Here is a 104,870-nt window from a genome sequence, read left to right on the forward strand (position 1 = left end):
GTTCATTGTTAAATTAACTTTAAAAAGTCTTAGATTTGCGTTTGAGAGGGAAATTAAAAAATAATAATAATTTAAAAATTGTGAGAGAATCTTGCAGCAACTCAAAAACAAACTGACCATTTTCAAATCTGTAAGTGTATCCATTATATTAGCATAAAAGCAGGAGGGGTGGGGGTAGTTCTGGGGTTCACATGTCTGCGCAAAAGCATATATAAAGGTAATGTTATGTACATTTTATTTCAATAAAGACATAAGACAAACAGCGTAAAGATGCCCAGATGCCCTAAAGATAAATACATTTAAAAGATTCTCATTAAAATGAATCTGTAGTATTTCTTTCCTGCAAGCAAAATACCTTTCTTTAAATACAAAAAAAAAATTAAAAAAAAAAAATCAGTATTCTGAATTGCAAATGCTTTTCACTTTTTTTTGCAGAAAATCTGCCATGATGATATTTTTTTTTTTAATGAATACGGATTTTCCACAAAACAGGCTTGCTCTACATGCTAATTTTTTTTTTAACAGTTCATTGACACAATGTGCTAACTACATACACAACAGATAATATAGTAAGAAAACACTCAACCTGATGAAAAGTTAAAATCTTCATTAATACACTGGAAAAAGTTGACATAACTCATGCCTTTTAAAATCAAAAATACAAAATTAAATGTTTTCCTAAAAAGATTTTCCTTATTTTAAGGACTCATTTGAAAATGAAGCTGCATGTAATTTGTACAATAAAATTGTACAAGTAAACAGGTAATATACATAAAAAATTAATTGACATACTTCTCAATTATCAGTTGTCCACCTTTAATTTCCAATACTGTACTTTCTTAACAAGCATACAAAATATCAAACTTCTCTTTAGAAAAAGTGCCGTTCTGTGACATCCTTTACACAAAAACAGTCCAAGCCTGTGGCATGTTAATGCAGTCGAGAGGCAAAGCATCCTAACTTTTACAAATTATACCTTCCATAAAAAGCCTCCTGAAAAGGAGATTACACACCATTATAAAAATATCAACCTCTTGTGGTAGCTGCATTAGAGAACCAAGGCTTGAAGACTATTTCCATATAGCATAGAAAACCACTATGATAGCATATTAACTGCATTGGTGGCATGGGAGTGTACTGTATCACAGGATTATGCATAGTTACTATTAGGTACCTTCACTGTTACACAAAGTTTAAAACTGATTGAAACAAACAGCATAACAGGAGGTACCACCAGCCCATGCAAAACATCTTAAAATACTGAGCCACTGTGCAGAATACTTCACTCTTGGAGGAATCCGAAGGCAGCAGTAATTGATTTGCATCAAACCCAACAGGTGACCAAATAATTCTCCTTAAAGATTTGTAAGCACAGTATAATCTGAGGTATTCCTTGTCCATCAATTGAGCGTGCCACTGCAAGATATTGTCTGTCCAGAGTACATGCCATCACAATGGTTTAAATATTCTGAATATTAGTAATTCTTATATTCTTATCTAGCCAGTCTCTTGATTTTTGAAAAGATTTCAACTACAGTAGAATATTACAGAAACAAAATATAAATGCAGGTATTTCTAAATGAAACTTACATGGACTAAAACTAGAGAATATTTTTAAACAAATATACAGTATGCAGGCAGACAAAGCAGGAAAACGGCCATTCAATTGTATAATAAAAAACTAATAAAATTTGGCTATTTCCAGAAAAACTATGAAGCGCCTCAACTAAAAGGAATGCATAATGAAATTCTAAGCTAATACAGGTCAAAAATGTAAAAAGGTTATAAACCTTAACAGGAAAAATAAAACAACTTTTACTGGCCATTCCTGTTGAAATGAGAATCTTAAAGTAACAGAAAAGTGGCTACAAACCCACTTAGAGCACCGAACAGAGAGAAAATAAGAGTCCATTTTCAATCTCTGTTATATCATAAAATCCTGTGTTTCTACAGGTCAAACTGCTGGTGGCAGAAACAGAATTCTTTATAAACTGCAGATGTCCTGTACATAAAAAAATTTCATTGGAGTTGCACTAGTTCTAAAGACTTTTCTGTTCTCGCCTACCTACTGTATTGTACTGTATGTATTCAATCTGAGATATAGAAAGTCTCTTTCTGTAACCCTTGATTACTGTTGGGCACCAAAGATAAGAAAAGCAAGACGGGGTACAAAAATGCAAAATTTCAACAGTAATGGCAATGTTTTTGTTTTAGTCCAAAAGGGTCCTGCATTTTTTCCCCCTTCAGTAATTTGATAAAAAGGCTTGGTTTTTAATCTGGGGGTAGCAAGTCATGCAAGCGAAATCTGTCTCTGATGTGAGGTCGGACATCTTCATTCTGCAGAAAAAAATAAGATTACAGTTTTTAAAATAATAAATGTGTCTATATGTCAGATTTTAAGAGTTATGTTTTTAAATTATGTTAGTATACATAATAATACAACACCATTTACAGTGATTTATATTTTCAAAGAGCTTTACAACATTAACTAATTAACATTCACAAAAACCCTGTGAGATAAGTAGTATCTCAGTTTTACAAATGAGGAAACTGATGTGCAGGTAGGCAAATCACTTAACTGAAGGTCCCATAGTACTGTCAGAGCTGGAACTAATCTTCTAGCCATGTACTCAATCCAATACATTCTGCTTTTTACTAATAAAATAAGTACTCCCTATACATATTTTGGATTATTGTCCAGACAAGACAGTTTTGGAAAGTTCCTAGGTAAAACGTTTTCAGAAGTTTCCAAGTGATGTAGGCTCCTAAATCACTTAGGCAATTTTGAAATTTTACCTAGAGTGTATATGAAAAAAGATGAATACATTACTCACCAGCTCTACAAGTTTCTCCAGAAAAGGAATTAATTTTAGGAGTTCATTGTCATTTTTATCCATGAACCAGCTCTCTATAGGAATTCCATTTGAAAGCTAAAATAAAATCACAGATATGTTAATTTTTATGCTGAATATCTCCAGAAAAGATCACTGATGACATAGTGTATTTTATGTAAAATATATTTTGTGCCAACAGAACTTAACAATACATATTTTTTGTTCTAGAAGTTGTTTTAAAATCCACTTGTAAAAAATTTCCCTCCTTTGCACAAAACTATTAAAAAGGAACACTAGTGATACTCTACATCAATGCTGACCTAAATAGCACTAAAATCTCTGCCGGACTGAAATAGATAGAAATGTTCAGAAAGTGTTCAAATACAGGCAGATACTGCAGACTTTTGTAAAACCAATGCTGACCCCAGTTTACGTACACAAGTGAAGTTGAGTTTAACAGCTGCTCACTGAAATTAATGAGACATAAAACTGACAAAATTTGTATTTTGGTAATTGTTTAGAACATATAAAATTCCTTCAAAACCTAATAGCATTAATTCTGACATACAGAGTAAATACATTTTTAATTTCACCGTTTTGGACCATTTGAGTATTTCTGAGGAAACCCACTGCCCACATTGACTGTCAACGGACAATTTATAAGGATATTACCATGCAAAAGGCAGAGAGGCCCCTGGAAATAACTGCATCCAAACACCAGTACATATTAGTAACTGTTGACTAAGCAACCAGGTACCCAAAGGCTGTTCCCCTTCGCTCCGTGAAAATTATGGCTATAACCCCAGAGGTCTTGAAGCTCCTCATGCATGGGATTTCCCCAAGAAATACTAACAGATAAAGGGACTAATTTCACCTCCCAGATGATGCACAAGTTATGTGTCTTTCTGAAGCACAAGTCCCTGAAAACCTCTGTGTACCACCCGCAGCCAGTGTACCACCTGAGCACTAATAAGCCTACTGGAGCAATTTAATAAAACTCCAAAGGGGATGTTGAAACGCTTTGTTAGTTATGACTACAAGCACTAGGACTGGCTAGTCCAACTGTTCCTTTTTACCATAAGGGAGGTCCTGCAGGCCTTTACGGGGTTCTCTCCCTTCAAGTTATTTTATGACCACCAGCCACAGGGAATTTTGGACTCGCTCTGAGAGGGCTGGGAGGAACAAGACATAGGTGCTTTAAGTGTGATTCAGTACATCATACAATGAAGGGAATGACTCAGGGACGTCGGAGTGTTCACCAGAGGAAGTTTAAGAAAGGTCGAATAGGTGCAGGTGCAAAATTATATGGAGGGGCATGACTAAGGGTCTTTTACCCGGGTGACCAGGTCTTTTTACTGCTTCCTTTGGCCGAGTCAAAGTTAATGCCCAGTGGCAAGGTCCATTTGAATTTATTCAACAGGAAGGGCCAGTGGATGATGAGATAAAAATGACAGGCAGAAGGAAGGAAACCAGAATTTACCATGTGAATCTTCTTAAACCTTAGAAGACACAAGGAAAACCTGCTGTTCACTCCCTTCCCCACGGAGCCTGAACTAGGACTCCAAACACCCAGTGGCCAAAACCCGACACCAACTCTTGCAGGTTAGGCACTTACCACTGTAAAGAGGAGGCAACTCTTCCAATTGACCAATGACTTTGCTACTGTATTTTACTTCTGCCCAGGGAGAACACAGTTAATCCAACACCACCTAGAGACCACCTTGGGCTAATGTGACAGGGAGAACCCCAGGCCCTTACCATGGAGGTGGTGGGACACAGTCTGAGAAGTCCTGATCGAGGAGGTTGGAATAATCAGGGAGTCAAAAAGCAAATGGAGGAACCCCATAGTTGTGGTTCCCAAACCAGACAGTTCGGTTTTGCATCAATTTCAGCAAAGGTAACTCCATCTCAAAATTCAATGCCTATCTGATATTATGGGTAGACAATTTATTAAAGTGGCTGGGACCAGTGAAGTACCTGAGCACTAATAAACTGATGAAGGATTTCTGACAAATCCCTTTATTCCTATCCTCACAAGAGAAAACTTCTTTCTCAACCCCTTCAGGCATTTCAGAACTCCAGGAAATCGCAACCATTTTCCAGCTGTTTACGAATAAAACCATCAGTCCACTAGGGTGGCAGTTCTCAGCTGGAGGTCTCAAGCCCTTTCGGGGGCCGCAGGGCCCCATGGCTGAAACCCATCAGCCCCAACTTTTCCCAGGCATTCATACTACATGCAGGCAACTCGGATGTTGACCTTGGCACCGTGCTCTTGCATAACTTGGAGGGGGGAAAAAAACACCTGATCCTTTATCTGAGCAGGAAGCTATTCCATCAAGAAAAGGCTCACTCAGTTACTGAAAAGAAGGTATTAGTGATTCAGTGGGCTGTGGACTCCCTCGATATTACCTGCTGGGTAGCCCCTTTTCCTTAATCACAGATCATGCTCCTCTATGCTGGCTCCATGACATGAATGACTGGAACCTGCACATAAGGTGGTGGCACCTAACCCTACAGCCCTATAGCTTCAGGGCCTGCTCAACCAGAAAAAAAAAGCCCATCGCATGTGGCAAAATGACATCACACCAGCAGAAAAAATCATCATACAAGCAACTCAAGGCTGAAGCCCAAAGAAAAATCCATGACATCAGAAATAAGTGGTGTCGAGAAAAGGCCAAGGATATTGAGCTTTATGCTGATAAACATGAGTAGTTTTTTTTTTCAGGCAGTAAGGGCCATTTAGAGTCCATGCTCCCATGGATCCACCCCACTCCAAGCCCAAGATGGGTCAACGTATTGTAAGGACAGCAAAGCCAGATGGAAGGAACATTTTGAGTTACTCCTGAACAGTGAGTCAACTGTCCCTAATGCCAGTATCAAATCTATCAACAATATGAAAAAGAATCTCTTGCTGACCCCCCCCCACCCTCGAAGAAGTAACATGACACATTATGCAAACTAAGAACAACAAGGCAGCAGGGCCTGATGGCAGACCAGCTGAAGTCTACAAGTTTGGAGGTGAAGAACTGGTAAGGAAGCTCGACAAACTTATTCTTCATATCTGGTATAAGAAGAAGATTCCAGAAGACTTAAGAAACGCTAACATTGTTACAATCATTAAGAAAGGAGATAAGTCAAAGTGTGGAAATTATAGAGGCATTGCCTTGCTATCTACAGCAGGGAAAATTCTCTTAAACCAATTACTTCCCCTTGCTGAGGAAATATTGCTGGAATCTCAGTGCGGTTTTAGACCATCTCGTGGGACAACCAACATGATCTTCATTGCCCGCCAAATCCAGGAAACGTCTCGGGAGCAAAATCAGGACCTGTACTGTACTCACTGACACCAGAAAAAGTCCTTTCCTTCAATTAACTTCAGTGTGTTCTGGATCATGATCTTTTGGTTCAGAAGCCCAGCTTGCAATATGAAATTGAATCGTGCTGACATCAGTTGTGAGCTGTGGATTTCCCTGAACTAGTGCGGAATTTATAGACAACAAAACTGTATCATTAGCCTTTGAACAGGTACTGAAAATGGTTGAGACCCACCGTGGCAGATTACTGTTTTCAACACCAATTCTATTCTCTAATGTAGAAGGACTCTGGAGATTAATCTCTCCATTTCCCTAATGTCTATACAGTTATGGAGACTGGATTTTATTTATATATATATATATACACACACACACACACACACACACACACACACACACACACACAGAGCGTGCATGCATATTTTTGGACTAAATCTGGATCATGGAATGTAACTTGAACACCTCTAGTATATAGGAGTCTGATAGTTGTATACACTTCACCTCAACCAGCAATTTCTTTGCTCATAATTCTTCTACTAGTTCTGAAAGAGTGTATTTTGTGAACACGGCCCAAGTCAGAGTAGTCCTAACAGACTGGAATTTTCTGTATTTCTAGAAGAGGTAATTGACTGAGTAAAAGTGTTAAAGCCCTTCTTATCATTAAAAATAATCAAAATACAAAGGAAATGTTGTGAGTATGGTGAAGTATTCTGAAGAATGTTTGCCACACAGAAATTCTTTTCACTTACATTATTTTATTTTTTAAAATTATACTATTTTTGAAATGCTCAAGGAACATCTAAAATGCTAAAACGTTCCTATTAATAAAGTACCCTACATATTTTGAGGTGGATTTATTACAAATGAATGAGGTACTTTTTTTTTTTTTTTAAAAAACACCTACCATTTTCTGAATTTACCTAGTTAAATTAAAAGTTTTTGTTTTCATTTTCAGAGAAGGTTTTTACAAATTCTAAAAAGTGTGACCATCACAAAAATGCTTACCTGATAGGCAAAGGCTTGTGGTGAATTATCAATTATGATAGTTTTTGAAAGATCTCTACCAAGGATATTTAAATCTTTTATATAATTTCCTTGTACACAAACACAATGCTCACGGAAAAGTCGATGCCTATGGGTTAAAGGAAAATTAATTAATTTAGTAACTTAAAAAATATGTTGCACAGAGAAAAAGAAAATTAAATGCTGCCAAATGTTATGGAAGTTAAAATCTTAACTTTTCTTTCTTGATGTGCTTAGCTCTTCTTAAGAACCTGCCCTTTTATAAATAGGTTTCAGAGTAGCAGCCGTGTTAGTCTGTATTCGCAAAAAAGAAAAGGAGTACTTGTGGCACCTTAGAGACTAACAAATTTATTTGAGCATAAGCTTTTCTGTAGCTCACGAAAGCTTATGCTCAAATAAATTTGTTAGTCTCTAAGGTGCCACAAGTACTCCTTTTCTTTTTTTATAAACAGGCTCTCTCTTTTGGGCTATTCTTTCATCATCAAAATTCTTAGCAAATAGGTAGACCTTATATTCAAGTATTGCCATGACTTAACATGGAACTTGTGTGTTTCTCTAAAAATATAATGTTTAAAACCAAAGAAAGGGATTAATAAAATTCTGTACTTTTTTTTGTAATTCATTTGCCCATGATAGTTATGATGCAGCATCTGGCTGTCAGTGAGGTCCTGCTTTTTAACCAGTTTTCCAGAGGAGCTGACAGAGACATACAAGGAGCTCAAGTGACTTTCCAAGGTCACATAGAAAGTCAGGGGTTAGCCCCAGAATGGAACCCTGGCTTCCAGTCCTTTGCTCTAACCAGTAGAGAACAAAGCCTCCCGATCCCTGTACAGGCCAGAATAGACAATATTAGAAGGAATGTTTTCTGTTGAATATTACCTGTGTTGGCAATTAACCTATGTCAGTTACAATAGCTTAAGAAAAACCTCAAGGCCAAAACATTCCATCAACTGCTTTTTTCCCCCCAATTATCCTGCTCCCATTTAGTTCAACAGAGAGAGGCTGTATAATAATTAGAAATGTTCAGATAGTGGTCAAGGTGTCAGGTTGTTTAAAGTAGTATTAAAAATACAACTGAAGCTTCATCACCTTAACTATAGAATAAACTGACTTTCAAATATAGGTTACATTAAAATCATATTACAATCTAAGTGCATCTTTCTAAGCTTTAAATTTTCTTATTATGACAATCTCTCTAAGGCTGTTCAACAACTTAGGAAACCTGTTTAAATGAAATTAAAAAAAGATGTTTCTGAAATGTTTAATTTCACAAAGGGGTGGAGCTCCCACTGTTACTATGGAAGAAAATAAGCTGATTGCTCAGTGACAAACAATTTGATATGTAAATTCTGAGTCATATGTGTGGAGTGCCTGACAAGTTTACCTTTAGGCTAAAGTCAAAATTAATCAAGCCTTGATGTCAGCTTTTCAGTGGCACATGAATCACAAGTGTGGATCCAGTGCAAATTCTTAGAATATAGTTCAGATGCACCAGCCCATTTCATTGTATCTATCCTGTCCCAATAAGTTTAAAATTGCATTCTGAGTCATAAAAATTAGAGCTGCAAAAGACTTTTTCAGAGACTTGTGAGGTATTACATAAGTTACTCCCATTAAGAATGAGATAGCTAGGTAACCTCCCACACATTAATGGGATACAGAGTAGCAGCCGTGTTAGTCTGTATTCGCAAAAAGAAAAGGAGTACTTGTGGCACCTTAGAGACTAACAAATTTATTAGAGCATCTTTTTTCTCTTTTCTATTAATGGGATAGATTCCTTTAATACTTATAATTCCTTTTTATGTTATTCATATTTGATTATATTTAAAGACTTTCATCAAAAACAAATTTATAATGCTGACTAAATGAGATAAAATGCATATAAAAACATTTGTTTACGTTTCCTAAAAAGAGTCCAAAAAGAGTATTATTACTGCATGTTAAGGAGGACACTGGCATGATGAATATAATAGTAGTGAATCTGTGAATAAACAACATTTAAAAAGGTACAAGAAATATGTCCAGATTCCACACACCAATACTGAAGATCTATTTAACTGAAACTCACAGTTTAGATTCCATAAATAGATAAAAAGTACTTCTGTATTTATAGTCCTTAAATATAAACTCATAGATTCCAAGGCCAGAATGGCCCATTGTAATCACTTAGTCTGACTTTCTGTACAACACTGGCCATACAACTTCCCTAACATAATTCCTAGAGCTAGGCTAGCATATGGCTAGGATTGGCAGGATTAGATTTTTATCAGTAAATGTCTGTAAATGTTGATTTCACCATACACACACAAACCGACAACAAAAATTTGCATTGTTAATAATCAAAAAATGTAGATAGGCAAAGTAAGAAAAATGCTGCTTGAGAACTTATTAGAGCTTGATTTGAGGATATTTATTTTATATATTTTGACATGGGATGTTAACAGTTAGTGTTTTAACAGTTATAAAGCTTTAACTTTTTAAATCTTAATAGCTATCATTAAATTACTGTCTGAGAACCCTATTATCTGACTTTCCCATAATCTACTGCAACCGTGAAAACTTAAATCAACAAAAATTAAAGAAAAAAATGCCTAAAAATAAATAGATATCTGTCAAAATTATGAAAAAAATAAACATCAAATTCTGCCAGGCCTAAATATAGCTTTAGCTTGGGTGCAGAATCTATACACTGTAAAACTTTATTATTATTTTTATGACTATAGCATGTAAGTGTCCCAATCATCGACAAGGGCTCTGCTGTGCTGTACATACAGGTAATAAAAAGACAGTCCCTACCCCAGAGTGCTTAGTATTTACATAAAAATATCAATTAGGTGAAATGCTACTAGAATACTGAAGTTTTAGAAAGTATAAAATATTTGAATTAAAACAAGTTGACAATATATCTTTAAAGCCTTAAAGTAAATTATGATTGGCGTCCCATACTTTAAAAACAATAGGAGAAATCCTGATCTCACTGAAGTCAATGGGAGTTTTTCCATATACTTCAATGGGGCTGGGATTTCACCCTATTTTCTGAGCTAACATGATGCAAATGAGAAGTTTACAAATGAGCTCTTGGGCATAGTATCTTGCATTCCCTAATCAGAGAAGGCGGAAATTATTTATTCCCTTTAATAAGGATATCACATTTTGGATGGATCCCTGAGGATTTCCCCTTTTTTTCTGCTTCAACTTTCCAATCCAAAAAGTCTATCATCCTTCCAGATGAGGATCACTATGCAAATCCCTCCAACATTTCCTTAAAAATCTTGAGGAATTGTTCTTGAGCAATGCAAGACACTCCCCTACATCATAGCCCAGGTTTCAGGTAAAGAGACTAGGAAATGAATAAGGCTAAATAACTGTTCCCAGAATCATCAACAAATCATTTCATGCTTGAATGAAAGATGCAAATATTTTGATCCTGCAGATAACGGATTTAAAATTAGTTTTATGAATTGTCCTATAAAAATACATTTTAAAAAGTCATCAAATAATGAATTTTTTTCTGTCAAAAACAATTTGTTTTCTTGATATACACTTAAAAATCAGTCAAATATTGATAATGTAGCAGAGAAAGAGGTGCTAGAAGAATTACATTTGTAATGAGTGGTTTCAGAGTAGCAGCCGTGTTAGTCTGTATTCCCAAAAAGAAAAGGAGTACTTGTGGCACCTTAGAGACTAACAAATTTATTTGAGCACAAGTTTTCGTGAGCTACAGCTCACTTCATTGGATGTAATGAGTAAATCTCAAATATGTTATGATGGATCAAGGGATACATACGCTTTAAGCGTCAGACTGGAGTACAAAAATGGCTAGGATTTATGTCGCTAGTATCCCTTGTACAATAATTAAATTGCCTTTCCACCTCTCATTTTCCCATTTCATGCATACACACTAGGTCAATTTAGTGAGGCACACTACAACGAAGAAGTTAATGTGTAATGATCCATTTATTTTTTTTACAAAATTATAATTAAGAAATCAGTTAGCCTAACATTAGATATTTACACGAGTTTTTAATCAAGTTTACCTGACCAGTTGCTTTTTAGGATCTAGTATGTTCAGTAACTTGTCTGCATACACCTTCTTAGAAGCAGTAAAAAGAATGATCTATAAATTAGAGGAGGAAAAAGTTGCATCATTATTGCATTATTTAGCATCATATATAAATGAGTATATATAATATAAAAAAAATTTCAGGGAGATATTTAAGTATTATTACCTCATAAATCTGAGACATACGTTCCAGGAATTCTCTGAAGAATGGCCTTAACCGCACATAAACCTATAGAAATAAGAGATGGATTTAAATAAATAATACAGAAAGATTCAAAGTGGCTTTACTGTAGGGACAGTTGAAGCTATAGACAGTCTGTACAGATTATTAAATAAAAATGGTCATTATGAATACACTGGACAGAAATGATAGATTACTCATATAGTAATATTTGAGCATTCAAAATATTTCAACCAACTTGCAATATCAGTCAACTCTTCTATGAGTGAAAAGGTAAAATGGTAAAGTAATCTTTAACTGATTTACTGGAAAACTTGATGCAGTCAGCAATCATTTTAAAAATACAGGAACCAGGTAATAATTTCCTAACTAAAAACTGTATTTTGCAACTCTGATCAATCTGATCCAGGTTCTGTCAGTCAGCAGCCACACATTACAAGACGATGAATGTCAACATCTAGTTAGTCAGCCTTCTCAATGACCTTCTTCCATTAAGAATTACACATCTGATACATAAAGAAGTTCCACCAATTCAAATGCCCCAGGCTGACAAAAACATAAGCATACCTAGTAACCCAGTAAAAATGTGTATGTATGTTTATGTTATATGGGTTTGGGCTTGAAGAAATATCTATAGCACTAGGTTAGGAGTCATGAAAATTACCTACTTGAATTTGTACTTCATTTTGGAAAACACACAAAAAAGAAATCTCACTGTCAAATGGCAAACCACCAATATTACCCAGCATAATCTTAGCTGCTACATCTTGAACATGGCAGAAAATCAAAAATTTAATTCAGATGACGGATTCTTAGGCAGGATTTTAAAGTGTCATAGACTACCAGCCTTGTGACACTGGATTTTACAACTGGCAAATGGAAATTTCTACTACTGCTGAGCAGGGATGAGATCCTGCACACCAGGATCAGGGAGGCCACCGAAGGGCTAGGAGAAGGATATTGTCCTCTGTTTACCTTTTTACAAACTTGTTTGCATATAGAGTTGCACTAGTTTAAGTAAAGGTGTTATTTTAAACCAATTAGTTAAACTGGTGCAAAAGACTGAACTTTTATTTTGATTTAAACCAGCTTTATTTTTGTTTATCCTTAAGTCAATTAGGAACAAATTTAAGCTAAACTGAAATTAGTCACTCTTGTACCAAAATAAGAGTGTCCACACAGGGTTTGCACTGATTCACTAAACTGGTGTAAATTTTCTGTGTAGGCAAGGCCTGAGTACAAGAAGGAACAAACAGGGAACTCCACAGATTAATAGGAAGTTCCATATCATCAACAGTCATATTGGTCTTGGTCTTCTGATGGAAGCATACATTTCTTGACCACTGAAGACCTGATCTTACTTGAACAGAAAGCTTTCTACAGTGTTTGTAGCCAAACCAACCTCTTATCACATCTAGAATTTTTCCTCAGCTTTCCAAATCGGTCTTTCGTCCTATTCAAAAAATCCCCTTTATAGGTCCCATATTGGACTCAACAGCAGGGATAGCCCTTCTCCCAGAAGACAGATTTCTCAAAATGGAGCAATGCCTACTGAAGATCCGAAATTGCCCCACATTGATGATAAACTTCTTCCTGGATCTCAAAGGGGTTTATAGCAGCCATTATCTACATGACTCCATTTGCCCTTCTGACAATGATACCTTTGCAACACTGGACATCCCTGTCTACAGTCCAAATTTGGACTGTCTTCAGTTGTCTCCCACCATGTCCCAGAAAATTACAGCCTCTCTACACTGGTGGTCAAACAGGGCCAACATGCTCAAAGGTGTGCAATTCACTTCTCCAGGACCATGTTGGACAGTGACTTCAGATGCATCAACAAAGGATTAGGGAGCACACTTGAGCAACTTAATGGTTTAAGGACACTGGTCTTCTCAAGAGAGAATGCTGCACAGCTGTTCACCTGGCCCACAGATCATTCCTTCTTCACTTGCAAGGGAAGATTGTGCAGGAAGTAACGGACAATAAATCGGCAATGTATTATATAAACTAATGAGGTTGCTCACTCCGCCTCCTTGGGTGCGGAGGCAATAAAGAAATAGGATTGGTGCATCCACCACCACATTTACCCTGTAGCAATACATTTGGCAGGGGAAAACAATGTGGTTGCAGATTGCCCCAGGAGAGATGCCTCGCAGGATGCATGAGTGGTCCCTGAAGAACTAATTGGTTCAGACCTTTTCCAGATGGGCTCAACCAATCATGGACGTGTTCATGAAAAGTTCTTCTTCACGTGCTTGCACATGTCCATTCCATTGTAGCTATGTGCACGCCCCAAGTCAGTCGCTGGAAATTTTTCCCTTAGCAGTATGCCCATCTGGTCAGCCCTGGCACCTTCTGGTGCCGTATGTCCACAGGACCAGCATAAAGGGCCTTGCTGACCCAGAAGCAAGCTCTCCCTAAGTCCTGGCCTTGAAGGTGACTTTTCTGTTCTTTTGGAGTTTCTCGCCAGGGAGTGGGGTCTCTTCCTCTTGGAACGGTTCACTTCTGAAGCTGACCCATGGTTCTCACTCAACAAGGCTAAAGGCACTGGCACAGTCAGAGAGACCGTGGCCAAAGGACGCAGGACTCTCCAAGACAGCAGAGACGACGGAATAACTGTCACTGAGGGTAAAAGACCTTTGGCAGGTCTAGCAGGTTTTAAAGCCTGGGATCTTTGGAATAACCCAGGCAGGAAAAGAACAGAAAAGACGTAACCGCTGAAAGTGAAAGTCCTGACAAAGGAAAGGGATTAGATGTGGGAACCACTCCCTCAAAAAAGCATAAATGTGTGCTAAAACATTAACATTGAAAAAAACATATTAAAATAAAATACTAAGCAAGAGCAAGGAAGCTGTAGATCTAGCAGCGGACACTGTTAAGATACATCTTGAGCAAAGGACTATGGAGATGGAATTGGAGTGGTAGTGGGTTTGTGCCTCCTTATAAACCTTGATACTGGAGCATGACAATAGATGGTGTGCAGTTGTGTATTCAGACACTGCTTGCTAAAATCTCCAATTGAGTGCACACAGGCACTTGCACAAACTCTGGTGGAGAACACACAGGGACACATACTTGAAGAAGAACATTAATACACGTCATGATAGTGTTCTACTATAGACCACCTAACCAAAAAGAAGGTGGATGAGGCTTTTTTAAAAAATAGCTAACAAAATCATCCAAAGCACAGGATGGGGAACAGTGTCAGAGAGACTGAGTGACTTTGCCCATTGTCACAAAGGCAGTCTGTGGAGGGAATTGAACCCAGGTCTCCCAAGACCTAGGTTAATCACCTTAACCGCTGGGCCATCGTTGCTGACTAGGAATCAAGTGCCTTTGACATCAACAACAGGGTGAAACAGGGTGTGTCCTAACCGCTGTGTTTTTTAACTTCTACTTTGCATTCCTGCTCTCTCATGCGTTTAAGGACAGCAATGATGGCATTTATCTTTGAACCACACTAGATGGAGGCTTGTTCAACATAGCAAGAACTAGAGTGAAAGCCAAGGGGAAAGAGCTGGTTCTGAGAGATTTCCTATTTGCGAATGCTGCAGCTTTGGTTGCCCACAGTGAATCTTCCCTGCAAAATCTCTTGGGTAGATTTTGTGTGTTATGCAAGAGATTCAGGTTGACAATTAGTTTCAAGAAGATTCTGATCGTGTACCAAAGGGTGGAAGAACCAATGCCTGACATCACCCTGGAGGGTAAATCTCTGCATTGTTGACAGCTTTTGCTACTTGGGTTCTATGATCAGCAGAAATCTTGACCATCAGACTGAACTAACAATCAGAAAAGCAGCTAAGAATTTTGGGCTATTACAGAAACGTGCATGGAATAACAGCAAACTATCGCCGAAGGCGAAGATGTAAATCTATGAGACTTGTGTGCTGTCATCCCTACTTTATGTTCAGAAACATGGACTACATATGCTAGGCACATTAGGAGACTGAACAGCTTCCACATGAGATGGCTGGGCAAGATCCAGAAAATAGAATGGGAAGACAAAATACCAAAACACAGAGGTGCTGGAGTGCACATGACAGATACACTTGGAAACTACTATCAAGAAGAGGAGGTTGCAATGGCTCAGTCATATCAGGAGAATGGAAGGAGACCATATCCCCAAGAACATTTTGTACAGCAACACTCGAGACAGCTTTAGAAAGTGGGGTTGCCCTTTATGGCAGTACAACGACATGTGCAAAAATGATATGACATCCTTTTACATCAATGTAGAAAGCTGGGAGGACTGCACAGAATCCCATCCAATCTGGATGGTCATAACGCCAGGTTGTAACAGGTCCTTATGCAGAAGGTGATCCAATTGGAAATCCTCCACGAGGACACCAGAAAGCACTTCATCCTATCTGCTTTAGTGATGAAGAGCTGAGTTGATTTACGGAAAGGCTTGGTATGTTCTAAGTAAAAAGCCAAGGCCCTTCGGATGTCCAGTGCACGAAGACACCTCTCTTCGCTGGTCTTGTGCCATTTGGGACAGAACACCAGGTGGAAGAAGTCCTGGTTCATATGGAAGGTAGACACCACCTTTGGCAGGAAGGCTGGGTGGGCCCACAGCTGAACCATGTCTTTGTAGAAGACGATGTATGGCAGTTCTGAGGTCCAGGCTCTAATCTCAGAGACTCGTCTTACCGATGTCTCCGCCACCAGGAACGCGAGTTTCCATGACAGGTGGGAAAAGGAGCAGGGGCCCAGCGGCTCAAAGGGCAGGCCGGTGAGCCAAGAGAGAACCAAGTTAAGATCCCACTGTGGGACAGGAGCCTGTACCTGCAAGAAGAGTCTATCAAGCCCTCTCACGAATCTGACTGTCATGTCATGGGAAAACAAATGTCTGTCCTTGGATCAGTGAAAAGCAGGTGAAAAGTGGAGATGGCTGTGAGATGCACTCTAAGGGAAGAGTGTGCCAGGACCTAGTTCCTCAAATGAAACAGGTAGTCTAGGACAGCCTGTATGGAAGAGCACGAGGGAGAGATGCCATGCTCGGATGCCCAGCGGGAAAATCTTGTCCACTTGGCCAAGTCAGTCAGTCTAGTTAGGGCTTCCTACTTCCCAGGAGGACCTGTTGGACCTTCTCCAAACAGGTCTGCTCCTCCAGGTTCAGCCATGCAGTATCAATGCCGAGAGATGGAGGAATGCGAGGTTGGGGTGTAAGAGCTGATTGTGGTCCTGTGGCAGCAGGTCTGGTCGGTTGGGCAGGGGCCAGGAGGGGCTGCTGACAGGTTCATGAGTGTGCCGAACCAGTGCTGGCGAGGCCACACCAGGGAGATCATGATAACCTGCACCCTGTCTCTCTTGATCTTTGCCAGGACCTTGCTGATGAGTGGAATCGGAGGGAACGTGTACATCAGGATCCCCGACCGCGACAGGAGGAAGACACTGGAGAGGGAGTCCTTGCCCAGACCTTGCAGAGAACAAAACTGATGACATTTTCTGTTTTGCCTGGTGGTGAACAGGTCCACTTGGGGAGCTCCCCACCTCTAGAAGACTATGTAGGCTACTTCCCAGTGGAGCGACCATTCGTGGTGAAAGGAGAAGGCCCTGCTGAGGTGATCTGCTAGCGTGTTTTTGATGCCAGGGAGGTGACAAGCCTCCAGGTGGATCTCGTGGTCAATGCAGAAGTTCCAGAGATGGAGTGCCTTGGCAGAGAGCCGACAAGCACGCTTCCCTTTGCCTGTTGATTTACAACATCGAGACTGTGTTGTCCATCAGGACTCTCACCACCTTGCCCAACAGGCGAGGTAGGAAGATGCTGCATGCCAATCAGACTGCTCTGAATTCTTTGACACTTATGTGGAGCACCAACTCCTCCGGGGACCACATACCTTGGGTCTGGAGATCTCCAAGGTGCACACCCCAGCCGAGGTCCGAGGCATCCAACACCAACTTGATGGAGTGAGGGGGGCTGTTGAACAGAACTCCCTCTAGGACCTTCTCGAGATCGGTCCTCCATCATAGAGAGGTGTGTATTGCCGGGGGGATGGTAACCATCTTTTTCAGGTAATCTCTGGACTGGGAATAAATCATTGCTGCAGGGGCCGCATCCAGAGCCTGGCATGGCGGACAACATATGTGCAAGCTGCCACGTGGCCCAGCAGACGCAGGCAGACCCTAATCAGGGGGAACGCGGACACCTTCACGATAAGATCTGTCAATGTCCAAAACCTTTCTAGCAGCAGGAATGCTCTCGCGCAGGTTGAGTTGAGCACCGCTCCAATGAATTCTATCCTTTGAACTTAAACTAATGTAGACATTTTGTCATTCACCAGTAGGCCCAGGGAGCAGCGCGTGGCTTGCAATACCTCAACATCCTTTTGGACCCGAGACCTGGAGCTGCCCTTGACCAGCGAGTCATCAAGGTATGGGTAGATCTGGATACCCCGGCGCCTGAGGTAAACCACCACCACTAACATGCACTTGGTAAACACCCTCGGTGCTTTCTCCAGGCCAAACAGGAGAACCATAAATTGGTAGTGGCCAGGTTCCACAGTGAATCAGAGAAAAAAATCTGTGCCCTTGGAAGATTACTATGTGGAAGTAACTGTCCTTTAGGTCAAGAGTGGCATACCAGTCTACCAGATTCAGGGAGGTGATGATGGAGGCCAGAGAGACCATGCAGAACTTCATCTTATTTAGGTACTTGTTGAGGTCTCACAGGTCCAGAATGGGACGTAGACCGCCCTTGGCCTTTGGGATTAAAAAGTATTGGGAATAAAAACCCGTTCCTGTACTCTAGAGGAACTTCCTCCACGGCCTCCAGCTGCAGCAACCCTTGAACCTCCTGCACAGGGAGACTCTTGTGAGAAGGGTCCCTGAAGAGGGACAAGGAAGGGGGTGCAGAAGTGGGGAGCAGAAAGAAACTGGAGGGTATAGCCCTGCACCACTGTGTTCAGGACCTAACAGTCTGAGGTTATTGCTGTCCATGCAGGGAGGAAAAAGGAAAAGCAATTGGAAAAAAAACAGAGAAGACGGATCCAGGGAATAATCTGGTAGGTCACCCTCGGGTGCACCCTCAAAACAGTCACTTGGCCCCTTGCTTATTCCAGGTGGAGCCTGACTGACCATGGCGTGGCTCAGGTGGCATTTTTAGCCCTTGGCCTTCTTGTGAGGCAGGTCCTGCCAAGGTTGGTTCCCTTGTCCCTGAGGCTGCTGTGGTTTGAACCGCTTACGTGCCGGGCCTGGGACATATTGCCCCAGTGTTTTCAGGGTGGTACGGGAGTCCTTTAACCCATGAAGCTTCGTATCTGTTCTGCAAATAGGGCCTGGCCATCAAAGGGAAGGTCCTGCATCGACTGCTGAGCCTCGGTGGACAAGCCCGAGAGGAGCAGCCAGGAAGCTCGCTGCACGGAAATAGTGGAGGCCATGGTGCGGGCTGCAGAGTCTGCCGCGTCTGAAGCCCCCTGGAGGGCCGCTCTGGCCACTGTTGTGTCCTTCTTGAGGATCGTCCGGAATTCCTTCCTGGACCCTTCAGGGAGCAAAGCCTTGAACTTGGTCATGGCCTGCCACATGTTGTAAGCAGAGCAGCCAAGGAGGGCCTGGTGATTGGCCACTCTCAATTGCAGGCTGGGAGACAAATAAACCTTACATCCAAAAAGATCCAGACTTCTTGAGTCTTTATTTTTGGGGGTAGCACCGGGTTGACCTTGCCTCTCTCTGTGGTTAACTGCCTCAACCACAAGGGGACTGGGGGCTGGGTGGGAGTATAGGTACTCATGCCTTTTTGTTGGCACAAAGTACTTGCCCTCGGTCCTTTTGGAGATGGGGGCAAGGAGGAGGGAGTCTGCCAGAGGGCAGTGGTAATCTTTGATACCCCCTTGCGAAGGGGTAAAGCCACCTTGGCAGGGACCGAGGAGAAGAGGACATCAAACATGGAGTCCGAAGGCTCTTCCAACTCCTCAGTCTGGAGCCCCAGGTTAGATGCAACCCTCTTCAATAGTTCTTGGTGCGCCTTAGCCTCATCTTGAGGAACTGAGTGAGGGGGTTCTGTGATAGCCTCGTCCAGCGATGACAAGGACAATCCTGGTACAACAGAAGCATCCATGTCTATTGGTGGTCCAGCAGGCTGCTCCCCTGGGTCCTCCTGGACCTGTGGGGTCCTTCCCTCCGAAGTCCCGAGCACTGGAGGAAGAAGTCAGGATGTTGAGGCCACTGGCCTGTCTGAGGCTCCCGACACCGAGCAGGCAGCCTGGGAAGGCTGGGTGAACCGCCAGGGGTTCCATGGTTACCAGGACGCTGGCCACTGTGCTTGGGGTCATGGGACAGGTTTCGATGCTGATGATGTAGGTGATAACGCAGGCACCGGAGGTTGCCCCACAGTTAGGGAGCCCTGCTGGGTGCTGGAGCTGTAGCCAGAGCAGTCACTATCCAGCGACCAGGATCTGGCGGAGTGGTGGATCTTATCTGATCGGTGCTCATCGCCGAGTCTGGAGACAGACCTGTCTGAGCGAGATGAACGTCTTGGTCAGGGCCTCGGGGACTGACGGTATTCAGCGGATCGGTGTTGGAAACCCGGCGATCTACGCTTTATGCTATCCGACTGGTACTGAGATATCGAGCAGGACCGGGAGCGATCACGTGCCAGGAGGAACTCCCCAAATGTGGCGATCCCCGTCTCAGAGACTGACAATGGCAATCCAGTGACTTCAATCCCTCAACTGGTCCCAGGATATGTACCGAGCTCTCTGCGATGCAGAGGTTGGTCTCAGTGCTCCTACCGGGGGGAGGGGGGAGGCATGCCTCAGTGGGTCTGTGCCAGGCTATCGTCGAGGTATGCCTCAAATCCTGCTGCTTGTGCCCAAGGTCCAGGGACCAAAGAGGGCTCCGCTGAGCCTGCCTATCTGAGGCATTACGGCTTTAGGCGGGCAAGTGGTGGCAGGACGTCCCACGCAATGGGGAACGGTACCGCTGGGGCGGGGACATACGAGGAGATCCCAAGGCGGGCTTACCCCAAGACCTGGGTACCGCTGGAGCCGGTGTGGGCAGCACCAGAAGCGTCACGATCTCCTGAGCTGCCTGCAGAGCCTCGGGCATCGATGGCATCTGGAGCTGACAGAGGCCTGTACCACTATCTGGAGTCATAGGCAAAGCATAGGATGGGCTACACTGCTTGTCTTGAGCTGGGGCCTGACTTCCTGAAGAGGGCATTGAGCTCACCCCCAGCCCTCTCTTTTCCCTTGCAGGAGGTTGGGGATCTTCCCCTTCCTGTTATCTTGGCTGGAGCCACAGAGGGGGACTGGTGCCGACTCATGGATGGCAACTTCGGAGCACTGTGCACCGATGCCGCGATGCTCGGTGCTGAGTCGGATTGTTGCTCCAATGCCGGAGTGAATGCTGACTCCATCAGGAGGGCCTTCAAGAGATTGTCCTGTTCCTTTTTTGTGCTGGGTTTGAAGGACTTACAAAGACAACACTTGTCGCTTATGTGCCCCTCACCCAAGGACCTACTATGAGGATCGCTGATGGGCATAAGCTGTTTGCAACGATTGCAGGGCTTAAAGCCTGGGGACGGGGCATGCCCCATTCCCCGGCTGAGTCCCGTTCGGGACTAACTAAGAGTTTGAGAACTACTATTAAGGGTAACTAATTCAACTACCAACTATATACAACTATATTACAGGTTTTCAAAGTTCGCAAGGACAGAGAACAAAACAATGCTAGCTGAAGCAGCAGATGTTCCAGCACCATCACTGGCGGCAAGAAGGAATTGAGGGTGGGGGGAACCAGCGGTGCCCCTTATACCGTGCCATGCGGACATCACTCCAGAGGACGCCAGAGACAGCCCCCTATGGATCCTACTGAGGGGAAAACTTCCAGCACTGGTGCATGTGGCAAGCACACACACCTAATACGGAATGGACATGAGCAAGCACTCAAAGAAGAACACATGAATCTGTGAAATTTGTAACAAGCTGGGTCACTCCCGAATTTGGCTTGTTAACCAAAAGCGGATTCATTAGGCACCTGACTAGACATTTCACACATTCACCACGATCAAACAGTTGCCTATAGGACTACAGCATTCTAGTATTGCTGGTTCCAGGTTAGATTAAACTGATTTTTAAATGTACATTAGATTTTAACACCCACCCACTCCCCAACCCCGCTGTCATGATGCTGGATCCTCCTCCCTCCCCATTTTGTCAGGGATGTTTTTAGTAAAAGTCAGGGATAGGTCATGATTTCCATGACTTTTTGATCTGTCCATGACTTTTACTAAAAATATCCATGAGAAAATCGTAGCCTTACTGATATGTATTCTCAACCTTACCTCCATATTAACATACCTTTCTCTAATGGTATATCTTCACTACCCGCCGGATCGGCGGGCAGCGATCGATCCAGCGAGGATCAATTTATCGCATCTAGTCTAGACGCGATAAATCGACCCCTGAGCGCTCTCCATCGACTCCTGTACTCCAGCGCCGTGAGAGGCGCAGGCAGAGTCGACAGGGGAGTGGCAGCAGTCAAGTCACCGCGGTCAGTCGATCTAAAGTACGTCGACTTCAGCTACGTTATTCATGTAGCTGAAGTTGTGCAACTTAGATCGATTCCCCCCCCCGTGTGTACACCAGGGTTAAGAATTTCCCTGTTTGTATTTAATTTAAAATTTCATAACCCAAAGAGAATGTTATCATGTGTTATTTCCAATTGTTTGAAGATATGAAGTATCAACCTTAAAAAAAAAAAAAAAACTTATGGTCAGTTCACTGGTGTGCTGAAACTCCTTTATGGCACTCTGCAGCAAGAGCATACTAGTCAGTTAAATTGCATTTACAGCTGCTTTGTTTCACCAGAGCATAGCAAAGCAATGGAGAGTATATCCCACTTTCCCCATTCTACAAATCTGCCCTTTCTTTTGTCATTCCCTACATATCCCTGTGCACACACGCCAAATGCCCCCTCCCTACTTTCTTCTACATTCTCCTTCATACAACCCAAGTTTCCCTCTCTCCCCTGCATCCCAAATTCCCTTGAACACACAAACGTGTACCCTTCCCACCTGCATCCCTTCACTGTCCTGCATACTCACACACCACTTTCTGCCCACCCTCTTTCACTGTCTACATTCCCTTGCACGTGCATGCACACATATAGTCTTGCCCCGCCCCGTCCTGTCCCACCCCATCCCCAACTCCGGCACTTTCTGCTGAATCTGGTGCACGATGTAGTTTTTGAAAAGAAATAGCTATGATTAATCATCATTTTTGCCATTACTTTCCATAACTGAGACAGAGAGATTTCCTCAGTTGCCCCAGACCACACTGAGTCAGTGGCAGAACGAAGATGAAAACTTATAAGCATACTAGACTAGACTGTTTCTTACTTGCATAATAAAATATTGTCTCAATGTAGAGAGGTATTAGCAGTGCCTCATGTTTTCAAAGTAGTAGGGTGTAGAGAGTAAGTTATAATCATAACAGGTAACGAACACAAGGCTTGATTGTGTAATCTGGTGTACAAGAGCAGGGAAAAAGATAACGACACAAGGAGCCTGACCTTGACGTGCCCTTGTTAAGGGACCAGGAACAATCCCAAGGGGAAATGCAGGCTCTGCTCCTGGCTAGCCCACTGGGGCACTAGATGCGTAAATTCTGTTTCAGAGTAGCAGCCGTGTTAGTCTGTATTCACAAAAAGAAAAGGAGTAGTTGTGGCACCTTAGAGACTAAGGTGGCTCCACTCCCACTGAGTGAAGAGGCAGGTATACCTGTTGAAAGGGTGGTGGAACTGTCCCTGCACTGTGCACTACCTGGAACCCCTGAGAGAGAACACCAGCTGACTAAATCAGGATTCCTTATGGGGTTCCTGCAGCGCTGCACCCATTCAGCTCGAGCCATGACTTAAAAGCCACAACATGGACCAGAAAAAAGAAAAGGAGGACTTGTGGCATCTTAGAGACTAACAAATTTATTTGAGCATAAGCTTTCGTGAGCTGCAGCTCACTTCATTGGATGCATCAGATGAAGTGAGCTGTAGCTCACGAAAGCTTATGCTCAAATAAATTTGCTTGTCTCTAAGGTGCCATAAGTACTCCTTTTCTTTTTTGCGGATACAGACTAACATGGCTGCTACTCTGAAACATGGACCAGAGCATTTTTGAAAATGTATACCAAAAGCTGTTAGACTTTAACTATTAGCCAATCTTTGTTGAGAAAACCAAAATTATTTGCAATTATAAGTGTTTCAAAATGTCGTCAAGTGGCTAATTTGGAAAAAGCATATAGCATTTATTTTATTTGATATACAGGATGAAACAAATTCTTCTAAAGGAAAAATAAATCAAATGAAGAGCTATGGAACTTAAGAAACTGCACTTTTTAAAGTGATTCTCAGAATGAGTAACCTATATTTTTAAGACAAAAATGATCAATTTACAAGCTTCAAAACTAGTAAGAATGAAAAAAGTAAACAGATATTTTAAAATAGTTTAATAATGATATCCAATAATTTCCAAGAGCAAAACAGAAAAATTAAACATGATCTGGTTAAGTTAGCTAGTTAATCTTCATTAAAGAAGTTATTTTGTTTTTTAATGAAAACCTTATGTTCTCTTAACTAGGAAATAGAGACATTAATGATCATAGGCTAAAATTTGTGCCATGTAGTTTTTTCCTATATATAGTCCATGTAACTGGGTACATCCGACCTCCATCCGTGAAAACAAGTACAACCCCCGCCCCCATGTTGTTTCCATATTGTTACTTTTTTTTAAAACAACAATGCCAGCAGCTCAACAACAATAAAATGTTTGTGCTGAAGAGGGGTAGAAACTGGTAAGGACATAAATTTTAGTTAAATTTCTAAGGAATTATTACAAACAAGAAGAGGAGGAGAAAATATTCTGTAATATTGTAAACACTTTGACGAAATCCCATAATTAGCTAGACAATCATTATGACTTTATCAAACCAGATGAACTAACTACTTATTTTTCCCTTCCTTCTTTCATGTCCCACAGAAATATCTGTCTGGTTACCCAGATATCAGATGATGATGACTTCTAGTAGCTGAAAGCAAATGTTGTTGCACAGATGTGAAAGTTTGGCCAAGTAATCCACCATCTGTACGGTCTCCCTCATACAGCCAGTGAAACCAGTGCATTCCATTTAGCTATAGCATAAGGGTCGTTATTGGCTCAGTTACCTCTGATGTCACAACGGTCTGAGACTCTTGGCATGGCATAGATACATGCCTTGCTTTCACATGGATGTAATTTGTAAAGTCAAATGGCTGAGAACTTTAAAACTGGATGGTAACCTGGTGACATTCTAAACAAAAAGAGCTCTCAACCATATTTGTAGCTGTTTCCACTGCTTCACACTTACTCAATAGACATTGTAGGCTTCCGAATGACACACAGAGTGACAATTCAGGAACCTTAGATAAGCAGCAGCAACCTAGCCAAATAAACAGTCTTGACCTGTATTTTAATGCTATTTTACTAAAGGAAGAATTTCAGAGTAGCAGCCGTGTTAGTCTGTATTCGCAAAAAGAAAAGGAGTACCCGTGGCACCTTAGAGACTAACAAATTTATTAGAGCATAAGCTTTCGTGAGCTACAGCTCACTTCATCGGATGCATTTGGTGGAAAAAGCAGAGGAGAGATTTACACACACACACACACACACACACACACACACACAGAGAGAGAGAACATGAAACAATAGGTTTATCATACACACTGTAAGGAGAGTGATCACTTAAGATAAGCCATCACCAGCAGCAGGGGGGGGGGAAAGGAGGAAAACCTTTCATGGTGACAGGCAAGGTAGGCTAATTCCAGCAGTTAACAAGAATATCAGAGGAACAGTGGGGGGTGGGGTGGGAGGGAGAAATACCATGGGGAAATAGAAAAGGAGTACTTGTGGCACCTTAGAGACTAACAAATTTATTAGAGCATAAGCTTTCGTGAGCTACAGCTCACTTCATCGGATGCATTTGGTGGAAAAAACAGAGGAGAGATTTATATACACACACACAGAGAACATGAAACAATGGGTTTATCATACACACTACTCCTTTTCTTTTTGCGAATACAGACTAACACGGCTGCTACTCTGAAACATGGGGAAATAGTTTTACTTTGTGTAATGACTCATCCATTCCCAGTCTCTATTCAAGCCTAACTTAATTGTATCCAGTTTGAAAATTAATTCCAATTCAGCAGTCTCTCGTTGGAGTCTGTTTTTGAAGCTTTTTTGTTGAAGGATAGCCACTCTTAGGTCTGTGATCGAGTGACCAGAGAGATTGAAGTGTTCTCCAACTGGTTTTTGAATGTTATAATTCTTGATGTCTGATTTGTGTCCATTCATTCTTTTACGTAGAGACTGTCCAGTTTGGCCAATGTACATGGCAGAGGGGCATTGCTGGCACATGATGGCATATATCACATTGGTAGATGCGCAGGTGAACGAGCCTCTCATAGTGTGGCTGATGTGATTAGGCCCTATGATGGTATCCCCTGAATAGATATGTGGACAGAGTTGGCAACGGGCTTTGTGGCAAGGATAGGTTCCTGGGTTAGTGGTTCTGTTGTGTGGTGTGTGGTTGCTGGTGAGTATTTGCTTCAGATTGGGGGGCTGTCTGTAAGCAAGGACTGGTCTGTCTCCCAAGATCTGAGAGAGCGATGGCTCGTCCTTCAGGATAGGTTGTAGATCCTTGATGATGCGTTGGAGAGGTTTTAGTTGGGGGCTGAAGGTGATGGCTAGTGGCGTTCTGTTGTTTTCTTTGTTGGGCCTGTCCTGTAGTAGGTGACTTCTGGGTACTCTTCTGGCTCTGTCAATCTGTTTCTTCACTTCAGCAGGTGGGTACTGTAGTTGTAGGAATGCATGATAGAGATCTTGTAGGTGTTTGTCTCTGTCTGAGGGGTTGGAGCAAATGCGGTTATATCGTAGCGCTTGGCTGTAGACAATGGATCGAGTGGTATGATCTGGATGAAAGCTAGAGGCATGTAGGTAGGAATAGCGGTCAGTAGGTTTCCGATATAGGGTGGTGTTTATGTGACCATCGCTTATTAGCACCGTAGTGTCCAGGAAGCGGATCTCTTGTGTGGACTGGTCCAGGCTGAGGTTGATGGTGGGATGGAAATTGTTGAAATCATGGTGGAATTCCTCAAGAGCTTCTTTTCCATGGGTCCAGATGATGAAAATGTCATCAATGTAGCGCAAATAGAGTAGGGGCATTAGGGGACGAGAGCTGAGGAAGCGTTGTTCTAAGTCAGCCATAAAAATGTTGGCATACTGTGGGGCCATGCGGGTACCCATCGCAGTGCCGCTGATTTGAAGGTATACATTGTCACCAAATGTGAAATAGTTATGGGTCAGGACAAAGTCACAAAGTTCAGCCACCAGGTTAGCCGTGACAGTATCGGGGATACTGTTCCTGACGGCTTGTAGTCCATCTTTGTGTGGAATGTTGGTGTAGAGGGCTTCTACATCTCAAAACTGGATACTCTCATAAAGAACCAACCTTCCACACAAAGATGGACTACAAGCCGTCAGGAACAGTATCCCCGATACTGTCACGGCTAACCTGGTGGCTGAACTTTGTGACTTTGTCCTGACCCATAACTATTTCACATTTGGTGACAATGTATACCTTCAAATCAGCGGCACTGCGATGGGTACCCGCATGGCCCCACAGTATGCCAACATTTTTATGGCTGACTTAGAACAACGCTTCCTCAGCTCTCGTCCCCTAATGCCCCTACTCTATTTGCGCTACATTGATGACATCTTCATCATCTGGACCCATGGAAAAGAAGCTCTTGAGGAATTCCACCATGATTTCAACAATTTCCATCCCACCATCAACCTCAGCCTGGACCAGTCCACACAAGAGATCCACTTCCTGGACACTACGGTGCTAATAAGCGATGGTCACATAAACACCACCCTATATCGGAAACCTACTGACCGCTATTCCTACCTACATGCCTCTAGCTTTCATCCAGATCATACCACTCGATCCATTGTCTACAGCCAAGCGCTACGATATAACCGCATTTGCTCCAACCCCTCAGACAGAGACAAACACCTACAAGATCTCTATCATGCATTCCTACAACTACAGTACCCACCTGCTGAAGTGAAGAAACAGATTGACAGAGCCAGAAGAGTACCCAGAAGTCACCTACTACAGGACAGGCCCAACAAAGAAAACAACAGAACGCCACTAGCCATCACCTTCAGCCCCCAACTAAAACCTCTCCAACGCATCATCAAGGATCTACAACCTATCCTGAAGGACGACCCATCACTCTCACAGATCTTGGGAGACAGACCAGTCCTTGCTTACAGACAGCCCCCCAATCTGAAGCAAATACTCACCAGCAACCACACACCACACAACACAACCACTAACCCAGGAACCTATCCTTGCCACAAAGCCCGTTGCCAACTCTGTCCACATATCTATTCAGGGGATACCATCATAGGGCCTAATCACATCAGCCACACTATGAGAGGCTCGTTCACCTGCGCATCTACCAATGTGATATATGCCATCATGTGCCAGCAATGCCCCTCTGCCATGTACATTGGCCAAACTGGACAGTCTCTACGTAAAAGAATAAATGGACACAAATCAGACGTCAAGAATTATGACATTCAAAAACCAGTTGGAGAACACTTCAATCTCTCTGGTCACTCGATCACAGACCTAAGAGTGGCTATCCTTCAACAAAAAAGCTTCAAAAACAGACTCCAAGGAGAGACTGCTGAGTTGGAATTAATTTTCAAATTGGATACAATTAACTTAGGCTTGAATAGAGACTGGGAATGGATGAGTCATTACACAAAGCAAAACTATTTCCCCATGGTATTTCTCCCTCCCACCCCACCCCCCATTGTTCCTCTGATATTCTTGTTAACTGCTGGAATTAGCCTACCTTGCTTGTCACCATGAAAGGTTTCCCCCCCCCCCCCCGCTGCTGGTGATGGCTTATCTTAAGTGATCACTCTCCTTACAGTGTGTATGATAAACCCATTGTTTCATGTTCTCTGTGTGTGTGTGTATAAATCTCTCCTCTGCTTTTTTCACCAAATGCATCCGATGAAGTGAGCTGTAGCTCACGAAAGCTTATGCTCTAATAAATTTGTTAGTCTCTAAGGTGCCACGGGTACGCCTTTTCTTTTTAAAGTAAGAATGTAACAGGAGCAGAACTCCGGATGTGTATTTCCTATTAAATTAGATGTCCACCACTCTGCAGTGCTTTAGGGATCTTTTTCCTCTGTCCTTGAAAGAAATGCTGAGGAGTTATAGGTCAATGAAGTTCAGCAGCTCTGGATTTGCAACTAGACTCATCTTACCCAACCGTAAGAGACTCAAGATGAAGATCATCATATAAAGGAACAGAAACAGCAGGTTCTTAATTGATTGTGGCTCTCCAGATGAGAAAAACAGTTCTAAAAGTCCAATTAGATCGAGGCTAAGAGGTCCCAATCTGATCGTAGCTTTCTTTGTGGGTGTCTACCACAGACTGAAGCCTGAACAACTGATCCAAAGGCTGCTGATTTTGTTGCTCTTTTAGAGAAACTACTGGAATAGCATTTCACCAGAAGGGGAATGAAAATTCTCAGATACCCCTGCCACATCCTATCATAGTAATGAGTTGAACAATCCAGTTATGTTTGGCTGCAGTGGAGTAGAATATGTGAAATGTCTTTTGATCAGCTACTATTGGGCTATGTAGCTGAAACAGGAAGACCAGTGAGACTCTTGAGCCCAAGAAATGAGTGAACAGAAAGAAATCTCTTGACTGGGTAAGGCCTACTTGTAAAGGGAAGATATTCTCTGGATGGAGGAGGGAGCAAGATGACCTAGTGTCTAGGATTCGTGGCTCTGCAGCACAAACTAAATACAGTGCAAACCTCTTAACCAAGTAACAAAAGGGAGTGCCTGACACAAAGTGCTAACACATTATAAAATAAATTCATACACTAGTACTAAAGAATTAAACATTTACTCTTGTTCTCCAGAGACAGAAGTATTGTAGCATTCAATATATACTATATTTATAATCACTTCATTCCTGCAGCATTGTTGGCCAGTTTTAGAATATACTTCAAAGTAAGCTGCTTGCTCATCCACCCTCCCACTGCTGCAAAAGTATTGGTTCATGGCCTTCAGTTAGGTGGAGAATTCATAATGGTATGAAGCCCAGATCTCCATTTGCATAATTATTAGTGAAACTGGGTGTGAGAGAATGGAGAAATCCTGTAGGAAAAGAAGTACTGAGCTAAGTTTTACTCTTTCTTAAAAAAAGATTTAAGCATGTTTTTGATCATTAATTTCATAGTATTTCTTAAAGAGTCTAACTGAAGGTATTAAATGTTCAGAGACTAATAGAAAACATTTTCACAAACTGATTTTCCATGTCAGGTATTGTTTTCAATGAGCTACACTGTATTGTAGTTTATAAACACATAACAGTATTTTCTTACCTAATAATTTGTCTTCAACTTTTGCTCAGACATTTACTTCCTCCTTGCCAGCAGGAGGAGACAACACCAGTGAAAGCTTAAATGACACTCTATGAGCGAGTTTGGAGATCTGAAATTCAGATGGGCCTATTGCACAGGAGATGACCAAATTGATAATTGAAAGAATCACTTTTCAAAAGCAGATGAAATAGCTAGCTATTGTCTACAATACAAAGCTAAGAATGTATGTAATATTAACCAGTTTCTGTTCAGCAATTATCTGAATTTTACAGTTATAACTAAATTCTTAACAGTTTAGTCTCCTGCTTATTATCCCTCACGTAGCAAGAGGTGAATGTTTTCTGGGTTGCCATGTCTGGTATATAAGCACCTCAATAAAATAAACAGATGGGCAAGAATCCTAAAACAACATACTTGATGTAGATACAGGCTGTCCTTATCAAGTCTACTTTGTGAAGATACTGCTCCTTTGCGATTCTAAGCTTGGGAGATAACTAAGGTATAATAGATGAAACTGCATCATCATCTTATTGGATAAAAACAGGTACAGGTTTACGTACAATGTTATTAAATACAGATACAGAAACCTTGTAAGATAGTTTTTTCATTGACTTAAATTTCCTTTTGATTAGACCCTAAGCTGGCTCTCAGCTACACTCAATAAAACACACCGTCACCAAAAGAGCATAGTTACAGCCAGAAATACTCAAATCATACTGAGATCCTCAGAGAGGGAAGGAAAAAAAAACAGGCTTTAATCTATTTGCCCCCAAAGAATTAATCTGAAGCTTCCTTTCCAGCTCATCCAGGAGGAAACTGAGAATGGCAGTCACCAAATAGGAGACAAGTTAAGAAACCCATTAAAAAAATTATTTTAGTTTCAAAATTCCAAGGGGTTTTATATGCAACAATGAAGAAAAACATTTTTAAAATTAGGAAAAATACCTGGACAAGTGTCCTTTTAAGGTGCCTGTTGACTGGCTCATTCTCCAAAGATACTACAGAGGGGTCCAATATCGTGCGAACTACATGGAGGGGAAGCTGTTGCCTCTCCCAGGTACATCACACAAAAGGACCTGAGAACAACAGCCTGGGTCAGTGCAGCATCTTTGGCAGTTGCTGGAACAGATCTCCTCTTTCCCATGCTTGTTCCTCTATGGTATGTCAATGTAAAACATATAAAGCTAATAATACTGCCTGAAGCAGGAAAAATGACTAGCAGTTTCCACAAGACAATCTAAAGTAACTGTAATCACCAAGTAGAATCTAGCTGTGGTGGAAGAGGTGGAAACGTTACTGGCAAAGGCTATGCAAGACTAAGTGTGCTAGATAGAAGCTAGTTAACTTCAGGCTCTGGAGATTAGCCTTTTTCACAGTAAGAAATGATCAACCAGCACGAATTGGTTTCCCCAGGCAGGGAAGAAAGTTAACAGTTTGTGGCAAACTATTACATGGGAAATGATACTGCCTGAACTTTCAATGTTCCTGCCTCCATCTGCTGGTAAGGAGAAAGGCTGCTATAGAATACTGCTGCTAAAAAGAATATTTACATTTTTTTCTAACCATTGTTGACATTTTTACTAGTAATCATCATTAGCACGCTGTAGTAATAAAAAGTACTCCACAATACTTTAATACATGACCACTGCCTAACAAAATTTCAAATCAACATATAACTCAAATGGCTGTTTAGATGCCAATCAATGTTTATATCTCTCCTGAGAAGAAGATATTACATTGGCATAATAATTTTCTCTCTTTATCTATTAAACAAACAAAAAAGTATATTTTTTCTATATATTTCTAATTACCTGGTAAATGACATCTTGGAAAAGCACTGGAAAAGTGAGTGCAGCATCTTCTAGCTCATTTAGACTACAATGCACTAATGTTTCATCCTAGAAAAAATAAAATAAAAAGATCATACTAAATTAAGATGCTTTTGTGACAGGACTGTTGAAAAGGACTATTTGCTTCTTTATGTTCTTTTGGAAGGGAAATATACTCTATAATTCAGTCTGGTCAATTTAATTTTTAATGTACTGCTATTAAGGTTTGAAAGACTGCTATTAGTATATTATACAATTCATTAATGTTGCAAATCTGAAAGAATCTCATTTGTAACCGTGGCATTTACACAGTGCTTATAATGTCGATCTCAACTTTAGCTGTTATATAATGAGTCTTCCTAGAGTTATTTGTTTTTTCCCCCATTTCATTAAAAAAATTAGACTTCTTTATTCATTAAATGACAACTATATATAGCCAGTGACAGAATTATCCAGTAACAATTGCTCAAATAAAATAAAATGGATCAACAGAGGGTGAAAACAAATAGTTCTAAAGAGAAGCATGCTTTCTCGAGAGAAAAGTTCTCTCAGATTTAAGGGAATCTCACTGGGAGATGCATCCTTTTGTAAGTATTTGATCAAATACAGGTGATGCTGAATTTTCTCCTTGATTATATCTGATTTTCTCCACTACTCCTTTGGGAAAGTCCTCTGGAGGGTCAGCTAACTTTTGTTCATGAAAATTTTAAAAAAAAATTGAAATGTTTAAGAAAAATGTTGAATCATGCAACAAATGCAGTGAATTTTCCATTCTTGTTACTCAGTGACAGTTTCTCAAAATTATTTCTTTATACTCTGTGTCTTTTAAATTGAAATTTTTTAAACCTTTTTGAATAATTTATAGTCTTTCAACATGTGCATTTAATAAGGTCTCTTTTTAACAATGGGAGCATCATGTTCCCAATGTGTCCAATATGCAAAATAAGTGGAACATAAATTCACTCTTCCCCAACTACTACCTTATGTCTATATGCATATTTACCAGGTCTAGAACTAAAGAGAATTCTGGTGTGCTTCTTGTTTTCAGTGGAAGAGCTGGCTTCCTATTAAGTTGTTCTTCAGTTAGTGGTGGAACATGTTTGATGAAATAATATCTAAAAAGGAAAGAGAATTTGTAATGTAACTATATTCACATTACCTTAATTGACAATGCAGTAAGTCAACTAAAGTAATTTAAAGTAATTAAGACAAAATAAGAAATAATTTAAACTGAATATAACAAGCCATGAACAGTCATAATATACTAGTTTTACAATTAGCAGTTTTCAAATAGAGTTCACCACAGCAAGCAAGTTCTAAACATGACAAAGCACTTGCTCAAATAAAAGGTTTTTTTAATCCAATGCCCAAAATTATAAAAGTAATGTTTCAGTAAAAATATTAACACTTACGGATCAAAGACTTCCCAGTCTTCTTCATAGGTGGCTTCCGCATGAGCTGATGAATAACCACTGTCTGGAGATACTGGTGCTAAAATTCAATGGAAAAAACACAAAACAAAACAAAAAACCCCACAAGAGCTAGTCTTATTAGTGCAGTTTTAAAATGTGAAAATTTTGCACTTAATGCGCAAGTCTTCCTAACAGCGTGAAAATTCTCCACCTTCTTCTCCTCACCTCAGCCCTACATCTTGTACGGTGAAATTCACCTCCCAGCAGTGAACCCACACAAAGCTACGCTCTACTTAAATACAAGTTTTGTGAAACTTTAAAGTGAGACTTAAATAGTGCATAGGCTTGTGATGGCCATGTGCACAATGATAAATTTAATGTTTTAAGAATTTTCATCCAAAAAGAACATGATGATTCTCTCGAAGGAAACACTGTAAATTAAGGAGGGACCTACATAAATCTGTCATTTGTCTATGTTATTTTGGTAACAACCACCAAAGGATTGGGAACTTTTTTTTGGTGATGGGCATTTCAAGAGTTTACATTTTATTTTAATACATTTGGCATTAAACATATTGACTCAGAAAATCTGACACCTGGAATCACAATATTCATTTGAATTAGGCTTTATTTTAATTTGGAAGTCAATTGAGTCACACCAGGAATGGATTTGGCCTGAGAAGTTTACAATGAGATTCTATTTTTGGCGAATAACAAAGTTCGTTTCCCAGGCTACTGCTCACGAAAATCAGCATGCAAGTAAACACTTTGCAGAATCTTTGTTTATATAAAATACAGGAACACGCCGGGCTAGAAAGCTTCTACTCAAATGTGCAAACACATTTTTATTATTGCACATTTAACTTAAGAGTACCAGGAAAATGCAAGTTTCTTACCTGTAAGTGGTGGTAGATCACGATCAGTTGTTTCCTCCACTTCTTCCAAACCATTGTTGATAGTAGATCTAACTTGCACTGCTTGGCTAGTGTAAATTGCTCCATTGGTCGATGTTGCAGTACTGGTAGTGATCTCATCCACCTGTTCCATATCAAGCTGTTTGACTATTTCTTCAGCTTCAACAGCTTGCCCAGGGGAATCTGATCCTGATGTTCCTGAAATGAGGTTTCAGTACAATCATTATCCTAACACTGAATTACTTCACAGAGTATTAATATTCGTAGATGCAGAGATGTGTTCTGGAATAACTGAAGATGTCCCTAATTTAATTCATGATATTAAAATACAAACCAAAAGTGGGTGGAGAAAGAGAAATCCATTTTGGATAGGGTGAAAAATACCAAATTAGTTTCTTACACCTTGTAAATCAAAGCGAAGAGTTAGACATATACAACTAGAAAACAAATATGTTAATGCAACTAAGCCCATGCCTCCTCTTATATAGCTCAAGCAACCCTTCTAATAGTTAGGCACAGTTTTCTTTATGGCAACTGTGGCTCTTGCTCTGCAGGTCAGCAAGAAGGATCATCTGTTGCATTAGAGGTCTAAACAACTTTAAAGAAAATATGAACTATACTTAGCTTTTATGTTAATATATATTATGTAGCTTTAGATAATAATTACCATTTTTATTTGCTGGTGAGAAAAAATTGAAAACAGGAGAAAATATGGTCCCCAATAATGTAGTCCGGGGCGGACTGCCAGTGGCAGGATTATCTTCTAATTTTCCATTTTGCTTTACATGTTGGTTTGTCATTTCATAACTTCCAGCTTCTGTAAAAGAAAAGGAAAAAAAAAACTGCAATGGACTGATTTTATTCCTCATATCTACTTGCGCTCTTTTCTTGTTGTAATTTTTATTATATGAGCTACAGTGAATTTTCCTCATTCTCCACCACTGGTCAAATAAGCTGACATACGAATTTTACTAAAAAAGAACCATCACTTGCTGAAAATTACATATCTCACCATCAAAAATAACCTCAGTTTTCTAAATAAGGATTCTTTAAATAAGGAATCAAAATTAGCAAGAATCAGTTATTATAAAGAGAAAAAAAGTTAAAATTAATGAGTAGAAATTTATAAAATACTTTATTTAAACATTTAGCAATCAATCCTGCAAGGTGCAGAATGCCTCCTGCAAGGTGCTGGGCACCTTCAGTGCCCACTGATTCCAGTGTCAACAGGTTTCAGAGTAGCAGCCGTGTTAGTCTGTATTCGCAAAAAGAAAAGGAGTACTTGTGGCACTTCATCGGATGAAGTGAGCTGTAGCTCACAAAAGCTTATGCTCTAATAAATTTGTTAGTCTCTAAAGTGTCAACAGGACTCCAATGGATATTGAGTATGTTTGTCACCTCCCAGGATCAAGCTCTTACTTAGCTATTCTGTATGCCATTTTTGATTCTCTAGTAAAATACTAGAACTTTTCTTCGTAACCACAGATACTAACAATCATGGAACATAATTAAGCAAATCTCAGTTTTAATTAACAATTGAGTAAGGCTTTTTATTAATGTGTGTGTATTATCATGTGCATCCCAGAGCTGAAAAGTGCCAGCTCAGAACTGGTTTAGGTAAGAGCTAAAAAATAAAGTGGTTTCATTCTGATGCTGAAACAAACTACTGACTTACCTTACAGTAACCGGAGTTCTTTGAGATGCCTTTGTGTACACAGATTCCACCGCAGGTATGTGTGCCTCATACATGCGAATTTGGAATCTTTCAGCCAGCAGTATCCGTCAGAGCTGCATGTGCGCCTTGGATGCCCTCACGCCCCCTACAACCAGGGTATTAAGGGTGGAGCAGCTGCAACCACCATTTAGTTCCTTCACTAATATTGAATATCCATGTAAGGATTCCAATCCAACTGGAAAGTAGAGCAGACCCTGGGTTCCATGTGGACAAAGGCATCTTGAAGAACTCCAGTTACTGTAACATAAATAACTTCTGCTTTGAGCATTTGTCCACATGGAACCCACTATAGGTGGCTGACAAGCAGTTACCCCTTAAGAAAACAGGAATCTTATCTAAATGACTGAGACACCTCTGCCCAAGAGGGCATCTGATCTAGAAACTGTCACAGCAGAGTAGCGATTGATGAATATATGAACCAAATTCCAAGTAGCTGCTCTACCAAATCTCAGAAACAGGTACTCTCCAAAACAAGCTACAGATGCTGACTTATTGCGCCCTGACTCGATAAGGAAGGGGTAGTTTGTTTAATGAACAGGAAATCTGAACACAGTCCACTACCGTATAGAGTCTCTGATATGACAAAGTTGGCCCCTTTATATGTGACTTTTGGTAACAAATCTGTGTAGCCAATTTACAGAATGGCTTTGTCCTGGATAAATAAAAAGGTATAGCCCTAGAAACATCCAGCACATGGACTTTAATCTCTATAAGAAAGTCATGATATTTAGGAAAAAATATTGGTAAGCATATGAACTGGTTCATATGGAATTCTAAAACCACATTTGGTAAACATTTCTGATCCAGCTTGAAAGCGACTCTGTCCTTATGAAACCCAGCATATGGAGAGCCAGTCATCACAGCCTGTATTTCACTCACTGTGAGAGCTGATGTGATGGCTATCAAAAACATTGTCTTAATGGAAGTGATATAAAGAACATGATGACATGCATTCAAAAAGATGCAAGTCCTAGATAGGGAAAAGCTCCATAACTGGTGGAAATGCATGAATCAGGCCAATAAAAAATTTAGACACACTGGGTCAGAGAAAATCAAACGACCTGCCTCTAGCAGGAGATATGCTGATAGAGCAACGAAATGAACTCTAACAGAACTAAATAAGAATCCAGAGTGTTTCAAAGACAATAATAGTCCATTATATTCTGAACAGAAGAGTCCAAGTGGTGAACATGACTCCACTACGAGAAGCATTTCCATTTAACTAGGTATGTCTTTCTGTTTGGAAACAAGACAACCATTGAATACCAGAACACCATCACCTGAGTCTTTGAAAAGGGTAGGGAAAAATCATAATTCCCTAGCAGACATTTATTTGATCTGTTCACCAAAGGACAGCACATTTTAAGAAACTTCTACAGGTAAATCCATGTTGCATCTGAATGGCTGGTCACAGCCAACCTCGCAGCCATCAATGCAAGCTGCCCTGAGAGAGAGAAACAAGGAAGGTAGGAGGACAAAGGGAATCTGAGATACCAAAAAAGGGGGGGAGAAGGGGAAGTAGTAAGAACAGGGACAAGGACGATGAAACACAACTACAAAAATGAACAGTTTTCCTCAACCTATGTATTATCAGCTCAATCCAAAGACCATTAAAGTAATTTCATTTTGGGACACTGGTGACAAACAGACTATTCTGGTCTAAAATAGGATTCATGGTTTAGGTCATTATCACCAGTTTCCAATGATGGAATTATTGCTTTACTAGGTAATTAAGAACACATTATTCTTTATACAACTATTTTTCTTGTCAAATATAAGAACTTGTACTCAATTGATGTAAAATAATGAGTTCATTACGAAAATTTTGCACTGAGTAATCCCTACATTCTCTGAAAATAGAACATTCCTTTGTTACTGCACCAGACAAGTCATGGCTAGTTAGAAAATCGCTTGAAAGCTGCAGTCTGATCAGCTGACAAAGAATTCCAAGTCATGTAATTATCTCAATAAACACCCAAGTTGAAAATAGAAAGTCTATCTATCAACCAGATCACTAAGCTATTCAACAACCCTTAAAAAGATTTCAAAATGTTTTAAATAATCCAAAAAACCAGACACTTCTGGGTTTGCTTTTCAATAAAGCGGGGCGGGGGGGGATTTTAAGTTATGAGTTCAGTGGGAAATCTGTTTAAAGTTGGAAGTCTGACTCTATGGAGTAGGTTAGGGCTAGAACATCAGAGGTGGTTAAGGAAGTTAAAATAAGAATATGAATATAAATTTTACATTTTAAAATTGTCATTGCTACAAGTACAGAATAGTACATGCCTGTGTGTAAGAATTTTGTGAAAGAATTTCATTTCTTGCACTTATTTGACCAAGTCCCTTCAGCACCTGCAAAGTGGAATGATTCTTATACAAATTACCTCTTAAGGAATGACATTTCACTTGTTGTAAAACACTGTGAAGATGAGCAATTTCAGATAACAAAGTATTCCTATTGCCTTTCTAAGTGGAAATTACTATGGCTAAATAGTTCCAAGATATGTGGTGGTTTTCCCATAACTGAATGGTTCTTAAAAAGAAAAATCATTTTCATCAGATTGTTTCTCAGTCTCATCCACGCCGTATACTTACAATTACTCTCCAGGAAAGAACACTTCAGATACTGTGAGTCCAACTCTGCTCCCACTGACGTTAATGGCAAAATTTGCATTTACTCCAACAGGGCAGAGTCAAGCCCTGTATTAATATGTCACCATACAAGTATTAGATCTTGACCCTCTAACTCTGTCCTATTAATATAGGAATGGAATATTTACAAACCTCCATTTACTTGACTTTTCCGCCTTACTCGAGAGATCTGTTTGTTAGGCTTTTCTCCTGTTCGAGGTGTGGAAGTAATCAAGCTGTTATCTATATCACGTTCAATTCTACTTCTCTTTGCAGGATTTTCTCTCTCTTCCTTAAAACAGAAAAGGAAAAACACACTGAATAGTGTCTTTTTTTCCACTAAATACACCAGAAAATTCTAACACCAGAAGATTTCATAGGGGAGACCAGCTTTTCTCAAATAGGGGGTCCTGACCCAAAAGGAGTTGCAGAGTGGGTTGCAAGATTATTTTAGAGGGGTCGCGGTATTTCCACCTTTACTTCTATGCTGCCTTCAGAGCTGGACAGCCGGACAGTGGCGGCTGTTGGCAGGGCACCCAGCTCTGAGGGTAGCACCCCGGCACCAGCAGTGCAGAAGTAAGGGTAGCAATACCATATCATGCCACCCTTACTCCTGCACTGCTGCCTTCAGAGCTGGGAGGCTGCTTCCTGAGGGCCAAGCTCTGCAGGCAGCAGCACAGAAGTAAGGTGGCAATACCGTACCATACCAGCAGCAGTGCAGAAGTAAGGGTAACAGTACTACAACCCCTCCCCACAACTCCTCTTTGGGTCAGGACCCCTACAATTACAATACCGCGAAATTTCAGATTTAAATAGCTAAAATCATTACATTTATGATTTTTAAATTCCTATCACAGTGAAATTGACGAAAATGGACCATGAATTTGGTAGGGCCCTATCCATGAATTTTAATAGAATGTTAAATCTGAAACCTAAAGATGACAATCTGCAGCATACTGAAACTATAAGGTGGACTATAAGGTGAACAGAAAGGTGGCTAGATTGTTGGGCTCAACGGGTAGTGATCAATGGCCCCATGTCTAGTTGGCAGCCAGTATCAAGTGGAGTGCCCCAAGAATCGGTCCTGGGGACCGAGTGGCAACAGTTCTGCAGAAAAGGACCTAGGGGTTACAGTGGATGAGAAGCTGGATATGAGTCAACAGTGTGCCCTTGTTGCCAAAAAGGCTAACAGCATTTTGGGCTGTATAAGTAGGGGCATTGACAGCAGATTGAGGGACGTGATCGTTCTCCTCTATTCGACTTTGGTGAGGCCTCATCTGAAGTACTGTGTCCAGTTTTGGGCCCCACACTATAAGGAGGATGTGGAAAAATTGAAAAGAGTCCAGGAGAGGGCAACAAAAATGATTAGGTGGCTGGAGCACATGACTTATAAGGAGAGGCTGAGGGAACAGGGATTGTTTAGTTTGCAGAAGAGAAGAATGAGGGGGGATTTGATAGCTGCTTTCAACTACCTGAAGGGGGGTTCCAAAGAGGATAGATCTAGACTGTTCTTAGTGGTACCAGATGACAGAACAAGGAGTAATGGTCTCAAGTTGCAGTGGGAGAGGTTTAGGTTGGATGTCAGGAAAACCTTTTTCACTAGGAGGATGGTGAAGCACTGGAATGGGTTACCTAGGGAGGTGGTGGAATCTCCTTCCTTAGAGGTTTTCAAGGTCAGGCTTGACAAAGCCCTGGCTGGGATGATTTAGTTGGAGACTGGTCTTGCTTTGAGCAGGGAGTTGGACTAGATGACTTCCTGAGGTCCCTTCCAACCCTGATATTTTATGATTCTATGAAAACTCAAATTGTGTGGATATTATCAAATAAACTGAATTTGATATCAAAACAAACAACACAGAGGATACTGTACCATTCATTTTTCTTTTTTATATTTAGTTAAAATCCTCAATATAAAAAATGCACCTGGAACTGCTGCAGAATTTCCAGAGAGCCACAGAATCTGTCTTCCCCCCCAAATAATATAATGCTGGATACACATAACTTGCAGAACACAGAATTAAAACTTGGCAAAGAAATAACTGAAATTTCAAAACTAAAAAGGCCTCATTTTGCCCAACAAAGGCCTTAGACTATTTTACAATACAGGAGTACTGCACCTCATTGGTCCCACAAGCCTCCCACTAAAAATAACTGGGAGTTCCTGTGAGCTCCTGCTTTCTCCAATGGACAGCACTGTATATGTACAGGCAAACTCTAAATCTTTGAGAAATACAACTGCAGAGATTGAGAAACTAGATGGCTCATGGACTGGAAAAAGGAACGTAAGGCCTTTTACCTTCTAGGTCACTAGTTCAAATTTAGCTCAGGTAAGAATGACAGAAAGCCATTACTACCTAGAGGCTGTTCAGTGGCCTAAGTGAAAAGCATTGGTGTTCTCATTCCAGTTCCTAGTGGACAGATACAGAATCATCACAAAAAACACTATCATGACTGGAACCTAGTGGAACTCCTATTGATAGAAGGAGAGAGGGAGAGAACTGAATGAGCATGGAGACTGAACTACCCTTTCATCCTAGAGGTGGTCCCTTCAAAAGAATAGACCACAGTGGTGTGGGGAAGCCAACACTGCTGCTGCCCTGGCTGTAACTGTTCTGTGGAAAATGGATTTCAGTCTCCAGGACTGTCAATTTTGCACCTCTCAGGAGCATTACAGTCACTAAAAAAGTTAAAACCCAAACTGTAGAGACAACTTTCCTTTTCCTGTAAGAAAAGTCAAAAGAAAACTCCACCACTTCTAAAAGATATTTATTTGATGAAAACAAACAAAGAATTAAAATAAAATATCCAGAGAAAAGACTAAAAGTATCAATACAAATAAATATAATAAGGAAAGAAAAGCCTATGAACAAGAGCGGTTCTGGCAAAATCACGATCAACAAAAGTGGAGTAAAGTGTGTCAACAGCATTCAAGAATAAAATGGCACAATATTATGTCATTGTTCTATGTGTTTTATATTAGCAAATTTCTTCTGTAAAGATTTCTGTTTACAATTAATATCCCGAATATATCCAATTAGTATTACTAATTGCATCATACTGAAACTAATATGGCAATATCACACTGATATCAATAGGATATCTGTTCTTTAGATTTTTCAGAAACCATGGAATAAAAATGCAAGTTAATGAATGGGTTGCAATGATTCCAAAGAAAAGGATGTACTGCTAGTCACAAAAGCAAAGCTAATGTAATTTATGATGTTACCAAAACCCACAAAAAATAAATTTGGTATAACTTACTTCAGTCAATGTGTTCTAATGTTTCAAGTTTTAAAACTTTTAAAAAAATATTACTAGATGTGTTATTATTAAAAAAACCTACTATCTTAAACTTCTTACAAACTGTTAAAAATGCTTTCTAAACAGGGCTCAGTCCTGCAAGGTGCCTAATCTAAACTACATCCTTATCTGCATTAGTTTCTCTATGATGTCAGACTGGTGGTCTGTAACTCTGATATTAGAATTAGTATGACTGTTTTAAAGTTATCTATTCACTTAAATGGGAGTTGAGAGCATTATGTAGATTATAAGATAGGGCCCAATGTCATCAGAATTTTATTAACCATATTTTAGTTACTTTTATGTAAATAAATAGCTTGAACTTTGGGGGGGGGGTTAAAGACCCACCCCCACAAGCCATCAGTGTGATGTCAGAGTGATGGACTATGACTCTGATGTCAGCATTAGTATATTTTAAAGTATATGTTGCTATACATTTATTGCCACAGATCCATACAATCTCTTTCTTAATTTATATTATAATATACAGGTAACTGAACTATTGTATAATATAACACACATCCCACCTGAAAGAGTTCTGATGTTACCATGGTAACCACAAGACTACTTTGTGTTGTCATGAGAGCTTTGCAATATAGCCCAGCAATATCAATCAATAGCATGCAATGTTAATGCCACTGCCACTACAAGTGCTGTTCTGGACACAGAAGACAAGAAAGTCAATATATATGAAAAACATGGAATTTTATATTTAAAGGGAACCTGTGAAGATAACAAAATTTAGGATGAATATTTACAATTAAAAAAGGGATGGGGGAATTTTACAAAATCTAAATCATCAGAAATCTTCCCAATTATTTTTTTAATTCCAATGAAAACTGTTTTTGTTTGCACATATCCCTGAAGTGTTTGCAACCCAAAGTATTTTGCTTTGTGCTAGAGCATAGGAGTCAGAAAGTGAAATCGATTTATTGCCTGAGTTTAATGATATGCAAAATTTAAACAGTTTTAACAATACAGAATTTTCCACAGGTAAAGAAAAATGTTAACATATATATGATTTTATAGTTCCTTTAAGTCAGTGCCTATATCCTGCTACAATGGGTGCTGAACAAATTCCTAGGACATATTGAGTTGCATGGTATCTAAGAACATAAGAATAGCTATACTGGGTGAAACCAATGGTCCAATTAGCCCAGTATCCTGGCCAGTGCCAGATGCTTCATAGGGAATTGAAAGAACTGGACCATTTCAAGTGATCCATCCCCTGTTGTTCAGTCCCAATTTCTGGCAGTCAGAGATTTACAGACACCCAGACCATGGGGTTGTGTCCCTGACCATCCTGACTAATAGTCATTGATGGACCTATCCTCCAGGAATTTATGAAATTCTCTTTTGAATCCAGTTGTACTTTTGGCCTTCACAACATCACCTGGAAACAAAGTTCCACGGTTTGACTGTGCATTGTATGAAGAAACATTTCCTTATGCTTGTTTTAAATCTGCTACTTATTAATTTCATTGGGTGACTCCTGGTTATTGTGTTATATGAAAGGGTAAACAAAACTTCCTTATTCACTTTCTCCACACCATTCATGATTTTATAGACCTCTAACATATTCCCACGTAGTCATCTCTTTCCTAAAATGAACGGTCCCAGGTTTTTTAATCTCGCCTCATATGGAAGCTGTTCCATACCCCTAATCATTTTTATGCTCTTCCTGTGCCTTTTCCATTTCCAATGTATCTTTTTTGAGATGGGGCAACCAGAACTGCATGCAGTACACAAGGTATGGGCATACCATGGATTTATATAGTAGCATTATGATATTTTCTGTCTTACTATCTCTCTCTTTTCTAATGGTTCCTAACATTGTTTCTCTTTTGACTGCTGCTGTAGCTGAGCAGATGCTTTCAGAGAACTATCCACAATGATTCCCAGATCTGTTTCTCAAGTGTTAACAGCTAATTTAGAACTCAACATTTTGTATGTATAGTTGGGATTATGTTTTCTAATGTGCATTACTTTGCACTTATCAACACTGAATTTCATCTGCCATTTTGTTGCCTAGTCATCCAGCTTTCTGAGACAATTTTATTAGAATTTTTTACACTTCACTGCATCTTTACGTATTATTTTAACTATAATGCAAAATTATAAAACTGCCATTTTTAACACTTCGCTAACAATAAAAAACATTTTCTAGTCTAAACTAATTTATCTGCCATGTATTTCTCTGAAATATTTTTGTATGTCTCTGGCATCCTGGCTCTTGTTCTTCTTTTAGTATCTACAGTTTTTAAATGCCAATATCAGAACTTAGAATCATAGAATCATAGAATATCAGGGTTGGAAGGGACCCCAGAAGGTCATCTAGTCCAACCCCCTGCTCAAAGCAGGACCAAGTCCCAGTTAAATCATCCCAGCTAGGGCTTTGTCAAGCCTGACCTTAAAAACCTCTAAGGAAGGAGATTCTACCACCTCCCTAGGTAACGCATTCCAGTGTTTCACCACCCTCTTAGTGAAAAAGTTTTTCCTAATATCCAATCTAAACCTCCCCCATTGCAACTTGAGACCATTACTCCTCGTTCTGTCATCTGCTACCATTGAGAACAGTCTAGAGCCATCCTCTTTGAAACCCCCTTTCAGGTAGTTGAAAGCAGCTATCAAATCCCCCCTCATTCTTCTCTTCTGCAGACTAAACAATCCCAGCTCCCTCAGCCTCTCCTCATAAGTCATGTGCTCTAGACCCCTAATCATTTTCGTTGCCCTTCGTTGTACTCTTTCCAATTTATCCACATCCTTCCTGTAGTGTGGGGCCCAAAACTGGACACAGTACTCCAGATGAGGCCTCACCAGTGTCGAATAGAGGGGAACGATCACGTCCCTCGATCTGCTCGCTATGCCCCTACTTATACAACCCAAAATGCCATTGGCCTTCTTGGCAACAAGGGCACACTGCTGACTCATATCCAGCTTCTCGTCCACTGTCACCCCTAGGTCCTTTTCCGCAGAACTGCTGCCGAGCCATTCGGTCCCTAGTCTGTAGCGGTGCATTGGATTCTTCCATCCTAAGTGCAGGACCCTGCATTTATCCTTATTGAACCTCATTAGATTTCTTTTGGCCCAATCCTCCAATTTGTCTAGGTCCTTCTGTATCCTATCCCTCCCCTCCAGCGTATCTACCACTCCTCCCAGTTTAGTATCATCCGCAAATTTGCTGAGAGTGCAATCCACACCATCCTCCAGATCATTTATGAAGATATTGAACAAAACGGGCCCCAGGACCGACCCCTGGGGCACTCCACTTGACACCGGCTGCCAACTAGACATGGAGCCATTGATCACTACCCGTTGAGCCCGACAATCTAGCCAGCTTTCTACCCACCTTATAGTGCATTCATCCAGCCCATACTTCCTTAACTTGCTGACAAGAATGCTGTGGGAGACCGTGTCAAAAGCTTTGCTAAAGTCAAGAAACAATACATCCACTGCTTTCCCTTCATCCACAGAACCAGTAATCTCATCATAAAAGGCGATTAGATTAGTCAGGCATGACCTTCCCTTGGTGAATCCATGCTGACTGTTCCTGATCACTTTCCTCTCCTCTAAGTGCTTCAGGATTGATTCTTTGAGGACCTGCTCCATGATTTTTCCAGGGACTGAGGTGAGGCTGACCGGCCTGTAGTTCCCAGGATCCTCCTTCTTCCCTTTTTTAAAGATGGGCACTACATTAGCCTTTTTCCAGTCATCCGGGACTTCCCCCGTTCGCCACGAGTTTTCAAAGATAATGGCCAAGGGCTCTGCAATCACAGCCGCCAATTCCTTCAGCACTCTCGGATGCAATTCGTCCGGCCCCATGGACTTGTGCACGTCCAGCTTTTCTAAATAGTCCCTAACCACCTCTATCTCTACAGAGGGCTGGCCATCTCTTCCCCATTTTGTGTTGCCCAGCACAGCAGTCTGGGAGCTGACCTTGTTAGTGAAAACAGAGGCAAAAAAAGCATTGAGTACATTAGCTTTTTCCACATCCTCTGTCACTAGCTTGCCTCCCTCATTCAGTAAGGGGCCCACACTTTCCTTGGCTTTCTTCTTGTTGCCAACATACCTGAAGAAACCCTTCTTGTTACTCTTGACATCTCTTGCTAGCTGCAGCTCCAGGTGCGATTTGGCCCTCCTGATATCTTTCCTACATGCCCGAGCAATATTTTTATACTCTTCCCTGGTCATATGTCCAAGCTTCCACTTCTTGTAAGCTTCTTTTTTATGTTTAAGATCCGCTAGGATTTCACCATTAAACTTCTAGACTGATAAGACTTACTAAAGAAAGGTTTTATAAAATCAGTCCATCTTTTAAAAAAACAATAAAAAATAACAGTTTTGAAAACTATTTCAAAGTGGCACTCACTCAAAAAAAGTAACGTACTGTATATAATCTTCCCCTAAGAATTTGCACTGAGCAAGTTTTAAATATGAAAATCTGTGTGCTTCAGATCTGTGTCTAGATAGAGTTGAAAGAGATTCAGTAATTTAGCCTTGAAACTTCATGTCTAAGGTGCAATAAATAGATACAAAATTCACTGAGGCACACGGAAATTATAAGTGATTATACTATAGCTGAATTTGTCCTCTTGTATTTATAAGGCAATATTTCTTATTTCTCCAGTGGAACATCTGATACCAAGTCCTCAAACTTATGGCACTATCATAAACGTCTGTAATTGTTTTATACAGAGTTGGACAGTATCAACAACTTTGCAATTTAACTTCTATATCTGCATTCACACACAACTATTATGGGGCAATTTGTGTATTCTATTGTTTATAAAGCTGTTCTGCCTCCAGAAAACATGCCTTTTACAAATTCTTATTCTTCTTAATACAATACTTGATCAAATTTTAGAAAAAATGAATGAGACTCAAAAATTTTAAAAAAGCAACAAAACACTGAGCTCATACCTTGGTCGTGCTTCCTTTAATAAATTTTTTAATTGATGACAACAGACCGGTTTCATTCTTCTGTGGTTTTCCTCCTCCAACAGGTAAGCTCTCTTCTACTTCTGAATGTTTCCTCTTTGCCCTCAAAGCACGCTGGGTGTGAATTTGATTTGACTGCTGAGAAGCCTTCCGCGTTCTCAGCCTCATTTTTTATGTGTACCACATGTAAAACTATAAAAAGAAAAACAAGAATACTAGGTTACAGGTACTGTATTAAGCTTGAAAGTATGAATCCCCCACAGGTATATATTTACAAACGTTAGTCTGATGCACTGTGCTTAGTTTTTCACTCAATATGTATCTCCCTTCATTTAAATAATACTGCATTTTCAGGCAATAGAGCTAACTTGGTGTCACGCTTTGCATCAAAGTATAAATCATAGTAGAAACTGTGTATTAGATGTGTGTTAGGCTATCACAATTTACCAAAGGAATAGAAAGCTGATCTTCTGGACTACCATACCAGGAGTTATCGTAAGAGACTGATGTATATGTCCTAAACATATTTATGACATAGGACTTGGTTATAAAATACGCAACACATGGTGGTTGTTTTTTTCTCAGAAATTTCTTTAGTGCTCATCTAACTCCAACCGCTGAGTAGACAGATGAAATTACCTATAATATGTAGAGGCTTAGGTACTACAAAACAACAACTGCTCTGAGAATTTAGGAAAAGATACCAGCAGGGGAGTGGATGGTTCTTGGTCACAGTGATACAATTCTGAGCTTTTCACCCGTAGGCCACTTCAAATTCAACCCAAGTCAACAGTGACCAAAGTTACAAAAAAAAAAAAAAAAATGCTGGCAGTTGAGTAGTCTCAATTCCATTCCTAGTGCAGAGATGATCATGTAACAAAAAAGCATCACTACCTACCTACATGCTTTTTAGTAGACTCAACGGGCAGCAAAGTGATGAACTGGCAGGGCCTTTCAACAGAACAAGGTTGAACTGCATTAGAATGATTTGTGCTGCTGCTAGTTATGTTGTACTTTCTATAACTGTTAACAGACATTGACATCTGTGGGAAATGAAGCCCTATCTAGCACTTTTAACCAGCACCAAATTCGCCAACTATTATATCACAGAGTAAAAGGAGTTAAGATTTTTCAAAGATTGGAATAAATACTTAGTGTTCTTCAAAATTTAATGAAGGCCCACAGAAACTGTAACACAAATTTATAAAAATTGACCATATATAATCTTGTGTGTATCAAGTAACTGAAGCATTACTACTCAGGGTCTAGGTTTATATGTTTTCATATTAATATTTACAATAAAATCACATTTAGTTGTGAAAAAACGTATACAGAAAAGTTAAGGCAAAGAAATAATGAAAACCTTCTATAAGACTTTAATCCATTTTCTCTCTTCCCACCCATTCACCAAAAGAGGAGGCTACTTACCTGTAACTGGAGGTTCTTCAAGACATGTGGTCCCTATTTGCACTCCACTATGGGTTACTCATGCACCCCATGAGGCTGGAGCTGTGGAATTCAAAACTAGCGTATTTTGATCTGCGTACACACCCTGGCTCAGCTCGTACCTCTTACTGAGGGGAAAAAGGGCAGAGTGAACCAATCGCTTTTCCAGTTCCTTCTCTGCTGTGAATCAGATAAGATCCAAAGCAGAGGGGAAGGAGGGTAGGTAGTGGAATACAGATACACATCTCAAAGAACCTCCAGTTACAGGTAAGTAACCTCCTCCTCCTCTTTGAGTATTGGTCCCTATTGTATTCCACTGTGGGTGATTGACAAGGAATACCTAAATATGAGGAGGGTTCGAGGACGTAGACGGAAGGGCTGAGCGAAGTACTGACATTCCAAAGGAGGCATCAGCAGAAGAGTCCTGCACCAGGGCATAATCCCTTGCAAATGTGTGAATGGAATTCCGTAAGGCCACTTTACAAATGTCCAGGAGGACTTACGTTCTGAAGAGACTCTACAGTTGTTGCTTGCATGCTTGTGGAATGAGCTCTTACCCCATTGGGGGGGTTGAGAACTGACAGCAGGAGTAGAATGCAGCTGGATACCTATTTGGAGATTCTCTGGGTGAAGATGGCATGCCCTGACTCCTTCTGCTACAGCAACAAACAGTCTCAGGGATTTCCTGATTGGTTGTGTTCTCTGCAGGTAAAAAAACAACGCTCATCGAACAAAGGGAGTGGAGTCTTCATTCTTCTGCAGAAGAATATGGTTTCAGGAAGAACACAGATAAGTGAATGGATTGGTTAAGGTGAAATTCCAAAACTATGTTAGGGATTAATTTGGGGGTATAGATGTAAAAAAACCTTATCCTTATGGAATACTGTGTATGGAGGCCCTGCCATCATTGCTCCAAGTTCACCAACCTTCTTGCTGATGTGATAGCTATGAGAAAGACGACTGATGGAAAGGAGGGACATGGAACAAGTAGCTAAAGGCTCAAAGGGGAGCCTTGTTAGCACTGAGAGAATAAGGTTCAGATCCCACCGGGGTGCAACCTTCTGAACAAGTGGAAAGGTTCTTAGCCTTTCCAGAATCTTATGGTCAGTGGGTCTGCAAAAACTGAGTAGCCTTGAGAAGGTGGATGGTATGCATGATCACAGCCAACTGGATTCATAAGTACTGATGGATAAACCTGATGTTGTCATGCACAGGATATAGTCTAAGATGAGAGGAATATCCATAGTCTCTGGTAGAATGCCTCTTTGTTGTGTCCAAGATGAAAAGCATTTCCATTTAGCTAGGTAATGTTTTCTAGAAGACTCCTTTCTACTATTAAAGAGAATGTCTCATACAGCTGAAGAGCAAGAACATTCTAAGGATTCTACCCTTCCAAATGTCAGGCCCTGAGGTGGAGCAGCCATGAATTGGGGTGTTTGATCTTGCTGTTCTACTGGGTAAGTAGCTCGAGGAACTTTGGAAGGATGATTGGTTGGCAGGATGACATGCTAGGAGGTTGGGAAACCAGAACTATCTGGGCCAGAAGGGGGCAATCAGGATGACTCTCTGTCCTGCTTGATCTTCCATACGACTCATGGCAGGAGTGGTGGAAAAGGAAATGCATAGCTGAAGTGTCTGACCAAGTAAAAAGCAAAGCATCGTCCTGGCAGTGGTGACCTAGGGCTCCTCTGAAGCAGTATGTGGTGCATTTGCTGTTTGCTTGAGAGGCGAATAGATCCCTGGTCAGGGTTCCCCATAGAGTCAAAATGTTGCAGAGTACTACATGAAGCTCCCACTCATGGTCAAGTGCAAAATGTCTGCTGAAGGAGTCTGCAAACATATTCTGCTTTCCTGGAAGGTAGGCTGCTCATAGGGTGCTGAAGCACCAGTTCCAGAGGCTGACTGCCTCTGCACCCAGGGAGGCAGACCTCGCTTCACCTCACTTGTTGATGTAGAAGACAACTGTAGTGTTGTCTGACATAAGGACATGGTGAGCACGGATGGAAAAAAAGACTTGCACATCTTCCATACTGTCCATAGTTCCAGGATATTGATGTGCATCTTGGCCTCTCGAGCTGTCCAAGCCCCTTGAGCTCAGTGGTTGTTCCTGTGCTCTCCCTAACCTATTTGGGATGTGTCTGTAACAATGATCCTGTCTGGAGAGAAAGGGGACCACCACACATACCTGATGAGGAATTTGTCCCCCATAACAGGGAGGACAGTACCTTGGCTGGAACCGTCACCATGGGGTTCATGGAATGATGGCTTCGGGAGTATACTGACTATAGCCAAGTTCGAAGGCAACAACAGTGAAGACTTGAGAATAGGTTGATAGAAGTGCATAAGCCATGTGACCTAGCAGGGACAGACAAGTTTTGACCGGTACCTGAGGGTTGCTTGTGATGTGAGCTATGATACTGTTCATGGTCTGAAATCTGTCCACAAGCACCACCACCCCTGTGGTGACAGAATTTAGGGTTACCCTGATGAAGTCTAATCTAATGCTAAAACTACTGTTAAAACTGCTAAAACTATAAATGATTAAGATTGATAACTATTTACAATAAGGTTCTTTATTGTTTGTAGGTGAAGTCAAAGCTGAGGACACTAAGGGTTCTGACCTGGACCATGCGGTGGTGAGAAGGAAGTGGAGAAGCGAATGATCTGCCCTTCCCTTTATCCCCTCCATCGGAAGCATGAGGTGAGCCAGGACTCACATGTGGACCAACCATCACTACTTTCAAAATTTCTGGCTCCAGGTTGATGGTGCACATGCATAAGCCACAGTGGAATATAATAGGGACCATCACTCAAAAAAGAACATGAAGTTATTTACAACTTTTTTACATGAAGGTGTAAAACAACAGCATTTACTAATATAATTTGTGTCTTATCTTTTCTTCTTTATGATCTGAGGCTACTAAATTCATTTTTCGTGTAATATATAGTAGGGACACTTTAACAGGGTAAAAAGAAAAGGAGTACTTGTGACACCTTAGAGACTAATAAATTTATTTGAGCATAAGCTTTCGTGACCTACAGCTCACTTCATTGCCGTTGAGAAGCAGCAGCGGCAAGAAGCGCCGCCGCTGAAATGCCGCCGAGAAACGACAACGCTTCTTGGCAGTAGGGTGTGCTGTGGGCACACAAAAATGCCCCGGCTGGGCCATGGCACCCACGGGCACCGCGTTGGGGATCCCTGTTCTAAAGGCTCTGTCTGCATTGCACATGTTCCATTTGCTCACAGCCAGTGTTCCCTCTAATTTTTCCCACCCATGTGCAGAATGAATTTTGTTATGTGCACCAATATGGAGGTGGTGTGTGACACATCACCTCTATATTGGTACACATAACAAAATTCATGGGCTGAGGGTGGGGCCAAGGGGTTTGGAGTGTTGGAGGGACCATAGGGCTAGGGCAGAGGGTTGGGGTGCACGGGTGTGAGGGCTCCGGATCAGGTCGGGGATGAGGGGTTTAGGGTGCAGGAGGGTGCTCCAGAGCTACAGCGGAGAGAGAGGACTCCCCCCCAGCTCTCTCTCCCCACAGCAGCACGTGGGTGGGGAAGGAGGGCGCCTCTGACTGGCACGGCAGCTCCAGGGCTGGGGATGCAGGATAGGCACCCCTTCCACAGCACGTCCAGGCCAGGGGAGGTGCCCCAGCCGTGCCTGGGGCCGAGCTGAGCTGTGTCTGGGGCCAGGCCAGGCCGGCTGCGCCACCCCAGCCGCAGAAGGGCTGGGCACCCCAGCCATGGCAGGTCCTCCAGACCACAGCATTATTGAAGCGGCAGGGGGCGCCCCAGCCGCAGCAAGTTGGGGCAGGGCTAGGTTGGGGCTGGGGGAGGGGTATCCCGTCTCCAGCAGGTCCCCCGGCAGATTCCCTAAGTGCCTGCACAGCGCTAAACAGGCTGCTGCATGGCCATGCAGCTTACAGAGAACTTAGCTCATAGCTCCTATGCACCATCCTCATAGAGCATGCTTCATCCTAGGGCTGCAGAAGTTGAGCAGGATTTTTCCTACAACTATTCTTCCAGCCTCCAGAGGCCACTCTGGCGCTTTGCACAGTGCTGCCCAGGAATGGAGGAGTGGGTTATCCCAGAATTTGAACAAGCTAATTGCAACCATATTGTGTGCATTCAGCCACCATGAATTAATACAATAGAACACCACAAAGTTAAGGGTTAATTTGAACAAGCAGAGCTTCTGGAGGTAAGGTCATATGCTAGCTGCAGGCCTGCAGTTTCTGCTAATCAGAATGGGAGAAGGTGAGAAAAGGGTCAACAAATTGAGACTGAGGGAAAATAAGTGGATGGAGATCTTGAGTTTGGGCACCTTTGATACAGAAGCTTATTATGACTAAGGCTTTGCTTACACTAGCAAAGGTGTTAAAAAAAACACACACACACCCCAAAAAGACAAACATTTTGTTGAGGAAAAGCGTGGATGTGAACAGCGCTTTGTTGACAGGAGCATTCTCCTGCCAATAAAGCTACAGCCACTCGTTGGGGGTGGAAGTTTTTTTGTTGGCAGGAGAGCTCTCCTGCTGACAAACAGCAGCTACACGGGGCACCTTTTAGCAGCACGGCTGTAGCAGCATAGCTATGTCACTAAAAGCTGCATAGTGTAGACATAGCCTAAGATTGTTAGAAATGTTTTGTTGATAAGTAGTTTATTGAAGTTAGGAGAAGAGATGACCCCTATAGAGGTCACTATGAGCTATGTGTTTTCTAAAAATTAGTTATAAAAAGACTAGACAATAGAGTGTACTTTGGAGCAGTTCTCTGAAGCTAGCCTGAGATTTTTTTCCTGACACCATGCTCCCTGGTGGGGAAAAAACCAGCCATCACTAACGTGCTGCTAATTACTCAGTACCATCTCAGATTCTAGGTAATTATTTGGGATGTTCTAACCTATTGTTTATGTCTATGTGTACTTAAATCTAATAAACAGTAGTTTTAAATAAGAGCACGCTTACTTGCATTAATCTTTCATCAGCCAAAAGTGCTGTGTTCCCATTGATTTATTCCTGATACCACCTGCAGTGAAACAGTTAAGTTACCACTGCTTTGAGTTCTGAAAACCCTGGGTAACAACAGGAACTGAGAGATTGTCTCTCTTCGACTCTCAATGCTCCCTCTCAAAAACAGAAATATAAGACACAAGGGGGAAGTTGCCCGAGCTGGAAGGTAGGGACACAGGGGCAGAAGCTTGGGACGGGAGCAGGAGCGGAGCAGGAGGGAGTACAGAAGGGCTGGCAGGGCACAGGACCCAGGGGGAGAAGATGGACAGGAAATGGAGGGGGTGGGAAAAGAGCAGAAGGGGTGAAAGAAGAGGCTGAAGGGACAGTGGAAGAAGGCTCTGTAACCACAAGAGTACACTCCCCTACAGAACCTGGAATTGAACCTAATTATTTCTGACTCTCAACATTCCTTTGCTGTCTAATAAATATCTATGAAACCCACCAGCAAAGCATGTCTGCATCCTCATCTAGTGGCTGGTCCACAGAGGCCTTTTCTTACCCTGGTGGTGGCATGTAGGTTACGGGTAGCTACATGCCACTGTGAAAAGCAGAGCGTCCACACCAGTGTATAGCTACATGTAGCAGTGTGTAGCTGCATGCAACTGGTGGGGGAAACAGCAGTTTGCAGTTGCCAGAGCCTTTCACTGAGGCAAGGAAAGGCTCTGGCAAGGGAGAAGCAGTGGGGAAAGAGTTTTTCCCTGTTGCCAGAGCCTTTCTCTGTAGCGAGGAAAGCATCCAGCAGCGTGAAGCTGCCAGAGCCTCTTCCCCCTTCCCCTCTTGTCCCCACCAGAGCCTTTCACTGTGGCAGGAAAAGTCTCCAGCAGCAAGGAGGCAGTGGGACACTACCCCACTAAAATAGCAGTGTAGATGTGGGAGGCGCTGCTTGGGCATGTAGAGAACCATGTACCCTATACTATAGGGTTCTGGCATATTTGTACTTTACTTGCCCAAGCGGTGCCTCACCGCCTACACAGCTATTTATACCCAGGCTAGCTTTGTGTGTGGTGTCTGTTCTCTACATTCCTCCAAAAGTGTAGACATGCTTGTAGAATATAACAGGAGTCTGCTTCTTTGAATTACTCAGCTCAAACAGTATAAACTTTCCAAATATCCCAGCCCTGCTGATAACCCTGCAGCAAGTCATTTTTTTAATGTAGTAAAGTAGTTCCATAAAAATACATTAAAACTACATTGAAAGAATGAGATGGCAAAATCAAGCTCTCAGAAGTTAGGAAATGCCAGAATTAATAATGCCCATGCAACCCTAACTCATCTCCCTTTTGCTTGTGCATTATGATTCATTTTTTAATTACATATGCATATACATGGGGGGGAGGAATTAAGGTTGTACATACAACATTGATTCTGGCATTTCCTAACTTTTTGAGAGATTGACTTTACAACTACTACATTCTTTTAAGATAGTTTATTTGGATGATATGTATTTAATACATCCATTACTAATTAGCAATGTAAACTCTACTACATATTATAAACAGAAATACATATTGTGCAAACAGAAAAAAAATTCAAGCAAAACTAACCAATACCATTTCCAGCCTGCATTCTAACTGTATAAAAACAGTTGTAAAATAGCTATATCTGAAAATAAGAGTTAAGACCAGAATCCTAATCAAATTCAAATTTGAATAACTATAACCTTATGGCCTTAAGAAAAAAATCTATGAATCTATTTAAATTTCTCCAATAGTTTCAATCTAATACAGTATTCCTAAATTGTTATATAGTATTGCAGGAGGATATCAAGTAACTGCCAATTTCACCCCAGAGATGGCTGCAATGATTCCTAAACAGGCAAAGTTTACATATTGCTCCAGGTCTTTTTTGGTATTCAAGATGCTATATAAACAGAATATATAATTACTAATAGGGGTACCCATAGGCATATCGATGGCCAAATTACTGCAACAGAAAGGTCAAATCTGAGACATCCCTTCCTCCCTTCTTGCTCATCAAGATTAAGGTACTGGACTGGAACTCAGAGATCTGGGGTCAATTCTGCCACAGATTTCCTGTGTGATCATCATACATCAGCATTTTTCTGTTTCTCAGCTCTCCTTTTTGAAAAGGGAGATAAATATTAGTCTTCCTCACTGGGGTGTTATAAAAATAAATTCACTAGTGTTTATGAGAATCACACTAATGTGATGGGAGGTCATAAGAATGTAAACTGATCAATCTAAAGAAAGTGAAACTTCCAATAACATATTCCATGAACTCTAGCTCTTATACTTTAGGAATAGTTTTCATCAGATCATTCAAACATTCATTATCTCCTAATTATATTATAAAAAATTATACTCAAGTAGATTTTTTTTGTCTATCCAGTCCAAAACAAAAAACAGCACAGGAACACAGTAGAACCTCACTAATTCACATTTTTGACTGAGATACCTATCAAATATTGAATATTACAAGTTAGGTATTAAGTGAATAAACAATAAAATAAGGCATGGTTTAATATATCCCAAAAGTTAAACTACAGTTGTTAAAATAAATGAACAAATTTTATTTATGCTTCATAAAGTCCTAGCAAAAGTACTGCAGTATATTTAGTGTAATAACAAACCTTAACAATATGACAGTTCCACAGGAATCTTCTAATAAAATTCTGATGAGAAAAAGAGAAAGACTGACATTTTTGGGGTCTGAATGAGCTAAGTTCTACTGTAACAAGCAAATGTGCATGTATATGTTTATACAAATCCCTTGTAAAATTCAGATACCAGAAAGAATATTTAATTACAAGAAACATTAGTAATGTAAACATAGAACTTGTGAAGGAAATCTCTCATAAAATGTACAATAACTACAACTTATGTAGCCTGTTTCAAAAAGGGAACAAAAATTAAGAAATCAAAATATGAACTGAGTTAATGTTTCCAAATGGTGTATATATATTTATCCTGTTAAGGTACTGTTCAACTCATCCGTACATTAATGCCAAAGAGTTCTTTGGCTTACTTCACATCCTGGGTATCAAGCCTCAAGTTATAAATATCCTAATGGACTTAGCAACAGTTACCTACAATCATCTCGATGACAGAAGTTTGCTTTCTTAATGCTCAATGCAGCCAGCAGTGTGCTGCTTTTACTTGTATTACTTATTGTGTGATTTTTTAAAACATGCACAAAACAAACTGACTTACTAGACTGCGTACAAATACTTTAGCCTAAACATGCACATGAATTTCCTTGCTCACACATATACTATTCAGATAGTGACCATAGTATCCTATTCAATTAAGAGCCTGACCAATATATTATGTAACTGAACATTTCATTTAATCACATTCTGCTAAGACAAGACTTGCTTGTATCTTTACAATGTTAGTACAAAAGAGGATGCATATAAACTATATATTTGTACTGCCTTTGGGATTTTGGTAGAAAAAATATTTTGAACAAACAAATTCCTTTGCAGCAGTCTCTTTCAAGAGCAGATAGCTTGGCCAATCTGGAATTCCCACCTTATAAAATAACATCATTTACATAGCATCAAGAAAAGCTGTAAAGGTGTTAACATAGCACAAAGAACTTGAAGACTAATAAATACATTTACCGCAGATGTGCCCAACACTAAAAGATTAAAGTCATTGGTGTCTCTGTATTTTATTTATATAACATAAAAATTCTGAGAAATATCCTGCCTCCCTTCTTTCCTTGTCAAATTCTTAAAAATTAGCAATAACAAAGTAAACATATGATGAAAGGTTGGAGACTGAACTCTGAGTTCACAATATTCTGAAATTCATTCTTTAAAGAAAAGGAATGGGTAGAATGGGATTATAACCAGGGTGGATAAAAATCAATTATTTAAAAAAATAAAATATTTTTATTGTGTTATTTAATTTATAACAACATTGTAAACCTGTTTAAATGAATAAAAACAAGGAAGCTGGGGGTGAGATCTACTAGTTTTAAAAGTTTGAAGGACAGCCGAAGTAACTTAGGAAACTGTCTTATTTTCAAGAGAATCAGGCAAACAGGAACTTAAGCTCTGGTCCCTTTCACTTAGGCATATTTGAAAATTTTCCCAGGCTGACCTAAAATAATCACTTTAACTAACTGACTACAATGTGAAACATACTTTTATAGAAGTTTATGTATACAAAACATTTGCTTTGTTTAATAAAAATAAATCTTATTTGCTGTTGTGTTTAATTTAATTCCAAGCACCATCCTAATGCAGCTTGACACAAATCATGAGCAAAAAGTGAATTAACTAGTAAATAAGCAATACATCTTTCAGCATTTTTAACACTAAAAATGTAAAATTAGTAAGAATCTGAAAATATTAATCTATATCATTACTTAAATAAATGTATATAGTTATAGTTTACCCTCCTAAGTAGCAAAAAGAGGTACCATATTTAGTGTAAAGGCTCTGTTTAGTTGTAAATCAACATGTTTTAATGGTTTATCAACCAATAAGAATTCATCTGCATTTAAAAAATAACTGTAATACAAATGGAAAAATTTATTAAAATTATTTAAATCAATGCTTTTTCCACTTGGTGATTTAAATTGGGTTGATTCACACAAATGCATCCTGATTATAACTGTAACCTTGATTCGGCACTCTGTGACAGAGAGGAAAATAAGTAATAAAGGAACAGTTAAAACCACGAAGTTTAAAGAGCTTCTCTCTATTCCCTCAAGTTCTTACATACTGAGTTGTAAAGGTTCATCACCTTTTAAATATTATCTCTGTTCTACAGGTTAGATATTGTGTGTGTACTGGAAAGAGCTTCCTTTGTATGACTAGCATTTCTAAATAAAGAGCATATTTCTGCACAATTTTCAATCAGGGATGAATTTTTCTTAATTTTTTCCGTCACTGATGTTGGAGCAGGATCTAATTTTCTATGAAACTACTAAAAGCAGATTTAAGTGTGCACATACCATTAATTTAAAGCTCTAAAGACTGCTTAAGGAAGATGCCACCCAAATTCAAAAGTTGGACGACAAAACAGAAGGTAAAACATCAAGAACTACACATGACAATGCTGACTAACAGCAAATTATGCTTGATAAGAAAATTAAGAATTATGGAGGTGACCAGAAATGTTGGACTGCCATCACTCAAGAGCCTATATATTCCAAGAATAAGTATGGTATATGCTAGGTTTCAGAGGAGCAGCCGTGTTAGTCTGTATTCGCAAAAAGAAAAGCAGTACTTGTGGCACCTTAGAGACTAACAAATTTATTAGAGCATAAGCTTTCGTGAGCTACAGCTCACTTCATCGGATGCATTTGGTGGAAATGCATCCGATGAAATGAGCTGCAGCCCACGAAAGCTCATGCTCCAATAAACCCGCCAGTCTCCAAGGTGCCACAAGCACTCCCCCTCCCCCTGCGAACACAGACCAACACGGCTGCCACTCCGAAACATTTCTCATATAGTTAATTCAAGTAGGCATACTCAGGAGCATCTTGCCTTTTGTGACATCTTTTCTGGGTCCTGGGTGTTCATAGGTTCCTTCTCTTTTGACCTGTCATGCAAACTCATAGTGGCTTTCTGCTGCATGCTGGGGACCCAAAACAATGTAGAGAATCTAATCTATTTATGGTTTGACTCTGTGCCCATCCCTGTGGTACCTAAGTATCTCTAGCAATAAACATGCACAGAAGCAATTAGATACCATGGCCTCTGAAAATCTTGCCAAAGTCTCTACTTTCAGAAAATCCAAAGTGTTGAGCACACAGTTGGAGGCAGAGCCTCCAGACAAACTGGACAGCCAGAGAGAAGGCTGAATTTTAAGAACTCTACCCCGCCCCATATTTAGCTTTGAAAATTTCCCAAATTTCCTAATTAGTACATACTAACCAAAAGTTGGTGGATTTTTCCCGTATTGCTCAGGGACAAACCTTAAACTAGCCTTTTCTTTGCAAGGTTAGTAGCCCAGCAGAACTTCAATGACAGTCTTTGCTTTGTTTCAGAGTAGCAGCCGTGCTAGTCTGCACTCACAAAAAGAAAAGGAGCACCCGTGGCACCCCAGAGACCAACAAATCCACTAGAGCACAAGCCTTCGTGAGCTGCAGCCCACCTCATCGGATGCATTTGGTGGAAAAAACAGAGGAGAGATTTATATACACACACACAGAGAACATGAACATGGTATATGCTGTAGATGATTAATAGCAGCACTGCAGGAACTGAAATTAAAGTCACTGCTGGTGTGTGGTTTAAATGAGTGGCAGGAGCAAATGAATTCTAAGCAAAGTATGTGAAAAAGTTTGGAGTTGTTTTTCATTTGTTTTTTTTTTCCTATAGCACCCATTATTGTAGTATCTAAGCCAGGGGCGGGCAAACTACAGCCCGCAGGCCAAATCCAGCCAGCAAGCTGTTTTAAGCCGGCCCATGAGCTCCCGCTAGGTCAGGGGCCGGACCATGCAGCTCAGCCCCGCTCCAACCGGGGTGCTGGGTCAGGGGCTGCCCAGGGTCGGGGCCACACCACGCGGCTCCCGGAATCTGCGGCATGGCCCCACTCCGGCTCCTACATGCTCCAATGGCCCCCTGCGGAGCTCCAATGGGAGCTGCTGGGGTGGTGCCTGCGGATGGGGCAGCGTGCAGAGCCACCTGGCCACACATCTGAGAGGAGCTGGAGAAGGGACATGCCACTGCTTCTAGGAGCTGCTTGAGGTAAGCACCGCTCGGAGCCTGCACCCCTGAGCCTCTCCCCACGTCCCAACCCCCTGTCCCAGCCCTGATCCTCCTCCCGCCCTCCTAACCCCTCGTTCCCAGCCCAGAGCACCCTCCTACACTCCTCATCCCCAGCCCCACCCCAGAGCCTGCACCCCCAACCAGAGCCCTCATGCCTCCCAACCCCTATTTTGTGAGAATTCACGGTCCGCCATATAATTTCTATTCCCCAATGTGGCCCTCAGACGAAAAAGTTTGCCCACCCCTGATCTAAGCATTCTCCAGTCAGATTAGATATGTAGACCCAAGTGCATTTCAAAAAATCTCATTCTTCTCCCTCCTCTGACTAAGGAGATTCTGTTTGGCTGATGTCAGGAAGAGGCTCTTCCTGGCCAGTGATGACTTTTTGTGGTGGAGTGGAACATCCTTTGTTTAGGGTAAAGGGATGGAATGGAAGAAGGAAGGTATCTTTATACTATACTCATCTGTGCTCAAGTCTTAGAGTTGTAGACTGACATTTTCCCACATTGACCCATCCATGCATCTCTAACAATGTTCTCAAAGAGAACAAGGTAATTCAGTCTCAATAATCCCTCTACTGAGACTATTCATAAAGACGTCAATTACTGCCATTTATGATGTGGACACTTGTCTGTGATCAACTCACTTTATACAGAGCAGTGAACTGCTCCAATGATAACTTTCTGTTACTATTAACTTAGTCTAGATTTGAACCTGTGACCCTAGAAGTGAAAAGCTCAATATTCCATTAACAATCACCTCAGCTAAACAGATCTCATTGATAAGAAACTTTGTCAATGTTACTTATAAAAGATTTGGGACAAACTGTAACACAAAAACCAGACTCAGAGATACAGAAATTTAATTAGAGCAAAAGTTATCTTTCAATTCCTTTTAGATGAATCATCCTGGTCAGATCACATCAGCAAGTTTCATTGTTATGAGGTGACCCAAGTTTTAAAAATTAAAAACTCAAAGACTCACTCGTTGGACTGCTAAAGTATTCATAACTATCATATGTCAACGTCACAATAACTTTCTGCCTTCTTTAGAAAGATTATATCTTTGACTAGGAATGAAGAGGGTTTGTTTGTAATTAGCACCTGTTCACAGATTCTACATTTAGATTATTCTTCTGATCTAAAAATCATACACTTCCATGCATTCGCTGGCCCTTGCTTTGCCTACCTATGTAGTTTTGTTTTATTTATGATGCAAAGTTGGAGTTACAAATTTCTTCACTAATAATGCATGATCTCCCAGCCTAGATAGCCCAAAAAATGAAATGCTGTTCTTAGTTTATTATTTTTTCCATACCAAAGTCTTCTCCCTGTAACAAACGATGCACACTCACCTTGATCATCTTAATCGATCGGTCCTTCAGCCCTCATATAGATTACGCCGATCACAACACGTCTTCCATTCTTCTTGTATCCTGGCCTTCCTTCTCCATGTGCAGCCATGTCTTTTCATAATAAAATCTTCCCATCTCTTTGGAGGTCGGCCGAGTGGTCGTTTCAGATCCTATGGGTACCACACAGCAACAGCTGCAGTCCATCGATTGTCAGTGAGCCTTTCTATATGCCCAGCCCATTGCATTTCACTATGCCTGCTTTCAACAACCACGTCCTCCACTCCACTCTGCTGTCTGATCACTTCATTGGGGACTTGGTCACAGATTGATCCCAGCATTCTTCTTTCCATCGCCCTCTCCGTGAGTCGCTGTTCCTCCATCTTGATCAGCGCCCATGTTTCGCTGCCATACAACATTGATGGCAGTATTGTTGAGTTGAAGAGGCTGGTGCATGTTGCCTTGTTGATTTTTCCTTGGAGGACATCCTTGATAGAACTGAATGCACACCAACCTGCTTTCTTTCTTCTCAAGAGATCACCTTCCTGACCGTGGCGCATGTTAATTTCTCGGCCCAAATAGACATATGGCTCAACTTCTTCTATTTGTTCTCCCTTGATTGTTATTTGGGCTTTTGGCAAGGTATCAGACCACATAAATTTTGTTTTGGAGTGGTTAATTTTCAGTCCGAGTTGGCTGCTTTTTGTGTTGACTTCTCACAGCATCTTCTGTAGTTTGATAGTATTTGATAGTATGATGCACACTAAAATGATAAAAAGTAAGTCTTTGTATTTTGACTCAGACGATCCCCAATGGAGACAAGTTGAGGTTGAATCTATCTTAAAATAGTTAGCATACATCAAAATTGGCTGACAGTCTCATATAGCAGAAATAATATATAATTTACAGTCTTATGTAGGCTGGGAGACCATATGTTATAAATGAAGAAATTTGTACCTCCAACTTCTACGCCATAAACAAAACAAAACTACATTGGCAAAGCAAGGGCCAGTGCATGGAAATGTATGATTTTTAGAACAGAAGAATAATCTAAAAATAGCATGTCTGAACAGTGGTGGATCTTTCTGAAAGTCAAACGTTCTGGATTAGATGACCAGAATGCTCTATTTTAAATGAGTGAATTATAAATTCCACTAAAATCTGCACTATTCCTGTTGTGTTTCTGGAATGAACCAGCTTGAGACACATTAGAGACACTGGACATTTAATTCATGCTGCTAGGCATGTAGAGGCCTATTTTTGGAAGTCTTGTTACAATCCTGGTGTAGACCAGGTTGTTAAACACTTCCTGAACATATCTAACCGGCTGTCATGGAAAACTATGACCTCACATAATAATTTTGTTAGTACTTTTGAACTGTTCATGTCCTCATGAATGTTAGTAAGTTTAAATAAAAAAGCTCAGAAATATAGGAAATTCTAGAGGTTCTTCTTGTCAACAGCTATGGTTGTTCATAGGGTTTGGTTTTTTTTAAATAAGCTGATATCAGCTTCCACTCTGTGCTGTAATATATAATGTTATCCTTGAAATATTTCAAAAGCAGTATCAAAGCAAAACAAAAAACTAGCATTATATGGTTATGCAGATTCTAAGGACTTAGGGTTGGGTACCACAATCACCTTATTGAATTTCTTCTCCAGAATATGTATATGACACCTGAATTCTCTAGAGGAGCTGTGTTAGAGGAAGCAGACAAGCTACAAAATATAGAAAAAGCACTGCTTTTATCATCTCCTGTGCCTGTCTTAAAGTCAATGACATCTTAGAATCAGAAACATCTTGAAGATATATATGGCTCTCCATGAACAACTCTCTTTCCTAAAGAAGAGGTGTGAGAAAGTTTTAAAGGCAAGCTCAGATAAGCCAGTTGTACTTGGAAAATGCAATGTTTATTTAAAGATGTTAGGAAGATAAACTGTGTTGTGGTGAGAAGACTATGGAATAGCCCCCCCCATATTTGTGGTGGAAAGGTCATATGCATTGCAATACAGGGGCAAATAAGAGAGCCTTGTTTGCTTGAGTTTCATCAGGAAAAATTTTTTTTACTCCCATTTACCTTGATCTTCCGACAGCATTAGAGAGACAGCCACATATTACATATGATTCAGAGTAGCAGCCGTGTTAGTCTGTATTCGCAAAAAGAAAAGGAGTACTTGTGGCACCTTAGAGACTAACAAATTTATTAGAGCATAAGCTTTCGTGAGCTACAGCTCACTTCATCGGATGCATTTGGTGGAAAAAACAGAGGAGAGATTTATATACACACACACACAGAGAACATGAAACAATGGGTTTATCATACACACTGTAAGGAGAGTGATCACTTAAGATAAGCCATCACCAACACCAGGGGGGGGAAGGAGGAAAACCTTTCATGGTGACAAGCAGGTAGGCTAATTCCAGCAGTTAACAAGAATATCAGAGGAACAGTGGGGGGTGGGGTGGGAGGGAGAAATACCATGGGGAAATAGTTTTACTTTGTGTAATGACTCATCCATTCCCAGTCTCTATTCAAGCCTAAGTTAATTGTATCCAGTTTGCAAATTAATTCCAATTCAGCAGTCTCTCGTTGGAGTCTGTTTTTGAAGCTTTTTTGTTGAAGTATAGCCACTCTTAGGTCTGTGATCGAGTGACCAGAGAGATTGAAGTGTTCTCCAACTGGTTTTTGAATGTTATAATTCTTGACGTCTGATTTGTGTCCATTCATTCTTTTACGTAGAGACTGTCCAGTTTGGCCAATGTACATGGCAGAGGGGCATTGCTGGCACATGATGGCATATATCACATTGGTAGATGCGCAGGTGAACGAGCCTCTCATAGTGTGGCTGATGTGATTAGGCCCTGTGATGGTATCCCCTGAATAGATATGTGGACAGAGTTGGCAACGGGCTTTGTTGCAAGGATAGGTTCCTGGGTTAGTGGTTCTGTTGTGTGGTGTGTGGTTGCTGGTGAGTATTTGCTTCAGATTGGGGGGCTGTCTGTAAGCAAGGACTGGTCTGTCTCCCAAGATCTGAGAGAGCGATGGCTCGTCCTTCAGGATAGGTTGTAGATCCTTGATGATGCGTTGGAGAGGTTTTAGTTGGGGGCTGAAGGTGATGGCTAGTGGCGTTCTGTTGTTTTCTTTGTTGGGCCTGTCAACATTTGCTCAAGAAACTCCCTGAAAAAGCACAAGAACAAATCCGCACAGACACACCCCTGGAGCCCCGACCTGGGGTATTCTATCTGCTACCCAAGATTCATAAACCTGGAAATCCTGGACGCCCCATCATCTCAGGCATTGGCACCCTGACAGCAGGATTGTCTGGCTATGTAGACTCCCTCCTCAGGCCCTTCGTTACCAGCACTCACAGCTATCTTCAAGACACCACCGATTTCCTGAGGAAACTACAGTCCATTGGTGATCTTCCTAAAAACACCATCCTAGCCACTATGGATGTAGAAGCCTCTACACCAACATTCCACACAAAGATGGACTACAAGCCGTCAGGAACAGTATCCCCGATACTGTCACGGCTAACCTGGTGGCTGAACTTTGTGACTTTGTCCTGACCCATAACTATTTCACATTTGGTGACAATGTATACCTTCAAATCAGCGGCACTGCGATGGGTACCCGCATGGCCCCACAGTATGCCAACATTTTTATGGCTGACTTAGAACAACGCTTCCTCAGCTCTCGTCCCCTAATGCCCCTACTCTATTTGCGCTACATTGATGACATCTTCATCATCTGGACCCATGGAAAAGAAGCTCTTGAGGAATTCCACCATGATTTCAACAATTTCCATCCCACCATCAACCTCAGCCTGGACCAGTCCACACAAGAGATCCACTTCCTGGACACTACGGTGCTAATAAGCGATGGTCACATAAACACCACCCTATATCGGAAACCTACTGACCGCTATTCCTACCTACATGCCTCTAGCTTTCATCCAGATCATACCACTCAATCCATTGTCTACAGCCAAGCGCTACGATATAACCGCATTTGCTCCAACCCCTCAGACAGAGACAAACACCTACAAGATCTCTATCATGCATTCCTACAACTACAATACCCACCTGCTGAAGTGAAGAAACAGATTGACAGAGCCAGAAGAGTACCCAGAAGTCACCTACTACAGGACAGGCCCAACAAAGAAAACAACAGAACGCCACTAGCCATCACCTTCAGCCCCCAACTAAAACCTCTCCAACGCATCATCAAGGATCTACAACCTATCCTGCAGGATAACCCATCACTCTCACAGATCTTGGGAGATAGGCCAGTCCTTGCTTACAGACAGCCCCCCAACCTGAAGCAAATACTCACCAGCAACCACACACCACACAACAGAACCACTAACCCAGGAACCTATCCTTGCAACAAAGCCCATTGCCAACTCTGTCCACATATCTATTCAGGGGACACCATCATAGGGCCTAATCACATCAGCCACACTATCAGAGTCTCGTTCACCTGTGCATCTACCAATGTGATATATGCCATCATATGCCAGTAATGCCCCTCTGCCATGTACATTGGCCAAACTGGACAGTCTCTACGTAAAAGAATGAATGGACACAAATCAGACGTCAAGAATTATAACATTCAAAAACCAGTTGGAGAACACTTCAATCTCTCTGGTCACTCGATCACAGACCTAAGAGTGGCTATACTTCAACAAAAAAGCTTCAAAAACAGACTCCAACGAGAGACTGCTGAATTGGAATTAATTTGCAAACTGGATACAATTAACTTAGGCTTGAATAGAGACTGGGAATGGATGAGTCATTACACAAAGTAAAACTATTTCCCCATGGTATTTCTCCCTCCCACCCCACCCCCCACTGTTCCTCTGATATTCTTGTTAACTGCTGGAATTAGCCTACCTGCTTGTCACCATGAAAGGTTTTCCTCCTTCCCCCCCCTGCTGTTGGTGATGGCTTATCTTAAGTGATCACTCTCCTTACAGTTTTCAGAGTAGCAGCCGTGTTAGTCTGTATTCGCAAAAAGAAAAGGAGTACTTGTGGCACCTTAGAGACTAACAAATTTATTAGAGCATAAGCTTTCGTGAGCTACAGCTCACTTCATCCGATGAAGTGCATCCGATGAAGTGAGCTGTAGCTCACGAAAGCTTATGCTCTAATAAATTTGTTAGTCTCTAAGGTGCCACAAGTACTCCTTTTCTCCTTACAGTATGTATGATAAACCCATTGTTTCATGTTCTCTGTGTGTGTTTATATAAATCTCTCCTCTGTTTTTTCCACCAAATGCATCCGATGAAGTGAGCTGTAGCTCACGAAAGCTTATGCTCTAATAAATTTGTTAGTCTCTAAGGTGCCACAAGTACTCCTTTTCATATTACATATGACTTTGTCATGTGTGTTATCTATCTTTTTAGAAAGCTTATGACAAATGATATGAAGGATCTGTTACCTTGGCTCCAACAGCAATATACCTTCTCCTTGTAGAACGAGACTCCTTTAGAGTAAATAAAGAACAATTTCATTGTTTCCCTACAGAAACACCTGAACTTTAGGTTTGGGTAAACAAAAAAAAAAAAAAGAGAATTGGGTTCCTCCAAAATCCTGAAAAAACTATTGAGCATAAAAAAAATGCCTTTCTCCATAGCACAATTGGACGGGAAGTATAAAAACCCCTACGGGGGAAATCTTATCCAGTCTGTAGGAAGAGAAGAAGGGCACAATGTATCCAAACTCCTGTACATACTCTTCTTTGATTATCTCCAATAGAACATACAATTAAATAGTTCGATAATTGTTCCATAGATGCAAACACAAAAATATAATTACATAATCTTTAAAGTAAGAAGGATTTTTAAGTGTGAGAGTATTGAGGAAATGCACATCATTAACATCCTTGAAATTACAAGCTTCAAAACGTCAGTAACACACACACACACACACACACACACACACACACACACCCCTTCATTTTTATTCTATTGCCTTGTTGCAAAAAAAATATATTGCCACCACAAATATTTTAAACTAATTTTAATTACTCTCTTCCTCCATTAGGGACTATTCAGAATGTTCCTTTCGTACTCAAATTTTCTGCTAAAGGAAATGAAGTAATCAACCTCACTGTGAAAAACCCTCAAGATACTACCACATTAAAATTTTCTTATTTTATGGATACAATTTGAGTTTTTTTCAAAATCAGTTATTGACTCCATATATTCAATATTTGTATATATTTCCAACACATATTTATGCAGACATAAATCTATTCTTCCTCGGATCAAATTTGGTCCATTTTTTATTTTTCCCTGAAGAGCTGCATTATTGTCAATTTCATACAGGGAGATCCAAAGTGACTTGCTAATATAGGTGTGCACACAAAAAATTATGTTAATGGATCATTAAAGATGCCCAGTTAAAAATGCGAAAAGTATTTTTTCTCCAAGAGTTAAGGTTCTAATAGCTATATTAACTTTTCAGTGCTGCTTATATTGTTTATTTTAATATATATCTTGACATTATAGTAAAACACTGAAGAGACATGGTGAACTCCAAATTTAGTCAATTTCAGATGAGTCCCCTAGCCAATTTTTGTGATTTAGCAACCTATTTTGTTAAATGTTTTTTCCTCCCCGTGATTGTATGACAAACCATTCAGAAAGGGCAAAACTGACTAACTATGTGGGGGAACAGGTTGTAGCTGTAAGACGTGTCTGGGTGCTACTAAAGTATAAATACTAAATAATGATTAAATGAATTATCACAAAGATTTTTCAAGTGCACTAAGAAAAAATGAAAAAAATAACAATTCTCTAAACTAAAGTCTGTCTTCAGCTACCTCAGTATGATCCCACTGTTCTCAAATTCTGCCCTGAGCTGCACTTAAATTGATTCAATCTAATTGGCTCCAGTTTATTCTACCAATGATGACTCTGCCATGTTAACAGGTGTAAAATGTAGTGACACTGTATTTTTGCACTATAAAAGTAAGCAGAGGTGACTCAAAATATATAGGAACCAGATCTGTTGAGGAAGAACATGCCATTTTTATGTTGTCATTTTTCAGGGAACAACAACAACAAAAAACATCACAAGTTGCCATTTATTACCCCCACCCCCAACGTTCCTCACATATTCTTGTCAACTGCTGGAAATGGCCCACCCGGATTATCACTACAAAAGGTTTCCACACCACCACCCCCACTCTCCTGCTGGTAATATCTCACCTTATCTGATCACTCTTGTTAAGGGGGAATGGTAACACCCAATGTTTCATGTTCTCTATGTATATAAATCTCCCCACTCTATTTTCCACTGCATGCATCCGATAAAGTGAGCTGTAGCTCACGAAAGCTTATGCTCAAATAAATTGTTAGTCTCTAAGGTGCCACAAGTACTCCTTTTCTTTTTTCAAGTTTAAAAAGTTCCTCAGAAAGGAGGTGCTAGAGAATTATTAAATATTACTATTACTAAATCTATACAACACAGACACATTCTCAAGTGCTGAAAATGTAAACAAGTTGGTATTTTAGTGTGGTGTGTAACTTGATATTTTTTAGTTAACATTTTAGGATAGACCTGCAAGACTAAGGTCTTGTCTACACTGGCACTTCACAGCGCTGCAACTTTCTCGCTCAGGGGTGTTAAAAAACACACCCCTGAGCACTGCAAGTTTCAGCACTGTAACATGCCAGTATAGACAGTGCACCAGCGCTGGGAGCCGAGCTCCCAGTACTGGTACCTACACCCCTCATGGAGGTGGGTTTTTTTAGAGCACTGGGAGAGCTCTTTCCCAGCCCTGTGCCGCGACTACACAAGCCATGTTAAAGCGCCGCCACGGCAGCGCTTTAACATAGCCAGTGTAGACAAGCCCTAAAAGATGCAAACAGTACTTGTGAATTTATGTGGTTCTTGGATTTTTCAAATCCTTCCCTGCTGTGCAGGCAGCCCCCCCAGGAGTGGGGAAGAGATGGAATGCCTTGCTTCTTCATCAGCAACCCCTCCAGCTGTTACTCCTGAGGGAATTCTGCACCAAAAAATTAAAAATTCTGCACATATTATTTTAATATTCTGCATATTTTATTTGTCAAAATAATGCAATATAATGATGCTGGTTTCAATTATTAGGTAATATATTCAATTATTAGGCAATTTATTTAAACTATAATACAATGGATGAAGAATGGGAGGGGGGAGCATTGGAGGTAATCCCCAAACCCCTTGCCTAATAGTAATGTAGCTAGATTTGACCCTTTATTTCTACTTATTAGTCAACAAATATCCGCATCCATATGCACAGTGTTACTTCACAGGCAACTGAAGAACAAGTGAGGGCTGGGGAATCAAACTCACAATTTATATCGGCTACTGACCATCTCCAGAAAGATCAGTAGCAAACAGTTCATGGAGTACATTCTGATGAGAAATTTTTTCAGTCCAAAAATTTAGACCAGTTCTAATCACTAAAGCACCATAAGCATTTATAAGGACATACTGTTCTTTACACCATTCTGGCCGTGTAAAGGAGCTTTAAAACTTTACAAAAAGAAAAGGAGTACCGGTGGCACCTTAGAGACTAACAAATTTATTAGAGCATAAGCTTTCGTGAGCTACAGCTCACTTCATCGGATGAAGTGAGCTGTAGCTCACGAAAGCTTATGCTCTAATAAATTTGTTAGTCTCTAAGGTGCCACCAGTACTCCTTTTCTTTTTGCGAATACAGACTAACACGGCTGCTACTCTGAAACCTTAAAACTTTTACACCTGTTTTATGCTCCTGGGAGAATTCACAAAGACAATGGGAACAATTCATTAAGCAGGCAGGCTGCTACATTCTGCTCTGCCTGAGGGGACAGCCTGCGCCACACCTACTTCCTCAGAGACACTCCGAAGCCCTGCCCCTCATAGAATCATAGAATATCAGGGTTGGAAGGGACCTCAGGAGGTCATTTACTCCAACCCCCTGCTCAAAGCAGGACCAATCCCCAACTAAATCATCCCAGCCAGGGCTTTGTCAAGCCTGACCTTAAAAACTTCTAAGGAAGGAGATTCCACCACCTCCCTAGATAACGCATTCCAGTGCTTCACCACCCTCCTAGTGAAAAAGTTTTTCCTAATATCCAACCTAAACCTCCCCCACTGCAACTTGAGACCATTACTCCTCTGCTACCACTGAGAACAGTCTAGATCCATCCTCTTTGAAACCCCCTTTCAGGGAGTTGAAAGCAGCTACCAAATCCCCCCTCATTCTTCTCTTCCACAGACTAAACACAGTTCCTTCCATGATAAGCATGCCACAATAGTGAGCGAGAGGGACAGAGTGTGTGTGTGTCTCTCTCTCTCATGCATGCCTGCCCACCCCTTCACACATCCCGGCTGGTGATTTACATCTCTATTGGCTGCTCCGGGCACCCGAACCAACCTGCCTGTGATGCCAGGGAGGGGTGCATGACTGCTCTTGCAGCTTTCTTTTGCTCCCCCATCAGAAGTCATTTTTCTGCAGGGAAGCGAAGAAATCTGCGAGGAACATGAATTCTGGGCATGTACAGTGATGCAGAATTCCCCCAGGAGTAAGCAGCTGTTTAGGGAATAATGATGCCAGGCTCCAAAGTGATTCTAGTCTAGTCCTCCTTGACTATTAGGATGATTGCAGTGATAGAGTGACTTATATAAAAGTAAGAGATACAACTGTTTGGGGGAATCCTCTGGATTCTAATACAGATGTGAATAATCTTCCTTACCCCTCACCCATAACAAAAAATAACCTTTATCATCTCATATTTTCAAGTTTCATCCAATTCATTATTTTCCATCCTTATACACAGTTGTATACAGTATATTCATATGGCACTACAAAACTGTAGAGGTAAAACTGACCTGCAAGGATCAAAAATGGGCTTGTATTCTTTGTTGTTTATGACATTTAAAGGAGATCTTGCTGTTAGTGACTTGTGGGTTTGGCGGGGAGATGGGGGGTTTTGGTGGGGGGGAAGGGTGAATTGGGGAGGCTAATTTTTATATTAGAAATTCAGGTCTTCTCTAACATAGGAGACTTTATGGCAATTAGAAAGCTAGAGAAATTTTGACATCATAAGAAACAAGAGACCAAGAAGTGAGCATATAAGACAGGAAAGGATAGTCACACTGTTTAAAATGCCAGATTTTTTTTGTTCATTTTTGTTAACTATTAACTTCACTGCCTAACAGATACTTGGAACAAAAGGTAGTCATCACCTCTACCTCTTCAATTAAGGTGAGAGCTCACAATAAACATCCTGGGGAATTCTTAAGAAGCTCACCAGCAAAACCAGGCAAGACCATCTTGAAATTCTTAATATTTCTCATGTAAATAAGAGGAACACCTCCTTTCACCCAAACACCTCTTTCAGGCCCTTCTTCACTATACATCATGACTGAAGGGGTGATGGGGGGGAGGAAAAAAAAGCATAAGGAATTTTCTATACAGGGTCACTCAAGAAAATGAATCCAATTGATATTAAAGGTGTGAATTTAAAGTAGATCAGTTAAACTGCTTTAAACCTCTGTGTAGATGCACTTATTCAGAATTAAAGTGGCCTTAATTCAGTTTAGCTTAATTCAATTTAATTAATTCTGAATAAGAGTATCCACACAGGGATTTAATATAGTCTAACTACCACTTTGAAAGTTAATTCATATCAACTTTACTGAGGCTATGCTTGAAATGCCCTGCAGTTCTGACCACCGCAGGTGTGAATTGCAAAGCGCATCAACATGTTTAATGTTTTAATGTGAACTAGGAACCTTTTGGTTTGTTAATGCAGTGTCCAGACAGGGGAGTTTCAGTGCAGTACTTTGGTGCACACTGCTGTTCACAGACCCATAGTCCGAACTGCAGGGCAGCATAGACAAGCTCTGCATGTAGGACAAGTCCATATACAAGTCCATAAGTGTTACATCAGTTTTGAAGAACGTTAGACATTAGTTTCTAGATTCCTTATGTCCTGTACACAGTGGGCTTGGAACCAAATTTGGAAATAATGCTTGAACAAAGTCCAATACAACTGACTTCTAACATTTTAGTTGGCTAATGTGGACAAGTTAAGGATGTTTTTTTTAAAGAAGTGCATTCTAGACTAGGTACAGTTTGTTTTAAACATTTAACACAATTTGTCCCAACTCATAATTACTGACAAAAACCTGTTAAGAAGCCATTTTAACTATACCATGTTTTAATACTTTCCCCAAGCTCTGTTCCTGGCCATAAGGCTCTCTATTTAATTTCAAAAAGAAAAGGAGTACTTGTGGCACCTTAGAGACTAACAAATTTATTAGAGCATAAGCTTTCGTGAGCTACAGCTCACTTCATCGGATGCATTTGGTGGAAAAAACAGAGGAGAGATTTATATACACACACACAGAGAACATGAAACAATGGGTTTATCATACACACTGTAAGGAGAGTGATCACTTAAGATAAGCCATCACCAGCAGCAGGGGGGGAAAAGGAGGAAAACCTTTCATGGTGACAAGCAAGGTAGGCTAATTCCAGCAGTTAACAAGAATATCAGAGGAACAGTGGGGGGTGGGGTGGGAGGGAGAAATACCATGGGGAAATAGTTTTACTTTGTGTAATGACTCATCCATTCCCAGTCTCTATTCAAGCCATTATACTGTCAACTTCATGAAAAAACTCGCACAGATACAGACAGACGTCATCTTCCTCTCCAAATGCGAACAGATGGACATCATACCGAAAGGACTGAAGGTAAAAAATCCATTACAATCTACATACCACACAGACTATGCTGACAGCTTGTGCCACACACTCTCAAAGAAACTGCGGAACCACCTGATTAACATCCTCTACAGCAAACAGGGAAAGATTAAGAATGAGCTCTCAAAACTGGATACTCTCATAAAGAACCAACCTTCCACAGAAACTTCCTCGTGGCTGGACTTTACAAAAACTAGACAAGCCATTTACAAAACACACTTTGCTTCTCTACAAAACAAAAAGGACACTAAGCTATCTAAACTACTATATGCCACAAGGGGCCACAACAATAACTATCCAACTATACTCTTAGCCCAGCGGAAGAATCTGTCCTATCTCGGGGCCTCTCCTTTTGCCCCTCCACCCCCACGAACATGATACAGTTCTGTGGTGACCTAGAATCCTATTTTCGACGTCTCAGACTCAAGGAATATTTCCAACACACCTCTGACCAACATATTAACCCACAGAGACCTTCCTGCCAACACTACAAAAAGAAGGATTCTGGGTGGACTTCTCCTGAAGGTCGAAACAGCAGCCTGGATTTCTACATAGACTGCTTCCGCCGACGTGCACGAGCTGAAATTGTGGAAAAGCAGCATCGCTTACCCCATAACCTCAGCCATGCAGAACACAGTGACATCCACAGCCTCAAAAACAACTCTGACATCATAATCAAAACGGCTGACAAAGGAGGTGCTGTCGTCATCATGAATAGGTCGGAGTATGAACAAGAGGCTACTAGGCAGCTCTCCAACACCACTTTCTACAAGCCATTACCCTCTGATCCCACTGAGAGTTACCAAAAAAAAACTACAGCATTTGCTCAAGAAACTCCCTGAAAAAGCCCAAGAACAAATCCGCACAGACACACCCCTGGAGCCCCGACCTGGGGTATTCTATCTGCTACCCAAGATCCATAAACCTGGAAATCCTGGACGCCCCATCATCTCAGGCATTGGCATCCTGACAGCAGGATTGTCTGGCTATGTAGACTCCCTCCTCAGGCCCTTCGTTACCAGCACTCCCAGCTATCTTCGAGACACCACTGACTTCCTGAGGAAACTACAGTCCATTGGTGATCTTCCTGAAAACACCATCCTAGCCACTATGGATGTAGAAGCCTCTACACCAACAGTCCACACAAAGATGGGCTACAAGCCGTCAGGAACAGTATCCCCGATACTGTCACGGCTAACCTGGTGGCTGAACTTTGTGACTTTGTCCTGACCCATAACTATTTCACATTTGGTGACAATGTATACCTTCAAATCAGCGGCACTGCGATGGGTACCCGCATGGCCCCACAGTATGCCAACATTTTTATGGCTGACTTAGAACAACGCTTCCTCAGCTCTCGTCCCCTAATGCCCCTACTCTACTTGCGCTACATTGATGACATCTTCATCATCTGGACCCATGGAAAAGAAGCTCTTGAGGAATTCCACCATGATTTCAACAATTTCCATCCCACCATCAACCTCAGCCTGGACCAGTCCACACAAGAGATCCACCTCTTTTTCCCCCCCTGCTGTGGGTGATGGCTTATCTTAAGTGATCACTCTCCTTACAGTGTGTATGATAAACCCATTGTTTCATGTTCTCTGTGTGTGTATATAAATCTCTCCTCTGCTTTTTCCACCAAATGCATCCGATGAAGTGAGCTGTAGCTCACGAAAGCTTATGCTCTAATAAATTTGTTAGTCTCTAAGGTGCCACAAGTACTCCTTTTCTTTTTGCGAATACAGACTAACACGGCTGCTACTCTGATTCCTGGACACTACGGTGCTAATAAGCGATGGTCACATAAACACCACCCTATATCGGAAACCTACTGACCGCTATTCCTACCTACATGCCTCTAGCTTTCATCCAGATCATACCACTCGATCCATTGTCTACAGCCAAGCGCTACGATATAACCGCATTTGCTCCAACCCCTCAGACAGAGACAAACACCTACAAGATCTCTATCATACATTCTTATAACTACAATACCCACCTGCTGAAGTGAAGAAACAGATTGACAGAGCCAGAAGAATACCCAGAAGTCACCTACTACAGGACAGGCCCAACAAAGAAAACAACAGAACGCCACTAGCCATCACCTTCAGCCCCCAACTAAAACCTCTCCAACGCATCATCAAGGATCTACAACCTATCCTGAAGGACGACCCATCACTCTCACAGATCTTGGGAGACAGACCAGTCCTTGCTTACAGACAGCCCCCCAATCTGAAGCAAATACTCACCAGCAACCACACACCACACAACACAACCACTAACCCAGGAACCTATCCTTGCCACAAAGCCCGTTGCCAACTCTGTCCACATATCTATTCAGGGGATACCATCATAGGGCCTAATCACATCAGCCACACTATGAGAGGCTCGTTCACCTGCGCATCTACCAATGTGATATATGCCATCATGTGCCAGCAATGCCCCTCTGCCATGTACATTGGCCAAACTGGACAGTCTCTACGTAAAAGAATGAATGGACACAAATCAGACGTCAAGAATTATAACATTCAAAAACCAGTTGGAGAACACTTCAATCTCTCTGGTCACTCGATCACAGACCTAAGAGTGGCTATCCTTCACCAAAAAAGCTTCAAAAACAGACTCCAACGAGAGACTGCTGAATTGGAATTAATTTGCAAACTGGATACAATTAACTTAGGCTTGAATAGAGACTGGGAATGGATGAGTCATTACACAAAGTAAAGCTATTTCCCCATGGTATTTCTCCCTCCCACCCCACCCCCCACTGTTCCTCTGATATTCTTGTTAACTGCTGGAATTAGCCTACCTTGCTTGTCACCATGAAAGGTTTTCCTCCTTTCCCCCCCCTGCTGCTGGTGATGGCTTATCTTAAGTGATCACTCTCCTTACAGTGTGTATGATAAACCCATTGTTTCATGTTCTCTGTGTATGTGTATATAAATCTCTCCTCTGTTTTTTTCACCAAATGCATCCGATGAAGTGAGCTGTAGCTCACGAAAGCTTATGCTCTAATAAATTTGTTAGTCTCTAAGGTGCCACAAGTACTCCTTTTCTTTTTGCGAATACAGACTAACAGGGCTGCTACTCTGAAACCTGTATTTAATTTCAGAAAGGGGAACTATGCAAAAATGAGGAGGTTAGTTAAACAGAAATTAAAAGGTACAGTGACGAGAGGGGGGAGGGATAGCTCAGTGTTTTGAGCATTGGCTTGCTAAACCCAGGGTTGTGAGTTCAATCCTTGAGGGGGCCATTTAGGGATTTGGGGCAAAAATTGGGGATTGGTCCTGCTTTGAGCAGGGGGTTGGACTAGATGATCTCCTGAGGTCCCTTCCAACCCTGATATTCTATGATTCTAAGTGTCACAAATGTGGACCCTTTTTAGCAAGATAGTTACCCACCAACAGCAAGCTCAGAAATCCCAATTATTTATAAAAAAACAACACCCTTATTTTCAAATACTTATAATTTTTAACAGGTAGGCAGAGTGGCGGGTGGCATCAGAGACAACAATGGTAGAACACTCCCCAAAAACATGTTTTTAGAAGTCAGAGATTGAGGGAAAACAGATTGAAGAATGTATTAATCAATTCTGCAGAGCTTTGATTGAGACCTCATGTGCCTTTTGAATATCGAATAGTGGATTTGATTTAAATCAAATTGATTAAAACAATTATTGCAATCATTAGTCAGGAAGAATCGATTTAATCATGAATTTCTACATAAAAGTCCATTCTGGAATATGCTGCTCGAACAGTTTCACTTTTGTTTCTACTGCCTGTCCCTCCCTTCTCACATTTATCTCCAGACTGCTTCTTGCTCAGATCTATTCCACCTCCAACAATCTTCTATTCATTGAACTTTTTGAAACTTTGCACTTTTAGAGAGAGGTGAGGGATTCACTCTGTGTACACAAATTTGCAGAGGGACAATAGGGTTGAGGTCTGTTATTTCTCACCTCCATATATTATTTATTTATTTTAAAACATTTTTGCTGTTAACAAGCATGTTATCTCTGGGGACACAAATCCACAGTTTGAGAACTGCAAAACTAAGCATCTCTGATGGTATCTTCTGAGCACTGAGTCCCATTGGGTATATAGAAAGATTAACCTAAATAATCTATACAGAAGCCCCCGAAACCCCATAAGATTGGGTCCCTAATCCATGAACTACTGAAACTCATTTATAAAACTTTTCTTAAACATTACATGAATATAGGTTTCAGAGTAGCAGCCGTGTTAGTCTGTATTCGCAAAAAGAAAAGGAGTACCGGTGGCACCTTAGAGACTAACAAATTTATTAGAGCATAAGCTTTCGTGAGCATCCGATGAAGTGAGCTGTAGCTCACGAAAGCTTATGCTCTAATAAATTTGTTAGTCTCTAAGGTGCCACCGGTACTCCTTTTCTTTTTACATGAATATATTGTCTCATACTATACAATCAGAATTTATAATCCCGATTCCATGATGAGATATCTTTGAGCTACAATGTATCGTAATAAAAACTATCTTTAGATCGTTTTTTCCTCAAAAAGCATTTTATTAAAAAAACCCGATTTAAATAAAAAAATCAGATTTTTTTTATTAAAAAAAAAACACATTGATTTTTATCCACCCTGATATCAAATTAAGATGTCACTAATTCTCAACTTCTGAGGGAGTGTCCCGGTCAGACACTGTAGATTTTCATTTGTACTCTGAATCTGAAAATAGGAAAATACCATTTCAGTTGTTCCACTTTGTGTTAAGGAAACATGACACTGGGTGCAGAATCATCAAAATCTTTTCCTACCACCCCTCAACTATTATTATTTCATTTTTAGTGTGGGAATTTCACAGAATGATCAAATCATTCATGTGGAAGAGTACTTTCCTGATTGAAAGCAGCCACAGAAGCATGAGACCAACTGGTTTTACACTATCTACACACCTTTTCTGCACACAAAAGTTGTACTACTTCAGCGATTCTCAAACTTCATTGCACTGCGAACCCCTTCTGACAACAAAAATTACTACACGACCCCAAGAAGGGGGACCAAAGCCTGAGCCCAAGCCCAAGCCCTGCTGCCCCAACAGGGGTGGAGGGGAGATGGGAGGCCGAAACCAAAGTCTGAGGGCTTCGTCCCCAAATGGCGGGACTGTAACCTGAGCCCTGCTACTCAGGGCTGAAGCCGAAGTCTGAGCCCCACTACCCAGGGCTAAATCCTTCAGGCTTCAGCTTCAGTCCCAGGCAGTGGGGCTAAGGCTTTAGCTTCAGCCCTGAGCCTGCGCAAGTCTAAGGCCAGCCCTGATGACCCCATTAAAACAGGGTCACGACCCACAGTTTGAGGGGCCCAACCCACAGTTTGAGAACCGCTGTACTAATTTAACTATACTGGTATAGTTAAAACAGTGCAACTGACCACAGTACGGGTGCTGTTATGCCAGTATAAAAGTGATTATACTGCTATAACTATCTATACAGCAAGATGAATAATCTATACCAGTCTATTTGTGTCCTTACTAGGGGTTGTACAGTATAATTATTTCGGTAAAAAAATAATCAAACCCCTAATTGAAATAGTTATTCCAGTACAAAATTTGTGTGTAGTTGAGGCCAGTTTCAAATTGCCCCTACCACTGGAAAAGTGTGAATATGCAGGAGCACACTTTGTCACACCTCCATCTCTAAAGTTGCTGCCACCTGAAACAAAAAGGAGAAGAAATATATGAAGAGAGAGGCTGCAAGAGCACTCCATTTGGAATATCTTTTTAACTTGAAAAGTAGGGAACCATCTATGACAGACCTCTATTTCCTGATCTCAAGCCACTTTACAATTTGGAAACCTACTTTATGTACTGGTCCAGGACACATTCATATTGGTTATCAATCTTTGAAGGTGAACATTATGGTATGTTTTTTGAAAACCTAAGTGCAGTAAATCAACTGAATTTCCCTATCAAGCAGAAATACTTCTAAATAACTCCAAAGTTTGATTAGCAGGATACCCCTAAACTCAAGCAACTTTTTGATACTTGTTTTAAACAATGGAATCATGTTTGCCACTTTCAAATTCTCAGATGTTTCTTCCAAACTTACTGATCTTTTAAGAATGTCCACTAAAAATGTCAAGGTTCAAAGAACTTCCTGGCTCACTTCCTTTAACAATCATGGGCCCTGTCTTGATGGGTAAACAGGGTGTTTTTCAATCATGTTTAAACTAAATCAGTTTAAAAAAGTATAATTGCTTTGTTTTTATTAGTTTTAAAAGGTGTTAACTAGACTGAGTTAAGTAATTCAATCTAATGTCACCTTTAAATCTAGTCTAGACAAGGTCTGTAAATACATTTAACTTTTTAATAGCTATTTCTGTTATCTATATATTACCTTTACCTACTGTAACTTCCTGTCTGCTGTTTCCAGAAAACTGATCTCTGACTTATGGCCTCAGGCAGTCCTAATAATCCCTTTCCTCACAGAAGCAATGTAACTCTTTCACAACTATGCTTTTTTAATTACTCTGATAGAAGCTCTCATTTTCAAAATGTATAAATAAAGTGTGTGCCTATACATACACACACTATAAGCATGTGCACATTGCTCCAAACAGCCAGAATACCACAGTTTGGGCTGGTCCTTTAAGGGAGATGGGCCCAGCCCTACAGGTGATGGATTTGGGCTTGAGCCAGTGGTTGAGTCAGGTGACCAGGCATCTCATTATAGCCCAAGGGCAGTCCTTCCTATAAAAAGGCGCCTACTGCCTCAGAGGTGAGGAGACCAAGGGCTAAAAAAGGCTGAACAGAGCTGTCATCTAATGCACTGAGCTATAAGGGTAAAGAAGAGAGAGAACTGGAAGGAATCCAGAGGGGACCCAGGGAAGAAGCTCTTCCCTACCAGCTGGCAGGAAAGCTGGAGCTACCTGGAGGGAGGGGGAGGAGCAAAACCCTTCAGATTGAATGAAGGGGCAAAACAGATTACAAAATCCTGAGAAGAAGGCTGGGACGTTCTAGTTTTAACTGTGTTTCATGTTGGTAAACCAGATTATCAAGAAGAGACTACTTCAAAACCACCAGCAGTAGCAGTTTATGGAAGGAGATACACTGAAGGCAGCAGAAGTGTTGAACAATAGATGAGTTAAGAATCTATTACACAGGGTAATTAAACAAATTTATGCCAGATTTTAAGAAATATTCAGCACCTGCAACTATCATGTAGTTCTACTGTAGTTGTAGATATCTAGACAAGAATTTATAAATGTGATATTAGACTGAGTAACCTACCTCAATCTAGCTAATGCTTTCTGAACACAGCTTAAGTCTAAGCAACTGAATTTTAGCATATGGTTGTTAAAAGCTTTAACTTGGTCAGCATAGCTGACACTAAGAACAATTGCTTAGCCCTAACCTGAGGTAGGTAACTAAATAATATTACACGTTTAAAGTCTAGTCTTTTAAGTCTAAGTTTGGCCTTGTGTACTTGCCTGCCTTCTGCCACTTGCATATTCCACAAAGTCCAAATGTGTTGCAGCTTGATCACTTGACAACTTCACACTCACCACAGAAAAGCAATAAATATTGGAGCCTACCTATGAAGTAAAGGCAATCCTAAATTTATTTAGAAATTCCTATAATTCTTTTATAAAATTTTATACCCCAGTTTTTGGGATGAGATGGTTAGCAGCAGCATGCATCCTGGGGCATCACATCAAACAGGAGCTGGTAATTCTGCAAAGTGAAACTCACTGTTGACCTGAAAAAAGCCACTCATTTTTTTTAAATGAGGTGAAGGCTTGTTTATCATGGGAGAAGCATCTTACTAAATAATCTTATACCTGATTAAACTACATGAAGGCAAAATAAGTATTGCAAATTCAAAACTAGGAAAAAAAACAAAACAAAACATGTAAGCTTGTACCAATATTTCCTCACCTATGTTCTCCATGATTATGGAGATGCCTAGTAACAACTCCATAGTTACTACGCACAGTAAAATGGGCTTAAAATGCGGCATAAATTCCTGTTTACCTAAAGGCAGGCGGAAGAACAGTGTGAAATTTCACGAAGAGTTAGTTTTTATGCTTTCTTTGTATCTTTTGCTTGATTTCTCCTCCTTTTAATAGGAAGTCTGAATGTGAGCTCTGGAAGAAATTTTCTATGGCCTACTTTTTCAGAGTTAACCAACACTGTCTACACAAAACTTAGGCCGTCTCTACACTCCTACATTAGGTCAACCTATAAAAAGAAAAGGAGTACTTGTGGCACCTTAGAGACTAACAAATTTATTAGAGCATAAGCTTTCGTGAGCTACAGCTCACCTCATCGGATGCATTTGGTGGAAAAAACAGAGTAGAGATTTATATACACACACACAGAGAACATGAAACAATGGGTTTATCATACACACTGTAAGGAGAGTGATCACTTAAGATAAGCCATCACCAACAGATATAAATCTCTACTCTGTTTTTTCCACCAAATGCATCCGATGAAGTGAGCTGTAGCTCACGAAAGCTTATGCTCTAATAAATTTGTTAGTCTCTAAGGTGCCACAAGTACTCCTTTTCTTTTTGCGAATACAGACTAACACGGCTGCTACTCTGAAACCTAGGTCAACCTATGTAGGTGTCTCAGGAGTGCGAAAAAAATCACACCCTGAGTGACATAGTTAAATTGTATCAGAGGGGTAGCCGTGTTAGTCTGGATCTGTAAAAGTGGCAAAGAGTTCTGTGGCACCTTATAGACTAACAGATGTATTGGAGCATAAGCTTTCGTGGGTGAATACCCACTTCGTCGGATGCACGTCCAAGTGGGTATTCACCCACAAAAGCTTATGCTCCAATACATCTGTTAGTCTGTAAGGTGCCACAGGACTCTTTGCTGCTTTTATAGTTAAATTGACCTAACCCCAGGTATAGACTGCCCTACGTTAATGGACTATTTTTTCTATTGACCTAGCTACTGCCTCTCAGGCAGGTGGATTAACTAAATCAATTGGAGAACCTCTCCCATTGCTCTGGTATGTGTCTACACTTAAGTGCTACATCTGGGCTGCTGTAGCATTTCAAGTGTAGACAAGCCCTTAGACAGTGGATCCTGCTTAGATCTGCTGCAACACATAGGGGGTTTTTTAAGCATTGTATTTAGTGTTAGTTTTAGCAAGCCTGATTGATAGGGGGCTGAGTTCTCATAAAACCAACTCTGTCAAGAGCTACACTCATTAGATTTTCCACTACAATAGAAGGAATCACATGCAGCTGATAGTAGAGAGAATATTCTTCAGCACCAGCTATACTTCTGCATCACACAGGTTTGCCCATAGATCTTAGTGCTTTATAAACTATGATAAATCATTTTACTGATCAGGAAACTGAGGCACAGAGGTAGTGACTTGTTCAGGGTCATACAGCAGGTCATTCGCAGAGCTGGGAATACACCAGCCTCCTGATACTCAATGGAGCGTGACTGGGCCATCCTATCTGAAATGTCCCCCTCTTCCCTCCCCAAATCTCCTTCCCTAGACAACCAGATAAAACCAAAGCCACTTAGAATATTTTACACATTACTAAGGGCTTGTTTACACAGGGACACTCAAGAAAGCTAATCAGAATTAACTGAAAGTTTGAATTTAAAATCACAGGTTTCAGAGTAGCAGCCGTGTTAGTCTGTATTCGCAAAAAGAAAAGGAGTACTGGTGGCACCTTAGAGACTAACAAATTTATTAGAGCATAAGCTTTCGTGAGCTACAGCTCACTTCATCGGATGCATTCCGATGAAGTGAGCTGTAGCTCACGAAAGCTTATGCTCTAATAAATTTGTTAGTCTCTAAGGTGCCACCAGTACTCCTTTTCTTTTTGTGAATTTAAAATGGATTAGTTAAACAACAAGCTCCTGTGAAGGTGCAGTCTTTCAGAATTAAAGAGGTTCGTCTTCAGCTTATTTTAATTAATTTCCTACACCAAATTAAGGTCACTTTAATTCTGAATAAGAGCATTCACATAGAGTTTATGTGGTTTAACTAATTCACTTTAAATTCGTACCTTCAATTAATCTGGATATATCTTTTCTGAATGTCCCTGTGTAAGCAAACCCTAAGAAAGCCTTGGTTGAACTAATTCCTGAAACTGACTTTATGGAAATCACTTAACATAAAATGAAATATGCCAACAATTGAAAATCCACCAATCCCATTTTTTGTAAGTGATCACAGTAGGGATCCATGAAATGTATGGATTGTCTCTTAATTTTTCAACTACTATTGAAAAATTAAGACCTTCCACCTGGAAATGTAAAACTGATACTAATAAATCCACTTTATATTTTAAAGTAGTGGCAATCTAGACAGTTTAACACAACCATACATCAACAGATTTGTTTCCAAATAGCTTGATCTATGAAAAGCAAAAATACAATACAACATTACTCTGCAACAGGCATTACATCTTAGTATATAACAACCTACAATATTAAGAATGCTTTACAGGGCTTGACATTTTGAATGCCAAAGGCAATGTGAACCAGAATTCTACTTTACTGACCAAGCTTATAGGGAGAATTTACCTTTCCGCTGGAGAATCAGAGGTATCTAAAAATCCTTAAGTATAACTTACTATGAATTTGACTGGGAGAGTGTGGAAATAATAAAGAAAAGTTCCTTCTAATGACTGGTAATGCAAAGTGCTACTACATGAAGGAAAAGAATTTGATTCAGGCTTAGTCCTTCTCTTCCTGGGACAGTAAAAGCTGGGAGCATGAGTGTCTGATCTGTTCGTGCATCACAACAGCACTTTGTCAACAGGAATGCTCCTGAGACAAAGTAAGGAAGGGGAATGGAATCAAGAGGAAAGAAAACTTGGCAGCCTGAATTAAAGTCCTATTCTGACATCAATGCAGTCCATAAACGGTGTGAGATACTCACTGGCTGGCCACAGGAGGCCAGGCTAAAATAGTAAGCACACCAGTTGGCAGCAAGGGGGATAGGGACCAGGAATTAGGGAAATAGCCAACAAAAAAATCCATGAGTACATGTTACTTCACTTCTGAAAGTTCCAGTTTGTCTTCCAGTAACAAACAGTACACAATTCTGCTCAATCCAAATGACAGGAAACAGAAGTCTCTTAAATCTATGTTTAAAAGAACTGTTCAATAGAAATGGTAAAAATCAGCCCAGCAAAGAATATAGCTTCTAGACAGAATTTGGTCCTTCACTCAACATGGAGTCAAGAGCTAAAAGTTCTTTAGATTCAGAACACCTGTCCCTCTGCGGGGAAGAAATCATTATTTTATACTTAAGAAACCTCTCCTCGGAGTAGCTTTAGTTTGGCTCCAGAGGAGGTCATGTCCAGTGGTCTTCAGCTAGATGAAGGGTCACTGCTGCATGGGGTTCTCAAGACTGGTAAAACAGAAGAGACCAGAAAACTGTTTTAAGCAGTCTATGTATATGGGCACAGCAGACAATCTGTCCGTGAATGTCGTAAACAATCCAAAAAAACCATTACCATCTGCTCATAAATACACTGTTAATAATATATACTCAATTACTCTAAAAACTAAAATTTAAATGAAGTTAATATATATTTCAACTCTTCAACCTATTTATTTTGGGATTCTCTTCTCCACCTCTTCAAAAATTCTGATTAAAAATAGTTACTATTCAAAATTAACACACAAATTTTGAGTCAAACAAACAAGAGCAAACGGTGACCTTTTTGCTGTCACCCCATGTGTAAGCAGTGTCTGTTACAGCCCTACTGCAAAGAATCTCCTAACAGTGATTTATTTTATATATAAATAAATCATGCTTCATTACCTACCAGTTACAATAGGACAGGCCTCAGTCTCAATTTCAGTTTTAATTTTGTATTTCCTTGCTTTTATTAGTGTCACTAACTGGTATCAAGAAAATAAATAAGCACTTATATGAATCATGAAAAAGACTGCTACTGACAAACAGTAAAATTAAGGGTGCTAAATGGCTGAAGAGTATAATGTAATTAAAAAGGAAACAAAGAACACCACTCAGCTTGGCTATTCCGAAAATAAGCTTTGTCATTATGTCATTCTTTTGATGAACAAAGTAAGACTTTTTTCACAGTAACTTGTTAATGCCATCTTTCCCTCCAACTTTAAATTTACACCCTATTGAAGTAAAGTTACCTTTAGGTTACTGAAATACATGGACATTTACAAAATAATATCCTCAACTTCTATAATATCCTTAACAAGAGAGCTCCAATAATTTTACAAACATTAAAACTCTGAAAACCTGTGTGGGGAAGGAAAGGAATATCTAAAGACAAATCCCTGAAATGCAGTCATATTTGAGATGGTACAGGGTAATGATTAGGAACTTTATTCAGTACTCCTGAAGTCAGTGAGAAGACAATCAAGTCTTGACCAGAATGCCACACAATACTTTAGGAAAGAAAGTGAAGAATGCTTTACGCAGTGTAAATATCTTGGCAAGAATAACAGAATTTAGAGATACAAAATGTAATTATCTGAATTTGTCCAGAACCCTGGGGCACGCACCGTTAATTCTTACAAAAAGTGCCATGACATCTTTAAAGTGTACAAATGGGCAAGACATATGTGCAAAACCAAAACTAAGTAAAACAAAATAGCTTCACCAAAATCATAACACTTCTTAAGACAAATAAGATCTGAGAAAATCTTATAATATACCCATTAGACAGAAATAAATGTAGTGATGTCCTCTTGTGCTCACAGCATGTAAGAATTAAGGTTCCAGGATTTTATTTTTGCCACTGTCAAACATTCAGTGTGTAACTTTAACAGGTTTCAGAGTAGCAGCCGTGTTAGTCTGTATTCACAAAAAGAAAAGGAGTACTTGTGGCATCTTAGAGACTAACACGTTTATTTGAGCATAAGCTTTCGTGAGCTGTAGCTCACAAAAGCTTATGCTCAAATAAATGTGTTAGTCTCTAAGGTGCCACAAGTACTCCTTTTCTTTTTGTGTAACTTTGAGTAACTCATAATCTCTCTGCCTCAGTTCAGCCATGAGTAAAACAGGTACAATATAACTACCTTACCTCAGTGTGTCATGACACTTTAATAATAATACATAACATTTATATAGGTCTTTTAATCTTCACAGCCCTTCACAAACATTAACTAATCAATCCTCACAACACCCCTGTGAGGTATTATTATTCCCATTTTACTGATGAGAAAACCAGAAAAGAGGTTCAGTGACTTGTCTGAGGCAACAGAGCAATAATTAATTAATAAATAAAAAGTGCTTTGAGATCCTCTCATAGACCACAGCACTATAAGAGTGGAAAGTACTTTGTCATCATCAAAAAAGAAAAGAACCAGGCATATGCAGCATTGTGATCCTCAGTATTATTTTTTTAAATGAACCATAAATATATGTGATGTTGTGAAACTAAATATTCTAATAAAACAGAGTGAGACAGGTACTGAACTACATCCCCCAAAATCATCATTATGAAAGGGAACAAACACATCCGGCACTGCACTCTTTGGTACCACGATAAAAGGAGTGATAGCCAGTTCTAATATAGAGCCTACCAAAATTGTTGCAAAAATGACCATTGTGCCCATTCTGTGATGCAGTCCCAAGTATTATTGTAAAATGAGCAACAGGCAAACCCACTGCTGCACTCCCCAACGTTACAGAAGTGAGCAACTGACACATTCAGTACATTCAGCAGTGCATTCCCAATATTATGATACAACTCAGTGATGGGGACATCTTATGCAGTGGTCCCCAGTAATATCATAGTGAGCGAGACACATCCACTGTGGCAGTTCCCCCAATTAATTACTGTAAAAGGCTACAGGGCTGTCTACCACTCCAATAATATTACTATAGTCAGTGACAGGAACGTCCAGCGACGCTCTCCCCAATATTATTCCTTTAACAGTCAGCAACAAGCACATCCAAGATTATGTTCCCCATTATTATTACCAATAGACAGAGCAACAAGCCTATCTGGCACTACTCCCCCCATTCCTACTATTGTTAGAGTCAAGGGTAGGCACAGCTGGCACTGCGCTCCCCAATATCACTGCAATAAGAGTCAGTGACAGGCATGCACAGGCACACTGTTCCCCAGCATCATTATTAAGTCCAGGACAGGCTCATCCCATACTCCAGTGCTATTACTTTCAGAGTTAGCCCACAGCCATGTCCAGTGCTTCACTCCCCAATATAATTGCAACAAGAGTCAGCAACAGGCACGTCCTGTGTTGCACTCCCCACACTTCCCCGTGCGTGTGCAACATGGACTCAGATGCAGCCAGGAGAGCTACGCCCCCTAAACAAACCCAACTTGGGATGCACACAAGCCAGCAGCAGCAGGGGGGTACCCCCCCATGGCCCCCAGGCAGCCTACCGAGTCAGAGCATTAACCGTACGCACCACCCCCCCCCCCAGAATAACCGGGGGCAGCCAAGCGATGGGGGAGCAGTTGGGGGAGGCATCTGGGATTCTAGGCGGAATCGTCTCACCATAGGCCTAGGCCTGAAGGGGGAGGCTCGGGGTGTCAGGGGGGAGGTGACAGTCCCCCAGCCCCCTCCCCCAGCACAGGGGGGATCGGGGGGGAGGCTGGGGCCCCGCTCCGGAGGGGGGTTCGCTGAGTGGCCTCTGAGGCGGGGAGGGAGGGCGACCAGGGGAGCGGTGTCTCCTCACACCCGGGCAGAGGAGCCCCCGACGGGGAAGAGTTTACACGGGGGGGGGGGAGCCCGCTAGTAAGGGGGGGCAAGGCCCGGAGGGGGGGCTCCTCCAGGGCCACTCTGGGAGTGAGCCCCCTTGGCTCCCCCCGATCCCGGGCGGGACCCCGCGCTGGCTGGGAGGGGGTGTCCGCTACCTGTAGGTGCGGGGTGCCGAGGAGGCGGGCCCCGGTATCCGGGGCCCCGGCGGCCAGGCCGGGCGGACGCCGCTGTGTTTACGCCGCCGCCGGGGCTCCGCAGCCGCTCAGCAGCCAGTCGCCATTTCCCGCCTACCGACCTGCTAGACCGCACGGAGGGACCCGGATGGGAGAGGGGCCGCCGCGCAGGCGCAGCCCTGCCGGGGGAGGGGGTCGGGACGGTGCCGGGGAGGAGCGGGGCCTCGCGCGGGGGCAATGCCGAGGGGGGGCGAGCTGGGGGCGCCTCGCACCGCGGGCGGCTGAGGCAGAGCGGCCAACGCCGGGAGGGGCTGTCAGTGGGAGGTCGGGCCGTCGGGGGGGCTCACGCTGGGAAGGGGATTGTGGGGCGCCTCACGCTGGGGGGGGCTCTGAGTGGGGGGGTTGCCTCCCACTGGGGGAGGCGGCTCTGAGTGGGGGGGTTGCCTCACACTGGGGGGGTTATGAGTGGGGGGGTTGCTTCACTGGGGGAGGGGGCTATGAGTGGGGGGGTTGCCTCACACTGGGGGAGGCGGCTCTGAGTGGGGGGTTGCCTCACACTGGGGGGGTTATGAGTGGGGGGGTTGCTTCACTGGGGGAGGGGGCTCTGAGTGGGGGGGTTGCCTCACACTGGGGGAGGGGGCTCTGAGTGGGGGGGATTGCCTCACACTGGGGGAGGGGGCTCTGAGTGGGGGGGATTGCCTCACACTGGGGGAGGGGGCTATGAGTGGGGGGGTTGCCTCACTGGGGGAGGGGGCTCTGAGTGGGGGGGTTGCCTCACACTGGGGGAGGGGGCTCTGAGTGGGGGCGTTGCTTCACACTGGGGGAGATGGCTCTGAGTGGGGGGCACCTCACACTGGCAGAAGAGGGTTGTGAGTGGTGGGGGGTACCTTACACCGGAGGGGGAGGCAGGCCTGGGTGAGCACTGCTTTACACTATAGTGTGTGAGGGTCCCATACTCCCGCACTGTGAGGAGGCAGTGGGTTCAGATACCCTTGTGATTGGTATAGGATAAATAGATGGACAGGCATATTTGAGAGACACGGTGGGTGAGCTAATATCTTTTATTGAACCAATGTCTGTGGGTGAAAGAGAGAAACTTTCAAGCTTACACGGAGCTCTTCGGGTCTCGTCTGGTCAGCACATCATCAAGGATCTTTCCTTTGCTAGGAAAAAGGTTTTAACTTGAGTTAGCTAACAAGGTAATATCCTAGTGAAGACAAGGCTGTTTGTAGTTTTCACTTGATTTAGCAGGTCAACTTAAATCCTGGGCTCCCCCATTGTTTTTGACCATGTCTTCGCTGCCAGGAAAAAATGTTAGTTATTACACTATAAACAGACACTGAGTTAGGTATCTTGCTGTAAAATCCTGATGGAGACAAAGGCTCTGTAGTATTTACCTCTATGTAACTAGGGCAGATCAACCCAAGCTGGGGGTATAGGGCTGACCTTGCATGGCTACCTCAAGGCAAACACTGCTTGTTGCCTTGTCTTCACTAGGATTTTACAGCAAGATAACTAATATGCTAGTTAAAAGAACGAGGAGTACTTGTGGCACCTTAAGAGACTAACAAATTTATCTGAGCATAAGCTTTTGTGGGCTAAAACCCACTTCATCGGATGCATGCAGTGGAAAATACAGTAGGAAGATACATATATAAATAAATTTGTTAGTCTCTAAGGTGCCATGAGTACTTCTCATTCTTTTTGCTGATACAGACTAACATGGCTACCACTCTGAAACCTGTTAATATGCTAGTTGTTTTCCTTTCTAAAAAAAATCAAAACTTTTGGCTGTGAAAACATAGCCTTTAACTCAACCAGCTAACTAGGGTGAAAACTATAAACTTCCACATCTTCATTAGGATTTTACCTTGAGTTAGTTAACTTGAGTAAAGAATACATATTTTCTCCCCAGTGAAGACAAAGCCTAAAGGATAAGAGGGGGCTGTGGGTTCTGGGGGGGGCCAGGGGAGAGGCTGAGGACAGTTTATGGGTAAAGGAAGATATCTTAGGGTACTGAGAAGACTATGGGGAGAAACAACTTTTTTGTTGATATGCTGTAGTGAAGATTAGTAGGAGGGAATACATTTTTTTCCATTGATTCTGGGTAGACAATTTGTTTAGTATGGCTGGGGATAGTGTTTTGCTGTTCCTGGGGAGAAGTAACAGTTTATAGGATGTGTTGTTTAGGTCACCAGCAGTGTTTGGTCAGCAGCAGCCCCTATTCCCACTGAAATTAGAAAAGAGCATGGAGCTCATTGGCTTGACCAAGTTGGGGAGGCAAAGGAAGGAGAATGTTCAGTACAGGGGCTGCTATCAAAGTATACAGTTGGTGGTTAGGGCCTACTCTGCTTGTGGCAGCACTGCATGTATAATTCCAGTGCAGCAAAAACCCTGTGTATAGCATGGATGTCGGTGCATTTAAGCTGTGAAAGACCTTGAAACCCTCCAGGGAGGGATGTGCAGCAGAGCCAATACATCATTCATTTTGACAGATTTTGGTACAACTCCTGCTCTCCCCACCTGCATGTGTGGTGAGGGTGTGTGAGAGGCTGCAGAGCTCATTGCTGTACATGTTTTCTGGAGTCCCTAAAACGTAACAAGTTACTGACCAGTGAACCAGTGACCTGTGATCACAGTAAATTATCTGCTAGTCTAATGACTATATGATTCGTATTATAGCGCCTAGGAGCCCTAGTCATGGACCAAGACTATTGTACTAACACTGAGAGTAAGAACTCCAGAGTTCTACTCCTGATTCTGCCCACTGACTTGAGCTGTTTACATTTTGGCAACTTGCCTTCTTGAGCTGTAAAATGGGTATGATGCTTACCTAACCTGCTTTGTTATGGGGCTTAAGTCTTTGATTTAAAGCAGCTTTGGCTCCGCAGACAAAAGATTTTATAGATTTGGAAAGTATTCTAGAGATGTCTCATTTTAAAAAGAACCAAGACACTGCAAACATTTGTTTCTGCATTAGTTAAGAAGTACATCAGAAACATCTCTCAGGATAGAGTAAAAATAAATGTACAGTAAAAACCAGTGTGTGAAGAACTTAGTTGAAAACTGCATCAAATATTTGTTCCCTTAAGTGGTTACTTACTGCTTTACTGCCAAGCTTCATTGAAATAAATTTTTACCTTGACTCTCAAATTCTCAAACTAATATGCTTATGAAGGTAAAGAATCTTTTCAATGTACTGCAGAAATTGGAATGTTTTTGCAAAAGGAGCTTTGACTGCAATCTGTAATTTAGCAAAAAGCGGCGGCAGGAAAAATTGCAGGAATTTTGTTTTCTATTCTCTATTCCAGTTGGATCTATTTGTTTTTTAATATTTTAAACCTGTGTATTATTGTATAGTCACAAGAAGAGTCATTTAAAATATTTGTTGGCTTATTAAATTGAACATTTTGCTGCTGTAAAGCCAAGATTATATATAGCCCCCCCTCCAAAACTGCACCAAATGACTCTAAAACTCTTTAATAGAACACATCACAAAAATCAGTTTTGTCCTAATTTGTCCAATAACTTGTTAATTTTACAAATAATGAAAATATTATAACTTCTTTGCATATTCAAAACTTGTAGGTTTACTCTTGTGGACATTAAGGTAAGTGAAAAGTATGTCCAGTCACTCTAGTTGAATGCATAAGTTGGATATTTTTTGTATTATAAGCAGTGAAAAAGTTGGCATGGACTCTTACATTTAAAGCTTAATTATGGGAGTTTGATAATCCACTAAAATGAATGAGATGGGCTAGACCAGTGGCTCTCAACCTTCCCAGACTATTGTACCCCTTTCAGGAGGCTGATTTCTCTTGCATACCTCAAGTTTCACCTCACTACATAACTACTTGCTTACAATCTCAGACATAAAAATACAAAAGTGTCACAATCCACTATTACTGAAAACTTGCTTACTTTCTCATTTTTACCATATAATTATAAAATAAATCAATTGGAATAGAAATATTGTACTTACATTTCAGTATATAGTATATAGAGCAGTATAAACAAGACGTATGAAATTTTCATTTGCACTGACTTTGCTTGTACTTTTTAGTAGCCTGTTGTAAAACTAGGCAAATATCTAGATGAGTTGATGTACCCTCCGGAAAACCTCTACGTACTCCTATGGTACGTGTACCCCTGGTTGAGAACCTCTGATCTAATTTTCAGAATGGTAGCCATGTTAGTCTCTATCAGCAAAAATAATGAGGAGTCCTTGCGGCACCTTAGAGACCAACAAATTTATTTGGGCATAAGCTTTTGTGGGCTAAAATCCACTTCATCAGATGCATGGAGTGGAAAATACAGGAGCAGGTATAAATATATGAAATGATGGGAGTTGCCTTACCAAGTGTGAGGTCAGTCTAACGAGACAATTCAATTAACAGTACGATACCAAGGGAGGAAAAATAACTTTTGTAGTGGTAATGAGAGTGACCCATTTCAAACAGTTGACAAGAAGGTGTGATTAACAGTAAGGGAAAATTAGGTTTAGGTTTTGTAATGACCCAACCACTCCCAGTCTTTATTCAGGCCTAATGTAATGGTGTCCAATTTGACTGGCACTGAAGTTCGACTTACCAGCCTTTAAATGCCAGGATCGCCTCTGGAGCCTTTTTAAAAAATTGGCATTATGTTAGCTATCCTCTGGTCATCTGGTACAGAGGCTGATTTAGGCAATAGGTTATATACTACAGTTAGTAGATCTGCAGTTTCATATTTGTACCCTTCAGAAGTCTTGGGTGAATACCATCTGGTCCTGGTGATTTATTACTGTTTAATTTATCTATCTGTTCCAAAACCACCTTTATTGACACCTCAACCTGGAACAGTTCCATGGATGTGTCACCTAAAAAGGATGGCTCAAGTGTGGGGATTTCCTTCATGTCCTCTGCAGTGAAGATTGATGCAGAGAATTCTTTTAGCTTCTCCAATGGTCTTGTCTTCCATGAGTGCTCCTTTAGCACCTCAATCATCTGGTCGCCCCACTGCCTGTTTGGCAGGCTTCCTGGATGTTATGCACATACTTTTTTTGCTTTTAGTTTTGGTGTCTTTAGCTAGTAGCTCTTCACATTCTTTCTTGGCCTGCCTCATTATACTTGACTTACCAGAGTTTATGCTCCTTTCTGTTTTTCTCAGTAGGATTTGACTTCCAGTTTTTAAAGGATGTCTTTTTGCCTCTAAACCATCTCTTTTACTTTGCTGTTTAGCCATGGTGGCATTTTTTGGTTCTCTTCCTAATTTATTTTTTTCATTTGGGTTATACATTTAGTTTGAGCTTCTGTTATGGTGTTTTTAGTTGTCCCCATGCAGTTTGCAGGCACTTCACTGTTGTGACTATTCCTTTTAATTTCCATTTAACCAACTTCCTCATTTTTGCATAGGTCCCCTTTCTGAAGTTAAATGCTACTGTGGTGGGTTTCTTTGGCATTTTTCTCCCTACAAAGATGCTAAATTTAGTTACATGATGGTTGCTGTTACCAAGTGGTTAAGCTATATTCACCTCTTGGACCAAATCCAGTGCTCCATTTGTACTAAATCAAGAATTGCCTCTCCCCTTGTGGGTTCTAGGACAAGCTGCTCCAAGAAGCACTCATTTATGGTGTCTAGAAGTTTTATCTTTGCATCTCCTCTTGAGGTGACATATACCCACTCAGTGTGAGGACAGTTGAAATTCCTCATTATTGTTGTATTTTCTGCCTTTGTAGCCTCTCTGATTTCCCTGAGCATCTCACAATTACCATTACCATCATCCTGGTCACATGATTGGTAGTATATTCCTGCTGCTATACTCTTACTGTTCAAGCATGGACTTTCTATCCATAGAGATTCTGTACAGTTTGATTCATTTAAGTTTTACTTTGACTCTGCTTTCTTTCACATATAGTATTACTCCTCCACTAGTGCAACCTAATCTGTCATTCCTATGTACTTTCTATCCTGGTGTTACCATGTACCATTGATTATTCTCATTCACCAAGTTTCCACAATGCCTATTATATCAATAACCTCATTTAATGCCATGATCTCTAGTTCACCCATCCTAATATTTAGACAGTGTTCAGAATAATCATTTCAAGTCACTGACTACAGATAACACTTCATTTGTTTCAATAAATCAATTAGTTTTAAATGCAAAACATGTTTTGAAAAACTTATTGGTTCTTAGTATCCAGCACACTCAAGATAATTTTATTTAACTAATAAAAAATGCTGTTTTGTGCATTTTAAATTGATTCCAGTTTCTATCCAAATACAGTTTGACACAAATCATGAGTAAAAAATTAATTATCATGTAGTAAATAAGAAATGTATCATTCACCATTTTCTAACATTAACAAATGTAAACATTAAGAATCTGAATAAATACTACATAATTGTTTAAATAAATGTTTATAAGATGTAGTGTTTGCTACTGGTAGCAAAAAAAGCAGCTATTTTACTGTAAAAGCTATATTTAACTGCAAAGTAAAATGTTTTAAAGGTTACCAACCAATGAGACTCAACCTTCCTTCAGGAAAAAAAACTAAAAAGTATAAATGCAAAACAAGATTAAAATCAATTACTTAAATCAAGGTTTCTTGTCTGCTGATTTAAATCATGATTAAAATTGGTGATTTAAATTGCTTTGATTTAAATTATTCCACCCTACTGCAGACAAAGTCTATACTATACTTTGTAAGTCTCAGATGATTCTCTTGAATAAGAAAATCTGATGATAAATCTGATTTTGGATGTCCCTAACAACTGAAGATATCCAGAAAGCAATTTTGCTTTTTTGGCACAACAGTATTTTTATCTGGGCAATTATTACATGGTCTCTCAGTAGCCACTATGGTACAATTAATTTTGCGAACCTTCTAGACTAGGAAAAAAATTCTGGAAGTTGCTTTATGGGAGTTTGTCAATCCCAAAATTCCCCAGATGACATCAGGGCAATTTCCAGCATGATGTCTCAGTGCAATGACAATTTGTCCTGTTCAATACTTTTGTGACCCAGTGGATTGATACAGAACATATTAGCTACTGAAACAAGAAGAGAGAAAAAATAAAAAATTAAATTCTGAAGAAAACATCCAAATATGTATGGATATTTTGCACACATGGATTTCTAGTGTCTCTTCTATTAAAGTATGAGTATATTTTTTGGGTGGAAATCTTTGTGTGGTGGGTTGTCTTGCTAAATTATTTTATTCAGTTTTAAAATAAACTAGGTTAGGAAAGTGATTTTGTAATAGTTGGTCCCTTTTACTATATGTATCATCTCACTATATTTTAGTTATTCATTTTGTGACACAAATCAGCTTACTGTTATCAGCACTACAAAGAGCATTTTGTATTTTGTTCTCTTCCAAATCAGTAGGTTTGTCAGTTGCACTACAATTCCACAATTTGTATTGTGGATATATGAAGAAAGCATGCAGTTTGGGTTTTAGGATACCACATTGAGTTTGAGATGCAGAATAAATTTAGTTAGGAATTCTTCCAGGGGATTGAAAAATCAAGAATAGGTGAGGAATGCAACAACAATGCCTGGGGGTTAGACCTTCACAAACTTTTCCAGGTCTACGTTTTAAATGCAGAATTATTCGGATAAGTTAAGAGATCTGATTAATGACTACTAGCTGTATTGTTGATTCAGCTGTGAGTTGGAATTGATTATGCTAATTAAGCAGTAATGAGAAAGTTTGTTGCAATATGCCTTAGGTATTAAAAGCATGAGATTTTAGAAAGCCATCCAAGAAGTGGTTCTGTTATAGCATAACACATTCCCTGTCATGCCTAACTACAATTGCAAAATTGCAGTAGATTAATACTAGAAATATTCCTGGGATTTCAGTATGCACAACCCATAAATACCATTTTCTCTCACACAATTTGCTAACATCATTATTGTTCAACAATAGTTACTATCCAGTCACAGTGACGTGCTCTTGAATAATTAGTCACCTTTTAGATTTGTCTTTGGACAATTATTTATTTAAACCATACCCCAAAAAGTACAAGAAGGTAACAATGCAGAACTTGCAAAGCAAGAAGAATATTATTGTTATATTATAATTGTATGTTAATGGCACTAGCACTTCAGTGTTTAATCATCCCCTAAAGCCGATAAATGGCCTTGTGTACTATCTGAAATGTTCAAAAAGCACCAGTCGCCATAGCATCTGCAGTGCCATAAACAGCTGTTAATATTGCTAGACAAATTAAGATTTCCAAACTTTAAAAGGTTTTTGGTTTTAAAAGCTGCTTTAACTTTTTTTAGATTTCTAGCTTAGTAGGAGACACATTGGGAAAGTGCCAGACAAGGGGGCAAATAAATAAATATACTACTTTGATTTCTAACTTGCAGAGCTGAAATCCTTAGTATGTATCTCTGTTTCCAATTTCTTTTCTGGAAGGAAAAATAAATGAAAAGAGGGATTGAGGAGGACTATGGAAGCAAAGGCCTGAGCCAAAGTTCATAGCAATACCAAGAAAAGGTAACTTTTAATTCAAACTGTAGTATTTTCCCCCAACCTTTCAAATGTTCTTCCCTTCTCAAAGTATGTGAAGCCAAACAAGATACAGTGAGGCTGTTTGAGCTGTGGTGGCCTCAGTATGTTAATATGAGGTGCTCAGATAGAGTTAGGGACATGATGTCAGACAGCGGCTCTCAACCTTTCCAAACTACTGTACCCCTTTCAGGAGGCTGATATCTCTTGTGTGCCCCAAGTTTCATCTCACTAAAAAACTACTTGCTTACAAAATCAGACATAAAAATACAGAAGTGTCACAGTCCACTATTACTGAAAACTTGCTGACTTTCTCACTTTTACCACATAATTATACAATAAATCAGTTGGAATAGAAATATTGCACTTACATTTCAGTGTATAGTGTATAGAGCAAGATAGACAAGTCATTGTATGAAATTTTAATTTGTACTGACTTGGGTAGTGCTTTTTATGTAGGCTGTTGTAAAACTAGGCAAATATCTAGATGAGTTGATGTACCCATTGGAAGATCTCTGTGTACCCCAGGGGTACATGTGCCCCTGGTTGAGAACCCACTGATGTAAGAAAATAGAGAGTTCATAGTTCTATGTCTCTTTCATTGAATCTGAACAGTGCAGTGTCTGCTTCCCCAAGTGCCAGGACAAGATAGATTAAAATTGGTTGAGGAAATTGAAGAAAGTTGTTGCTCAGTGGTTGGGGGAAGCCTTTATAAAAACTCTTCTCCTCCTTCCCTCATTACTGACATGGTTTTGCCTCCCTTTGTCTGTGAGGTGCACTGTTTGGGTACTCCCACTTCACCAATTTCTCCTAGACTCTTGAAAGGCTGCAGCAGCCAGTTCATTTCTTTCATCAATAGTTGTTATTTCTATTATGATAGGACTCAAAGGCCCCAACTTGGTCAGGGCCCCGTTGTACTAGGTACTGCACAGATGACAACACTAGTCCCTGTCCCAGAAAGCTTACAATGTAAATTGGGCAAAACACAACAGTTGGGTATTGAATAAGTGGAGAGGAAGAGAGAAGGGTGACAGTGATGACACAAGGTTATGTATATATATTAGTAAACTGTATAACATAGAAGCATACATTTTGGTAGTAAGGTAAGTGAATGCATTGTTATCAAAATCACTCCTCAAGCCACTTGTCTAGTTATTATCATTAGGCAAAAAGAAAAGGAGTACTTGTGGCACATTAGAGCCTAATGAATTTATTTGAGCATAAGCTTTCGTGAGCTATAGCTCACTTCATCCAATGCATGCTGTGAAAAATACAGTGTGGAGATTTATATACACAGAGAACATGAAACAATGAGTGTTACCATACACACTGTAACAAGAGTGATCAGGTCAGGTGAGCTATTACCAGCAGGAGAGCGGGGGACCTTTTGTAGTGATAATCAAGGTGGGCCATTTCCAGCAGTTGACAAGAACGTGCGGGAACAGTGCGGGGAATAAACACAGGGAAATAGTTTTACTTTGTGTAATGACACATCCACCTCCAGTCTTTATTCAAGCCTAAGTTAATTGTATCCAGTTTGCAAATTAGTTCCAATTCAGCAGTCTCTTGTTGGAGTCTGTTTTTGAAGTTTTTTTGTTGAAGAATTGCCACTTTTAGGTCTGCAATCGAGTGACCAAAGAGATTGAAGTGTTCTCCGACTGTTTTTTGAATGTTATAATTCTTGACCTCTGATTTGTGTCCATTTATTCTGTTACATAGAGACTGTCCAGTTTGGCCAATGTACATGGCGGAGGGGCATTGCTGGCACATGATGGCATATATCACATTAGTAGATATCTCCTACTGCCTCTACTCTACTTGCACTACATTGATGACATCTTCATCATCTGGACCCATGGAAAAGAAGCCCTTGAGGAATTCCACCAGGATTTCAACAATTTCCATCCCACCATCAACCTCAGCCTGGACCAGTCCACACAAGAGATCCACTTCCTGGACACTACGGTGCTAATAAGCAATGGTCACATAAACACCACCCTTTATCGGAAACCTACTGACCGCTATTCCTACCTACATGGCTCTAGCTTTCATCCAGATCACACCACACGATCCATTGTCTACAGCCAAGCTCTACGATATAACCCCATTTGTTCCAACCCCTCAGACAGAGACAAACACCTACAAGATCTCTATCATGCATTCTTACAACTACAATACCCACCTGCTGAAGTGAAGGAACAGATTGACAGAGCCAGAAGAATATCCAGAAGTCACCTACTACAGGACAGGCCCAACAAAGAAAATAACAGAACGCCACTAGCCATCACCTTCAGCCCCCAACTAAAACCTCTCCAACGCATCATCAAGGATCTACAACCTATCCTGAAGGACGACGCATCACTCTCACAGATCTTGGGAGACAGGCCAGTCCTTGCTTACAGAGAGCCCCCCAACCTGAAGCAGATACTCACCAGCAACCACACACCACACAACAGAACCACTAACCCAGGAACCTATCCTTGCAACAAAGCCCGTTGCCAACTCTGTCCACATATCTATTCAGGGGACACCATCATAGGGCCTAATCACATCAGCCACACTATCAGAGGCTCGTTCACCTGCGCATCTACCAATGTGATATATGCCATCATGTGCCAGCAATGCCCCTCTGCCATGTACATTGGCCAAACTGGACAGTCTCTACGTAAAAGAATAAATGGACACAAATCAGAGGTCAAGAATTATAACATTCAAAAACCAGTCGGAGAACACCTCAATCTCTCCGGTCACTCGATTACAGACCTGAGAGTGGCTATCCTTCAACAAAAAAATTTCAAAAACAGACTCTAACGAGAGACTGCTGCATTGGAATTAATTTGCAAACTGGATACAATTAACTTAGGCTTGAATAGAGACTGGCAATGGATGAGTCATTACACAAAGTAAAACTATTTCCCCATGTTATTTCTCCCCCCACCCCACCTCCCACCATTCCTCAGACATTCTTGTTAACTGCTGGAAATGGCCCACCTTGATTATCACTACAAAAGGTTTTCCTCCTTTCCCCCCCCCCTCCTTCCTGCTGGTAATAGTTCATCTTAAGTGATCACTCTCCTTACAGTGTGTATGATAAAACTCATTGTTTCATGTTCTCTGTGTGTGTATATAAATCTCCCCACTGTATTTTCCACCGAATGCATCCGATGAAGTGAGCTGTAGCTCACAAGTACTCCTTTTCTTTTTTGCGAATACAGACTAACACGGCTGCTACTCTGAAACCAATTGGTAGATGTGCAGGTGAACGAACCTCTGATAGTGTGGCAGTTGTGATTAGGCCCTATGTGTCCCCTGAATAGATATGTGGACAGAGTTGACAACAGGCTTTGTTGCAAGGATAGGTTCCTGAGTTAGTGATTTTGTTGTGTCGTGTGTGGTTGCTGGTGAGTATTTGCTTCAGGTTGGGGGGCTGTCTGTAAGCAAGGACTGGCCTGTCTCCCAAGATCTGTGAGAGTGATGGGGCGTCCTTCAGGATAAGTTGTAGATCCTTGATGATGTGTTGGAGAGGTTTTAGTTGGGGGCTGAAGGTGATGGCTAGTGGCTTTCTGTTATTTTCTTTGTTGGGCCTGTCCTGTAGTAGGTGACTTCTGGGTACTCTTCTGGCTCTGTCAATCTGTTTCTTCACTTCAGCAGGTGGGTATTGTAGTTATAAGAATGCTTGATAGAGCTCTTGTAGGTGTTTGTCTCCGTCTGAGGATTTGGAGCAAATGCGGTTGTATCTTAGATACAAGATATCTTGTATCTTGGCTGAAGACAATGGATCATGTGATGTGGCCTGGATGAAAGCTGGAGGCATGTAGGTAGGCATAGCGGTCAGTAGGTTTCTGATATAGGGTGATGTTTATGTGACCGTCGCTTATTAGCACTGTAGTGTCGAGGAAATGGATCTCTTGTGTGGACTGGTCCAGGCTGAGGTTGATGGTGGGATGGAAATTGTTGAAATCCTGGTGGAATTCCTCCAGGGCTTCTTTTCCATGGGTCCAGATGATAAAGATGTCATCAATGTAGCACAAGTAGAGTAGGGGCATTAGGGGACGAGAGCTGAGGAAGATGTATATACCTTCAAATCAGCGGCACTGCGATGGGTACCCGCATGGCTCCACAGTATGTCAACATTTTTATGGCTGACTTAGAACAACGCTTCCTCAGCTCTCGTCCCCTAATGCCCCTACTCTACTTGCGCTACATTGATGACATCTTCATCATCTGGACCCATGGAAAAGAAGCCCTTGAGGAATTCCACCATGCTTTCAACAATTTCCATCCCACCATTAACCTCAGCCTGGACCATGTTTATTTATACCATTCTAGCTGTGTGGGTATATGATGTGCACACAGATCAGTTCCCCATATTTATTCCCCCCCCCCCCGCCACTGTTCCTCACACATTCTTGTTAACTGCTGGAAATGGCCCACCTTGATTATCACTACAAAAGGTCCCCCCCCCACCCGCTCCTGCTGGTAATAGCTCACCTTACCTGATCATTCTCGTTACAATGTGTATGGTAACACCCATTATTTCATGTTCTCTGTGTATATAAATCTCCTCACTGTATTTTCCACTGAATGCATCCGATGAAGTGAGCTGTAGCTCACAAAACCTTATGCTTGTATAAATTTGTTAGTCTCTAAGGTGCCACAAGTCCTCCTTTTCTTTTTGCGGATACAGACAAACACGGCTGCTCCTCTGAAACCTGTCATTAGGCAGTTTCCAATGGGCTTTGCCTCAGTAAACCATTCCTTTTATAGTACCGACCACCTCACATGTTTAAAATCATGAAAAGTTGGGATTTTTTTTAATTTGTCTTTTTAAAGCTGTCAAATTCCCATTTTCAAGTTTTTCTTCACAATTATAAAGACTAGAAACTTTTTTTAATGAAAGCTGAGAGTCTCACGTAATAATAATCCAGGAACAGGAGTTTTAAGAAAAACATTAAATATAACTAGACCTGCAATTTTGTCACCTTCACAAAGTTAGTACAATTAGCTCCATGTGCATCTATGCTTGCAGGTAAATTGGAAGTTGAAGCTGTTGTAAAATGCAATGATCTAAACCTGTAATAGTGCTCCAGAGGTTGCAATTTTCCTATTAATGTCTAGGTGATATTCAAAGTGTTCACATTGATGTTTACACCTTGCATGGTTTGGTCCTTGCTACCAAAGGGGCAACTTCTGTTGTGTATTACCACAACTACTGAGATGCACTCTCATCCACAGGCTCTATCTTTGAATTTCTGGGTGCAGCAGATAGGGCTTTTTCAGTATATAGCTCTTGTGGCTGGAACCTACTTCCCTCATTGCACTGACAGAGCCCACATTTGCTGAGGTTCAGGGAATGGGGTAAAACTAATCTGGTTACTCAGGCTTTTGTCTTAGGGTAGTGGTAGGTTATATATATTTTTTATTTATTTATAGCAGGGTGGAGGGAGAGGTTTGGTTAGTTCAACATATTCATTTACACAGATGAATCTAGTGTCAATAAGGAAGCACATTTAAAATATAGGCTAGGAAAAAAACAACTTGGCTACTTCATGTTATTTTCCTTTATTGGCTCTACTGCATGTGTGTCAAAAGAGAAGTAGTGGTATTCACAAGACCTTATTGAAAAAAGTTAAGATCTAAAATTTTTTAACTGAAAAATAATAAACTATTGCACTACTTCACACTGTGTCCCTTTTATCTCCCCAAAGGGAAACTATGGAATTTAAGTTGATGGCAAATTACTTACTGGAAAGCCCAAACACATATTCAGTTCTCACCTCAAGGCTTTTTACCTAATTTTGTGTTTAAAACTCAAATACATTTTCAGTTAAAATTATTTCTAGAATGTTTTAGACAACCACTAGGAACATTTGTAAAATATTTTGAGTACTAGTGTAGCACTCTATTGTAGAGCAGGTGGCCATTTTTGCCATGCTTCCATTTTCCTACTGTAGACAAGGCCAAGCAGTTAGTGATACAAGCTTTAGAGGAAGAACATAGCATTTAGTGTAAGAGAATCTAATTTGAATTTATGTAAAGCTTTGAAAAAGGATGGCCAGTTGGTCCTGTTAGCTGCTTTCTAGAGTACTTTGTTGTGGGCATTAAAACAAGAATTTGATGAGCTGAATACCATTCTAGCTGTGTGGGTATATGATGTGCACACAGACCAGGACTAGCTTGACTATTTTTATTTTCTTCTTTACATCAATGTATAGAGAAAACACAGGTGATGTCCTTTAAAGGTGCTTTGTTTTAATTTTTCTTTTAAAACTAATACCACAGACTGTGGGAATCAATTTAATTTTGAAGTCTAGGTGGTGTTTTTAGGCAAGCAGGTGTTCAAGTAGCAGTGTCTCTGAAATCTGTCACCGTTTTGTATGCTGCCATTTCCATGGAAACTGATACTTAGCAAGAATGGTTTGGGTATTTCTAAACTACCCATTTTTAAAAAACTGGATAGGTTAAAGTCACTTGTGTTTTTGTTGACAGTGGGTCAGTTTTAATGGTAGCAGGGGACAGAACATAGCTAAATTTCAAAGGCTCTGTTCTATTGTTGTTCCTAGGAAAGCAGTCAGCTCAAATGGTTCTGCAGTAGCAAAATGCTATGATTAAATTAATTTTTTTTAAATAATTTTAAAAAATTGATCCACTTACTTAAACACTTTTTAAAAAACCCTTGCACCAGATTCCTCCTCTCATCTATTTGAAGGAAGATAAGATCTCACAATGCACGCACATCTCACTCCCCATAAAAGTCAGATTAAATATTTGTATTGAAATGAGTAAGAACTACAAGCGTTCAGCCATTTGTCAAATTTACAAAATTGATCTTCCAATAGTGCATTTGGGAGCCCTAGACCTTTAAGATTTCTTGAGAGTTTGAACCTTATCTTAGTACTATCTAAAACAATGGTTCTCAACTAGGGGTCCAGGGCCCCTGAGCAGATTTCAGGGGGTCCACCAAGCATGGCCGGCATTAGGCTTGCTTGGGCCTAGGGCAGAAAGCTGAAGTCCCCGCAACAGTTATGTAGCCCAGGATGCCAAAGTCCCACCACACAGGGCTGAAGTCAAAGCCTGAGCAACTTAGCTTTGCAGTGCTCCCTGTGGTGTGGAGCCCCAGACAATTGCGCAGCTTTCTACCCACTAACGCCGGCCCTGGCTTTTATATGCAGAGAAACAGTTGTGGCACAGATGGGTCGTGGAATTTTCACAGCATGTTGTGAGGGTGTCAGAGAGAAAAAGGTTGAGAACCTCTTTTCTAAAAAACAGATTAATCATATATCTGCATTATCATTATCTCCTCATACTGGAGCGAGTGGTTTGAAGATTCTATGATTGTAAGTGAATCTCCTCTATGAATACCCCTTTTACAGGCAAGAGTGTTACTTATAGAACTCATTAGTGCCACAATATAGTTAGCTTAAGCATTAGGATTGAACTAGCCATGCTTATAGCCACTCAGGATATTGTCCAAAGTATAAATTCTATATTTGGGATGGGCCTGAGCATACAGAATCATAGAACTGGAAGGGACCTTGAGAGATCATCTAGTCTAGTCCCCTGCACTCAAGGCAGGACTAAGTATTCTCTAGACCATCCCTGACAGGTGTTTGTCCAACCTGTTCTTAAAAATCCCGAATGATGGAGATTCCACAACCTCCCTAAGCAATTTATTTGAGTGCTTAATTACCCTGACAGGAAGTTTTTCCTAATGTCCAACCTAAACTGCCGTTACTGCAATTTAAGCCCATTGCTTCTTGTCCTATCCTCCGAGGTTAAAAAGAAATTTTTTTCTCCCTTCAACAACCTTTTATGTATTTGAAAACTTTTATCATTTCCCCTCTCCACCTTCTCTTTTCCAGACTTAGCAAACCCAATTTTTTCAATCTTCCCTCATAGGTCATGTTTTCTAGACCTTTTTTTTTTTTTTGCTTTACTCTGGAAGTTACTGGAGAATGAAGATGCCTCTGACTGTAGCTTACAGCTTTAGTTTTGTTCTCCTGTTTTCTAGTTTAAGTAGTGGCTGGAGTGATGTCTTTTTTGGCACGAATAGATCAGAAAGACTGACAGTTTCTCATAACAATGCAAAGTTTTTTTCACTGAAGTGGGATTGGTTTAACAGTATAATTCACATTAGGAACAAAATTCTTTAAATGTTGGCTTACTAAAGAATGAAGGGTAAAGTGCTCAGTGACCTAAATTAGGTTCCATAAATTGATACCCTGTGACCACCAAAAGATGTTTCTAGTGGTTATAATTAAATATTTTCCAAAACTATGGAGAAAATAAGATTTCTACCTCTGTACTCGCTTTGCTATAAAGGGATAGTCAATCTCTCTCTCTCCACAGTAGTCAAATATAGATGGACCCTTCCTCAGAGCACTCCTCCTAAAAGCCCTCAAGAAGTGGAATTCTCTCAGTAAGAGATCCAGACACCAATATCAGCATGCACTATGTTTTTCTGGACTCCTACTCCAGGAGGCAGGATTAGACTTTGACAGTTTTCATCTTCATTCTATAGCTTTGATTAACTAGGAAATAAACTATGGAAGCCATACCTATTACTTTTGTCCTTGGAATCTAAGTTTAATTCTTAATATAGGGCCTTATTTCAAAGAAGAATTGAGTTACTC

General features: G+C 40.8%; 1 protein-coding gene across 3 annotated transcripts; it reads right to left on the reverse strand.

The window, feature by feature from the left end:
* Positions 1-218: 218 nt before the first annotated feature.
* Positions 219-88,026, reverse strand: CTDSPL2 (CTD small phosphatase like 2). Of its 3 annotated transcripts, XM_038420180.2 has the most exons (15): positions 87,716-87,893; positions 55,684-55,725; positions 47,530-47,582; positions 46,614-46,823; positions 38,547-38,685; positions 34,695-34,844; positions 34,010-34,225; positions 33,114-33,192; positions 32,705-32,816; positions 31,684-31,770; positions 11,401-11,463; positions 11,209-11,288; positions 7,154-7,280; positions 2,835-2,930; positions 219-2,337 (listed from the first exon to the last, which is right to left on the reverse strand). In XM_038420180.2, the coding sequence occupies exons 4-15, from the start codon at positions 46,797-46,799 to the stop codon at positions 2,272-2,274; spliced, it is 1,401 nt and encodes a 466-aa protein (XP_038276108.1). In that variant the 5' UTR covers positions 46,800-46,823; positions 47,530-47,582; positions 55,684-55,725; positions 87,716-87,893; the 3' UTR covers positions 219-2,271. The 3 variants fall into 3 exon arrangements, with proteins under 3 accessions (XP_038276108.1, XP_038276106.1, XP_038276107.1); XM_038420178.2 differs by lacking the exon at positions 47,530-47,582; XM_038420179.2 differs by lacking the exons at positions 47,530-47,582; positions 55,684-55,725 and having other exon boundaries at positions 87,716-88,026.
* Positions 88,027-104,870: the final 16,844 nt, after the last annotated feature.

This window comes from Dermochelys coriacea, chromosome 10 (genome assembly GCF_009764565.3).
Source record: "Dermochelys coriacea isolate rDerCor1 chromosome 10, rDerCor1.pri.v4, whole genome shotgun sequence".
Taxonomy (NCBI): Eukaryota; Metazoa; Chordata; order Testudines; family Dermochelyidae; genus Dermochelys; species Dermochelys coriacea.

Bases quoted from the DNA above. Each gene is read 5' to 3' on its own strand.
- CTDSPL2 (XM_038420179.2), bottom strand. From the start codon at position 46,799: ATGAGGCTGAGAACGCGGAAGGCTTCTCAGCAGTCAAATCAAATTCAC. The intron at 11,464-31,683 runs GTAATTAGAAAT...TTATTTCTATAG, and splicing joins TCCAAGATGTCATTTACCAG to GTTTATGTGCGGTTAAGGCC. The intron at 7,281-11,208 runs GTAAACTTGATT...TTTAACCCATAG, and splicing joins CCTAAAAAGCAACTGGTCAG to GCATCGACTTTTCCGTGAGC.